Source organism: Ovis aries, chromosome 1, assembly GCF_016772045.2.
Source record: "Ovis aries strain OAR_USU_Benz2616 breed Rambouillet chromosome 1, ARS-UI_Ramb_v3.0, whole genome shotgun sequence".
Lineage (NCBI taxonomy): Eukaryota > Metazoa > Chordata > Mammalia > Artiodactyla > Bovidae > Ovis > Ovis aries.
In genome coordinates this window covers 60092733-60236911 of record NC_056054.1, presented here as the reverse complement: position 1 = coordinate 60236911, position 144179 = coordinate 60092733, and positions in this window count along the sequence as shown.

Below are 144179 nucleotides of genomic sequence, written 5' to 3'. Positions count from 1 at the left end.
GAGCTGGGATTCTTAACAGGTGTAGTCAGCTCTCTGAGGAGAGTATTGGATCCTTCCTACTTCATAATTCTATGTCTAAAGAGCCTACTTCTTTGGCCTATACACTTACTATTGGAGCATCTGCAACCCTCTACCCCACAAGATACTATCCTTATTAGAAAGAAAAATCTGTAAATCTTCTGAATCTGTTGGAGTGTCTCTCACTGTAAATAACAAAACCTTAAATAATGATGTTTAGAGAATAGGTTACTTACTAGCTCAGGTAAGTGGAAATCAGGTGGGTGAGATTTAATGCTGGTTTGTCCAGCAGATCAGCAACCTTCTTGCTGGGTTCATCCTCACACTCATTTCTTCAGAGACTTAAGATGGATGCTAAAAGTAGTAGGGGTTACATATTCATTCACAGCCATGATGGAGAGAGAAGAGCTTTCTTATTCACTCTGAAGAATAAGAAAGAATTTTCCCAAAGACCTCTTAAAAACCTAAAAGAAGTGGTCACATAAGTTCAATTTAGTCACTCAGTCATACCCAATTGTTTGTGATCCCATGGACTGCAGCACCCAGACTTTCCTGTCCATCAACTCCCGGAGCTTGCTCAAACTCAAGTCCATTGACTGGTGATGCCATCCAGCCATCTCATCCTCTGTGGTCCCCTTCTCCTCTCACCTTCAATATTTCCTGGCATCAGGGTCTTTTCCAATGAGTCAGTTCTTCATATCAGGTAGCCAAAATATTGGAGCTTCAGCTGCAGCATTAGTCCTTCCAATGAATATTCAGGACTGATTTTCTTTGGATGGACTGGTTGAATCTCCTTGCAGTCCAAGGGACTCTTAAGAGTCTTCTCTAACACCACAGTTCAAAAACATCAATTCTTTGGCGCTCAGCTTTCTTTTATAGTTCAACTCTCACATCCATGCATGACTACGGGAAAAACCATAGCTTTGAATGGACGGACATTTGTTGACACAGTAATGTCTCTGCTTTTTAATATGCTATCTAGATTTATAACTTTCCTTCCAAGGAGCAAGTGTCTTTTAATTTCATGGCTGCAGTCACCATCTGCAGTGATTCTGGAGTCCAAGAAAATAAAGTCTGTCACTGTTTCCCCATCTATTTGCCATGAAGTGATGGGACTGGATGCCATGATTTTAGCTTTTTGAATGTTGAGTTTTAACCCAGCTTTTTCACCTCCTCTTTCACTTTCAAGAGACTCTTTAGGTTCTCTTAGTTTTCTACCATAAGTGTGGTGTCATCTGCATGTCTGAGGTTATTGATATTTCTCCCTGCAATCTTGATTCCAGCTTTTTGTGCTTCATCCAGCCCGGCATTTCGCATGATGTACTCTCCATGTAAGTTACATGTCTATTAGTAAAGCATGTCTCATATCTATTAGTAAAGCAACTTATAGCTGGAGAACTGGTACTACACTAGGACCAATTAAACCCACCGCTGGATCTGCTGTCAATTACCCCAGCTTACTTCCTGAAGAGGGTATCAGTCTAGCCATACTGTATTGACTACTGAATATAATGCTAAATCACAGAGAAAATTCTGAAACCCATCATTTTCTACCTGAGAAATTTCCAAGTAACTACAGGACAGAATTTCAATTGTGAAGACAAAGATGAAAACCCGACCATAAATCTGATTGGTTTTCAATTCCAAATACTCTAACAAGTCCCATTCACAGTGAGCAGGACTGAGAAAGTTATTCTGAAATATTCTTTAAAAATACCATATGAATTAACAAGTTTTGAGTTCTATGAACATAGTTTTGGGGTGTCAGATTTTTTTTATTTCTTTGAAACTTGATCAAATAAAGGGCTCTTTTTGGAATTGTTTACCCATGAACATGACAGAATTTAAACGTGATACCTTGATGTAAAAAAGAAAAATTAGGAAAGATCTTTCATGTACCTTATTTTCTGCAGAAAAATGGTCTTTAATGTAAACAGAAATCAAGATGAACATTTTCCCTCACATTCTCTGAGATTGGCACTGCCTTTATAAAAGAATGCAATAGGAAGGATTATGTGAATTATTCTGAATATTTTCACAGACTAAAGTGGAAATCTACTCAACCAAAGTGCTGGGTAATGGTTGAATCTCCAACAGAGAACACTGTCTCTGTTGACCGTTGGCTGCACCCACATGTTATGGGTTTGTTTATCTTTAATTGCTCCATAGTTGTTCCAGAGTGTAAAAAGTCGTGTTCCATTGAGCTGACACTTCTAGTTTTAATTTATGCATGAGTATGTACATTGTTTTTCTCCTGCAGTTCTCAAAGAATTTTATGAGCCATTACTGAGTGACTAAAATGGGTGCAGATTTTGCAAACCTCTGCCAGAAGATGTTTATTACTGTCATCATTCTTAGGAAAATCATGTTCCAGCAGGTTCAGGCAGTGTGCAAAACGTGGCACATGTGTGAATTGGCCATTTCACATCGCTCTTACAATATTGTCAGTAATAATAAAAACCAAGGGAAAAGACCTCGGGGAAGGGAATAGGCCACACGCTAATTTGGTCATGAAGCTTTGATATGTGATCTTTGTTAGACCCAAAGACACAAAGTAACAGCTTGCTTTGTAAACTTCTCACCAAGAACTGGGGCCATAGCTTTGTTTTAAAAGTTCTCACTTCTAAGGGAGATTCTTATTTCACAAAGTCCTTTTCTAGAATGTAATATCCTTGGAAGCTTCTAAATGATTCTGTCTCAGTACTTGTTTTGTTAGTTTTGAAATGCAACTTTTCATGTGGCATCCAATGCAATAGTCATAAGGAAAGCAACACTATCAAGGTAGAATTTCAAATAACATGTCATAACTCTATGAAATGTGCTACAAATTATTTAATGTTCACCTTCCCACCTGGAATTTTGATTTTTACAGAAGTATGTTTTACCTTTTGGGGGATAGCTATTTTGGGACACCGTGGACCACACTTCAACATATGAATCTGAATACAAATTCAGTTGAATTTCTCTAGAATCTATATTTCTGGATTATTGTACTGTATTGTTTCTATTCTTTCTTTCATCTAATGTTTAGTGCCATTTCCTTTTCTATTTCTCAGAGTAATTCATAAGGTACAGCCATTTTTATATATATTCAGAAATATATCCCTCCATTTCTATATTATATTATATATAATTTTATTAAAATAACTTAAAACAAGGAATATATGTTTATTATTCCACAAAGTTTGAGCTTTATTTCAAATAGTATCAATGTAAAACTCCAAAATTCATGTTATTCATGTAAACATGTAGCCTATACTAATGTCCTGTTAGTGCCAGCCCATATAAATTAACAGATATGATTTGTGTTGAGTTTCTAAGGATGGCATATAAACAGGACTTCTTCCCTCTTAAGTTCTGTAGATCAAGGGGTGACAAAAGAGTGGTAGAATGAGCTGGAATATAACTTTAATTAAAAAGCGAAGTGAAAGGGAAATCTGTAGAATGAGAGTCAAATGGACTTCCCCAAGCCTGAAGTTGAGCTGGAGAGCTTTATCTATCCAGTCAAGCAGTTTGGACCGAGAGATTCCCTGTCTGCAACAGTAGAACCTGCTTTTTGAGATATGAGAGGCAACTTCCTCCTGAAAAGGAAACAGTACAGAGATGGGCAAATTCTTGCCAAATTCAGCACTCCATAAAGATCCAGAGAGAAACCTGTAGGACTTACGGATATGCCATCCTCATTGAAACCAGGGGTGTTGAACTGATTTTTCTCCCTAAGACTTTCACTCAATTTTAGAGCATGCATGGTCATTGGATGGACCAATCATCTGAAAACTACAGTCAGTCTTCATGTTATTATTATATATTTTGTTCCTCATAAAGTTGCTGTCATCATTTTTCAAAGCTTTAAATAAATTATTTAAGCATTGAAGTTAATGTGAAATTTCAAGAATAGCAATTCAGAGAACATATTAGACTAATAATCATTATTCATCTGAAATTCAAATTTAACTGGATGTCAAGTATTTTAACTTGGTAAAATTGGCAACTCTATTTTCATGGGATTATTTTTGAAAAAACATTACAATTCATTTCTAGGTATGGTTAAAAATTTCAACATATTTTATCCTCAGGATTCACTCTTCTTTCAACCTGTTTAAAAGTCATGAATTCAGTGGTTAAGAGTAATTTCCTCACGCCAGGCTCCAGAGGTGACTCCTAATAATCTAACCCTGTTGAGATAACTCTATGCCTCTTAACACAGTTTTCGTTTCAGGTACCTAAAGTTTACTTTAATCAGCATATATTATTTCTTTGTCCATAGGGAGTTTTTCTGGGATGGAAATAAGATCAACTTTAGCGTGTGTTTGCTAAGTAGCTTCGGTCGTGCCCAACTCTTTGCAACACTATGGATTATAGTCTATCAGGCTTATCTGTCCATAGCATTTTCCAGATAAGAGTTCTGGAGTGGACTGCCATGCCCTCCTCCAGGGGATCTTCCCGACCCAGGGGTCAGACCTGAGTCTCATGTCTCCTGCATTGGCAGATGGTTCCTTTACCACTAGCGCCACCTGGGAAGCACTGATTAACTTCAGATGTCAAGTTAATTCAAGATTCAAGAAGAATTATTCTCTGGGCATCTAGAAAAAACTACATTTTTTTTTTAAAATTTCTCTGAGAGCTACTTACAGCCAACTTTTATGTCTTTCTCAAAGAGGTAGTATAAAGATAGGAAAACTGGAACTGTCGGTCATTTTGACATTATGAAGGAAATCAATGTTGGATTAACCCTAGTACTGTGAGATACAGGGAACCAAAATATAATAGTATCTTTGATAATAGAGATGAGCATCTAAATCAAGCCAGATGAACCCTGTACTTCCTTTGGAACTTCTAGTTATGTTTATCAGACATTCACCTATATTATTTATACTTTATTCAGACTCTGCTTTTGTTGTTGTTAGTATTATTAAAGACTTTTTAGAGAAATTCACAACAAAATTGAGAGAAGCATAGAGATTTCCCATATGCCTCCTGCCCTGATGCATGCACAGATCCCTCCGTTATCAATGTCACTCACAAGGATGGTACATTTGCTACAATTGATGAAATTACACTGACACATCGTAATCACCCAAAGCCCATAATTTACTTTAGGGTCCACTCTTGATGCTATGCATACTATGGGTTTCAATTATTAAAAACACAAAATTCAACTGAGTAAAATTTAAAGACCTTATTAGCTTTATTTAACAATTCATGAATGAGGCAAGCATCCATCCTATCTAGAAAATAGAAAGGAGCTCTAAATAGCTGCACAAAATGAAAGATTTTATTGACAGAGGAAGTCATAACAAAGAAGTTATTTTAAGAGAGGCTGACATTGCAATTAGGTTAGGCATTAAGCTTCTTTTAGGTGACATGGGATTAGCACATGTGACACTATTTTGGGTCTGTTGTCTCTGTTTTATCAGAGTGAATATGCAATGATATGTATCCATCATTATAGTATCATACAGAGTATTTTCCTTGCCCTAAAAATCCTCTGTAGTCTGCCTATTCACCCCTTTCCTGACCCCAGACCTTGGAAACCACTGACCTTTTTAAGGTCTCCGCAGTTTTGTCTTGTCCAGAATGCCATATAGTTGGAATCACACAGTATGTAGCTTTTTCAGTTTGTCTTCCACCACTTAGTAATATGCACTTCTCTGCATATTAACTGTATATTCTCTGCATATTAACTGTACCACAGTTTTTTATCCTTTCACCTACTAAAGGACATTTTGGTTCCTCCCAAGTTTGGGCATTTATTAATAAAGCTAGTATAAACATCTGTTTGCAGGTTTTGTGGGGACAGACATTTTCAGTTCCTTGATGTAAACACTGAACATGATTGCTGAATCATATGGTAAGAATATGTTTAGTTTTCTAAGAAAGTGCTAATCTATCTTCCACAGTAGCTGCATCATTTTGCATTCTCATCAGCAATGAATGAGACATGTGTAAGAGAGAAAGTGAGAGATTTGGCAATGAGGTTTGATGAAGAGTAGAAAAATATTGAGAGGAAAAAATGGCACCTTTAAAGGCAAAGAAGTAAGAGACTGTGCTGTATTAAGAACAGTTCAGAATGACTAAAGTTTAGAATGCCTCTCAATAAATGAGAAGTTATTAAACTAGAATTAGTTAATAATGTCATGAGGTATATTGAGAACTTGAGAAGTTATTTAATTTTGGTAGCATTCATTAGGAAGTTTAAGCAGTAGGATAATAAAATATGATCCAGGTCCTCTAGCCTAAATGAAAATAAGTAGGAAAGGAGCAATGCTACTGGAAAAACAAGCAAAAAACCAGGTAAGAGGCTATGATTATCTGTAATTTAAATGAAACAAATGAGATCATAAATTAAGGAGTTAAAAGTTAAAACATGAGGTTTTTTGAAAGCTGCTATTTTTTTTTAAAGATTTTAAAAGTTCTCATCACAGGCAAAAATATTTTTAACTATGTTTGGAGATGAATGTTAATTAAACTCATTGTGGTAATCATTTTACAATACATACAAATATTGCGTCATTGTATTGTACACCTGAAACTAATATAATCTAATGTCAACTGAATCTCAATAAAAAGAAAAGTAAAAAAGTATCTGATTAAGAATAGGAGACAGTTTAGAAAATCAACATCAGGAATGAAAGAATGACCATCACTACAGATCCTATAGACATTAGAAGGATAATAGGAAACTATAAGTAATAAATATCTTTTAAATCATCCAATCTTGATGAGCTGTACAAACGTATTAAAAGATACATTATTTTTTTTTAACTGAGATGAAAAAGAAAACCTGAAACTCTGAATCAATACAAAGCAATCAACTTTGTAGTTAAAGTCTCTTCACTAAGCAACAGTCTAAGCCTAGATGGCTTAGGAGCTGATTTCAACCAACCACAATTATACAAACTCTTCTAGAAAATAAGAGCAGGAATAATCCTACTTTATTTTATGAGATAATTATATACTGATGCCAAAACTGGCAAAGATACTAAAAGAAAACTGGAGACAACTTCTCTCATGAACACAAACATAAAAATCTTTAACAATATATTAGCAAACTGAATTTAGAAATATATAAGGAGGATAATTACATTGACTGAGTGGTGTATAACCCAGGAATTAAACAGTTGATTTAATGTTTGAAAAATAATAAAAGTAGTTGAAAATATTAACAGAATAAAAAACCAAAATCCATATGATTATTCCAATTTAAGTGGGAAGGCATACATTATTAAAAATCCAGCATTCATTTAAATTAAAAACTGTCAGTGCACTAGACTTGGAGAATAATTTTTTCAAGCTATTAAAAGGCACATGTGAAAAATTCATGGTGAACACGTATGATAGTGAAAATCTGAATGCTTTCACCTAAGACTGGAAGCAAGGCAAGGTCACAGTTTCCTCCACTTCTACATCTTATTGGAGTTTCTAAAGCTGTATAAGAAGGAGGTAAAAAATAAATCAAAGATATAAAGATTGGAAAATAATTAATAAAATTGTCCATATGAACATCTGACATGAACATGTACAAAAGATATTGTAAAGAATCAACAACAGCAAAACTGCATAAAAAATAATTTAGCAAAGTCACAGGACACAAAGTTAAGCAAAAGCCATTAGTATTTCTATGTTAGTAACCCTGTCTAAGGTGGGTCTAGTCAAGGCTATGGCTTTTCCAATAGTCATGTATGGATGTGAGAGTTGCACTGTGAAGAAGGCTGAGCGCTGAAGAATTGATGCTTTTGAACTGTGGTGTTGGAGAAGACTCTTGAGAGTCCCTTGGACTGCAAAGAGATCCAACCAGTCCATTCTGAAGGAGATCAACCCTGGGATTTCTTTGGAAGGAATGGTGCTAAAGCTGAAACTCCAGTACTTGGCGAAGAGTTGACTCATTGGAAAAGACTCTGATGCTGGGAGGGATTGAGGGCAGGAGGAGAAGGAGACGAAAGAGGATGAGATGGCTGGATGGCATCACTGACTCGATGGACATGAATCTGAGTGAACTCCTGGAGTTGGTGATGGACAGGGAGGCCTGGCGTGCTGTGATTCATGGGGTTGCAAAGAGTCGGACATGACTGAGCGACTGAACTGAACTGAAAGAAAGTTAGAAAATAAAATTTCAAGTGAAACATGCAATTTATAATGTCACACAAAAAAGAGAAATATTTGGGGATAAATTTAACAAAATATGTTCAAGATGCTCACAGTGAGTAGTCCAAATATGATTGGGACTATGAAAAGACCTAGTTATGAATGATTTATCATTGTTAAAGTGTAAATTCTCTCCAAATTAGTCTATAGATTTCAATACGGTCCCAATACAATTCCATCAGGCTTTTCTTTAACACTGAAAACCTGATTCTAAAATTATATGACATGCAAAGAATTTTATAACAGCCAAAATCCTTTTCAAAAAGAGGATTACATTACCTGATTTCAATACTTACTAAAAAGCTACAGTAATCAAGACATTGTAGTGTTCATGCAAGGAGAAACATATAGATCAATGAAACAAAATAGAGAGCCCAGAAATAGACAAACTTGCTAATGAAACTATTTTAAAAACTGCAAATAGATATTGCAGCTGTTTAATGGGGAAAGGATAATGCTTTCAACAAATAGATATCCCTATGTTGGGGGCGGGGCGGGGGTTGGGGGGGAGGATACCTGTAGCCCTTACCACATAACACAGAAAAATGAATTTAAAAAATTAAAATTTTAAACTTTAAAAGTTCCAGAAGAAAACATAAACATATAGAAAAACTGTTTAAACATTATTTAGGCAAATGCTTCTTATGTAGAATGCAAACAAAAAATATGACTAACAAAATTGATGCTTCTGTTCTACGAAAGTCACCTTAAAAAAAAGGAAAAGGTAATTCATGACCAATTGAACATATTTATGTTACATATATCTGACAAAGGGCTTATGTGCAGAATATAAAAATTATTCTTACAACTCAGAAATTTAGAAACCCAATTATTAAAACAAAATAGATGAAAGGTTTGAACTGATATTTTACTAAAGAAGATACATGAATGGCCAGCAAATGCAAAGAAAAAACAAAACAAAACAATGCTCAGTGCTTCTAGGCCCGCAAGGAAATGGGAGGTAAAACCGTGCAATATCACTATTTACTGACTGCTGCTGCTGCTGATAAGTTGCTTCAGTCGTGTCCGACTCTGTGTGACCCCATAGACGGCAGCCCACCAGGCTCCCCTGTCCCTGGGATTCTCAAAGCAAGAGCACTGGAGTGGGTTGCCATTTCCTTCTCCAGTGCATGAAAGTGAAAAGTGAAAGTGAAGTCGCTAAGTTGTGTCCGATTCTGTGTGACCCCATGGACTGCAGCCCACCAGGCTCCTCTGTCCATGGGATTTGCCAGGCAAGAGTACTGACTAGGTGGTTAAAATTCCGTTCAGTTCAGTTTAGTAGCTCAGTCGTGTCTGACTATTTGTGACCACATGGACTGCAGCATGCCAGGCCTCCCTGTCCATCACCAGCTCCCAGAGTTTACTCAAACTCATTTTCATTGAGTCGGTGATGCCATCCAAACATCTCATCCTCTGTGGTCTCTTTCTTCTCCCACCTTCAATGTTTCCCAGCATCAGAGTCCTTTCCAATGAGTCAGTTCTTCACATTGGGTGGCCAAAGTATTGGAGTTTCAGCTTCAGCATAAGTCCTTCCAATGAATATTCAGGAATGATTTCCTTCAGGATGGACTGGTTGGATCTCCCTGCAGTCCAAGAGACTCTCAAGAGTCTTTTCCAACACCACAGTTCAAAAGCATCAGTTCTTTGGTGCTCAACTTTCTTTATAGTCCAACTCTCACATCCATAGATGACAACTGGAAAAACCAGAGCTTTGACTAGATGGACCTTTTTTGGCAAAGTAATGTCTTTGCTTTTTAATATGCTGTCTAAGTTGGTCATAACCTTTCTTTCGAGGAGTAAGCATCTTTTAATTTCATGGCTGCAGTCACCATCTGCAGTGATTTTGGAGCCCCCCCCCCCCCCCCCCCGCCCAATAAAGTCTGTCACTGTTTCCATTGTTTCCCCATCTATTTCCCTTGAAGTGTTGGGACCAGATGCCATGATCTTCGTTTTCTGAATGTTGAGCTTTAAGCCAACTTTTTCACTCTCCTCTTTCACTTTCATCAAGAGGCTTTTTAGTTCCTCTTCACTTTCTGCCATAAGGGTGGTGTCATCTGCATATTTGAGATTATTGATATTTCTCCCAGCAATCTTGATTCTGGCTTTTGCTTCATCCAGCCCAGCATTTCTCATGATGCACACTGCATATAATTTAAATAAGCAGGGTAACAATATGCAGCCTTGATGTACTCCTTTTCCTATTTGGCACCAGTCTGTTCCATGTCTGCTTCTAACTGTTGCTTCCTGATCTGCATACAGATTTCTCAGGAGGTAGGTCAGGTGTTCTGGTATTCCCATCTCTTTCAGAATTTTCCACAGTTTGTTGTGATCTACACAGTCAAACACTTTTGCATAGTCAATAAAGCAGAAGTAGATGTTTTTCTGGAATTCTCTTGCTTTTTTGATGATCCAACAGATGTTGGCAATTTGATCTCTGGTTCCTCTGCCTTTTCTAAAACCAGCTTGAATATCTGGAAGTTCATGATTCACCTACTGTTGAAGCCTAGCTTGGAGAATTTTGAGCATTACTTTACTAGCGTGTGAGATGAGTGCAATTGTGCGGCAGTTTGAGCATTCTTTGGCATTGCCTTTCTTTGGAATTGGAATGAAAACTGACCTTTTCCAGTCCTTGGCCAATTTGGACAAGAAATTCCAAATTTGTTGGCATATTGTGTGTGGCACTTTCACAGCATCATCTTTTAAGATTCGAAATAGCTCAACTGGAATTCCATCACATCCATTAGCTTTGTTCATAGTGATGCTTCCTAAGACCCACTTGACTTCACATTCCAGGATGTCTGGCTCTAGGTGAGTGATCACATCATCATGGTTATCTGGATCATGAAGATCATTTTTGTATAGTTCTTCTATGTATTCTTACCACCTCTTAATATCTTCTGCTTCTGTTAGGTCCATACCATTTGTGTCTTTTATTGAGCCCATCTTTCCATGAAATGTTCCCTTGTTGTCTCTAATTTTCTTGAAGCGATCTCTCGTCTTTCTCATTCTATTGTCTTCCTCTATTTCCTGCACTGATCACTGAGGAAGGCTTTCTTATCTCTCCATGCTATTCTTTGGAACTTTGCATTTAAATTGGTATATATATATTTTTTTCTCCTTTGCCTTTCACTTCTCTTCTTTTCTCAACTATTTGTAAGGCCTCCTCAGACAACCTTTTTGCCTTTTTGCATTTCTCTTTCTTGGGAATGGTCCTGATCGCTGCCTTCTGTACAATATCATAAACCTCCATCCTTAGTTCTTCAGGCACTCTATCAGATCTAATCCCTTGTATCTATTTCTCACTTCTACCGTATAATCATAAGGGATTTAATTTAGGCCATACCTGAATGGTCTAGTGGTTTTCCTTACTTTCTTCAATTTAAGTCTGAATTTGGCAATGAAGGGTTCATGATCTGAGCCATAGGCAGCTTCCAGTCTTGTTTTTTTTTTTTTGACTGTATAGGGCTTCTCCATCTTTGGCTGTAAGGAATATAATGAATCTGATTTCGGTGCTGACCATCTGGTGATGTCCGTGTGGTGTGTAGAGTCTTCTCTTGTGCTGTTGGAAGAGGGTGTGAGCTATGACCAGTGTGTTCTCTTGGCAAAACTCTATCAGTCTTTGCCCTGCTTCATTCAAGGCCAAATTTGCCTGTTACTCTAGTTATTTCTCGACTTCCTACTTTTGCATTCCAGTCCCCTATAATGAATAGGATGTCTTTTTTGGGTGTTAGTTCTAGATGGTCTTGTAGAACTAATATTAATAATGCTAAAAATAGTAGATGTTAACAAGAATATGGAGAAACTCATATGTTACTGGTAGGAGTATGAAATTAACCATTTTGGTAATCAGTCTGGCAATTTCTTACTATACAACTAAGCAATTCTCCTTAGTATTTACCTAAGAGTTATGAAATGACTTGCACATGAAAGTTCATAGTAACTTTATTCTAAATAGGCAGAAAACTATAAATTTTTCAAGTAAATAGTGTAGTATGTCAATACAATGAAATATTTTTTAGCAATTTTTTAAAAAAGGACTGTCATATATTAACTGCATGGATAAATATAAAAGAGACTATGGTGAACTAAAGAAGTTATACACTGATTTTACATACACAAATTCTAGATCAAACAAAATTCATCTATAGTGATATAAAGCATGAGTGATGCATAGATAAAACAGTAGGAGATTCACTGACAGTAAAAGAACACAGGGAAGTTTTGAGGTGGAGGCAATTTTCTACACATTACTTGAATTATGTAATTAAATTCTACATATTAATTACTACTATATATTAATTAATTGTGATAGTGATTACACTATCTAGGTCTAGGCAAAGCTTATCTGTTAGTCTAAATAAATTACACAAAAATTGTTACCCCCACCCAAAGTAACCTAATTAAGCAAGAATACACTATTTAATTTTATACAAAAATGAAAAAAGAACTGTGTGATTTGGGGCTAATCCCTTCTCTATAGGTCCTCATTTTGTCTGTGTTAAAAAAATAAGAGTTGAACTAGAAAAATTTAAAAAAAATTATTTTTTAACAGAAGGATAATTGCTTTACAGTATTGCATTGGTTTCTACCAAACATCAACATGAAACAGAAGGTAGGTTTGCCCATATCCCCTCCCACTTGAACTTCCCTCTCATTTCCCTCCTCATTCCAACCCTCTAGACTGTTGCAGAGTCACAGTTTGAGTTTTCTGAGTCATACAGCAAATTCACATTAGCTATCTATTTTACTAGAAACATTTAAGACTTATATTGTACATGTTTAAGAACAATCTTAAATTTCTACCATTTTTCCCCAGAGGAGGAAGCTTGATACAGAAGACAGTTGATGGTCTTGGATCAAGTCAAAGCATGATAAATATAAGGATTCGTACACTCATTAGTTAGCTGAGGAAGAATTCAACCTCCCATGATTACAATTTCTTCATCTACAAAATTAGGGGGGGGGGAATCTATATCTTATAGAATGATTGTGAAAAACCAAATGATTAAAAAAGACATGAAGAGCTTGACTCTTACTAGCAGCTGAATAGCTATAAATTCCCCTTGACTTTCACCAGAGAAAATGTCAAGATTAAAAACTAAAAATAAAGTTAAATAGAATTGTTCCAGAGATCAATATGTACTCTTTATCAACTGAATCCCTCAGGGAAGACATTTGAGTCTGTAAAAGTTCCTGACTTCTACTAACAGCCTTTGCAGATGTTCTGATCATTGGACCTGTCATACTATTGAGAGTGAGAAGACAAGCATTAAGGAACAGCACAATGGTGGGAATAAGATAACCATCCTAGCAGAGCCTTCCATCTGTACTGGTTTCTCATTCTGAGAATCCTTAGACAGCTGAACCACATGAATCTCCTTTGTTTGATTTGTTTTCTTTTGACTCTTTCTCTCTGACTCAACTGAAAGATTCCCAAGTGAACTATAAAAATTATTTAGTGCCCTGCTTTGGATATCGCAAATGTACAGTTAAATCTGGGGAGTTCAGGAAATTCACATTTTTAAAAATTCCCCTTTGATTTTGCTTTGGTTACTTTTATTCTGTAAAAAAAAAAAAAAAAAAAAATCCCCTAGGTACCTGAAACCCTGAAGCCATAGGTAGAATGATTTAGTGTCTTGAGAACCCACATTACTCAACCTTGAGGGACGCACAATACGACATTTTCTCAAACATTCAACAATATTTTCTTCATGGGTAAATACTTACGGCTTTACCAGATCACAAGGGAACAAAAAGTTTAAATGCAACTTCAATGACATACCAAACCAGATCGAAAAATGTAGATACCTCTAAACTCAACTACCACCTACAGACATAGAACATTTCACAACCTATGTATCAACAAACCACTGCTAATGGGGTAATTTAAACAACTCCTTTAGGGCCAATTTAAAAGAGTAAACATAAGAAAAACGTTTATTAATGCTTCCCTTCATCAGAAAAGCAATTTCCCACTGTCATCTGAGCTTTTTACGATGGCTCACTACGAACGCAAGTCATTTTAGTTTACCTCTGACTGTGCACCAAGCAGAAAAGAAAACAAATCAAATAATTAAAATGGTCAAAATTTCACCATCTCAAAATGGCTTTAAAACATTTACAAGAGTTCATTTTTTTGAGGAGGACAAAGTGTGAAGGAGAAATTGAGCAATGGTTTTCTTCTCTTCTCAAAAGGATTCACGGCATTCTAAATATTTTGTTTTCTCAGAACGTTAAAGGGTCTGCTCACATGGCTACTGAACCAGCTGTTTCCTATTTTTATTTTTCCAACTCTAGATCTTGCCCCTAGCAATAATCCTGTATCATAGTGCTTTTAGGACCAGAATACTTTCTGGCTGATTAAAACATGTATATTGATTGTTCATGCCAGAAGTGAAGAGTATCCCCATTCAGGCATGAAAAGACTCTAGCAGATATAGGGTTAATTTTCTTTCCTCTGAACCAGTAGCTTCCACACCTGTCAGCCATCAAGGTCAGGCTTGCCAGGAACCTAGGAGTGAATGGGCATGGGCGCAGCTGTAGCAAATTAGTGTATCACGAGGAGGTCCAGAATAAAAGATGAGAACTCTTGTGTATATCTCTATGGGGTTTTGACTGATCCAAAAACAATGTTACTATAGGGAATCAAGTATGGTAGGTGCCCCAGAGACTTCTACCATCGCCTTCCCTTACCAATATAAAATACATAAAATTGTATGTCTGAATATGCTTGTGTATATATCTATGTATTCTTCATAAGGCTCTTTGGGATTATAGTAAAGCAGCAACATTTATTTATAATTTTTAGATCATAAGAAATGATTTAGAAAAGGATATAATGATGAAAATGATCTTTCAACTATATCCTTCACCAGGTATGAAAACCACATAATTATTGATGAAACAATATTTAATGATTTTCATCAATGCCCTTTCTCAAGAGTACATAGATTTCACAATGCAGCAATCATACATGTGGATGATTTAGAGAAAGTGACTGAAAATGAACAATTTGGAAAAAAATGATTCTTGGCTCAATTATAATGGTATCTTGATATCTTCTGATGCCAGTTTCTTTGCTATTTTTAACAGTAAATTCTGACTTGGGTTTGTTTTTTTATTTTGGTAAGTGTGAAAAGTATCCAGTGTTAGGTCATAATCGAGTCTCTTGTATTCTTGCATAAGATGTTCTAGACCTTTGAGTCCTGCCCATTTTCAGCTTTGTATGTAACATAAAAGGAATGGAATTGTAGGTAGGGTAGAAACATTATATAGTGGAAAAAACACAAAAGGTGACGGGAACATGGAAAAATGCTTATATAGAACTTTATATTCCTGAGCCCATTCAGTTTCTTTAATGGAATGTGCAGTATTTCAAGCAATAATAGAATAGAAATATTGCAGAAATATTGCATGTTCTCTTTGTTCTGTGTAGGAACTAAGAAGAAAAGTGGGGGCACAGAGATACATCTTAATGATTCCACACAGCCAGCACATATCCTCAGTAAAGGAGCAAAAAAAAGTTAATACATCTAATTGCTAGTGATAGTTAGGCCCATTGACTATGGTCTGATTACAGTCTACCACTGAATCCTACGTTAGTAGAAAACAACGAAATCCTAAAGATAAACTAAAATGACATCTTGGCTAAGCAAAAGTTCCAGAATCCTTCAGGGTCATCATTTACTATTTCATGTTCTATAAGCATCATTAATAGCAAAAACATAATAAAATCAAATTTGAAAGATATTATCTCCCAGGGCTCCCCATTTAGATGTGAAGTGTTTGAAGGGGAAGAAGGCAACTGATGGGATAAGCATCAGATTTTCCCCAGCACCATCACTCACAGCAGATTTTTTTAAATGTTTAAATTGCTATTAGAAAATTTAGGGAATTTGCAGACATAACTGATCTAGAGACTTACACCATGCATCTTAAGAAAAGGAGTTATTTTAAGTACAGTGGCTATTATTGAACTTCATAGGAGCTATTTCTTAAGGACCTGCAGAATCTGAAAAGTTCTAGGTTGCAAAGAAGATGGCTAACTGGTCCTAATGGACTCAGCAAGACCAAATTGACCTGCAGAATAGAGTCTACACTCTCACTTTCTTCACTTTCCATCGATGCTGATCCATGATTGCCCCTCAGCTCTGACCTCAAGTTTACTTGAAGGAGGGAGGAAGTGCTTATGAACAGTAAGAGACCTTGCTTTTTTACCAAAACTGCCAACATGAGTCCTAGCGCATGTATACTGCAGTATTTTGTGATGTGTGCATTTGTTGTCTCCTTGAGATATTCACCAGAGGAGCAACCTATTTTCACATATGCTTGTGGGAAGGAAATGAGTTAGAAAAAAATTTTTTTTTCATTACTACAGGTTGAGTTCAATAGAAACCACTGACCCTGTCATATCCACACTATAGGATCAGATATGTTCTTTATATACCATCTCATGGATTCTTCCGTTCTACTTACATTCTATGTAGAAGAACAAAGTTTCAAAACTTCAAACTTTGTTTTTAACATGTAGAAAGAATTAGAGTTTGCAAACTCATTTGTCTTTTATTTAAGCCTAGATTTCAAAACCGCTGGGTTTTTTTGGACACCAGAGTCCTAATTTACCACAAACACTTGACATCTTTGTCCCAGATTATATCAGAGTTTATCTTGAATCACGGAAATATTTTTGATTTACTGAATGGGAAGTCAAGAAAGATATAATTTAAAGTAAATACAAAACACATGATTTGATCTTTTAAAAATATGTCTCCATTTTCTATCTCACAATGAATGGAAAATGATTTAAGGATTCTGGGATATCTCATAAAACCAAAGGAAAAACTGCCTCTGAACCTAGAACTGCCTGGTACCAAGGTTCAACATACTGTGGAGCAACTCTTGAGAATTTTCTGTGTTTCTTTCTATGTCTCTTCATGGCTTTATCCTCTCATCTTTTTTATCAGTTTTTATTTTTGTGGACCAATTTCTCTGAAGAATGGGAGATATGAGAGCCCTGTTAGCTCTCCAGTTTTTACATTCCCTTTTCAAGAATCCAGCTTTCACTGGGACTGCAATACTATTGCCCTTTTCCAATTTACTAAATTAGATACTTTAATTCATTTAGTTTGGATCATGAGCCCATTTCTCATTCAACTTTTGGCCAAGGGAAAAAAATATTGTAGCATAAGCATTCTTCACATGCATCAGGATTGGGAGTGACATTTTTTTTTCCCCATTCCTCTTTCTCTTTTTAAGGGAAAAAGTATAAGGTAAAAATCAGTTAATGACCACTTGCTTTCCTAATTTTGAATAGACTTATTATTTCTATTTACTCATGAAATAAATCTGATGCTTCCTTGTGTTGTTCCTCTAAAATATACATGGTGTTTGTTTCAATCTATAATTTACCTTTTTAAATATGAGGATTAAAACTTCTTTATACTCATTCTATTTCTGTAGTTTCTCAAGATAATGTCTCCAGACATTTTAACAAATTATTTATGATTAAAATAAAAACAAAGAAAGAGAACCACCTGGTACAAATAATCTTTTCCAGATTAAAAATCAGGGTCTTCAGGATTTAATTTTTATTCCTTTTTGTTAAACATGACTTTGACTTTTTATTTTAATCAATGACCTACCTAGAATATTTTTCTCAATATACTTTATTTTAACTAATCAGTTACCTTGCATAGGTCTGATGTCACTTTGAAGTCTTATAATTTAAACTATATCAGGATTACTACAATATTTATTATAAAAATAAATAATTTCCTATGTGAGTTGATGTGGTAATGATATTTGTTTCTAATATCAAATTATCTTCACCTTTCAGTTATAAACTTTTTTATGGGCTATGTTTGTTTTTTAGCTACTGGTAGATTCTTGTTCTCAATTACAGTTCAATTTTATTTTGGATTGTGCATTAAAAATGATCTTGAGTTTTTTTTTTTTTTAATGTTATCTGGTTTTGGCAGATGTTGGTATCAATGTCCTGCTGATTTCATGAAAGATACTAGAAGCATTGTTGTTCAGTCACTCAGTAATGTCTGACTCCTTGAGACCCCATGGACTGCAGCACGCTAGGCTTCCCTCTCCTTTACCACCTCTCAGAGCTTGCTCAACTCATGCCCATTGAGTCAGTGATGTCATACAAACATCTCATACTCTGTCGACCCACTCTCCTCCTGCCTTAAATCTTTCCCAAGATAAGGGTCTTTACCAATGAGTCAGCTCTTCAGGGGGCCGAAATATTGGAGTGTCAGCTTCAGCATCAGTCCTTCCAGCGAACACTCACTATCAATTTCCTTTAGGATTGATCCTTTAGGATTCTAAAGCGTCTTCTCCAACACCACAGCTCAAAAGCATCACTTCTTCAGCACTCACCCTTCTTTATGATTCAATACTCACATCTATACATGACTACTGGAAAAAAAAAAAAAACATAGCTTAGACTCTATAGACCTTTGTTGGCAGAGTAATGTCTGCTTTTTAACATGATGCCTAGGTTTGTTATACCTTTCCTGCCAAAGAGCAAGTGCTTTTTAACTTCATGGCCGCAATCATCATCTGCAGTGGTTTTGAAGCCCATGAAAATAAAGTCTGTCAATGTTTCCATTGTTTCCTCATCTATTTGTCATAAAGTGATGGGACTGAATGCCATGATCTTAGTTTTTGAATAATGAGTTTTAAACCAGCTTTTTCCACTCTTTTTTTTTTTTTCACTTTTATCAACAAGCTCTTTAGTTTCTCTTTGATTTCTGCCATAAGGGTGGTGTCATCTGCATTTCTGAGGTTATTGATATTTCTCCTAGCAATCTTGATTCTGGCTTGTGCTTCATTCAGCCTGGCATTTTGCACGATGTGCTCTGCATATGAGTTAAATAAGCAGGGTGGCAATATACAGCCTTGATGTACTCTTTTCCCAATTAAGAACCAGTCTGTTGTTCCATGTCCAGTTCTAACTGTTGCGTCTTGACCTGCATACAGGTTTCTCAGGAGGCAGGTGAGATTGGCTGGTATTCCCATCTCTTTAAGAATTTTCCACACTTTGTTGTGATCCACACAGTCAAAAGTTTTGGAGTAATCAATGAAACAGAAGTAGATGTTTTTCTGGAACTCTCTTGCTTTTTCTATGATCCAGTGGATGTTGGCAATTTGACCTCTGGTTCCTCTGCCTTTTTAAAATCCAGATTGAACATCTGGAATGTCTTGATTTATGTACAGTTGAAGCATATCTTGGAGAACTTTGAGTATTCTTTGCTAGCATGTGAAATGAATGCAGTTGAGCAGTAGTTTGAACATTCTTTGGCACTGCCTTTCTTTGAGATTGGAATGAAAACTGACCTTTTCCAGTCCTGTGGCCACTGCTCAGTTTTCCAAATTTGCTGGCATATTGAGTGCAGCACTTTAACAGCATCATCTTCTAGGATTTGAAATAGCTCAACTGAGATTCCATCACCTCCACTTTCTTTGTTCATAATGATGCTTCCTAAGGCCTACTTGACTTCACACTACAGGATGTCTGGCTCTAAGGTGAGTGATCACACCATCATGGTTATCTGGGTCATGAAAATCTTTTTTTGTATAATTTTTCTGTGTATTCTTCCCACCTCTTCTTAGTATCTTCTGCTCCTTTTAGGTCCATACACTTTCTGTCCTTTATTGTACTCATCTTTGCATGAAATATTCCCTTAAGGTGTAAGGTGAAGTTGTTCAGTCGTGTCCGACTGTTTGCGACACCATGGACTGTAACCTACTAGCCTTCTCCGTCCATGGGATTCTCCAGGCAAGAATACTGGAGTGGATTGCCATTTCCTTCTCCAAGGGATCTTCCAAACCCAGGGATCGAACCTGGTCTCCTGCATTGGAGTCAGATGCTTTAACCTCTGAGCCACCAGGGAAGCTGTTGGTATCTTTAATTTTCTTGAAAGACTGGATATCTAGTCTCTCCTATTCTCTTGTTTTCCTCTATTTCTTTGCATTGATCACTAAGGTAGACTTTCTTACTTCTCCTTGCTCTTCTCTGGAACCCTGCATTCAGATGAGCATATCTTTCCTTTTCTCCTACCTATTTTACAGCTCTTCTTTTCTCAGCTATTTATAAGGCCTCCTCAGACAACTATTTTTCCTTCTTGCATTTCTTTTTTGGGTGGGTGTTTTTAATCACCTGTTCTGACCAACTTAGACGACATATTAAAAAGTAGACATTACTTTGCCAACAAAGGTCCATCTAGTCAAAACTATGGTTTTTCCAGTAGTCATCTGTGGATGTGAGAATTGGACCATAAGGAAAGCTGAGCACCAAAGATTTGATGCTTTTGAACTGTGATGTTGGAGAAGACTCTTGAGAGTCCCTTGAACTGCAAGGAGATCAAACCAGTCAATCCTTAAGGAAATCAGTCTTGAATGTTTATTGGAAAGACTGATGCTGAAGTTGAAGTTCCAATGCTTTGGCCACCTGATGTGAAGAACTGACTCATTGAAAAAGACTATGATACTGGAAAGATCGAAGCCAGGAGGAGAAGGGATGACAGAGAATGAGATGGTTGGATGCTATCACCGACTTGAACATGAGTTTGAGCAAGCTCAGGGAGTTGGAGATGGACAGGGAAGCCTGGCAAATTGCTGTCCATGGGGTCGCAAAGAGTCAGACATGACTGAGTGACTGAACTGAATTGAATTCCTGTACAATATTATGAACCTCTATGCGTAGTTATTCAGACACTCTATCAAATTTAATCCCTTGAATACATTTACCACTTCCACTGTATAATCGTAAGTGATTTGATTTAGGTCATACCTGAATGGCCTAGTGGTTTTCCCTACTTTCTTCAGTTTAAGTCTGAATTTGGTAATAGGGAGTTCATGATCTGAGCCACAGTCAGCTTCTGGTCTTATTTTTGCTGATTGCGTGATCACCTGCCCAAAAAAGAAATGCAAGAAGGCAAAATGGTTGTCTGAGGAGGCCTTATAAATAGCTGAGAAAAGAAGAGCAGTAAAATATGTAGGAGAAAAGGAAAGATATGCCCATCTGAAAGCAGGGTTCCAGAGAACAGCAAGGAGAAATAAGAAAGTCTACCTTAGTGATCTCCATCTTTGGCTGCAAAGAATGTAATCTATCTGATTTTGGTACTGACCTTCTGGTGATGTCCATGTGTAGAGTTGTCTCTTGTGTTGTTGAAAGAAGGTATTTGCTCTCACCACTGTGTTCTCTTGGCAAATCTCTGTTAGCTTTTGCTCTGTGTCATTTTGTATTCCAAAGACAAACTTGCCTGTTACTCCAGGTATCTCTTGACTTCCTGCTTTTGCATTCCAGTCCTCTATGATGTAAAGGACATCATTTTTTTTAATGTTAGTTCTAGAAGGACTTGTAGGTCCTCATAAAACCACTCAACTTCAGCTCTTTTGGCATGGGGTGGTTGGGGCATAGATTTAGATTACTGTTATATTGAATGGTTTGCCTTGGAAATGAGATCATTCTGTCTTTCTTGAGATTGTACCCAAGTACTGCATTTCAGCCTCTTTCACTGACTATGAGAGCTACTCCTTTTCTTCTAACTGATTCTTGTCCACAGTAGTAGATATAATGGTCATCTGATTAAATTTGCCCATTTTGGTCCATATTAGTTCACTGATTCCTAAAATGTCAATGTTCACTCTTGCCATCTCCTGTTTGACCACTTTCAATTTACCTAGATTCATGGACCTAACATTCCAGGTTCCTATGCATTATTGTTCTTGACAACATCAGACTTTACTTTCACCACTAGACACACCCACAACTGGGCATAGTTTCCACTTTGGCTCAGCCTCTTCATTCCTTCTGGAGCCATTTCTCTGCTCTTCTCCAGTAGCATAAGGCATATCTATCAACCTCCCAGGTTCATCTTTCATCTTTCAGTGTTTTGTCTTTTTGCCTTTTTCAGTGTTGCATTTTTTGCCTTTTCATTCTGTTCATGGGGTTCTCAAGGCAAGAATGCTGAAGTGGTTTGCCATTCCCTACTTCAGTGGACCATGTTTTGTCAGAACTCTCCACCACAACCCTTCCACCTTGGGTGGCCCTACACAGCATGGCTCATGGTTTTGTTGAGTTAGACAATGCAATTAAACGTAATTAGAAGCATTACATTTCTTAATTCTCTGAAGTAACTTACACAGAATTTAGATAGAAAATCTAAACAGAATTAGCAATATTGGTTGATATCAGTTTTGAAGTATAGGCTTAAATGTTTCTTCAGCTGCATTTTTGGCAAGTTTCTGTTTGTCCACTTTCCCAAAGTCTTCATTAATAATTTTAATTGTTGGTTAAGTTTTGATATTTTCTTTATTTTGATGATTTTTTTTCTAGAAAATTACATACTCACTTAGGTCCTTATATTTATTTACATGGAGTTGAACAACATTATTGTTTTAAAGTTTCTTCTATATTTTTTTTATTTTAAAATTTGATAAAAATCATTTTAAAAAGCCTAGGAAAGTAACGTCTATCAATGTAAAGGTAAAGCAGGCATATCTTGGAGATATTGTGAGTTTAGTCCAAACCAAGAAAAAGCAAATATCTCAATAAATAAGTGGCATAATTTTATTGGTTTCCCAGTGCACATGCAAGTTATGTTTACACTATACATTAGTCTACTGTATGCGATAGTATTATTTATATTAAAAAATGCACATACCTTAATTTACAAAATACTTTCTTGACAAAAAATGCTAACTATCATCTGAATCTTTAGTGAGCCTTAATCTTTTTGCCTCAATGTTGATGGTTGCTAACTGATCAGGATGATGGTTACACAAGTTGAGAGTGACTGACAATTTTTTAAAATAAGGCAGTAATGATGTTTGCCATATTGATTGACTTTTCTTTCATGAACAATTTCTCTGTAACACTCAGTGCTCTTTGATAGCATGTTACCCATAGTAGAAATTCTTTCAAAACTTGAGTCAGATACTACTACCTCCTCAGACACTACGGATGTTAGTTCAACACAGATTATATAATATTGTAAATTTTTCGTTATAATTTCAACAGTCTTTACACATCTTCACCAGGAGTAGCTTCTACTTCAAGAAACCATTTTCTTTACTCATCCATTGGAAATGACTCCTCATCATCAAAGTTTTATCATGAGATTATAGAAATTCATTCATATGTTCAGACTCTACTACTGATTCTATTGTAATTTCTACCACATCAGAAATTACTTTCTCCTTGAAGTCTTGAACTTTTCAAAGTCAGTAATGAGGGTTGGAGTCAACTTTTTCCAAACTCTTATTAATGTTTATACTTCAATCTCTTCCCATATATCATGAATGCTTCAATGGCTTCTGAAATGAGGAACCCTTTCTAGAAGCTTTTCAGTTTCTTTTGCCCAAATATGTCAGAGTACTCACTGTCTGTCGTAACTCTAGTCTTATAAAAAATATTTATTAAATAATAAAGTTTGAAAGCCCAAATTACTCCCTGATATCTAGACTGCAGAATGGGTGTTGCGTTAATAGGCATGAAAACAACATTAGTTCGTTGTACATCTCCATCAGAGCTCTTGGGTCACCAGGTGCCAATAAACAGTAATATTTCAAAAGAAATCTTTTTTTCTTGAACCGTAAATCTCAACACTGGGATTGAAATACACACTAAAGCATGCTGTAAACAGATACGCTGCCATTCATGCTTTGTTTTTCCATTTATACAGCACAGACAGAGTAGAATTAGCATTCTTCTTAAGGATCCTAGGAATTATCAAAATTGCAAATAAGCATTGACTTCAGCTTAAAGTCACTAGCTGCTTCAACCCCTAACAAGAGAGTCATCCTAGCCTTTGAAGATTTGAAACCAGATATTGACTTCTGCCCAGCTATGAAGATCCAAGATGGCATTTTCTTCCAATATAATACTGTTTTGTCTACACTAAAAGTAGGTTACTTTGTGTAGCCCCTTAATTAATGATCTTAGTTAGGTTTTCTGGATAATTTGCTACAGCTTTTACATTACACTTGTTGCTCCATCTTGTACTTTTATGTTATGAAAATGGCTGCTTTCCTTAAACCAAATGAACCAACATTTGCAAGCTTAAACTTTTCTTCTGCAATTTCTTCACCTCTTTCAACATTTATAGAATTGAAAAGATTTAGGGTCTTGCTGCCAGGGTCCAGCCCCAGTGGAACCAGGGTGACTTGAAGGGGAGATGGAGAGGCGGATGAAAAAACTTATTTATTTATTAATATAAGATTAGATTAGGAAGAAATAGTGTAGTAGGAAAATTAAGTGGAGAAAAGAGGCTGAATAACTTGGTTTACGTGGAAAGCCAATAAAGTTCCAGACAAGGAGCTTGCGCCATCTACATTAGGCCACTGGCATCCATTTGAATATCGGAGAGTGCCCCGCCTTGGGCTCTTTCTCTTACGGATCTTAGAAGCTGGGACAAGTAAGTACACATGGCGAGCCTCCATGCCCCAGATGGGAATTCAGCCTGAAATTAGAGTAAGGAGGAGACACGGGGAAACCAGTCCTTCCAATGACTTGCCCGGCCTCTATTATCTAGAAAGGCCTTTTATACCTTTTTGATTGTACATAGAGATCAATGGGTAATACAAAGTTATGCAGCATTAGCAGCCCAGACTCTTATCAAAACCAGGCTTTTCTTTCTGCATACAAGTCTTAGGTGATTTACATCATCTTTGGGCCAAAAGGGCCAATTAACATTTTACAGCCTTTTTTCTGATGAGGGTTTGTCAACCAGAAGACTTATTTGTGTTGTTCTTCCCAAAGTCTGGTGCCACTCTCAGAAAGCACTAAATAAAGTTACATTCTTACATAGTAAAGATACAGCAATTTATAACAAGTAAAAGGAGTACAGTGATTATAACAAAAGAAAAGTAATTAACTCAGAAGTTTAGTATTGTTAACATCAAAACTATTATATATCCTTTTCCATATCCTGTTTACATTAACATCCTCCCAGGTGCCTAAAAGATAAAGAATATGGAGGCCTGGCAGTAATCATTGAGTCAACAGTGAAATCCTGTCACCAATATGATTTTTAGCTCTTTAAAAGGTTCTGTATCTTTAAGATGCTTTAAGCTTTGTGCCTCTCGCGGTTGGGGGCTGTAAGCAATTCATGAGCTGTAAGAGGTTGGGGAATCTGTTAGTCAAGCTAGAGAGTTATCAGAGGGGGTTTAACTGAAACATCCTTTTCAAATGCAGAAGACTAAAGCCCTGATTTGACTTTTTCCAGAGAATATTAGAAGAGTGGAAAAGCAGGCAGATTCTTATTTTGGGGGGTACATGCTCAGGAAATACCAGGGGGAAAACCTGAGGTCTGATTAGCCTTGCCATCAGATCTCTGCCGCATGACCTTGTCATGGGCAGAATTCCTCACGCTGGCTTCCGGCATCTTCCTATAGATTAGGCTTTGGATTAAAGGAATATTGGGAGTAGATTGATCTTCTATAAAGATTATTAAAGCTTTCATCATGTCCTCAGTAAGACTTTCACTTTTTGATCATGTGTGTCTTCACCAGAGTAGCACTTCAAATTTTCTTGGAGAACTTTGCATTCACAACTTGATGAATTCTTTGACACAAAGAAACTTAGCTTAAGATTATCTGGGCTTTTGACATTCCTCCCTCATTAAACTCAATCATTTCTAGGTTTTAATTTAAAATGAGAGATAAGTGACTCTTTCGTTTGAATACATAGACAACACTGTGGGGTTATTAATTGGCCTAATTTCAATGTTTTTCTGTCTCAGGGACTACACAGGAACAGAGAGGGAGAGAAAGAGACAGAGAAAGAGAAATGGATGGTGAACAGCCAGTTTGGGGAGCAGTCAGAACACATACAACATTTATCAATTATTTGCCATCTCATCTATTATTAGGTATGGTTTGTGACTTCCGTAAACAAATGCTGAGCACGGAAGAATTCATGCTTTTGAACTCTGGTGTTGGAGAAGACTCTTGAGAGTCCCTTGGACTGCAAGGAGATCCAACCAGTCCATTCTGAAGGAGATCAGCCCTGGGATTTCTTTGGAAGGAATGATGCTAAAGCTGAAACTCCAGTACTTCGGCCACCTCATGTGAAGAGTTGATTCATTGGAAAAGACTCTGATGCTGGGAGGGATTGGGGGCAGGAGGAGAAGGGGACGACAGAGGATGAGATGGCTGGATGGCATCACTGACTCGATGGATGGGAGTCTTAGTGAACTCCGGGAGTTGGTGATGGACAAGGAGGCCTGGTGTGCTGTGATTCATGGGGTCGCAAAGAGTCGGACACGACTGAGCAACTGAACTGAACTGAAACAAATGCAGCAGTAAGGTAAAGATCACTAAATAAAGATAACCATAAAAATGCAATAACAGTGAAAAAAGTTTGAATTATGGTGAAAATTACCAAAATGTGACACAGAAGCAGGAAATGAGCAAAGGCTGTTGAGAAAATAGTGCCGATAGATGATAGATGCAGGGATGCCACAAACATGTAACTCATAAAAATGCAACATATCTGAAGTCCAATAAAATAAATTATGTCTGAAATATTAAGCACATAAGGAAATGCAACTTAACAATTTATGAAATAATAACCTGGAAAAGGATAAGCAATTTTGTCCAATAAAATCACATGAATTTACTGCTGAAGCTTAGTTTTTTCCATTTACTAGTTGTCAAATCTTAGGCAATTTAACTTCTCTGAGCCTCACTTTAAAAAATACTGAGGAAAGAATGCCTAAATTTAAATATTTTGTCCGGACCATTGAAATAATCAATAAAATGCCTAGTGTGGTGATAGCAGTTAATGCTAAGTAAATTTTATTTTATTCCAGATAGAGTTTACCACTATATAGGTATCATGCTAGAAATCCAAGGAAAATTCAATGTTTTGAGTTTAAATAAAACTAAATGAGGAAAGAAAAGTTATTACAATGATGAGTATTTCAATATTACCTTATCCTAATAACAAAAAAATTGCATAAATGACACAGAGAACAATATTGAGTTTCTCTTTCACAATACGTCTCTAAAAGGCTAGTTTAAATTATTAAATTTAGATTAAATAAGATGTTAATCAGGTTAAGTATTGATTGAATGCCTCACTAAAGAAAATTATTTAATTACATTAAAATTAATTAAAATAAAAATATGATTGATTAAATACTTTTTTTTTTACTTCATTCCTTTCCCTACAGTTTGATCTTGAGTCAAATCGCAGCCTTAGGATCCTAACTCTACCAAAGGAGATTTTTTTTTTTTAAACTGCTATTTCATAGAAACAAAGTCAAAAGTATGTTCAGAATTTAGAGTCTTGTTATTCTGTTCTATTGCTTCTCTCATGGCTGTATGTTATGACTGTTGAAAAAGAAGAAATCTAGATTTCCAATGCAAGGTCCAGTTTTTTGTTTGTTTTTTTTTAATGCCCCAAGTAAACCAAGGTATGATAAGAACTACCCAGTTGAGGCAGTGCAATTGTCTGATGCAAGATCCAGGTTGCAGTAGGATGTGTGATTGTCAAGAACCAATAGGATTTCTTTTTTGAAAATTTTAATTGATTTTTTAATTGGAGGAAAATTGCTTTAAATGTTGTATTGGTTTCTGCCATATATATATATATATATCTCACCTCGCTCTTAAGCCTCCGTCCCCTCCCACCATCTCATCCCTCTAGGTAATCACAGAGCCCCAGGCTGGGCTCCCTGTGTTATAGCAAATTCTAGCCAGCTATATATTTGACACGTAGTAGTGTATATATGTCAGTGCTACTTTCTCCACTCACCCCAATCTTTCCTTCCCCCAGTGTGTCCACAAATCCATTCTTTATATCTGCATAGGATTGCTTTCAAACAATAGTTCATCATATCCCGTTTAGGGTGTTTTGCATTAGCTAACTACAAAGCTAATGTAAAAGGAAGTTGGACTGTCTTGTGATTTTTCTGTGACACACTTTACAACTTTCACACATAAACACTTATACACACACATACATTCATGCATATTTTACCAAATGCACACCCACGTTTCTAAAATGACTGGGTTAGGATGGGTGCCAACATCATACAGTAACTTGGGCACTAGTGGTGGTGCCTGATCCCCTGGCCAGGCTCTCCTCTGCCCTGTGGCAAACTGCCTGGTTAGGGGGTATGCAGGTATTTTTAACTTTGCTTACCAGATGGCCTCAATAAATGTTATTTCACTGCATTAGGCACATTTCAATAATGTTCATAGCTGAGGATAGGAGTCTGGATTTCAGAAGCTTTGGTTCCAGAAGGACTTCGATTCATTAATCAGTTTTGCTCACACCTCCCCAGATAACTTTTTGTGCTGCATATCAAACATAGCCAGCATATTTGTGTGTGAGTAAAGAAAGAAGAGACATCATTAGACATACTGATATAAAATGCTATTATTGGCTGAGTCAAAATGACTTGTTTATCATTAAATTTCCATTCTGATGACAGCCAAAACAAATAAAATGTGCTCTAACATGACCAGATGTCCCTAATGTCTAACATTTAAACAAAACTTTTCCTCATTGATGCATATAAAAATGCATTCATTTACAGATACACGCACACATATTTCTTTAAATTAATCTTCTTATTGTATTAGAAGCTCCATGAGGACAAAGATTTGTGCATTGCTGCATTCTGACATTTAACACAGTGTTTGAGGTAATATGTACATGATAAATAACATCAAAAATAATCAACATAATTTGTTTTCTAGCATAGCAGTCACATAAAATTTTGTTGGTGTATTAAGTCACTCATTCAGTCATGCCCGACTCTGCGATCCCGTGGACTGTAGACCACCAGACTCTTCCATCCATGGGATTCTCCAGGCAAGAATGCTGGAGTGGGTTGCCAGTTCCTTCTCCAGGGGATCTTCCTGACCCAGGGATCTATCCGAGGTCTCCTGCATTGCAGGCAGATGCTTTAACCTCTGAGCCAGCAGGGATATATTATCTATGATAATTTTCCCAATACAGAGATATTTCAACAAAGGCAGTACAGCCTGCACAGTCCAAAAAGTCTAATATCAGGCCCTTTACTGAAAAAGTTTGCTAATCCATTTCCTAGAGGCACAATCTTTAAATTTATATAAATAAATATGCATTAAAAGATTACTGTTATTGAATACACTTTTGTAATTTCTGGCTAGTATAGTAACTCTAGAAACAAAAATAAATGGTGGAAAGATGCAGATTAAGATAAAATTATAACACAATATTGTGATTTTTAAAGATAAAAATTAATTATAAAATTAGAAGTTTCATGATAGTGACCAAGTTACTTAATTCATTTGCAATATATTTTTTAAGTGCATACTGTTCACCAGATGTTGTAATGATACAACATAATTTGTTTTAATAAAAACTTGAGAAGGAGATTGTGATTTACCTTCTTATTCTTTTCCCATCATTTTCTTTAGCCTAGACTACTGCAACGACTCTTCAACTTCCTCTAATTTTGTCCTTTCCCAAAGCATATACTCTACTACTAATTAGGTTATTTTCCTGTTTTTTGGTGGTTACTCATTTTTACTTGGCATAAAGCCCACCATAAACTGTGTATTACAAAGCCCTTCATCATATGGGTCATTCCAAGACCCTCCTGAGGTAGGTATATAGTCAAGTGGTCAGAGCCGTGAGCTCTGGCGTCACCTCTTTTGGATTCAAACTTGATTCTGCCTCTAACTAACTGTATGAATTTGGCCAACTTAATTACCCCTTTTCTGCCCTTGTTCTTTCATCCATAGATTGGGAATAGCAATTGTAACTATATAGAATGTTATTAAATTAAATTAAATTAAAAAGTAAATAATTAAATTAAATTATTTATTTATTTAAAATAAATTATTTATTATTTAAATTAAATTAAAAAGCAAATAATTTATATAATGTACAGAAAAAATGTTTGGGTCATAGTGAATGTGATAAACTAGGCTATGTTTACATGATAAATTCTCAGCCTTTTCAATTCATATTCTCTACCCCAGGTGTGCTTCTATAATACTAAATGAGCCAGGCCTAGGAATGTGAGGCCCTTTCTTTGCAGTGCTGTCTTTGACATTGCCAGTCCTCTTCTGATGCGGCCTAGCTATGTCCTACTTTCACTTTGGATCCCTGTGAAGAATTGTGAAGGATTTGAGATTTTAATCTATTTGTAGTTAAGAAGTTAGTCTGCCGTGGTTTCATGGGTATTGACTGAAAACAAAATTCTTGAGTTAGGGATAAAGAATGCTATTACTCATGGTAATAGCAGTTGCAGAGTTTCAGTTATGGTTTTGCTGGGTTCTCTAAGCCCAATTCCAACAGGGTGATGCAGAGGGTTAAGCAACACCTGGACATGCAGTGGGTTACCTTACAGAAGGTAACCCTGAATTTAAAGAAGTTGATTTCTATAATCATCTGCCTTTTTTTCACCAAAGAACACAGTGTATATTCCAACACTATAGGAAAACCTGTCTTTTGTTCTGGAGTGAAACACTAGTTATATCTTCCAAGGATATTCACAGTTCATATCTGCGAAAAGATAGTTGAGGAAAAGGTGCTTGGTGTTTCTGCTAGCAAGTGGTTTAGAAGTGCAAGAATGACATGGCACAGTGATATCCTTATAGTCTCAGCTAGAATTCTTTTATTATGTAGGCTATAGAATTCTTTTACTGTGTAGACCGTGTAGATTATAAGCTCCTCGAAGACAGATCTCTGTACTTCTTACTTATTCCAATGTCCAGCATAGATCTTTGAACATAGTAGGCACTAAAATTTTTTAATAAATTAGAGTCCAGTGTAAATAGGGTTGTTTTTATTCATACTGTTACTATCATAAAGAGTTGTACAATAAAATTTAAAAACACATCTCATTTGTATGAGCAACAACTTATAAATACTTTAGCATCATGCATACTTCATGAAAAATGTGTGAAAAGTATATATAGAAATCTATAAAATTATTTTAGTGAAGCAAAGAAACATTTTGGTATACAAATCTAGATGCATAAAGATGGGAGTATTACAGGGTTTCAACTGCAATGAGAAAAATTGGATTTTATTTGCATCTTTGCAATTTAAGCTATATTCTCTCAGATAAAAAGTGGAAGTCTTCATGACTTTTTACGCATTTATTCAACAACAATTTACTGACGTCCTAGTAGGTTCCAGGTACTTTTTCACTAGTAATTGTCTCTATTAATCAACCCCTTTTATTAAAAGTGGTCATTTACAGCAAACCTGTAATTGATAAAAATAAATCAATTGCTATTTCTAAGCTCGGTGACCATTTAGGCAGAATGTTAGTGTCTTCATAGTAATGTATTTATACATAATAATGTGTTTATACATAATAAGGCATTTATACATAATAATGTACATATTATATGTAATGTGATATATATGCTATATTCATATAATTAAATATAATTCTACTCTTATAAATAAGGAGCGATTCACAGTACAAAATTTGGTATAAATGTTCATCCTCAAAGCTAACCAAGGCAGATATTTATAAAACTCAAAAATCGTATAAGTTTGAATTATTTTAATAAAGGCTATAGCTGTATATAGCATTATTCCCACTGTGGATAGAGCCTCCTAAAAAATGTGATTAATTAATTATTTTACACCACACAGCTAGATGATAATGTTCAGTATTGGTGTAATAATCAGACCCCTGGACAAGACAGTCTCATTATCACTTCCAATAAAATAGCACTTCAGTATTCTGCAAGATTGCCATTACTGTCAAGGATCGTTGGGTGGTGTTTACAAATAGTTAACCAGCCTTCTTCACAGCTGTTCAGAATTGAGGGCTCATGAACACTTATGCAAGCACAGTAAAATCTTATAAGCACAGATGAGCAGGAAGAACGGTAGTACACCAAATGCATAACAAATGAGAATTTTAATTCATCTCATCATGAAAACAATAAGACATGAAGAAAGAGAGGACAGAGGCCTTGGGTGCCCAGAATTAGAGACTTAGCTTGGATCAACAGTGCCTGTCAGACTTAATGAAAATTGTTTATAAACACAAATTTGACATATTTTAGAGCTGAATATAAGACACACTGCTCAAGATTTTATTCTAGTTGTGTTGCTAATGTTCAAGGATATTCATAATTTAATCATTGCTTTGACAATGGGATATCTAGGCCAGAAGGCATTTAGATACTTGTATAATTAGTTTCTGGAATATTGGAAATTGCAGAATACTGGACGACTTCAGTATAATTCCAATACTGGAATATTTCACACACCATATTTTAGAAACTATTTAATGCTCTCCTAAGATAGGATTACTCAACTTATTTTTGTGTGTGAAATATACAGACCAAAATCCTTAGGTAATCATACTTTTCCAGGAACCTATTATGAAAAGAACTAAGTAGCAAAATAGAAATTATTATTTTGTGATTTTAGAGCTAAATTCAACCTCCTCACTTTAGATAAAAGTGAGATAAAGTTAAGTCTCATCCAAAAACCCAAACATAGTAAGTGTTAGCTGAGGTTTTCTGCACCTTATTCTAGAGTTATATCTATCTGCCATTACTTCTTCAGAGAAAGGTCATTCTGTAAGTCAGAATCCAAAATGTAATTGAGGAAATTAAACATATGAATCAATATGCCATAAACAAACCCAGCCTGGATGTACAGTTTCCAAAAAGCAAGGGATCTTAATATTTCAGAACTCCTAGTTCCTTCTCATATTCATTTGATGACTGTGGCACATTCATATTGAGGAAGATTTAGTAGATGAGGTAGAACACTAAGATTTTATCTAGATTTCTTAGAAATAATGACAGAAAAGTCTTAATTTTGAAGAGTAATAAGCAAGCATATATTTATCCAAATATTAGCTTTATTTTGCAGATTTTTTTTTCTCAGTCACTAAACTTATTTCTTTAATTTCACGAAAGGTAAATGGTAAGAATTAGCATACTTTTATAAATAAGTTTATTTAATTTTGTTTGGCCAGAAAAAAATCAGTAGACTTTTCTCTGACCCTAAGCTAAGCCTCTTTGTGCATGCAAACTAATTAATATTAATTTGTATTTTTAATAGTATATACAAATTGCAATGTTAATTCTAATGTCTTTAATACACTGAATTTATATAGTACTATCCAACTGTATCACTCTTTGGTACTTTACATAATGTCATTAATTTAATACCTTAAGAGCCTGGGTTTATAAAGAAAACACTATTGGCCTTCATCCTTCCTACAGAATGAAGTATAAATTTATATAAAGAAAACCTTTCAAGTTTTTGTTCATGCATTTACCTCGTATGTTATAGTTCCTGCTATTCTCCAACACAAACAGTCTGTTACATATAGGCAAAAGGATTTACTAAGTCCAAATAGTTAGGTTATTCATTCGTTCAACAAGCATGTATCACATAACAATTATAACAGTGGCTAGATTATGTAAAATATATCTCAATTAAACAGATATGTAAATTTTCATTGTCATTAACACAGTATAATATTAAGTACAGTACTTACTATAATGCAAGTTATTTAATAGACACTGAAGGAGATACGAGAACATGATATAATTACTTCCTGAAACTACATTTATATTCAATGAAAGCCTTAACCACATTAGAAAGATAAATAAATATAATAAAATATAGTTTAATTAATAGCTTATTTTTTTGTGTGTTTCTCTAGTAATACAAACTTTTACCCCCATCCTTCACCTTACCTTGGCTTCAGAGTTCCAAGTCTATATGATACTAATACTAGTCAGAAAGAACACACAAAAAAGAAAAATCGAGGTAATTATATTTAAAATTCAGAAAAGGCAAACTTCAGAACAAGGATTATTATACAACTGTATAATGAAAAAAAAAGTTTCTCCAAGAAGATATAACAATCCTAAACATATATACACCTATGGACACGACTGAGCAACTGAACTGAACTGAACAAAAGAGCATCAAAATACATGTTTCATGGCAAAAACTGTTATGTGGCAAAATCTGATTAGAAACTCAAGAAAATATGCAGATTCACTACTGTAATTAAAGATGCTAAATGCTGGGCTGGATGAAGCACAAGTGGAATCAAGATTGCTGGGAGAAATATCAATAACCTCAGATATGCAGATGACACCCCCCTTATGGCAGAAAGTGAAGAAGAACTAAAGAGCCTCCTGATAAAAGTGAAAGAGGAGAATGAAAAAGTTGGCTTAAAGCTCAGCATTCAGAAAACTAAGATCATGGCATCCAATCCCATCATTTCATGGTAAATAGATGGGGAAACAGTGGAAACAGTAACAGACTTTATTTTCTGGGGCTCCAAAATCACTGTAGATGGTGACTGCAACCATGAAATAAAAAGACGCTTGCTCCTTGGCAGAAAGGCTATGACCAACCTAGACAGCATATTAAAAAGCAGAGACATAACTTTGCCAACAAAGGCCCATCTAGTCAAGCCTATGGTTTTTCCAGTAGTCATGTATGGATGTGAGAGTTGGACTATAAAGAAAGCTGAGCACCAAAGAATTGATGCTTGTGAGTTGTGGTGTTTGAGAAGATTCTTGAGAGTCCCTTGGGCTGCAAGGAGATCCAACCAGTCCATCCTAAAGGAGATCAGTCCTGAATGTTCATTGGAAGGACTGTTGTTGAAGCTGAAACTCCAATACTTTGGCCACCTGATGCGAAGTGACTCATTTGAAAAGACCCTGATGGTGTGAAAGATTGAAGGCTGAAGGAGAAGGGGACAACAGAGGATGAGATGATTGGATGGCATCACCGACTCAACGGACATGAGTTTGAATAAACTCTGGGAGCTAGTGATGGACAAGGAGGCCTGGCATGGTGCAGTCCATGGGGTCACAAAGAGTTGGACATGACTGAGTGACTGAACTGAACTGAACTGAACTGAATGCCTCTTTGTCAGTAATTGATAAGTAGGCAGAAAATCAGTAAATGTGCAGACAGAAAATCAACAAAGATATAGATGACCATATAGATGGCAGTATCATTAACCTTGATCCAATTGATGTTTACAGAACACTCTATCCAACAACAGAAAAATACATGCTCCCCTGAAGTCTGCATGGAACATTTGCCAACATAGAGTACACTCTGTGCTGTAAAACATAACATAGTTGAAAAGAATATGCATCATTCATAGTATACTTTCACAGAATAATATCAAACAAGAAATTAGTTGGAAAGTTACCAAATATTTGTAAGTTAAACAGCACACGTCTCCATAATGTATGGGCCAAAGAAAATCTTAAGAAAAAAAAATTTTTAGTACTTTGATATAAGTGAAAATTAAAATGCAACTTATTAAAATTTGTGGGATACGGAGAAACAGTTCTGAAGGGAAATTAGCATTTTAAATGCATATATTAGAAACAGTTTAAGATCTAAGCTCAGTAACTGAAACTTCTATCTTGGTACAAAAGAAAAATAAGTAACTTTTAAGCCTAAATCAAGCAGAGGATAAGAAACAATAAAAATTAGACTGGAAATATATGAAATAAGGAACAGAAAAATAACAGAGAAAATCAGTGACATCAAAAACTGATTATTTGCAAATATCAACAAAACTGATAAACCCCAAGCATGGCTAACCAACAAAAACAAAAGGGAGAGAAATAAAAATTACCCACATAAGAAATGAAAAAAAAAAAAAGTCTTCACTGCTAATCACAGGGACATTAGGAGTATAATAAAGGAATCCTATTAACAACTCTACGTCCACAGATTTGCTTACTTAGACGAAATAGACAAATCCTTTGAAGGATACAACTATCAAACTCATACAAGGCAAATTAGATAATACAATAATCCCTATGTCTATTTAAAATATTCTGTCAATAATTAATAACCTTCCAAAAGAGAAAGCACCAGGCCCAGAAATTTTCACAGGTGAATTCTACTACACATTTAAGGGATAATTAATATCATATCTCCACAATTTCTTCAAGAAAATATAAGCTATAGATAGCACTTCTTAACTTATTCTATGAGTCCAACATTACTCTGATAACAAAACCAAATGAAGAAATTATAAGGAAAAAAAGCACAGAGTAACATCTCTCATAAACATAAATATAACTATTCTAAATAAAATATTAGCAAAATAAGTCAATAAATAATGACATACCACACACAAGCATGGTTTATTACAGATAGGGAATGCTGGTTTAACATTCAAAAATAAGTCAATAGAAAAAAGAAAAAAATTATGTTTTCTATGGTATATGTCACGAGAAGCTGTGACTAACATCCACTCAGGGTAAAACTCTCAGCAAACCAATGAAAAAGACTTCCCACAGCTTACTTTAAAATAATTTAAAAAAACCTACATCACATGCTATATCAAAAAATTGCACTTGTCTAAGATCAAAAACATGTCAAAGATGTTTTCTCTCACTCCTCCTGTTCAACATGATGTTAGAAGCTAGTGACAGCTAGTGCAATACAACAAGAAAAGGAAGTGAAAGGGATGTAGATTTGAAAGGAAAAAGAAAAAAAAAAGAACCGTTTTAATTTTCAAATAACACAATTGCATATGCAGAAAATCCCAAAGAATTTTCTAATTACTTCCTGAAACTAATAATTAAATACCATAAGATTGTAGGATATAAGGTCAATAGACCAAGGCAATTTCTTGTATACCTGCAATGAACAATTATAATTGAATTAGAAGAAAAAGCAATATCAATAGCATCAAAGAGAGAAATCATGTGAGCACACAGTGAGATGAAACCTACTTTGCCAGCCAAATAATTTTTCAATTTTGAAAATTGAAAAAAAAAAGATAGATAAATGTCCCATATACAAGAATTCAAAATAATTTATGTAAATACTTACCCTCAAACAGGTAGAGGATAATTTCCTACTTTTTAAATATAGACTCTGGATAGTAACTTCTTTATAAAGTATGGAATGTAGGTGGGGGGGGGGAGAGGCGGTTACTTTATAGGATAAACCTAACAAACACAACCTCAGTTGCTTTCAAAGTTAAAATCAATGGTGAAAAGTCATATCGATTTGATGGTGGTCATATGTACCCTTGAGATGATGCAATGGGAATAACACTTTACCTGTGTGGTCTTGCTCTGCAAAATCCATAACTTTAGTCTAATCATGAGAAAATAATCAGGGAATTATTAAGAAAAGTTTTACAAAATACCCAAACAGTACTTCTTAAAACTGTCAAAGATTTTGAAAACAAGTCTGACAAACTGCAACAGTCAAAAGAACCGAAGGATACACAACAACTAAATGTTATATGCTATCTTGGATGAGATTCTAAAACAGTAAAAGGACTTTAGGTGAAAACTATGGAAATTTGAATAAAATCTAGACTTTAGTAATATTAATATTGATTCACAGATTGTGATGAACTATACTAGTCGTTGTTGTTCAGTTGCTCAGTTGTATCTGACTCAGCGACCAAATGGACTGCAGCACACCAGGCTCCCCTGTCCTTCACCATCTCTCAGAGATTGCTCAAAACTCATGTCCACTGAGTTGGTGATGCTGTCCAAACATCTCATCCTCTGTCATCCCCTTCTCCTACTGCTCTCAGTCTTTCCCAGAATCAAGGTCTTTTCAGTGAGTCAGCTCTTTTCATCAGGTGGTCAAAGTTTTGGAGCTTCATCTTCAGCATCAGTCCTTCCAATGAATATTCAGGGTTGATTTCCTTTAGGATTGACTGTTTGATCTCCTTGTGGTCCAAGGGACTCTCAAGAGTCTTCAACACTACAGTTCAAAAGCATCAATTCTTCGGTGCTCAGCCTGCTTTAAGGTCCAAATTTCATATCCATGCATTCTATTGGAATAATCATAGCTTAGACTATACAGACCTTTGTTGACAAAGTAATGTCTTTGCTTTTTAATATGCTGTCTAGTTTTGTCATAGGTTTTACTAAAAGTAAAAAAGCTTATTTTAAAATAATTTGGTATTACAGTATATAGTATTAGATTTCTCATTTAATTATGTACCCTCTCTGTGATAAGATTATACTTCTTGAACTACTGATGGTAAGCTTTGTTATATGACTTACTTTTACCAATGAAATATGAGTGCAAGTATAATAGTTGAGGACCTACTGAGAAACTTCCCTGACAAGTTCTTCTCTTGCATAAAAACAGCCATGCCCTGAATAGAGGCTCCTCTTTCACCCTGTATCCTAGAATGAATGTTTCATAGAATTCAATCATAAGTGACTCCATCTATATTCATCAGATAATAAGAATGAGAGACATATCTTAGTTGTAGTAAGCCAGTAAGATTTTTATCATATTAGAGTCTATTCCCTGGTGGCTCACCAGTAAAGAGTCTGCTTGCAATGTGGGAGAGCGTTTGATCCCTGGCTTGGGAAGATTCCCTGGAGCAGGAAATGGCAACCCACTCCAGTATTCTTGCCTGGAGAATCCCATGGATGGAGGAGTTGGAAGGCTACAGTCTATAGGGTCGTAAAAAGTCAGACATGACTGAACGACTTCATTTAGCAAAGATATCTAATTGAGAAATGTGAACATATAAATAGTGTTCTGCTGAGAGAAACACCAATATATATGCCACTGCATATGGACTGGGTAGTTGGTAGAGAAGGTATTTATTGCTAATTGGATAGAGGGCAACACGATATGCATGTGCACAGGTGGAAAACTATATAAGCACTGCCTCAGATAGTTTAGAAGACAGATAATGTACTGAATGAGGTTTGTAGGTGAATAAATTGGAAAACAGAAAGCTACTTGTATGCTATCGCTACATTTGATAAGATACTCTAAGAAAAATGAAGTCAAAAAAGAATTGGACAGTTTACTAACAGGGATGGAAAGTAATTTTTTTTCTGTTTCCCTCACTAAAATATAAAATTGGGAAATTTTAGAGACTGAGTGTGCTTAGTCACTCAGTCATGTCTGACTCTTTGAGACCCTATGGACTGTAGCCCACCAGGCTCATCTGTCCATAAAGATTCTCCAGGCAAGAATATTGGAGTGGATTACCAAGTCCTCCTCCAGGGGATCTTCTCAACTCAGGGATCAGACCCAGGTCTTCCTCATTGCAGGTGAGTTCTTTAAAGACTGAGCCAATTAGGAAATTTTAGAGACAGAGGGCAATTAAAACTCATTTTCATGGCAAAACTCCATTTGGAGGGAGCCAAAATTTGCTATTAAAATTAACAATGATTAATGTGGCACCCAGTAAACCTCTCCAGCCAGGGAAAATATCTAGTGAAAATAGATTTAGAGTGAGACTTTCCCATGGAATCTTGTCAAGTGTAAAATATTGACAGTCAAATCTAGAGAGAAAGGCATCTTATAAGGGGAGAGGTAGGGAAGAATGTATCCATGGACACTGTTATAAAAGAGATAAAAGTCATTTTATGATTTTTGAGGGATTTATGCCAGAACCCTAGTCAAGATAGATGTTACTAGGGTTGCCCACGGGGTTACCAAGAGTTGGACACAACTGAGCTATTTTCACATGCTAGGGTTGCCAGAGACTTCCCTGGTGGCTCAGACAGTAAAGCATCTGCCTACAATGTGGGAGACCTGGGTTCAACCCCTGGGTCAGGAAGCTCTCCTGGAGAAGCGTTGCCAGAGTTAGTAAACAAAAATACAGGATGACTACTTAAATTTGAATTTCAAATGAAAAACAAACTTTTTTTTTTAAGCAAAACTGTGTCCCCTAAAGTATTGGGGACATACTTATACTAAAATATTTATGGTTTATCAAAATTAAAATCTAACAAAAGTCTTATATTTTATGTGATGATCCCGTTTGGGGATCTAGACTTCTGTGGGTAGAAAACAGATTGAAAAACCTTCTGAGTACCCAAGGAAGGCATATTCTTTAATATCTTCTTCAGACATAGCCAAGGAGGAAAATGAAAAAAGAATGTCTTTACAGAAGTCAAATCCAAGAGCCATCACAAATAAAGGACAGAGTAGATACTCCCAGGAAACAATACCTCTTCAACAATTATCCTATTTCCCCCATTACCATGTGATCTGCAATAGAGGTCTTGTGAGAGGATTGCACTTTGACCTTTTCGAGGCAGCTTTGGCCATGTGATGACGTTGGCATGTCTTGTGAGAGAGAGTAACTGATAAGCAGGAACTTAAATCATCATCACATGGTACTGCCAAATGTTCTTTTCCTCTGGCACAAGTTCAGCAATGTTCTAGCAAGGAGTTTCTCTTTCAGCTTGGCTTCCATGATAAAGAAAACACCTGCAGTGGACCAGCAGTTATTTGCATCTAACATGTCATATGGTGCTTCCCAGGTGGTATAATATTAAAGAATATACCTGCCAGTGTAGGAGATGCAGAAGACGTGGGCTCAGTCTCTGGGTCAGGAAGATCCACTGGAAGAGGAAATGGCAACTCGGTTCAGTATTTTTGCCTCAGAAACTCCATGGACAGAGGAGCCTGGTGGGCTTCAGTCCATGGAGTCACTAAGAATCAAACTTGATTGAGAATGCACACACGAGATGTAATATGAACAACAACAAAATCGATATTTTTTTGAGGAGTGGGTGGAGGGAACAAGTCACTAGATTTTGATTTTATTGTTTATTAATCCAATGAATGCAGGTACTAACAGGTTCTGGGAAAGCATTCACTCATTCTTTCTTTCTTATAGACATTTCAGTCACAATGGAGGTGTGATTTACCAGAGCTATCAGAGACCTTTACAAGGTAATCCAGCTTAAATGATTTGCCTGAGGTCATAGAATAAAGCAAACCTTGGCTCCAGTTGTTTATTTGGCACTTAATATGGGCTTGGTGCTGTTCAAGACCTTGAGAAGGATAAGAAAGAAAAATATTCCCTAACCACTGTTCTAGAAAGAGAAGTTTTATACATGTAGAACACATACACACACTCCACGTTGCTTGAGTGAAGCCCTTATAATGTGTGTGCTCAGTAGCTCGGTGGTGTCCAGCTCTTTGTGACCTCCCAGACTGTAGCCTGCCAGCCCATCTGTCCCTGGAATTTTTGAGGCAAGAATACTAGAGTGTGTTCTTTCCTCCCAGGGGATCTTCCAGACCCAGGAATTGAACCTGTGTCTCCCGTGCCTCCTGCATTGGCAGGTCAGTTCTTCACTACTGCATGACCTGGGAAGCCAAAACCCTCACAATATGTCACATTATTCCTTAGCCCCACTTCCCTCTCCCTCTAGCTGCTGTGTCATGCTTTCACCCAGTCAAGTATGCCTTGGATCCTCTTCTTTCACACTTAAACAACACCAGTGAATTTTCTCTTTTTCCAAGAGAAACTTTATCACCTGTTTTATGGTAACATATTTGTCATTTCTAACATAAAATAATGAGATATAATTTTAGAACTGCAACTTGGGACCGATATCCTAAGGAATTTGCCAAGATGCATAAAAGTATCCAATAAAAGCAAAACAAAAAATAAACTTGTTCTAATCAAATCATTTTGGTTGTAAAGGATAAACATCCATTGAACACGCTCCAACAAAAAGAAGCAGCGGAAGTTTATAAAAAGGATTTGAAAGAAGTGAAATGTGGACACATGGAAACTAACACATCTTAAAGCAATTACAAGAGCCTTACATCTTTCTCATCCAGCAGGTCTCTTGTTTCTTAGCATCTGTTTCACTTTTTTTGTCTACAGTTGAATTTTTCCTGCCCTACCATTTTGTTTATTCATAATTTCAGAGGTAACTTTAGTTTGCTCTGCCTGATAGCTCAGATGGTAAAGAATCCGTCTGCAGCGTGAGGGTCCTGGCTTTGATTCCTGGGTTGGAAAGATCCCCTGGAAAAGGGAATGGCTACCCATTCTAGTATTCTTGCCTGGAGAATTCCATGGACAGAAGAGCCTAGTGGGCTACAATCCATGGGATCTCAGAGTTGGATATCCCTGAACAACTAACACTTTTCAGGTTTTTAATTTTCTGTAATTCTGATTCTGGCCAAAATTTTTGTTTTGTTCAAAACTTGTTCAAGCTAGAGCCCTTTGCTTTCTGATCACAGTTTTTGTGCCTCTTTTTTTCAGATAATTGAGGAAAATGGATTGACTATGGATTGAACCCCTTTGGATAAGATATTCATTCTGGTCTAATTACCTACAGACATTGAACTGTAATTACTTGATAAGTTGGATACCTCTTCTAAGAGCTGAGAAAGAAAAAAAAAAAACATGTTAGAAAGAATTGGGTATGGCTTCTTAGGTGATACTGGTGGTAAAGAACTTGCCTGCCAATGCAGGAGATATAAGAGACTCACATTCCTTCCCTAGGTCAAGAGGATGTCCTGGAGGAGGGTACCAGCAACCCTTTCCAATATTCTTGCCAGCTGAGTCTCATGGACAAAGAAGCCTGGAGGGCTATGATGCATAGTGTCAAAAAGAGTCAGACAGGACTTAAGCTACAGCACTGCATATAACACAGACATTTTAAACTAACAAGTTGTACACAAAGCATGGTCTCTAAAAGCAACACACACTTGAGTTTCTCTGCATATATAAATTATCCAGGGGACCTTCCCAACTCAGGGATCAAACCCAGGTCTTTAGGATTGCAGGCAGATTCTTCACTGTCTGAGTCACTAGGGAAGAGTGTTTATATGAATTAAGAATTTGAAAGGATTAAAACTTTGTCCAAGAGAGCCAACTGATACAAATATACTATATTTTGGCATTGTTTTGCTTCATATGTATTAATTTTGTATTAATTTAAATAACATGATGTTGAGTTATTGAAATTTAAGAGTTAGTTGATGCAATTAGAGGCATTTTACTTATTACTTTTGCTTTGATCTAAATTGCTGGTGATTTGAAAATATTAATTTCTGAGTGAATTATAAAGATAGTTTTATTGCCTGAGTTTATCTATTTTTGTGTAATTAGGACATAGTAATTTAGTTTATATCTTTTCTCTGTAATTGAGTTAACAATGTATACTGAAAATACAATCCTATTAGCTGATTTGAAAAGATGTCTACAATTAAATTTCTTATTAGGATTGATTGAATAAGAGTGACTTTCATCATACATCTCTTGTCTTCTGAATTTCAATATGAAATATTACCAATGAATAAGAAAATCCCTTGAAAAAGAGTTGGCATTCACTGAAAAAACCCCAGTGGTACAGTGAATCAGTTCAGTTCAGTTCAGTCACTCAGTTGTGTCTGACTCTTTGCAACCCCATGACTGCAGCACGCCAGGCTTTCCCATCCATCACCAATTTCCAGAGCCTATTCAAACTCGTGTCCATTGCGTTGGTGATGCCATCCAACCATCTCATCCTCTGTCATCCGCTTCTCCTCCCTCCTTCAATCTTACCCAGCATCAGGGTCTTTTCCAATGAGTCGGTTCTTCACATCAGGTGGCCAAAGTATTGGAGTTTCAACTTCAGCATCAGTCCTTCCAATGAATATTCAGGAGTGATTTCCTTTAGGATGGACTGGTTGGATCTCTTTGGGGTCCAAGGGACTCTCAAGAGTCTTCTCCAACGCCGCAATTCAAAAGCATCAATTCTTCAGCGCTCAGCTTTCTTTATAGTCCAACTCTCACATCCATACATGACTACTGGAAAAATCATAGCCTTGACTAGATGGACCTTTGTTGGCAAAGTAATGTTTCTGCTTTTTGATATGCTATCTAGGTATGGTCATAGCTTTTCTTCCAAGGAGTAAGCGTCTTTTCATTTCATGGCTGCAATAAGCATCTGCAGTGATTTTGGAGCCCCCCAAAATAAAGTCTGACACTGTTTCCACTGTTTCCCCATGTATTTCCCATGAAGTGATGGGACCAGATGCCATGATCTTCATTTTCTGAATGTTGAGCTTTAGGCCAACTTTTTCACTCTCCTCTTTCACTTTCATCAAGAGGCTTTTTAGTTCCTCTTCACTTTCTGCCATAAGGGTGGTGTCATCTGCGTATCTGAGGTTATTGATATTTCTCCCTGAAATCTTGATTCCAGTTTGTGCTTCATCCAGCCTGGCAATTTGCATGAGGTACTCTGCATAAAAGTTAAATAAGTAGAGTGACAATGTACAATCTTGACTTACTCCTTTCCCAATTTGGAATCAGTCTGTTGTTCCATGTGCAGTTGTAACTTTTGCTTCTTGACCTGTATACAGATTTCTCAAGAGGCAGGTCTGGTGGTCTGGTCTTCCCATCTCTTCAAGAATTTTCCATAGTTTGTTGTGATCCACACAGTCAAAAGCTTCAGCATAGTCAATAAAGCAAAAGTAGATGTTTTTCTGGAACTCTCTTGCTTTTTCAATGAACTATTGGATGTTGGCAATTTGATCTGTGGTTCCTCTGCCTTTTTTAAATCCAGCATGAACATCTGGAACTTCCCAGTTCACAGACTGCTGAAGCCTGGCTTGGAGAATTTTGAGCATTACTTTGCTAGACTTCCCTGGTGGCTCAGATGGTAATGCGTTTGCCTACAATGCGGGAGACCCAGGTTCTATCCCTGGGTTGGGAAGATCCCCTGGAGAAGGAAATGGCAACCCACTCCAGTACTCTTGCCTGGAAAATCCTAAGGACACAGTCCACAGGGTCCCAAAGAGTTAGACACGACTGAGCGACTTCACTTTGCTAGTGTGTGAGATGAATGCAATTGTGTGGTGTTTGAACATTCTTTGGTGTTGCCTTTCTTTAGTATTGGAATGAAAACTGACCTTTTCCAGTCCTGTGGCCACTGCTGAGTTTTCCAAATTTTCTGGCATATTGAGTGCAGCACTTTCACAGCATCATCTTTGAAGATTTGAAATAGCTCAACTGGAATTCTACCACTTCCGTTAACCTTGTTTGTAGTGTTGCTTCTTAATGCCCACTTGACTTCATATTCCAGGATGTCTGGCTCAAGTTGAGTGATCACACCATCGTGGTTATCTGGGTCATGAAGATATTTTTTGTATAGTCCGTCTGTGTATTCTTGCCACCTCTTCTTAGCATCTTCCGCTTCTGTTGGGTCTGTACCATTTCTGTCCTTTATTGTGCTCACCTTTGCATGAAGTGTTCCCTCAGTATCTCTACTTTTCTTGAAGAGATCTCTAGTATTTCCCTTTCTTTTGTTTTCTCTATTTGTTTGCATTGATCCCTAAGGAAAGAGTTCATGATCCAAACCACAGTCAGCTCCCAGTCATGTTTTTGCTGACTGTATAGGGCTTCTCCATCTTTGGCTGCAAAGAATATAAACTATCTGATTTCGGTATTGACCATCTGGTGATGTCCATGTGTAGAGTCTTCTCATGAGTTGTTGGAAGAGGGTGTTTGCTATGACCAGTGCATTCTCTTGGCAAAACTCTATTAACCTTTGCCCTGCTTCATTCTGTACTCCAAGGCCAAATTTGCTTGTTACTCCAGGTAGCTCTTGATGTCCCACTTTTTCATTCCAGTTCCCTATAATGAAGAGGACATCTGTTTTGTGTCTTAGTTCTAGAAGGCCTGTAGTTCTTCATGGAACCATTCAACTGCAGATTCTTCAGCGTTACTGGTTGGGGCATAAACTTGGATTACTGTGATACTGAGTGGTTGCCTTGGAAATGAACAGAGATCATTCTGTCGTTTTTGAGATTGCATCCAAGTCCTGCATTTTGGACTTTTTTGTTGACTATGTTGGCTACTCCATTTCTTCTAAGGGATTCTTGTACAGTGAATACACATAAATTAATGGTAAGCTTAGAGAAATGAAATTTAAGTCCATAACATTTAGGAAATATTTTGTATGTGAATAATGCGCATTAAAGAATAAAGTATTTATAAGTATTTTTACCTAGATATTCACTTCAGAAAATGTTGTTTTAAACATATGAAATAGATGCTTTTACATTGCCCTTATCAGTTGAACATATTCCATATTACCTACATGAATGCAGTGAGAAAATGTAAGTAATGTGGTAAACATAGTGCCTAGTAAATAATAACTCAACAATATATTTTGTTATCTTGATCATCCTAATTATCTTCATTTTCATCATCATTCTGCTCTCTGAATATGCAGCAGCATAACAAGGTAATTCAAGATAATATCTGTTTTGCATTATTTCAACGTTGATTATAAAAATATTTATTTTTTGAAAAATCTAATTTCTAAAGAATTCTATGAACTATTTTACAGATGAATGCAGTTTTGAACCTGTATTTATATTGCATATAACATCCACCCAATTTCAAAAATTTTCCTTAGGTATGACGAAGTAGGTTCTCCTAAGCTCTTTAGTTTCCTTTATGCCTCAAAATAATTTTGGAAAATTTTAAAATTTTAGATATTTAGTAGAAGATACAAAGATTAAAACTGTCAGTCTCTTGCCAGCTAAAGATGTATTTCTACACAACCATATGTATGTTAATCACTTTCTGATTCTGCATGGTCAAAAAAGATTTTATACTTTCTATTTGTGACTGAATTTTATAGAAAGAATTATGAAATTCCTGTAGGTAGTATAATGGCATTCAAGTTATCTTCATTTGTTTCCAGTAATCTAGCATTTTCCATCACACATGCACACATAAAGACTCTCTCACACACAATTCCAGTTTATTAACATACGCAACCTGGAAGAAGGATCATTTCAGAATACAGATCTAATTGAAATGCAATGACATATAAACAAAATGTCCACATTGGGAGAATGTCCACATAAGAGAGAAATGTCCACATAGAGGGAAAAAAGTTAGAAAAACTCACTTTTCAAAGATATAAAATACTCAGAATTTTGATATCACCAAAAATGTTCATCCCTAATTTCTTTTTAAAATGTCAAAGCTCTAACCTCTATAAATACAAACTGGAAAAGTATATCCTTTTGTAATCAAATGAAACTAAAATAACAGCAAGCTTATAATGGAAATTTCAGGCAAGGTGTATAATGTGTACAGTGTATGCTATGTTGCTTCAGTCACTTTTGCCTCTTTGTAACCCTGTGGACTGTAGTCCACAAGGCTCCTCTGTCCATGGGATTCTTCAGGCAAGAATCCTGCAGTGGGTTGCCACATCCTCCTCCAGGGTGTCTTCCTGACCCAGGGATCAAACCTACATCTCTTAGGTCTACAGCACTGGCAGCGAGATTCTTTACCACCAGCACTGCTATAGGATATCTGCAATTAAAATTAAGTCAAAGAATTAGGCTTGTATAAGATTAGAATGCCAGAAGATGATGTTCAAAGCAAATGAAACAATAGTCATCAGAGAAGGAAGTCAGATTATATATTGCTTATCAAGAGTAAACATGTAAATATATGTACAGTGATAGAGGGTACAGTTTCCACATTATGAATCAAATATTTGAAAATTGAAATTAATGCCAGATATTTAAGAACATTATATTTAATTTTAATTTCCACAGAAATGAATTTAAAGTTATTCAAACAAACAGAATATCTTTCAGAGATAAGAGAAACATGATCTATACAAAAGCCTGAAATGCAGTCAAGCAAATATAGTCAGGAAGCAATATTTAAAATCACTGTATATTGAGTAACTCCCACATTTGTTTAAGTTCTTAGCTCTTTCATTATTTTAACACTTATTTCAGAAAAATTCTCAATTACTGTGAAATTACCAGCATATAAAATTGCTAGAGAAAAAAAATAAAATAAAATTGCTAGAGATAGGACACACAAGTTTATGAGAAATGAAAATAAAGATGCTTTTCTAAAGAAAAACTCTTTTTGAGGATTTTGTTTTTCATTTTCTTTTTCATAAATCTCTAAGGTTTCCATTGAAATTTATATCATGTCAAAAATGAAAAACAAAATAGTATAACTATTTTTTCCACCTCATAACTTTCACAAGTAAAACATTCATCTTCCTTACTAAAGAAAGAAGAAAATAGACACTGCCTTTCAAATAATTCTTAATTTTTTCTTCATGACACTTTGCATCAGAGAAGACAGTAGATAGACTGTAATAGGGAAGATAAGGTGGGGGCTTCAGATATTTTGATAGTCTGTGAGAATAATCAATTATTCAAGTTTTATCACCCAACTCTTTGTAAACACAAAGTATTTTCAAGCATAGCTCCAACGAACGTTTTAGTTGAAAAGAGCCTGCTTTGGTTTGTTAAGCTTTCAATCTTGTTCCAAATGAATAAAAACCATACAAAGCTCTTATACTGTTTTCTTTCTTGACCATAGATTTGAAGATTATACTAGGAAATATTTGGAACCGGATGTCGATATGTGGTATTAGACCACTGTAAATAAGCATGTAAATAACACTATTTAAATGGAAAAGATACTCTATAAGCCAATTGGTTTGAGTCATTTAAATACATTACACTGTGTCTGCCTCTTGATAATTATACCAATTAGACAGGAGAATCATTTATCATGGTGCCAATTAAGTGAATTCTACACTTTCTGGGACTTAAAAAAAAGTCTAAATTAGAGAGACCAAACAACTCCTGTGTTTATGGGCACTTTAGCTAAATTTTGATCATGTAACACGGCAATCATTTAACTAGGTTCCTACCCCATGTACTAGAGATATAGCTAGCTAGGAGTATATTTTATTCATTGTCTATTTTGCTGTTTAAATTTCAATGGAAAAATTTTAAGAAAAAAATCAGCCTGAAATCCTAATTTTAACTTTGTTTAAAAACTGATTTCAAAGAACATTTTCCTTTTAGCTGATACTTGAATTTAGAGGTTAATTAATTGAATGATTCTTGGGTTGGTAGACATGTAATTATGATTGATTGGAAATGTGTGATTTTTAGTGACACATTTTTTTCTCAGAAGACACAGAAGTCTGAGTTGAATTAATTAACATTCAATAGTAATGCAAAAGAACTTTTTAAATGCTTATAATAAAAGTACTGCTGAAATCCTTTTAGCTAAAGACGTCTTTGTAGCTGTTTTTTAAATTATGAAAATGAAAGCTTCTAAAGTGGCTTTGTAACATGTGATAAAGAAAGGAGATGTTACTTAAGTAACTATTTTACTAGTTTAATTATTTTTATTTAAATATTTTTCTTTATATATAGTTTTTTAAAAATTATTTTAGTCACTGTCTAAAGAAAAAGGTAAGAAATTCTACATAGTTATTTTATGAGTGACTCTATATGGTTAATCATTCAATGTAGGACAGGGTACAGCAAAGATATGGTAGAGTGTGTGGCCTTTCACAACCCACCCTTTATTTTTATTTAACTGGCCTTACAACAGTATAATTATATAATGTTAAACACTACTCTGAGACAGAACAGTTTTGCTGAAATATCTCCAAGATGCTCTTCTGTGACCAGTATCTTTATACAGAAATGTTTCATTAATCACATGAAATGAATCCTTCAAACTGTTTTAAGAAAGTGCTTTGATCTTAAGTAGTCAATTAAGTGATTATTTCATACTCTAACTAGCTCTTTTTCTCACATTCCACTGTATAGTCATAAGGGATTTGAATTAGGTCATACCTGAATGGTGTAGTGGTTTTCTCTACTTTCTTCAATTTCAGTCTGAATTTGGTAACAAGGAGTTCATGACCTGAGCCACAGTCAGCTCCCAGTCTTGTTTTTGCTGACTGTATAGAGCTTGTCCATCTTTGGCTGCAAAGAATATAATCAATCTGATTTCGGTGTTGTCCATCTTGTGATGTCCATGTGTAGAGTCTTCTCTTGTGTTATTGGAAGAACGTGTTTGCTATGACCAGTGCATTCTTCTAGCAGAACTCTATTAGTCTTTGCCCTGCTTCATTCTGTACTCCAAGGACAAATTTGGCTGTTACTCCAGATGTTTCTTGACTTCCTACTTTTGCATTCCAGTCCCCTATAATGAAAAGGATGTCTTTTTTGGGTGTTAGTTCTAGAAGTTCTTGTAGGTCTTCATAGAACTGTTCAATTTCAGCTTCTTCAGCATTACTGGTTGGGGCATAGACGTGGATTACCATGATATTGAATGGTTTGCCTTGGAAATGAACTGAGATCATTCTGTCATTTTTGAGATTGCATCGAAGTACTGCATTTCGGACTCTTTTGTGGACCGTGGTGGCTACTCCATTTCTTCTAAGAGATTTCTGCCCACAGTAGTAGATATAATGGTCATCTGAGTTAAATTCACCCATTCTAGTCAGTCTTAGTTTACTGACTCTTAGAATGTTGATGTTCACTAGACCATTCAGGTATGATCTAAATCAAATCCCTTATGACTATACAGTGGAAGTGAAAAATAGATTCAAGGGACTAGATCTGACAGACAGAGTACCTGATGAACTATGGATGGAGGTTCATGACACCATACGGGAGACAGGAATCAAGACCATCTCCAAGAAAAAGAAATGCAAAAAAGCAAAATGGCTGTCTGAGGAGGCCTTACAAATAACTGTGAAAAAAAGGGAAGCAAAAAGCAAAGTAGAAAAAGAAAGATATACCCATTGAATGGAGAGTTTCAAAGAATAGCGAGACGAGATAAGAAAGCCTTCCTCAGTGATCAGTACAAAGAAATAGAGGAAAACAGCAGAATGGGAAAGACTAGAGATCTCTTCAAGAAAATTGAAGATACCAAGGGAACATTTCATGTAAAGATGGGCTCAATAAAGGACAGAAATGGCAGGGACCTAACAGAAGCAGAAAAGCAGAAGATATCAAGAAGAGGTGGCAAGAATACACAGAAGAACTGTACAAAAAGATCTTCACTACCCAGATAATCATGATGGCATGATCACTTACCTAGAGCCAGACATCCTGGAATATGAAGTCAAGTGGGCCTCAGGAAGCATCACTATGAACAAAGCTAGTGGAGGTAATGGAATTCCAGTTGAGCTATTTCAAATCCTAAAAGATGATGCTGTCAAAGTGCTACACTCAATATCAGTGTCAATTTGGAAAACTCAGCAGTGGCCACAGGACTGGAAAAGGTCAGTTTTCATTCCAATCCCAAAGAAAGGCAATGCCATAGAATGTTCAAACTACCACACAATTGCACTCATCTCACACGCTGGTAAAGTAATGCTCAAAATTCTCCAAGCCAGGCTTCAGCAGTACATGAACCGTGAACTTCCAGATGTTCAAGCTGGTTTTAGCAAAGGCAGAAGAACAAGAGATCAAATTGCAAACATCCTCTGGATCATTGAAAAAGCAAGAGAGTTCCAGAAAACATCTATTTCTGCTTTATTGACTATGCCAAAGCCTTTGACTCTGTGGATCACAATAAACTGTGGAAAGTTCTGAAAGAGATGGGAATACCAGACCACCTGACCTGCCTCTTGAGTAACCTGTACACAGGTCAGGAAGCAACAGATAGAAATGGACATGGAACCACAGACTGGTTCCAAATAGGAAAAGGAGTATGTCAAGGTTGTATATTGTCACCCAGCTCATTTAACTTATATGCAGAGTACTTCATGAAAAATGCTGGGCTGGAGGATGCACAAGCTGAAATTGAGATTTCTGGGAGAAATATCAATAACCTCAGATATGCAGATGACACCACCCTTATGGTAGAAAGTGAAGAAGAACTAAAGAGCCTCTTGATGAAAGTGAAAGAGGAGAGTGAAAATGTTGGCTTAAAGCTCAACATTCAGAAAATGAAGATCATGGCATCTGGTCCCATCACTTCATGGCAAATAGATGGGAAACAGTGTAAACAGTGGCTGACTGTGTTTTTCTGGGTTCCAAAATCACTGCAGATGGTGACTGCAGCCATGAAATTAAAAGACACTTACTCCTTAGAGGGAAAGTTATGACCAACCTAGACAGCATATTAAAAAGCAGAGACATTACTTTGTCAACAAAGGTCTGTCTAGTCAAAGCTATGGTTTTTACAGTGGTCATGAATGGATGTGAGAGTTGGACTATAAAGAAAGCTGAGCACCGAAGAATTGATGCTTTTGAACTGTTGTGTTAGAGAAGACTCTTGAGAGTCCCTTGGACTTCAAGGAGATCCAAACAGTCCATCTTAAAGGAGATCAGTCCTGGGTATTCATTGGAAGGACTGTTGTTGGAGCTGAAACTCCAATACTTTGGCCACCTGATGTGAAGAGCTGACTCATTTGAAGAGACCCTGATGCTGGGAAAGATTGAGGGAAGGAGGAGAAGGGGATGACAGAGGATGAGATGGTGGGATGGCATCACTGACTTGATGCACATGAGTTTGGGTGGACTCTGGGAGTTGGTGATGGACAGGGAGGCCTCGTGTGCTGCAATTCATGGAGTTGCAAAGAGTTGGATATGACTGAGTGACTGAACTGAACTGAACTGTACTAGCTCTTTTCGGTATCTTGCAAATTAACACTGTAAGCATCAGTGTAGTGATTTTACTGAGAATATTATACTGTCAAATATATTCTGATGGTATAGAAGAATTCTTATATATTTTTGCAATGTAATATAATAGTATTCACAGGCTGGGGAGAGATAAGGAGAATTAGCATCCTGAATGAATCTGAAGAGACATATATGATGAGCAGAGCTTCCCCAGTGTCTCAGCATTAAAGAATCTGCCTGCCATGCACGAGACCCAGGTTTGATCCCTGGGTCAGGAAGATCTCCTGGAGAAGGAAATTACAAACTATTTCAGTATTATTGCTTGGAGAATCCCATGGACAGAGGAACCTGGCAGGCTGCAGTCCATAGTGTCACAAAGTGTCAAACATGACTGAAGCCACTGAGCACAGCACAGCACACATATAATAAATGGATATGAGTATATTTTTAATAAATCAAGTTGGAAGAGCTTACTATGCATCATACTAACTAATGAAATATCTGAAGAAATAACTATTGCCCAAGAATCAAAATAATCAAATAAATAGCTTTTAATCTTGTCAATAAAATCAATTCTAAAGTTATATACAGACAAATTAGTTTATCTGCAAAAGTGAGAGAGAACTATGGCTAATTAGGTATGCTCAGTAATGTCTGAGTATGCAACCTCGTGGACTGTAGCCCACCAGGTTCCTCTGTCCATGGATTTTTCCAGGCAAGGATACAGGAGTGAGTTGCCATTGCCTAGTCCAGGGAATCTTCCTGACCCAGGGCTCAAACCCTGACTGTTGCATCTCTCGCACTGGCGGGCTGATTGTTTACCACTCGTGCAACATGGGTGCTAAGTGTGAAAGACTTACAGTAGCTTTTAATCAGTGTAAGACAGTGTAACATGTACTTGAGGATCTATTATGTGCAAAATATTGTCCTGAGGACTTAAGGGAGTATAACATGAACTTGAGATACCTCCTACCCATAGCAGAACTGGGATAGAAAAAGTCCATGTGGGGATATATTAAATTATAGAAGAGGATGAGTGCCAAAGTACAAAATGGTGCACAAGTGTTTCTCAGAAGAAACAATCATTTTAGGTTGTTTGGAGAGGTGAAGAAAAATATCCAAACGTAAGTAGATTTCTGCTTATAAATCCATTTATTCATAGCCAAGAATAGAAATGTTTGGAATATGATGAGGGAATAGCATGTGGTTCACACTTGTTGAAATGTAACATGAATGGTAGAGAGAAGCAGGGAAGAGGCAGGGATGATAGATTGGGCTTCTTAAGTAAGAGAGTCTGGAGCCCCAGGTTGAGAAGCACTAGCCAGAGAAAGTGATACTGCCTCTTCCACCATGAAATTGGGTACAGTAGAAAGTTCTATGAGATATTCATGTTGAGGGACAGTATGGAGAACCTGATGTGGTTGTTAAGGAAGTCATTTATTTACCAATCATTCACTGAGCCCTGTTATGTGCCAGAATTATTTTAATTGTGAAATGTGTATCATGCCTGCTGTTTACAGGTATGAAAAGTAAAGTATTAGTCCTCATGTAATTCGAAAATAAATGAGATAGGCATACACATGAGGAGGCAGATAAAAGTGCAGAATATGATTGGAAGCAAAATGGTTATCTACTGTTGTGTAGGACGAGACTCTCCAAAATTGATGTTATTGGATGAATGCTCCCCTCCAATTTATATGTTGAATTATTACCCGCCCCCCTCTCCCCAGAAATTCAGAATTTGACTAGGTTTGAAATAAAGCCTCTAAAGGAGCAATTAAGGTAAAATAAGGTCATACTTGTAGACCCTTATCCAATAAAATAAGAGTTTTTATAAGATGAAAAGTTTAGGGCACGGACATATGGAAAGACCATGTGAAGATGTAGAGAAGCCAGGGAGAGAAGGCTGAGAAGAATTCAAAGCTGCCGACGATTTAATCTCAGGCTTCTATTTCCTCACAGAATTGTGAGAAAATAAATTTATGTTGTTTAAGCCACCTTGTCTGTGCTATCTGGTTATGGGAGGCCCAGATAATAAGGACAAGTGGCTTAAAGCAATAACACTCAGTTTGCTCTTGAAGCTAGGCATTGGCAAGATCAATTACCAAGTTCTCACTTGTAGCTTCTCATATAGCTGTACCACACGGTCTCTCTCCCTCTCTCCCTTCCTCCCTCCATCTCTCCTTGTGCCACTCCACTCCCAGAGCGGCCAGGATCCTTACATGGCAGTGGAAGGTCCCCATAGCAAATGTCCTACAGGAAAGCAAAGTCCCACGGCCTTTTCTAACCTAATCTCAGAAGTCACACAGATTCGCTTCTCTTGAGATGTATTTGCAAAGGTAATCACAAAATCTCTCACAGATTTAAGAAAAGGGATATGTACCTCATGTGATGATGAACATATTGTCAAAGTATGTGCAAATGTGTTTTAAGACCACTACTATCTAAAAATTGCTTACAGTCTTCCCACATGCTTAATACACCCTTTCCCAGGATCTCACTAAAGTCTCATATCTTATGACATCAAGTTTAAACTTGAGGTCCAGGGCCTCAACATTTAAATCAGGTTTGGGTGTGAATGAGGTCTGTGATACAGTTGGATATATAGCTTCTTGAAACACTTTCTACTAAACCCAAAGCCCTATGACATAAAGATATAACTTATTTGCACTTTCCACTATAAATCAAAACTACCGTAGTGGCAAAACAAACAAAGGATAATTGGAAAAAAAAAGTGAAAGTGTGAGTTGCATCTGACACTTTGCAACCCCATGGACTGTAGCCCACCAGATGCCTCTGTCCTTGGGATTTCCCAGGCAAGAATACTGGAGTGGGTAGCCATTCCCTTCTCCAGGGGATCTTCCTGACCCAGGGATTGAACCCAGCTCTCTCACATTGTAGGCATATTCTTTATGGTCTGACTCTCCATGGCTCTTGGATCTGTCTTCTGATATCTCAGTTCTGCAAATTGACCTATCCTTCTTCTTCCATAACATGTAGCCTATGCTTCCATAATACGTAGCTGAGTTGTCTCCTCAGCCTTCTTGCTTGAATGAGTGTGGGGGTGCAAACATTCCTTTTTATTGTTTAGTGTTTCTGCTCTTACAGTCTCAGCTGACAGTGTTACTCTATGTACAATATAAATCTTAAAAACATTGGGTTTTCACCATTATACAAAACCCACATACGTATAATATCAGAGGGGTGACTCATCTGAAGGCTGGAGGATCTGCTCCCGAGAAGGCTCACTGTCAGTTCGAAAGCTCAGTCATGACTTTGGTTGGGAGCTTCAGTGCCTCTCACCATGGGCCAGTCCACATGGCCTGGGCTTCCTTGGCTCGATTTCAAGCTTGACCATTTCACTAGAGAGAGACCCTTTAAAACCTAGCCTCAGAAGTCACATTGCTTTGTCTCTGCCATTATTTTTGATGGATGAAGAACTGAGCCTTAGAAATACTATTTAATTTGTTATTTAATTACTGAAATTGACTCTATCATGGTAATTCTTAGAGTATGTTCAAATGCTGATGGAATTAAATTTATACCAATATGGATATGAATGTATTCTAAGAAACATGGATAACTCCAAGAATAAAGTTCTTGCATTGGTGAAAGAGGGTGTGACCCAGCATATTATTGGAGAATTTAGACATATTAACAGAGTAATTTTGTTAGTTGTAGCAGGTGGAGAGATGAAATTTATGGGTATAGATGGAGATAATTCAGTAGATTTGGTATTGATAAGGTGAAGTTTCTATACTATGATTGCTTCCATTTTCTCAGTGAAATTAGAGGCTATGCCATCAGCTGAGGCATGGTTTGCAAAGTTTGACCATTTATCTACTATGATATAGTCAGGTTTGAGAGTGGAGACTTGGACAGTAAGAGGATGGTTTGGCAGGACTCAAGATCCACTTGAGGTTTGTGGTTAGGAATTTATCTGAGTAGCCAGCAGAGTTGGAGATTTTTCTCCAGCCATAAACCATTGTTGGATTTACATGCAAAGTAGAACAGTTTAGTTTTAATTAGGGTTGGAATTTTCCAGACAATTATGGAAAAAGGAAGGAAGGGAAGGAGAGTGGAGGTATGTAGAAATGAATAATCTTAGTGATTAGCTTCAATCTAAGTGAAAGTAAAATGGGAAATGACACATGAGACATGATGGAGGGCGGAGGTCCCAGTGTAGTGAAAAAATGTTTGGAATAAAGTAAAATAAACTTCATAGTATATATCTAACCAAAGAGGTCAGTGAAAGTGAAGTCTCTCAGTCATGTCCGACTCTTTGCTACCCCATGGACTGTAGCCTATCAGGCTCCTCAGTCCATGGAATTTTCCAGTCAAGAGTCCTGAAGTGGGTTGCCATGTCCTTCTCCAGGGGATCTTCTCAACCCAGGGATCGAACCCAGGTCTACCATACTGCAGGCAGATGCTTTACCATCTGAGGATCAGTGAGTGTCTGTAATGTGAGTGCCTGATATTTATTTGTTATTACTTCTTAATTGGGCTTCCCCAGTGGCTCAGACGGTAAAGCGTCTGTCTGCGATGCAGGAGACGCTGGTTTGAAGCATGCAGTTTTGAGGCGGAGCTCTTTTTCTCCCACTACATGCAGGAAGTATGGGAGAACCAACACCCTCATGAGCAGACTTCAACCAAAGACTAATGGTGGGTGGCATTTAAATACTCTAACTTCCTCTCCCCTTTGGTGAGACAAATCTGAAACATGTTCAACATCATTTCTGAGATCTCCTCAGTTGGATTTATCTTCAGTTACTTAGGTGGCAACCCGCTTGATAGTACACGTTAAACTGACTCTGTCCCTTCCCTGTTCTTACTTCCTCACTCTTACTGGTGTTTCCTGAGATCATCCCACAAATAAACTAGTCATGCTCAAACACTCATCTCAAACCCTGCTTCTGGGGTACTCAACTAAGAAAACCTTAGATCTCTAGAAAGCTTTTACTAAGCACCTCCTTTGAGCTTCTATCATAGCACTTATCAAGATACACTTTTGTTATCTTGCCTGTCTTTCTCCCCTTTAGCCAGTGTTACCCAAGGGAAGGAAAAAAAAAAAAGTTTCCACCCTTGTAGTACCTTCTCTTATCCCAGTTCCTGCTACATAGTAGGGTCAAATTACATATTTACTAAATTTAGTTAAAAGTTCAATAAAAAAAAAATCAAGATTTTACTGACCAAGGATTTGAAATACCTTTTAAATCAGAGAGACAAAGTTTAGATTGAGTTTGATATATCATGAATGCTAATAGAACCATGGTTTTGGCATTTTAATTCTTTGAAAATTGATGATCCCCAGTAGTGACAGTGTCGAATATAAAATTTTGGTTACCCAACCACAATCTACCATTATTTCTAAACTGTTACATTTGAGGGAGTTGAGCAATATGATATTGTCTCTTAAGACATATGTTTAACAAAGTTAGGGAATTTTGAAGTTGGAAATTTATCATTTCTTCCTGAGGTCTTTATGATTTGTTTTAGTTTCAGCAATAAAGAAATACCTATGAGAAATTTTCTTTTTCTATTTTTACATCATAAGTACCTTATATATATATTTATATATATACATTATATATATATATATATATATCAGATATATATCTATATTGTATTTATAGACTTCCCTGGTGGCTCAGATGGTAAAGTATCTGTCTACAATGTGGGAGACCTGGGTTCAATCCCTGGGTTGGGAAGATCCCCTGGAGAAGGAAATGGCAATCTACTCCAGTACTATTGCTTGGAAAATCCCATGGACAGAGGAGCCTAGTCATATGTTTAAGTTCAAGGTGCTGAATAACTATTCATAGAATAAATATTTTTGAGACAAGAAATTATCATTTTAAAGTGGTTCATTGCTGAGACTAGATTAAACTGATTTTTAAACTGAAAACCAACAGCACAGTAGTAAAGCTTGTTACATTTTTAACATTGTGATTTGACTATCACCTAAGTAACTGCTATTTATATACTTGCTTGCTACTACTAATTACTTTATAAAGTTCAATTACTATAACGGCTAAATATCACAATCAGGGTGTAACTCAACCACAAGTCATAGTAGCTGTGATATGGATATATGTGTGAGGAAGCTTATTTACATTTTCAAATCTCAACAACTGCTCAAGTGTCTGCTTTCTAGCAATTAGGCAGCTGCTACTTAAAATGATAGAGGCAAACTCTGGTTTGGTTTGGTTTGGAAACCAAGTGTTGTCTGGTGTGGCTTTGTGATACTTTGCGGTGTATTAATGAAGCCACTTTGCTTCATGCTGTTATATCACTGATTCTTGGCATCCTTTTCCCCTCAGCTAGCTATTGCATTACTTCACGTATTTTCTTTTCATCCTTTGTCTTATTCACAGGCTTTGGCTTTGAATAGTTTCAAAATTCCCTTTTCAAGAATTAGTTCACAGCCTTTAAAACTTACAGCTATGGAGCCTGACCTGAAATACATTGGATAATTTATTACCAAAATCTATGTGTGAAATATGTAGGAGTTCTATTTGAATTTCCTCAATAGTTGGGGAATAAGTTTCATGGAGGGCACAAGGTTACTCAGGTGGCAACTTGCTTGATAATACACGTTAAATTGACTGTCTTTCTCTTCCTTTTTCGATGATTCAATGGATGTTGGCAGTTTGATCTCTGGTTCCTCTGCCTTTTCTAAATTCAGCTTGAACATCTGAGAGTTCGCAGTTCACGTACTGTTGAAGTCTTGCTTGGAGAATTTTGAGCATTACTTTGCTAGCGTGTGAGATGAGTGCAATTGCGCAGTAGTCTGAACATTCTTTGGCAGCGCCTTTCTTTGGGATTGAAATGAAAACTGACCTTTTCCAGTTCTGTGCCACTGGTGAGTTTTCCCAATTTGCTGGCATACTGAGTGCAGCACTTTCACAGCATCATCTTTTAGGATTTGAAATAGGTCACCTGGAATTCCATCACCTCCACTAGCTTTGCTTCCTAATGTGCACTTGACTCTTCATTCCAGGATATCTGGTTCTAGGTTAGTGATTACACCATCATCATTATCTGGGTTATGAATATTTTTTGCATGGTTCTTCTGTGTGTATTCTTGCCATATTTATTAAGTACTATAAATATGTGAAGTACTGTTCTAGGTTCTGAGGACTCAAAGCTGAATAAGATGTGGCTCCTTCCCTTACTGTTGAGCTCCCTTTCAGTTATGGAAGAGAGGAGAAATGAGTAACTTAATTATCTGGTAGTAAGTTGATAGGTGCTCTGGTGGGAAATTTATAGAGTACCACTTCAGTAAAACAGAATTTCAAAAAATTAGAGTTTCTGTGGAGATGTTGACTGGAGAAGATTTACCAGACAATATGATAGCTTGATTCAAATGTTAAAATTGGAATAAGATTTAGCAGATGAATATGGTAAGTTTTTATATTTCAATTAGAATATTAGTGGGTGTAAATATATGAAGCTTAAAACAAAAGAACATGTTTTGTTCTTTGGCTAAAGAAAAGGCGAACAGATGTTACAAAGCAACAGAGACAGGAATAAGTCAGTTAATGAAAGATATTCATTTCTAAGCTTGAGTGTTTAAATTTTATTTTCAAAAAATATAAAGTCAGGATACTATGTTTGGAAATGAGATCATAACTTTAGTTTTATTTTAAAAATTACCCTGTATTAATAGAATGAAAATAAGTTTTAAAATATTAACTCATACAAATGTAGTATATAATAAAAAAATTTAAATAATCACTTAAAGGATTAATATAAAATAAATAATTCTCAAGTCATTACAGAACAAAGCAGAAAAGAAAGTTCCGGCAATAATCTAAAAGCAGTGAAGTTGGGGTAAAGGAATAGTGTGAAATATTAAAAGCATGAAAAATAAAGTATAATAATAGAAGCAAATCCAACTGAAGATAAATGTGCTAAACCTTACTACTTAAGATCATTTAGACTACAAAATGACAAAAATATATAAGGACCTAAAATTAAATAGCACAAACAAAATAAAAATAATGTGATATGAGAAAAGTTTAAAAGCAATATCAATTTTATGCAAATTATCATGCTCATTATCAACATCATTATATCCATCTGTTAACTCTATGGTCCTGCCAAGAGTTTGCTGATCTCTAGTGTGCTCTTGAACCCCTGCATTGAACTTTTTAGTTTAGTTGTTTTATTCTTCAGCTCTGTGATTTCTGACTTGTGTTTTCTTATATATTCTGTCTCTTTGTTGAAATTATCACATTTTTCACGCATTTTTCTTCTGACCTCTGTGAGCATCTTTAGGATCATTAGTTTGAACTCTTCACCAGGTAAGCCTCTTATCTTCTTTTCATTTATGTCTGTTTCTGGAGTTCTGTCTTGACTCTCTGCATTCATTTATATTTATTAGATAAAATAGTTACCTTTCCCAGTCTTGAGAGTGGTCTTGTGTTGAAGATAAAACAGATTGCTCAGCCTGGCTCTAGCTCTTGATGATTTCTAGAAACATACGATCTACCGACACTGACTCATGGAAATATAGAAAATCTTAACAGACCAGTTACTACTAAGGAGATTAGATTATTAATCCAAAAACTCCCAAGAAAGGAAAATGCAGGAAGAGATGGCTTCGTTGGTGAATTTTACCAAAATTTAAAGACAATAAATATCAATTCTTCTCAAACACTTCCAAAACAACAAAAGAGAAGGGAATTCTTCCAAACACATTTCACAAGGCTAGAATTCTCCCTGATACCAAAACCAGACAAGGATGCATAACGAAATAAAATTACAAACCGATATTATTGATGAACATAGATGGAAAATTTTCAATGAAATATTAGCAAAAAAATTCATTCAATAATACATCAAAAAGGATCATAAGCCATAATCAAGTAGGATTTATTCTAGTGATGTAAGTATGGTTTGTCATCTGCAAATCAGTGTACTATACCACAATAGTAAAATGAAGAACAAAATATCATAGGTTCATTTCAATAATACAGAAAAACACACTAGTCAGAATGGCTGCAATCCAAAAGTCTACAAGAAATAAATGCTGGAGAGGGTGTGAAGAAAAGGGAACCCTCTGTGGGAGGTGGGAATGCAAACTAGTACAGCCACTATGGAAAACAGTGTGGAGATTCCTTAAAAAACTGCAAATAGAACTGCCTTATGACCCAGCAATCTCACTGCTGGGCATACACACCAAGAAAACCAGGACTGAAAGAGACACGTGTACCCCAATGTTCATCATAGTGCTGTTTATAATAGCCACGACATGGAAGCAACCTAGATGTCCATCAGCAGACAAATGGATAAGAAAGCTGTGGTACATATACACAAAGGAATATTACTCAGCCATTAAAAAGAATACATTTGAATCAGTTCTAATGAGGTGGATGAAACTGGAGCCAATTATACAGAGTGAAGTAAGCCAGAAAGAAAAACACCAATATAGTATACTAACACGTATATACAGAATTTAGAAAGATGGTAATGATAACCCTGTATGTGAGACAGCAAAAGAGATACAGATGTAAAAACAGACTTTTGGACTCTGTGGGAGAGGGAGAGGGTAGGATGATTTGGGAGAATGACACTGAAACATGTATACTATTATGTAAAAAATGAATCACTAGTCTAGGTTCGATACAGGATGCTTGGGGCTGGTGCACTGGGATGACCCAGAGAGATGATATGGGGAGGGTGGTGGGAGGGGGTTTCAGAGTCGGGAACTCATGTACACCTGTGGTGGATTCATGTCAATGTATGGCAAAACCAGTAGAGTATTGTAAAGTGAAAAAATAAAAATAAGTAAAAAATAAAAAAATAATACAGAAAAAAACACATTTCACAAGAATTCAACATCCATTTATAATTTTAAAAATTCTCCACAAGTGTTTATTTTTCTAATTTTTATTTTTACTTTATTTTGCTTTACAATACTATATTGGTTTTGCCATACATAGAGGTACATCCCTCAACAGAACCTACCTGCCAGTGCAGGAGATGTAACTGACATGGACCAATCCTTGGGTCGGGAAGATCCCCTGGAGGGAGGTGTGGCAACCCACTCCAGTATTCTTACTCCCATGGACAGAGGAGCCTGGCAGGCTATAGTCCATAGGGTCACACAGATTCAGACATGACTGAAGCAACTTAGTGTACATGCGCTTAGCTCAACATAGTAAAGATTATATATGACAAACCTACTGCTACATCACACTCAATGGTCAAAGCCAATGATGCCCATTCTTACCACTTTTACTCAATATAGTGCTGAAAGTTCTAGCCAGAACAATTCAGCAAAAAAAAAATAAAAAACATCCAATTTTGAAAGAAGAATTAAACTTGTCTCCACTTGCTTATAACATGATATTATGTAGAAACCCCAACAACTCCACCAAAAAACTGTTAGATTAATAAATGAGTTCAAGAAAGTTGCAGGACACAAAATCTACGTACATCAAACACTTGAACTTCTAAACAGCAACAACAAAGTCTCAGAAAGACAAATTAAGAACACAATCTGATTGACAATTACACCAAAAAGAACAAAATACTTAGGGATAAATTTATCCAAGGAAGTGAAAGATGTATACACCCAAATCTATAAGACAATGATGAAAAGAGTTGAAAAATACACAAATAAACTGAAAAATATTCCACACTCATGGACTGGAAGAATTAATATTATTAACATGTTTCTTCTACCTAAAGTGGTTGACAGATCAATGTAATCACTATCAAAATTCTAATGTCATTTTTCACAGAAATAGAAAAAAAAATCCTAAAATGTATATGGAAACTAAAACACCTTGAATTCCCAAAGTAATCTTGAAAAAGAGAAAAGCAAAGCTGAAGATACCACACTTTTGATTTTGAACTATTTTAGAAATCTGTAGTAAAAAAAAAGAAAAAAGAAAGAAATCTGTAGTAATCCAAACAATATGGTACAGGCATAAAAATAGGCACTTAATCAATAGAAAAGACAGTGAGCCTAGAAATAAATACATGTATTCATAGTCTGTTACTTAAGACACATGAGCCAAGAGTATGAAATAGAAAAAAGATAGTCTTTTCAATAGGTGATATTAGGAAAACTGGACAGCCACATGCAAAATAATTTAAAGTGTATCCCTATCTTACACCATGTGCAAAAATCAACTCAAAATATGTTAAATACTTCAGCCTAAGGCCACAAATCATAAAGCTCCTAGATGAAAAATTTAGGTTATGCTCCTTGACATCGGTCTTGCCAATATATTTTTTTAAATTTAACAACAAAAGCACAAATAACAAAAACAAAAATGAGCAAGTAGGACTATATCCAACTAAAGACTTCTGCATAGCAAAAAAACCAAAAAGCTACCAGCAAAATGAAAAAACAACCTATGAATTGGTGGAAAATATGTATAAGTTTTATATTCGATAAGTCATTAATGTCCAAATATATAAAGAATTCATAGAACTCATTATAAAAAAGAAAAAAAAATGATTAAAAATGGGCAGAGGAATCTTCCAAAGACATACATATGGCAAACAGGTATATTAAAATGCATTCAGCATCACTAATTATAAGGAAAATATAAATCAAAACCATAATGATATATCAACTCACACCTGTTATAATGGTTTTTATCAGATAAAAGGTGAGAATATGAAGAAAAGGAAACATTTATGCCTTGTTGTTATAACATGATGCAGCCACTGTATGATCCATCAACTGCACTTCTGAGTATATATTTAAAGAAAACAAAAATCACTATCTCAGATATTTACACTCTTATGTTCATTGCAACATTATTTACAGAAACAAGAGATGAAAACAGCCTGTGTTCTTTATCAGATGATTGGATAAAGAAGAAATACTATGTGTTTTCGGTGGAATATTTTTAAGCCACATAAAAAGGAAATTCTGCCTTTTGTGACAACATAGATGGAACTTGAGGGCATTATGCTAAGAGAAATAAGTTTGACAGAGGAAAACAAATACTGTATGATATCACTAATATGCAGAATTAAAAAAAAAAACACCCCTCTGATAAATAGAGAACAAGTCAGTGGTTGCCAGAAGCACAGGGATGAGGATAGGGAGAGTGATTAAAAGATACAGACTTCCACTTATAAGACAAATAAGGTCTAGGCGGTTGTGTAGAGCATGATGACTAAAATTAAAGAAAAGTAAAACAAACAATATGTCACTCAACTATAATAATCTTGTTCAAAATAAAATAAGATAAATGGAAGAATATAATTATTTTTAAAACGTTCTTTAGGATGAGCAAATAATTAAAAGACAAAGAAACTGAGAAATTGGACAATATAATGAATATTGAAGCTCCTAGGCAGAAAGTATATACAATTTTAAAACATTCACAAGGTATTTATAAATATTAATCAATTGTGAGTCTTAAAAAATTCCCAATATAAAAACGTATAAATCATGACAATTCTTTTTACTCTTACTCCAGTGAAATAAAAAATTAACTTATACAGAAGCATCACTTAAGGAGCCACATAGAAACCAAAAAGTGTAACTAGCCAATTCTTGGGTCATAGAAGATATCAGGGGGTTTCCCTGGTAGCTCAGCTGGTAAAGAATCTGCCTGCAATGCAGGAGACCCCGGTTTGATTCCTGGGTCAAGAAGATCCCCTGGAGAAGACATAGGCTACCCACTCCAGTATTATTGGGTTTCTGTGGCGGCTCAATCAGTAAAAAACCTGGCTGTAATACAGGAGACCTGGGTTTGATCCCTGTGTTGGTAAGATCCCCTGGAGTAAGGCATGGCAACCCACTCCTGTATTCTTGCCTAGAGAATCCCCATGGACAGAGGAGCCTGGTGGGCTGCATTCTATGGGGTCACAGAGTCCAGCACGACTGAGCAACTAAGCACAGCACAGTGCGGAGGATATCAACTTCTCAAGTCAGAATATACAAAGAAATAGAGAATATGGACAAATATGTACGCTGGAAATATATATCTGCACAATGGAAAAAATAATAAATGAATTAAATAATCTACTAAGAGATTTGCTGGGCAAAATTCTACATGACCCTTTGGTAGATACATGCCTTTTCTCAGTTATTTAGTCAAATACCAGTTTGATACTACTATGAAGAGTTTTACAAATGTAATTGAGGTCACAAACCAGTTGAACTTACGGTAGGAAAATATCCTGCTAAGATGGAATACCATGTTGCAAAGAATGAAGGTGGTCTATAGAAGCTGAAGCAGATAACAGTCAAAAAGGACACAGGGACCTCAGCTCTACGATAGCAAAAAACTGAATTCTGCACATAATGAGAATAAACTTGTGAGAATATTTTTTTTCAGGCCTCCAGAAGAAGATTTACCTGACCAGTCTTGTGATTTTGACCTTATAATACCCCAAGCAGAGATCCCGGCAATGTCAGGTTGAACTCCTGACTTGCAGTGACGTAATAAATGAGTATTATCTTAAGCTGAAATGTTTGTTGTCATTTGCTTTGTAGTAATAAGTACTAATACAAAAATACTGAAAGTATACTAAAATGATTCCCAAGAATCAGTGGAAAAGAAGCTATGCAAATAACAAAATAATAAATAAGGAAAGTTAGAAATGATTATATATATATATATAAAGCATGTTATTTGAAAACTATAATTAAATATATAAACTTTTAAAGATATTCTTGGGCAAGTGTGTGAGAATAATAATTGACAACATTAGGCATATTAAAATAGATGTAATTTTAGCATGGAAGAATTATTTTCAGATTATATACATGAAATCATGCTCATAGAAATTAAACACTCAATGAAATAGTAAAATTTTTGTTATAAAATTAAATTGTTACATTGACCAAAAAAACTTCTTAAATCAATTTCATGATCCAAATGGTTTAATAAATGAATTTCTACAAATGTTAGAAAGACATAATTTATTTTCTTTTCAATCTCTTCCATGGTACACAGAAATAAGATAATTTTCCTAATTCATTTTGTGAAATTAATATATGCTGCTACCAATTCCTCACAAATATTAAATAAAGAGAGAAAAAACAAAAATGATATAGCAGCATACAAAAAATTTCACTTTATGGGTAAAGATAAAAGATAAAAAATAGTAAATCAAATATAACAGAAACTTAAATTTATAAAGTACCATTATTAAGAGAAGTTATCTTGTGAGAACTCAAAGGCTTTTCATTACTAGCAATAGATTACTATAAGCGATCATTTTATATGGGCCAAAGGGGAGAACTTTGATGATTTATTTTACAAAAGCTAAAAGAATTCACCAATTTCATTCAATTTCCAATAGAAAAGAAATATTTCCTAATTAAATAACATCATGGTATTTATTTTTCTTCAACAAGGTAGAGAGAAAACATTTAAGCCAATGCTGGTTGGAGTTGCAATATGAATTTTTAGGAGATTTCCCATTTTAAAAACATTAAGAAAGTAAGAATAATAAATGAAGTATTGGAGTAAATGGAGTTAAAAAGTCTATGATTTAAGCAGTAGTGGGAAAGTGGTAAAATAATAATTTATTTCAGACTGTAGAATATATGATGAGTTCTATAATCTCTAGGGTAGTCACTAGAAATAGTTATAAAATGTATAACTAAAGAATCAGTCTAAGAAAGAATAATAATATTTGACTAAATCAAAAATCAGAAAGAAAACAGTAAAAAAAGAAAATTGTAGGCTGGTGGGCATAAATACAGCTATATTAGTTACTACCTTAAATGCAAATATATTAAATTTATCAAGTAAAAGACTAAATGGTCTAGGTTAAAAAAGCAACTGTATATTGCTTATAAGAGATACAATTTATGTGTAAGAAGACAGAGTGATTGAAAGAGAAATGTTGAAAAATGACAGCCTGAAACACTTACCAAGAGAAAGTTAGTGTTGTTATATTAATAAAAGGCAAAACAAACCTCAGAGTCAGAGTTCTAGTGGAGATAAGAGGGACGTATTAAAATATTTTAAAAGTAAATTCAGTAAGAAGATGTTACGATATCAAATACCATGTGTGTGTGCATAAGAGCTCAGCCATGTCCAACTCTTTGCTACCCCATAGACTGTACCTTCTTCCTAATTTAATGATCTGGGGTAAGAACAAAAATGGAGATCAAAATCCAAAAATGTATTCATGCAGTTTACATTACATAAATTAGGAAGAAGTAAGCTCATTTGTTACACTAAAATGTTTAAATATTGATTTATATGAGGTAGATTCAAAATGTGCAAAATATGCACTTAAGACTATTTTTGCACATAACATTTTGTTTAGATACAACTGAGGAAAAGATTATGAATACAATAATGATTGTCTGTATTAATTAATCACCCATACACATATTTTAAGTAACCAATTTATGGATATTTTGTAGTCATTTATCTATGCAATATTTCTTGTGGTTATATTTATTGAAATTTGATTTTATGTTCATTAAATCTAAACATCTTTCGTTTGTGCTTGCATTTTGGATGTCTTTGCCTTTTCACTTTATTTTTGTTGTTAATTCATTTTTAAAATATTGGTACCTGAGGTACTGGGTATAAAAAAATAACCAAAACCTGGTTCTTTACCACAGTTATTTTGAAATATATTGTTCTGAACAGGAAATATACTTCTCTTGTCCAAATTTTTCTTGGTATTGCTTTATATCTAAAAATAATTCATTACTATATAATACTAAATACATATTTCTGGTTGAGGGATTATGATAAACTTATGAAATTAATTTTAAAATGTCAAGTACTAATGATGCTCTCAGCATAACATCATTTAAACTAAAATTGTTTAATAAAAATTGTAATTAAAGTTTTTTTTTAAATTCTCTCCCATTTGACTGATAAAATTAATTGCTTATTTTTGAATTGTGAACAGACCCACTATTATGAGGCAAATTTTTTGGATTTCATTTTTCCAGTGTTCAACTCAATTATTCTCCCTTATTAGTGGACAAAATGATATATATTGAGAAGAATAATCACATAAAACTGTGAAAATACTGATAGTATTTGCGTACTTAGTTCAATTGCCCCAGACTAGAGAGTGAGGCTACACTTCACCTTGCCTTCCACTTAGCTAGGTTAGTTCAGTCAACAGTTCTCTTTGTTGCAGCTAATCTGAGATACATCTCTGATACATAGAAAGAATCTTGGGAAATACAATAGACAAGTTTTCCCACTCAGACATATAGAGCTGATTTTTGCCTGTTCACATTTTTGTGTATTCAAATTACATGATATTAGGGTCAAAAAGGGCCAAGTGTTGAAAAGAATTTATAACATAAGTCTGGAGTTCATTAGTAAAATCAAGATATATTCCATCTATAGCTTCACAAAAAAATCACCAAAAGCAAAATCACCAGAATGGAATCAGGATTTATGCAGCTTCTCCAAATAGTCTCAGTAATGCTTTATGTCTGAGTCTCAGAAATATCATTGGAACTTTTCTGCTCATATGGATGGTTATAAGTGTCTATAGATTGAAAGAATACATGGTTAATATCTATTCTGAACACTTTCATGATATTAAGCTTATCTATTCCTCAGGTAAGCTATAGATTCCTCACTGGTCTTATTGATCGGAATCAGGCAATTCTGACAGTCTGACAAAAAGGCATTTGTTTTGATTTTAGATTTTATGATTTCATTGGTTGCTGTCTAATTATAGATAATTCTTCATTCATTCTCTCCCTTAATACCATTGTTTTTGTGCTGTGTTGAAATAGTCATGCCTTTTCCTCAGAAAGTTCAGGGTATAGTGATATTAATGTGCAAACAAAACATTGCAAAATACCTGGATAATTTTTCTAAAAGAGGTAGTATAGCTCCCAGTTTTAAAGTCTAGTTCTGGAGCCAGACCACCTATGGATGATTTCTGACTCTGCCACTGCCTTTTTGGGCACATCGGCTTATAAAGAAGAAGAAGAAGGAGAAGGGAGGAAGGGAAGGAGGAGGAAAAGTGGAAGAAGAAGGAGTTACTGAAATGGAGCAGTTGTGAGATTATACAAAACACTGTAGGTAAATCTCAGATATTGCCTGGCCTCCAGTAACTACTCAACAAATGTTAACTTTTATGCCAGGTTGGGATAAAGAGAGGAATGGTCATATCTGTTTAACTGATGTATTCTGAGGGCAGGAGTTGTTGGAAAAGATTTCATGAAATTAGAGATTCTTGATTTATTCCTTGTTTTCATTCAGGACCTATAAACTGAGAGCATAATATGTGCCACATGTGCTTTTATGCACTGAGGATGAAGCAGCAGATAGATTAATAAAGTTGTTGCACTCTGAACATATATTTCAGCCCAGGAGATAGACTCTAAAAAGCAAAAACAAACAAACAAAAAAAAACAACAAAAAAAAAAAACACCTAAATAATGTAATTTCAATAAGTAGGGATTGCTATGAAGAAAATAAAGCAGGCTGAAGGAATAGACAATAATAAGGTTGCTTAGTCTTTTAGACAGAGCCTCAAGGACGACCTCCTGGAGGAAATGGCATTTAGTGGAAACATAAACGATGCAATTAAGACTTGCCAAATTCAAGTGAGCGATTATTATACGAAAGAAGATCTGGAGCTTGGCAGGTTTGAGGAATAGTGAGAAGGTGAATTTAGAGGGAAAGTGAAGAGCCAGATTACACAGTAACATAAAGACTTAGAATGGGTTTCATTCTAATTGTTAGAAGAAGTTCTGGGGCAGGGAGAGGTTAAATGTGTGTAACATTATTAAAAGATCCATGTTGTTACTATGTGGAAAAAGATGGCTAGAGAGCAAGAACAGAAGCAAAAAATCTCTGACGTGATATTGCAATAGTCTAGGACAGAGGAGATGATGGTTTGCACTCAAATTTGCACATAGGGAGAATTTGTTCAGATCATGGATCCTCAAGGTGAGAAAACAAAAAATCTTTCAGAATGGAGACAAGGACAAATCCATGGGGCTTAGAAATCATAAGTCACCAGAGAGATGTTATGGGGAGAGAGGTGGGAGGGGGGTTCATGTTTGGGAACGCATGTAAGAATTAAAGATTTAAAATTTTTTTTTTTTAAAAGAAAATTATAAATTAAAATCATGCATAGTTTAAATAATCCTCTTTTACATACTTTACTATACAGTCCCTAAAAGAAAATGATGTTTGTTGGTGTTTTTAAAGTATGAAGACATGGTTAGACTTTTTCTTAGAGTGTTCTATGTCTAGGAGGACAGTAGAGGGGAGGAGGAGGAGAAGTGGAAGGAGTTACTGCAATGGAGAAACTGTGAGTTCAACACTATATTCATAGTCTCTTAATGGAAACAGTAAGCCAGTTGTGAGATCTTTGAGGATGTCCTAATAATGCTCAGCTAACCACAAGGAACAAAATTGGAGAGAATCTTTACTTGCTTTGGGGAGTATAGGTTATCCCCAGGAAGGTTCTTTTCTTTGCCTTACATAATATTTGTGTAAAAATAAATCATCCTCCTAAAAATGTTATCCAGTAATTTCTTTTTAGGAATGAGAATATGGGAAATAGAAGTGGCCAGGAATAAGGTTCTAATTATCAAAAAGATACCTGATTTTAGCACAAAAGCGCATGATTTGTAGGACTGTATGTTGTACATAGATGATCAATGTTTTACAGTTTTAATTTTCTATGCTTCTGAAGTTCTGTTTTAAAATAAAACATAGCATTCTTCAATGTAGGCAAAACTAGCAATATTTTACACTATTCTTCATGCAAATAAATTTAACACTTCCCCCTGATAGAAAATATGGAAATATTTTCCCAATTTGAAGAAAATGTTAATCATTTTAAAAATATGCCACAATATATGAATTTCTGATTATTAGCAGGACTTAATGTAGTAAGATCTCTTTCTACATTCATAAGCATGCTATCAACTCACGTTAAATAATTTACATTTTATGTTAAATTTTTCCAAATAGGAAAAATTCATGTCTTTTCACTGAATGTATATATATTATATATATATATATGTGTGTATATATACACATTTACACACTTTTCCATTTGAAATCATCCTTAATAAAATATTCCTTCTTAAGAGAGCTACTTTTTGTGATGCTCTTTTTTGAAAATAACAGAAAAATGTTTCTTTCAAATATAGAGTTCTACACCATTTATCTCAATAATAAAAAAAGACTTTACATATAAGAAGCATTCTGCATGAAAAGAGGCAAGTAAAGATAATCGGAGATGGCTATGCTATAATTTTCCAATGAAAAGCTACTTTAGTATACTTCAGTATCAGGTAATTATAACTGGAATAAGAATTCTGCAACCAGAAACTCCCTTATAACCTGCACATATATTATGAAATAATCAAATAGATAATATTATACCATTTACTCTCACTTGCCAATATCATTCACTGTCTTCTGATATTAAATTAATGTTGACTTTTACACTTAATGAGTTCATTACAGTTGTCATTAATGTAATACTGATATTCACACTGAAATATAAGTGGATTTAAATCAGATATCTAAATTATGCAATTATCTATTTATTGCTCCAGAATGTACGCTCATACAGAGAGTGTCTATTGTCATTTATTCTGTTCCAATAAATAGTTCACATCTCTACTTAAATGTTAAAAAAGTGCATATTATTTCAAAGTTCAATCTATTTCTGCTACAAACTTCTTGTTGGGTTTAGAAAAAGAGGAGGAACAAGAGATCAAATTGCCAACATCCATTGAATCATGGAAAAAGCAATGAAATTCCCAAAAAACACCTACTTCTGCTTCATTGACTACACTAAATCCATTGACTGTGTAGATTACAACAAACTGTGGAAAATTCTTAAAGAGATGGGAATAGCAGATCACCTTCCCTGTCTCTGGATAAACCTGTATATGGGTAAAAAAGCAACAGTTAGAGCTGGACATGGAACAAGTGACTGGTTCAAAATTGGGAAAGGAGAATGACAAGGCTGTATATTATCACCCTGTTTATTTAACTTATATCAGCGAACATCATGCAAAATGCCAGACTGGATGATTCACAAGCTGAAATCAAGATTGCTGGGAGAAATATCAACAACCTCAGATGTGCAAATGATATCGCTCTAGTGGCAAAAAGTGAAAAGGAACTAAAGAGCCTCTTGATGAAGATGAAAGAGGAAGTGAAAAAATTGCTTAAAAGTCAACATTCAAAAAAAATAAGATGATGGCACTTCCTGGCAAATAGAAGGGGAAAAAGTGGAAGCAGTCACAGGTTTTATTTTCTTGGACTCCAAAATCACTGTGGATGGTGACTGCAGTCAGGAAGGCCAAAGACACTTGTTTCTTGGAAGGAAAGCTGGGACAAACCTAAGACCTCATATTAAAAAGCACATCTGACGCAGGATACAGCATGCTTGGGGCTGGTGCATGGGGATGACCCACAGAGATGTTATGGGGAGGGAGGTGGGAGGGGGTTCATGTTTGGGAATGCATGTAAGAATTAAAGATTTTAAAATAAAAAAAAATAAAAATAAAAAAATAAAAAGCACAGATATCAATTTGCCCACAAAGGTCCATATAGTCAAAGTTATGGTTTTCCCAGTAGTCATGTACAGATGTTAGAGTTGGACCATGAAGAAGGCTGAGCACTGAAGCATTGATGCTTTCTAATTGCAGTGCTGGAGAAGACTCTTGAGAGTCCCTTAGATAGCAAAGAGATCAAACCAGTCAATCCTAAAGGGATAAATCCTGAATATTCATTAAAAGAACTGATGCTGAAGCTGAAGCTCTAATACTTTGGCCACCTGATGTGATGAGTGGACTCATTGGAAAGGACCCTGATGCTGGGAAGGATTGAAGGCAAAAGAAGAAGGGAATGGCAGAGGAAGAGATGGTTAGATAGCATCACCAACTCAATCAACATGACTTTGAGCAAACTCCTGGAGATACTGGAGGACAGAGGAGCCTGGTGTGCTACAGTCCATGGGATCACAAAGAGTCACACATGACTTGGTGACTGAACAATAACAACTTAAATAAAAAGTACATATTATTTCAAAGTTCAATCTATTCCTGGTACAAACGTCTTGTGTCTTAGTCCTGTAAGTTTATTTTTTCAATTATCCATATCTTCTTTATCCACAAGTACTTTTTGTACGTATGTTCAGTTGCTAAGTCTTGTCCAAGTCTTTGGAACCCCATTGACTGTAGGGCTGCCAGGCTCCTCTCTCCACTGGATTTTCCAGCAAGAATACTGGAGTAGGTTGCCATTTCCTCCTCCAGAGGATCTTCCCTACCCAGGGATCAAACCTGCATCTCCTGCACTGGCAGATGGATTTTGTATCACCAAGACACCTGGGAAGCCTCTTCACTCTCTTATTTATAGAGCATTTACTTTTATATAATCATGTGGTTTTCAATAGTAATTGTGCCTTTTATCATGTTTTTCCCCATACTTAGGATGCTGATATATTTAACAGTATTTATTTGCTTTATGCTTATGTCTATGCTACACCGTTGGCCTTAGTCTGTAAACTCCTAGAGGAAAAGGAGCACAAAACATGGAAGGTTTTTTCCTCTGTGTAAAAAATTAAAAACTTATAAAATTATTTTTAAGATGGTAAGCTAATATGTCTAATCTCAAAACTATTGCCTATGTTTCCACTAGAAGCATAAAATTGTCATCATTTATTACACATCTCAACTTTATTATTTTCTCCTCAATTTATCATGTCTGTTCAGCTCTAGATAAAAGGTTAACTTCTCTTTTAATAGACTATTATCACATTTGTGACAGAAAACTTTATAGCCTGTATCAGTTGATATAGTTTAAATTATGTTTCAGCAACAAATAACTCCCAAATCTTGGTTCTTTTTCATGTTTAATGTAGTAAAGTCAGAAGTCTTTGGCTCAAATAACCAGATTAATGAATATTCTAAAATTATTTGATTATTTCATCTCAATGCCAGTCAGAGATTTGCCATGGCAGAAGAAGAGAATTGGAGAATTAAGCACAAGTAATTACATAATTTAAGAGAGAATCCCATTCACCTTTTATCCTCTGAAACTAATCACACAACTTACCTAATTTCAAGGGGGCAAACAAAGCAACGTTCTCTATATACCGAGTGATGGAATAATTGGTTGACTATAGTAGCATTACTCTATCATTTAGTATAGTCTGATGACGTTATTAGCCAAATAGTTGGGATTCAATAATTACCATTTTTGTTGTTTAAAAATTTATTTTTTACATTTTGCTAAGATAGAAAGATAGAAATTCTTTCTCTAGATAACCACTATATTATGTAATCTTTGTCCTTTTGAAAATTAATATTTTCAGTACTTCAGGTCAATCAATTACAGAGAAAAAGGTTTTGAATTAGTTACTTTTTGTAAATAGTAATAGTAACATTCATTTATATATTACAGTTGAGACTGTGTATATTTTGAAAGATTAATGAATTTTATCTAAGACTTAAAGCTTAAACTTTGAATGTAAACTTGTTAAATGTTTAACTGTTAAATAATATAGGTTGTCTGATTTAAATTTTAACTTTAAGTTTAGCTCAGGTTTCATACTCTTCTTCAACTGTGTCCAGCTGTACAACCCCATGGACTGTAGACTGTCAGGTTCCTCTATCCACTGAATTCTCCAGGCAAGAATACTGAAGAGGGTTGCCATTCCTTTCTCCAGGAGATCTTCATGACCCAGGAATAGAACCTGGGTCTCCTGCATTGCAGGTGGATTCTTTAGCACCTGTGCCATCAGGGAAACCCTGTTAAATGTTTAGTTGTCAAATGATATAGGTTCTCTGCTTTAAATTTTAACCTGTCTTCTAAAGTTTAGGTTAAGTTTTATCTTAGGATTTTTATCTTTAAGTTTAATCTTTAGGATTGCTGAACCTAAAAGAAGCAGAAGATATTAACAAGAGGTCATAAGAATACACAAAAGAAATATACAGATAATATCTTAATGACCCAGATAACCATGATAGTGTGATCACTCACCTAGAGCCAGACAGCTTGGAGTGCAAAGTCAAGTGGGCCTTAGGAAGCTATGAACAAAGCTAGTGGATGTGATGGAACTCCATCTGAGCTACTTCAAATCCTAAAAGATGAAGCTGTGAAAGCTCTGCACTCAATATGCCAGCAAATTTGGAAAACTCAGCAGTAGCCGCAGGAATGGAAAAGGTCAGTTTTCATTCCAATCCCAAAGAAAGGCAATGCCAAAGAACGTTCAAACTGCCACACAATTGCACTCATCTCACACGCTAGCAGAGTAATACTCAAAGTTCTCCAAGCCAGGCTTCAACAGTACATGAACCAAAAACTTCCAGATGTTCAAACTGGATTTGGAAAAGGCAGAGGAACCAGAGATCAAATTTCCAACATCCACTGGATCATAGAAAAAGCAAGAGAATTCCAGAAAACATCTACTTCTGCTTCACTGACTATGCTAAAGCCTTTGACTCTGTGGATCACAACAACCTTATGGAGAATTTTTCAAGAGAAGGGAATACCAGACCACCTTACCCGCCTCCTGAGAAATCTATATGCATGTCAAGGAGCAACAGTTAGAACTGGACATGGAACAACAGATTGATTCCAAATTGGGAAAGGAGTAAGTCAAAGTTGCACATTGTCACTCTGCTTGCTTTACTTATATACAGAGTACATCATGCAAAATGCCAAGCTAGATGAAGTAAAAGCTGGAATCAAGATTGCAGGGAGAAATGTCAATAATCTCAGATATGCAGATTATACCACCCTTATGACAGAAAGTGAAGGGGAGCTAAAGAGTCTGTTGATGAAAGTCAAAGAGGAGAGTCAAAAAGCCGGCTTAAAATTCAACATTCAAAAAACTAAGATTATAGCAAATAGATGGGGAAACAATGGAAACAGTGACAGACTTTATTTTATTGGACTCCAAAATCACTGCAGATGGTAGCTGAAGCCATGAGATTAAAAGGCACTTGCTCCTTGGAAGAAAAGCTATGACAAACCTAGACAGCATATTAAAAAGCAGAGACATTACTTTGCCAACAAAGATCTGTCTAGTCAAAGCCATGGTTTTTCCAGTAGTCATGTATGGATGTGAGAGTTGGACTATAAAAAAAGCTGTGCACAGAGGAATTGATGCTTTTGAACTGTGGTGCTGGAGAAGTCTGTTGTGAGTCCCTTGAACTGAGAGGCAATTAAACTAGTTAACCTTAAAGCTAATCAGTCCTGAATATTCATTGTAGAGACTGATGCTGCAGCTGAAACTCCAATACTTTGGCAACCTGATGCGAAGAACTTACCCATTTGAAAAGACCCTGATGCTGGGAAAGATTGAAAGTGGGAGGAGAAGGGGACGACAGAGGTTGAGATGCTTGGATGGCATCACTAACTTGATGGACATGAGTCTGAGCAAGCTCTGGGAGTTGGTGATGGACAGGGAAGCTTGGAGTGCTGCAGTCCATTATTTCAGAGTCAGACAGGACTGACAACTGAACTGAACTGAACTGAATCGTTAGTCTTCAATAATCAATTTTTCCCTTGGATTTTCAAATGCTTACATATGTAAACATTTTAATTTTATTTATGCCAACATTTTTCCCTAAATTTTATTAAATTGAATTCAACCCCATTGTGGGGTTAATGGATTAATTAAATTAATTACGAATTAAGTTCATGTCATCATTGGTTTCGAAGTTAACTCTCTTTGCTGATTTATCATAGAAGTGCTATCATTCTTTTTTTTTTTTTTTATCAGTATAGAATTCTCTCCATGATTCACTGTAGCAAAATAACCAGCCAATAAATTTTATATATAACCCCCTATCTGTATGGGCACAAACCTTAGGATACGGATATTAATCAAGATAACTCTGTACCCTCACAGCTGTGTCCTAAGTGAAATCTCATGTGGATTGGAATCAAAACATTGACTTGAACTGCTACTTACTCATCCTTTAGGACTCTCATCTCAACTCCACTTTCACCAGGCACTTATCATGAGGCTTGTCCACTTCTGAATTTGTAAATTTAGATATCTCACTCTCTGAGCACAACCTCCTTCCCATCTGATATTTTGCAGTTACTTTCCCCATATAACTGAAGATTTTCAAAGCCTGACCTCTTATCTTTTCCTTCTGTTTATTACTATTTTCACTTCCTTCTGCCTGTCTCATATTCCATGGCCCATTATTTTAACCTTCATTAACTATATTTAAGAAATATTACTTCAACAGGTTCACAGCTAAAGAGCATGCATTCTTCTTCCTAGGTTCCTGTAAATGGCATCACTATCCATTCTATCATCCTAGTCAGAAATCCATAGGCCATCCCTGAATATTCCATCTCCCAGTCGATTTTGTCTCCTAAATATCTTTCAAATTCATATTTCAGTTCAGTTTAGTTCAGTTCAGTCACTCAGTTCTGTCCGACTCTTTTCGATCCCATGAATTGCAGCACACCAGGCCTCCCTGTCCATCACCAACTCTGGAAGTTCACTCAAACTCACGCCCATTGAGTCGATGATGCCATCCAGCCATCTCATCCTCTGCCATCCCCTTCTCCTCCTGCCCCTAATCCCTCCCAGCATCAGTCTTTTCCATTGAGTCAACTCTTCGCATAAGGTGGCCAAAGTATTGGAGCTTCAGCTTCAGCATCAATCCTTGCAATGAACACCCAGACTGATCTCATTTAGAATGGACTGGTTGTATCTCCTTGCAGTCCAAGGGACTCTCAAGAGTCTTCTCTAGCACAACAGTTCAAAAGCATCAATTCTTCAGTGCTCAGCCTTCTTCACAGTCCAACTCTCACATCCATACATGACCACTGGCAAAACCATAGCCTTGACTAGACGGATCTTTGTTGGCAAAGTAATGTCTCTGCTTTTGAATATGCTATCTAGGTTGGTCATAATTTTCCTTCCAAGGAGTAAGTGACTTTTAATTTCATGGCTGCAATCAGCATCTGCAGTGATTTTGGAGCCCCCCAAAATAAAGTCTGACACTGTTTCCACTGTTTCCCCATCGATTTCCCATGAAGTGATGGGACCAGAAGCCACGATCTTAGTTTTCTGAATGTTGACTTTAAGCCAAATTTTACACTCTCTTCTTTCACTTTCATCAAGAGGCTTTTTAGTTCCTCATCACTTTCTGCCAAAAAGGTGGTGTCATCTGCATATCTGAGGTTATTGATATTACTCCCGGCAATCTTACCTTCCTCCTATTATTATACCAGCTGAGCCTTACATCATAACCTATGTGGGTTGCTGCAGCAGCTTTATAAATGCTTTCCCCACTTTCATTCTTGTCTCCCACCTGGCAGTTCTCCACACTGCAGAAAGACTGATCTTTCAAAAGTACAAATCTAATCATGTTAAATTTCTATGCAAAACCGTACATGAATTCACATTGCCCTTTGACTTGGCTTGCAAATCCTTTCAGAATTTTTCAGTTTACTTCATAGTCTAGTGTCCTAATCCATACAACACACTTAATTACCAGGCTTGAGTTCTGTTAAACTTTCAATCTCTCTAAACTGCTATGATTAATATTTATATATTTATATATTTCCAAGGCCATACTGTGTACAGTTGTTTCCTAAAATAAGAATATTTCTTTTTTCCTTTTATTTTTTCCTCCACTCTGTTCTCTCCAACTCCAAGTCCATAATTATTTTTCCTCCTGAAGATCTTAGCATAGATTGGTTTCCTCTTCTTAGATCCTTAAGTTAGATGCCCCTCTCATATGTTTTAGTGAACACTATATCTCCCCAAGAACTTAATATGGAATCATATTTGCTGGTTTTTCTAATCTCTCCCTCCACCATTTACCATGGAAATAGTCTCAGCTAACTCTCCAAGTATCCATTCCAAAAAATTTTCCACTAAACCATCTTCACCTGTTTTTTTTTTTCTAGATGAAATTCCTTGTGCTACCTCCAAACCCATTTTCTGAAATAATTTTTAAAAGGTACTTTAAATATTTCAAATACCATAGAAAAATATATTATACAAATTTAGAAATTATATGTAAAGCTTATCTTTAAATAATACTTCCCCTGCCCCCCCCACCAAAATACTTGAATGACAGAATCACAAAATAAGGTACAGTTCTCTCTTTCTCCAATTAAAGGCATCCAATTATGTTGTAAAATTGTAAGTGCTGTTAAGGTACTAAATATGCATTTTGATAAGAAGGAGTTAATGGGATATTTTTATACCAAGTTATAAAGTCACTTAGAAGGATGACATTTAAGTTTATATTTTACTGTCAGTGACATTCATTTCAATTTTGCTTAGCTTACAAATTGAAACAAAAAGGAAAGATTTTTTTCCTAATTGCTCACATCGCAAAGTTTAGAATATGAAAAATCAAGCTGTGTTCCCTCTAGTTCTATATCACCTCAAGTAATAAAGTTTCTGCAATTAGCACTTTACTGACAGTTCGGGCGATGATGCATGAGACAGAATAGAAGCTGGCTCACTCTTCCATAGCTATAATATTGCAGTATAGCTAAGGGAAGTGTAAATGTTGAAAGAAAAGCCAGAGGATATGTCTTGAAGACATCCAGGGAGCTAATATGCTGAATAAGAAGGTGACATTTTTTACATAGTTAACTTTTCTGAGTACATCTAAACCACAACTGCAATTCATGGTTATCAGCATTTTATTCTTGCCAAATGAAGCTTGAATATTTTGGGTTCTTGTAACTATGCCAATCTTCACACTATGCATTTGATGATTCGTAATTTGTATATGCTCTATAGTTGTTTCCAATTAACCTGGATCAATTTAATTAACACAAATGTATTTCTGAACGTGTGCACTACCTCTACGAAACTGGGCAACTGTCAAACAAATTTGTTTCCTTTTCCATCTCTTTATGGAGATAAAGAAAATTATTCTACCTTTACAAAACCAATGCAGCAGGATATATGTTTAAATGTAAGCTAAGAAGGTCTGTGAAAAACATTTGGAAATTGATTATTTTTACTCATGATTTCCTGACCTAATTTTAATCTACATACATTATCATGAGAATTCTGTGTAGAATTCACTCCAAAACATATGACGCAGTCCCTCAAACTACTCCCAAAATATTCTTACTCCTGGTTAAGAGTCTTTTATCTGTCCATGTCTCTTTATAATGACCTGGCTGACTTTTGGTATGTCACAGGTCCTCGAATTTCATTTGACTTTCGAACTCTCCTCTCTTCATTAAATGACATTCTGCAAAACTGGCCTTCACACTCCAAAGAGGACTTTTGTGAAATGTGGAGCCATGATAGACTTGAAATATTTCAAGGAGGCCAATCAACATCTTCCTTGGCTCTTTTTAAGACTCATGTATGTTAAACATCTAATATTCCTTGTTGCATAGTATTCCAGGAAGCATATGTAACATCCATATGTTATTTATTTATTTAAACTTCCCATAAATGTAGATAATGCATCTACTAGAAAAAAATAAATTCTCCAAAATTAAGTAGACTCTTGGAGAGAAGGGTGGAAATATTTTGCCCAGAAACTTAGTGCAGTGTGGAACATATTAGAGTTATAAGAAAGCCACTTTAAGTTGATTTGGCAAGCTTTAGCACTTTGCTGTTCTAAAGTTTTTCCAATAAAAATGTTTCTTCCTTTTAACCAGAGAAATATATCAGGCTTAGAAAGCTGTAAAAAGTATTTGAAAATTGGCTATTTTTACTCATTCTTTGCTGATTTTGCCAGCAAAGGTCCATATAGTCAAAGCTATGATCTTTCTGGTAGTCATGGATGGATGTGAGAGTTGGACCATAAAGAAGACTAAGCACTAGAGAATTGATAATTTTGAACTGTGGTGCTGGAGAAGATTCTTGAGAGTCTCTTGGACTGCAGAGAGATCAAACCAGTCAATCCTAAAGGAAATAAACTCAATATTTATTGGAAGGATTGATTTTGAAGCTGAGGCTCCAATACTTTGGCCCTTTAATGCAAAGAGCCAACTCATAGGAAAAGACTTTGATGCTGGGAAAGATTGAGAGCAGGAGAAGGGGATGACACAGGATGAGATGGTTGGATGGCATCACCGACACAATGGACATGAGTTTGAGAAAACTCTGAGAGATAGTGAAGGACAGGGAAGCTTGACATGCTACAGTCCATGGGATCACTAAGATTTGGACATGACTTAGTGACTGAACAGCAATAACATTTTTAATTTATATACATTATCATCAGAAATCTATTTTATAACTCACTCCAAAATATTCACTCTGAGAATTTAGCTCACTTCTCTTGCTTGGTCTAAGTTATTTTTAACATCTATTTAAGAGTGCTTGCTAAATCATTTATTAATGTTATGTCCTGTCCAATACATATATCATACTAGAAAAGCATATAATTTGAAGCTTCAATTTTTGTAAAATACATGTGTGTTCTTCTTTATCAATTTTTGAAAGCTCAAATTGCAAATAAAACCTTTTGACTTAGGAGCTTAGCATTTTTTTGTGTGTGATCACTAGTAAATTTTTCATGTAGATATTTCAGAAGGAATTATAAATAGAAATTTAATTTTGATAAAATTTTTCAAGACTTAGATTTGGAGATCTTTTAAAATTATTTATTTATATGGATTTAACATACTTTAAGACTTTTTTTGAAAAACTTTAATGTTAGTGAGAGAAGTTCTTTATAGCCATATCCAACATTCTGAAGAGTACTGAAGCAGGATTTGTTTCCTATCTATTATCTCTTAAGTTACAAAAACATTACTATTATAATTTTATTTTCTAAGTAAATTAAAATTTGTTTTATAGTGGTGTTGCATATTACCTGAGTTTCTTAAATTTTAGGTAATTTTTGCAGTTCTCAATTACATTTTGGAGGCTGGATTATACACAGATCTTTCTAATGGTTATATATAAAGCACTTTAAGCCTCTATTATTTTATAATAGGCAATGCCTAGATGAATAATGAATTGGGCTCATCTTTCTTAAGTGACTCTAAAGGTCAAAGACACCACCTGAATATTTTTATCCACTATGAATATTTCCATTTAAGAGTTTATTTAAAAGAATTTTTAAATCTTCTCATTATGTCTTAACAGCATGATATCATACTCTACTTTTTGACTTCTCCATTTGATACGGAATAAAATTGCATCATATGGCCAAAGCACATTCATTTAAAGTCTTCAATTTAGAAACTTTCCAGAATCAAACTGAGTCAATCTAGGCTTTAAAAGTCCCCCACAAAAAGAATCCTTCATAAATTACTGTGTGTTTAAAGGTTTTTGATTTTAATCTAATAACTGAAATATCAAACTATATTTTAATTTGGGTATTTTGGCATCACTAACAGGTGTTCTCATCAGATTTAGGAACCCTACAGTAAGATTTATCAGTGTCAAAATGCTAAAATTTTAAATGTAGTGCCAGAATCCCTTTCAAATAGCATTTACATTTTGATGTTTTAACTTACTTTGAATCCCCTGAGCATCTTGTCTATTTCTATTAGTAGATTCTGCTGATTTTTTTTTAACTTTTCAAAGGCTCTTTAAATTATCCTAAAGTCATATATTTACCATGAGAAGGCAGGTGTCCTTTTAGAGTGTAGATGCTCAAGTTGCTCATAAAATTAATTTTCTCAGGTTGGAAGATTTTAAAACTCTAATTTGAAAACTGTAACCTGGCATTCTGAAAACACTGTATCAACATTAAGATATAATAAAAGTGGAAACATACCAGCATAATAAATCTAATTTGTTCTAGTATAGAACAAGACTAGGGCATTTTTGCATATTCAACCGGAGAGTTTTTAGAGTCAAGCATAGTGCAATGATGCCTCTATTTGGGGGGACTCATCACTCCAGTACTGCCTTGGGGAGGTTACCATGCTCTCTTCCATTCCATTTCCTGCCATATCAGCTCTTCATATTATGGCTTGTTCTCTGGATACACAGAAGAACTTGACATTCAATGGATGAACTTGGTAGATGTTTTTATTTATGCTAAATAAACAGCTAATTAAATAAATGAATTTAAAATTAATATTGTTTCAGAAACTGGAATGTATTTTTCCATGCCTATAATATTCATGGCTTTCTTACTTTAATGTAATTAGAAGGCAATAACATATTGAACAATAGAATTATACTGTACATAATTTAATATCTGGTGATTCAGAAGACACTTTACACTATTACAGTTTCTCAAAGTCAACATTAGGTACTTTATAATATTTTTGATTGCACTGGCAAACATGGAGATATTGATTAATAGACTTAGTAGACATTTCCTGTAGAAGTGTGCAGGTGTGTGCACTTAGTCACTCAGTCGTGTCTGACTCTTGTGACCCCACAGACTGTAACCTTCCAGGCTTCTCTGGTCCATGGGATTCTCCAGTTAAGAATACTGGAGTGGTTTGCCATTTTCTTCTCCAGGGGATCTTCCCAACCCAGGAATTGAACCTAGGCCTCCTGAATTGCAGGCAGACTCTTTACTGACTGAGCTACAAGGAAAACTCCCTGTAGAAGTAATAAAATGATTTTACTATATTTTTTCCTAACATAAAGATGGTCAGAATACAGAGAAACTTGTTTATATACATATATACTCAATATTTTTAGCTAAGTGAATTTCAGACATCTTACATAAATGTTTCCCAAAGCAAAATGACTACTTTTTAAATCTCCTCCTACTCTATTTTGACCCCGGTTTGTATTTCCAAATACCTACTCTCCAAACCTCAAAATATCAATGTCACTCTTATTTGTTTTTGTTTTCTGATTCTCTGAATCCAAACTGATTATCAAAATCTGTGTCTGATATCTAAGACATTTGAATTTATCTTGACTGTATTGCCCACAATGTCTCATCAGTTTACTTTGACTAGTAATAATAAAAGCTGAAAGAATTGCATGTCTACTACTTTTCAGACTTTAGGTAAACTCTGAACTTTGATTATTTTTTAATATAAATGTATTTGTTTTAATTGGAAGTTAATTACTTTACAATATTGTATTGGTTTTGCCATACATTAACATGAATCCACCACAGGTATACACGTATTCCCCATCCTGAACCCCCCTCCCTCCTCACTCCCCATACCGTCCCTCTGGGTCATCCCAGCGCACCAGCCCCAAGCATCCTGTATCTTGCATTGAACCTGGACTGGCAATTCGTTTCATATATGATATGATACATGTTTCAATGCCATTCTCCCAAATCATCCCACCCTCCCCCTCTCCCACAGAGTCCAAAAGCCTGTTCTATACATCTGTGTCTCTTTTGCTGTCTCGTATACAAGGTTATCATTACCATCTTTTTAAATTCCATATATATGCATTAGTATACTGTGTTGGTGTTTTTTTTTCTGGCTTACTTCAGTCTGTATAGTAGGGTCCAGTTTTCACCTCATTAGAGCTGATTCAAATGTATTCTTTTTAATGGCTGGGTAATACTCCATTGTGTATATGTAAGATAGCCTTCAGAATGGGAGAAAATAATAGCAAATTAATCAACTGACAAAGAACTAATCTCAAAAATATACAATCAACTCCTGCAGCTCAATTCCAGAAAAATAAATGACCCAGTCAAAAAATGGGCCAAAGAACTAAATAGACACTTCTCCAAAGAAGCCATACAGATGGCTAACAAACACATGAAAAGATGCTCAACATCACTCATTATCAGAGAAATGCAAATCAAAACCACAATGAGGTACCATTTCATGCCAGTCAGAATGTCTGTGATCCAAAAGTCTACAAGAAATAAATGCTGGAGAGGATGTGGAGAAAAGGGAACCCTCTTACACTGTTGGTGGGAATGCAAACTAGTACAGACACTATGGAGAACAGTGTGGAGATGCCTTAAATAACTCGAAATAGAACTGCCTTATGACTCAGCAATCCCACTGCTGGGCATACACACTGAAGAAACCAGAATTGAAAAAGACACGTGTACCCCAATGTTCATTGGAGCACTGTTTAGAATAGCCAGGACATGGAAGCAACCTAGATGTCCATTCATTTTTTTTTTCTTTTTAATCTTTAAAACTACCTTGACTTTCATTTTCATTTAAGAGATGTATACCAGGAATTAGATAAGTTTGATGACTTTCCTGATTTCAGAGCTGTTATTGATAGAGCCAGAACTGGAAGCTGCTCAAAGTCTACACTCTGCTGCCACCATAGTCAAAGTATTCTCTTCTCACTTAGGGTAAGATCTTGACCTGTGGCTTGGCTTTCAAACCCTTTAACACAAATCTTCCTCTCTCACTTCAACTTTCACCCTCTAGTCTATGTGCCTGATACTCTATGACAATGACCTTTTTTCCAAATCTTGAAGTTGTCACCAACTTACAGAGTTGTGTTACTACATATTCTTTTCACATTTCCTTTTGTCAAAATTCTATTTATTTCTCAACCATCAATAAACATATCAGTTCCAACACTGTATTGTCCTGGACTTTCACAGGTGTGTCAGGTACGTGGCGTGGAGTGTGGGAATTGAGGTGAGAAAGGAAGGATGGTGTTAAAGGGTTTGGAGGTTATGCTACAGATCAGCATTTATTCAGAACCAGAAGGGGACAGTTTGGCTGTTGTGGCAGCAGAGTGGAGAACTTAAGAGCAGCTTCCAGTTCTAACTCTGTCAATATCTACCTCTCTGAAATTAGGCAAGTTACCAAACCTATCTAACCCTTGTTAACCTATCTCTAGATGCAAGTGACAGACCAAAACACTATGTTTGTAACATCTATGATAACAGTTTAATACCCACATTGAGAAAGGAGCTTCTGTAAGTCAATTTGAAGAGCAAACTAATAAAATAATGATTAAAAAATTACACATAAATGACATGCAAATACACAATAAACATGTAAAGTACTTATATTTACTTGTGATAATATTACCACTTAGTTGGGATAAATTTATAAAGATCAGCAGTAATCTGGTTTTCATAAGGATTGTAGAAGTACATGTCATGGACTCTGTCATGTGTCATGATTAAAAACTACAACCCCCTCCACAGTTTTCAGCTGCACATGTTTTTCTCTGACCACCATATTTCAAATTTACTTTTTTCAGTTTCAACTCCTAATGCATTATTAATGACAGTGTAAATTGGAATATTATTGAAGGATATATAGAGTCTATTAAATCTTTTTGGAAATGAACATATCTTCTGACCGAGTAATCCCTTGCTTATGTGTATTGTACACACACACAGGCACACATGTTAGATGCCATTCTCCCAGTCATCCCACAGTCCAAACCACTGTCCATACATCATCATGCAATTTCCTTACTTCACTCTGTTCCAGTTTCATTCTCATCCCTCAAATATTGCTGAGCATTGTGTATATGTACCACAGCTTTCTATCCTTCTTACTGTCATTTAAACAAAGCACTTTCATTTCTCTGGGACTTTATATTTGTAATTACTTTGCCTGGAACAACTATCCAGCATTTATTGCTTGCTCATTCAGTGGTATCATTGTGGCTAAAATTCACTTTATTCATGGTGAATTTATTGCATATTATCACATTTGCTTCTCCCATTTGACCTTGCTTATATTTTCCTTTGTTGTGCCCTTTTATTCATCCCTGCAGCCTATGTTCTCCTCTGTTAGATCTCCTTGAGTTTATCCTAGTTTCATTCCAAGTGGTTTTAGTTTTATTAACTCCATTGTATAAGATAATTAGATTTATCCATTGATCTATATCTTTGTGCCAGTACCATACTGTCTTGATGAAGTTGAAGTCAGGCAAGTTGAGTCTTTTCAAGCTATTAGAAATCTAAGAAATAGCCTTGTAAATAGATTGAATCCATTGGTATACCATCTAAGAATAGCATATATATTCTTTAGGTAGGCTTTGCAATGGTGACAAACATGAATATTCATTGATGAAGGAGTCTTTCCATCATGTCATCTGTGGGAAGAGAACCAGATACATGTTCCCTTTATCCACCATAGCTTGACTATTAAATCCATATCAGAGTAATATGACCGTTTGAATCAGGATCCAGACTACATCTCTATTATTGTTCCTCTTTCTTGTGCATCTCACACTATCCTTCTTACTGTCACTAAACAAAGCACTTCTATTTCTCTGGGACTTTATATTTGTAATTACTTTGCCTGGAACTATCTTCCTCCAGTTATTTGCAAAATTCTATCCATTTATTCAATTATCACCTTTCTATAGTCTTTGCTACATATTCTATATAAAACCTGTTACTCTTAATCCTCCTCTTTTAGTTTATTAACAATTGATATTATTTTTATCCAGTTATCTGTTCTCTGTTTCCTTTATTTGAATTAAGTTTTAGAAAGTACTTGTGAGACCTGAATCTTTAGTACCTCTAAGAATGCACATTCAATGAACATTCGTTAAACAAATGAGCAAATTCTTAGGCTTTTTGCTTTCACTGACTGGGATTAAAAGAGAAAATCAGATACCCTCTTCCCCACTCTTGATCTAGTTTTCCAAGGCATCTCTCATTTCCCAAACTCTAATCCTCATAATGCTCAGATCCCCCATATTCACTTCTTTTTTCATACTTTTCCATTTTCCAATAGTCTTCCATTGTGTTCTCTGGAATTCACAGTTGATTATTAGATAAAATCCTGTACAGCCTCTTTTTATCTACTAAAACTTGGCTCTCTCCCAAAGGTTTTGATTTTCATGTAAGCCTGTCTGAGGAGGGCTGTTTTTACTCCATTTTTGGAATATCTTTCTATTATTGGAACTGGGTTGGGATAGGGGCCTTGCATTGTTTTTCAATACAACTTTTAAACTGCTCTCTCTTTCCTCCTCCTTAAAAATTTCTATTTTTGAATCTCCTATTATTTAATTGTACCATGAAGGATCCCTTATTGTTATCATTATCCTTATATTTTCAGACCTACCCTCTTGGTTTTCAGACTCTCAGCTCTTGACCCCTTTCTCTCTCCAACACAAGTTCTGCTTTAATTCTTATCAATTTCAATGTTTAAGATAAATAATTCTTCTGACATCCTAAATTCTCTGATCCTTGGATTTCATCTTCCTATGATCTTGTCACCCACTTGCCTTGCTGTTGTGCAGTTGCTCAGTTGGGTGCAACTCTTTGTGACCCTGTGGGTTGCAGCATTCCAGGCTTCCCTATGATTCACCATCTCCCAGAGCTTGCTCAAACTCCCTGAACACTGAGTCGATGATGCCATCAAACCATCTCTTCATCTTCTGTCCTTCAAACTTTCTACTACCACTGGAAGTAATCCTTTTACTCCTACCTTCAAACTTTCACAGCAGCAGGGTCTTTTCTAATTAGTCATCTCTTCCCATCCAACCACCAGGGCACTGGAGCTTCACCTTCAGCATCAATCCTTCCAATGAAGATTCAGGTTTGATTTCCTTTAGTATTGACTGGTTTGATCTCCTTGAAGTCCAAGGACCTCTCAAGAGTCTTCTGCAAAACACCAGTTCATAAGCATCAGTTCTTTGCCGCTCAGCCTTCTTTATGGTACAAGTCTCACATCCATACATGACTACTGGAAAACCATAGCTTTGACTATAAGGACCTTGGCCTTAGGTACTCCATCATGTGTCATTATCAAAAACTATAAGTTACCCATAATTATAGTTCCATGTATTCCCCTCTGACAACCATATTTCTAATTTATTTTTCTAGTTTTAAACAGGAAAAAAATTATTTAATTTCACTGGGAAATCTAATCAATTTCTTCAACAAAGTTCACTGTCTCATCCTTTGATGTTCTCATTGCTCTCCTTTGTTGTTGTCTAGTTGCTCAGTCATGTCCAACTCTTTGGGACCCCATAGACTTCAGCATGTCAGGCTTCCCTGTCCTTCCCCAGAGCTTGCACAGGCTTGGGTTCATTGAGTTAGTGATGCCATCTAACCATCTCATCGTCTTTTGTCCCCTTCTCTTCTTGCCTACTATTTTTTCTCAGCATCAGGGTCTTTTCCAGTGAGTCAGCTCTTCTCATCAGGGGCCAAAGTATTGGAGTTTCAGCTCAGCATCAGTCTTTCCAATGAATATTCAGGACTGATTTTCTTTAGGATTGACTGATTTGATCTCCTTGCAGCCCAAGGGACTCTTGAGAGTCTTCTCCAACACCACAGTTCAAATGCATCAATTCTTTGGCACTCAGCCTTTTTTATGGTCCAGCTCTCATAGCCATCCATATACGACTACTGGAAAAACCATAGCTTTGGCTAGACAGACCTTTGCAAGTAATGTCTCTGCTTTTTAATATGCTGTCTAGGTTTGCTATAGATTTTCTTCCAAGGAACATGAGTCTTTTAATTTCATGGCTGCAATCAGCATCTGCAGTGATTTTGGAGCCCAAGAAAATAAAATCTGTCACTGTTTCCACTGTTTCCCCATCTATTTGCCATGAAGTGGCATGATCTTAGTTTTTGAAAGTTGAGCTCCAAGACAGCTTTGTCACTCTCCTCTTTCACCTTCATCAATAGGCTCTTTAATTCCTCTTTACTTTCATCCATAAGGGTGGTATCATCTGAGTACCTGAAGTTATTGATATTTCTCCTGGCAATCTTGATTCTAGCTTGTGGTTCACCTAGCCCAGTAGTTCACATGATGCATGTAAGTTAAATAAGCAGGGTGACAATATACAGTCTTGACATGCTCTTTTCCCAATTTCGAACCAATCTGTTGTTCCATGCCCAGTTCTAACTGTTGCTTCTTGACCTGCACACAGGTTTTGGAGGAGGCAGGTTAGGTCTCATCTCTAAGAATTTTCCACTGTTTGTTGTGATCCACACAGTAAAAGGCCTTAGTGAGCAGATGTTTTTCTGGAACTCTCTTGCTTTTTCTCTGATCCAACGGATGTTCGCAATTTGATCTCTGGTTCCTCTGCCTTTCCTAAATCCCACTTGTGTATCTGTTAAGTTATTGGTTCATGTACTGTTGAAGCCTAGCTTGGAGGATTTTGAGCATAACCTTGCTAGCATGTGAAATGAGTGCAACTGCGTGGTAGTTTGAACATCCTTGGCATTCCTCTTCTTTGGGATTAGAATGAAAACTGGTCTTTTCCAGTCTTGTGGCCACTGCTGAGTTTTCTAATTAGCTGGCATAATGAGTGAAGCACTTTCACACAATCATATTTTAGGATTTGTAATAGCTCAGCTGGAATTCCATCACCTCTACTAGCTTGGTTCATAGTGATGCTTCCTAAGGTCCACTTGACTTTGCACTCCAGGATATCTGGCTCCAGGTGAGTGATCACACCGTCATGGTTATCTGGGTCATTAAGCTGCTTTTGCATAGTTCTTCTGTGCATTCTTGCCACCTCTTCTTAATACCTTCTGCTTCTGTTAGGTCCGTACCATTTCTGTCCTTAATTGTGCCTGTCTTTGCATGAAACATTCCCTTGGTATCTCTAATTTTCTTGAAGATATCTCTAGACTTTCCCCTTCTATTGTTTTCCTCTATATATTTGCATTGGTCACTGAAAAAGGTTTTCTTATCTCTCCTCACTATTATTTGGAACTCTGCATTCCGATGGGTATATCTTTCCTTTTCTCCTTTGCCTTTCAATTTTCTTCTTTTCTCAGCTGTTTGTAATGCCTCCTCAGACAAACGTTATGCCTTTTTTCCTCATTCCTCTCCTTAGCCAACTTAAATTCCATGGGCAGTCTATCTACTTACCTCCTGATATACACCATTAACTGCCTGTCTGACTTTTAACTGTTTCTTTCTGTTTGTCAAGATCACAGATTGATTAAATCCAGATCACTATTCTCTATGCACACAATTGCGCCTGTAGATGTAAGTAGAGAAAAATATGCAATCATCGTTACTCATAACCACAAACCTCATGAGAGTTCTCGATGTTTTCAAGCTATCATACTATTACATTAATACTCTACTCTTCTATTTCAATTTCACATCTTCTTGTCCTTCTTTGTATTTATATCTCCTCACCTATCCTCACCTTCAACTTGATGACTGTATTCAGTCTCTTCAATTTCACAAAGCAAGTTGAAATAATGAAAAGAGAACATCATAGATTCCCACTGCTATATTTGCCCACTTAGCTCGCATGAGCCCATGCTCTCTGCTGTCTGTCCAACTTGTTGCCAGAGCTGAATTGTTTTTACTACTAACCAAAGTAATTCCACATGCATTCTGTATTCCAGCAGCTCCTGTTTACCCAAAATGTTTTCCTAGAAATTTCCCTTTCTCTCCTCCTTTTCTCTTCCCATCTCTCCACATGTTTACTGGCACTTATCATCCCCATTCCCATCAACCAACAACCTCTCTGACCTTCTTGCCCACTTTTCATGTCATGGACCACTCTGCTCTGACCACAACTGTCTACTGCTTTTCTTTTAATGCATCTCCCACATTTCCTCATCAGGACCTTTGTACGTGTTATTCCCATACTGGAGGTGATCTTCCACCAAGTTAACTTCACCGTTTTTTTCACGTCTTTTCCAAGTGTCCCTTTTCCAACTAGTCCAGCCCTAACCACCTTATTACAATTGTAGCCGCATTCTCCTTTCCTATAGTGTATATCCTTTATCGTGCTCTGCTTTTTTAAATTTTTCCTCCATAGGACTTGACACTTTATAACACATCATGTAATATACTTTTAACTGTTTCTGTTTTTTTAAATATATATATCTCTATCAATTAATTTTAACCTCCAGAAGGGCAAGAACCTTTGACTCTTTTGTTCACTGAAGAATCACAAACAAAAATGAGAGCAACAATCTATAAAATAGTAAGCATGTAGTTGTCATCAATTTATAGTTATCTATTGAGTAAATATGTGGTGACTCAGAAGGTTCAGAATCTGCCTGCAATGCAGGAGACTCGGGTTCAATCCCTGGTTTGGGAAGATCCCTTGGAGAAGGGAATGGCAACCCACTCCAGTGTTGTTGTCTGGAGAATCCCGTGGACAGACATCTGGTAGGCTACAGTCCATGGGGTTGCAAAGAGTCAGATATGACTGTGAGACTAACACTCACACACATTGAGTAAACATATTTGTACAAAGAACATATATATAGACATTCAGTGCATCCTTTTTTTTTAACCAGAAAAAAAGTGGGCAATATTAATAAATGAATGGCTAAAGGAGGTCTGATTTATCATGCAAAAATTATGCTATTAGAAACTCTGACTTGGAAAATTCCCAGACTGCAAATAAACTTAAAAAATAAAATAAAACATAATAGGATTCCATTTACACAATAAAATAGTATATGTACATTTCTCTCTCTCTCTCTCTCTCTATATATATATATGTGTGTGTGTGTGTGTGTGTGTGTGTGTGTGTGTACATAGAAACACCACAGTGGTGTGTAACAGTGAATACACTTAGCAGCAGAAGAGGTTTGATGAGGTAAAGAGAGAAGGGCAAATGTGGGATTTTTGATTGATTTTAAATTGTTTGAATTCTTAAACTGACAAATTCATCTATAGTCTTTATAAACTTTGAAAACGGGCAAAGGCAAAATAATATAAGAAAAGCAAAATGGAATCAAGAGTGAAATACCCCAAATATGCATGCAAAATTCTCCACACTTTATAAACGTGGATCATAAGTTTTACTCTGATATTTTCTGCCAACAATGACCAGTTAAATCATGATGACAACATGATTAAAAACAAACTAATTCTTCAGGAGTTACACACCATTCCTGGGATTAGTACCTGAAGAAAATATTCTAGCCTGAATCTCTCCTGAGTGATGTGTGAGCAGCAACTTTATCACTATTTTATAGTAGCTTCAGTGCATTTTATAGAGTTTTTCCTTTTTAATTGTTTTATGGAAACTGTCAAAGCACAGCTTGGCAATACCAGTCTTGTAGGTCTTGAGGGCTTGTAGGAGGAGGCTGGCAATAGGCCATCAAACAATGTGATCAAGAAACTTGGCTGTTGTCAAGTTGTAAATTCCAAGAACCATATTTAGGTGAGGAGAAGGGGAAATTGAGAAACATTGGTTAATGGGTACGAAGTTTCAGTTATGCTAGGTGAAAAAATTCTGGAAATTAAATGAACATGATGACTACAGTTAATGATAGGTATTATATGCTTAAAGGGGGTAATTCTTCAGTGTTCTTACCATAAACAAACAAAAAAAGAGCTATATTAAGAGTATCTTAATCTATGGTCTGTTATTTTGTTTTCCGCAAAAGTAGTCCTTAGTCAAATATTTGAGAAACATCTGTATAAACCCAAGTTAAGTGTTTCTTAATACATAAATATTCAAATATACACTGTAAACATACGAAAAGCATTGAAATCTTTGAGTGAGATAGGAACAAAGTTAGTTACCAACTCTATTTTTGAGAGTACCTTCCGGGATTTTTGTTGAACGCAACATCCTTTGGATGAATGACATGCATGGATGGCCCCTCCTGTTAAGGGAGGCTCTGCTGCTGCTATGTTGCTTCAGTCGTGTCCGAGTCTGTGTGACCCCATAGACGGCAGCCCATCAGGCTTCCCCACCCCTGGGATTTTCCAGACAAGAACACTGGAGTGGGTTGCCATTTCCTTCTCCAATACATGAAAGTAAAAAGTGAAAATGAAGTTGCTCAGTCGTGTCCGACTCAGTGACCCCATGGACTGCAGCCCACCAGGCTCCTCCGTCCATCGATTTTCCAGGCAAGAGTACTGGAGTGGGGTGCCATTGCATTCTCCGAAGGGAGTCTCTATCAATAGGATTTTGTTGTCATTGTTCTTTGTCTGTTACCTTTCAATTCAGATTTTTGAGTACTAGGCCTTCTTTAGATCCTATATTTGATTTGAAGTTCTATTTTTATATTTATATTCTTGCTGAGTCTGACTTTTCTTCAACAGCTTTCCAATTTGTATATTTATCAAGAATAAATTTTATTATTCAGCACATAATATTGCCAGTGCCTAGAACAGTGTTTATTGAATATTTTCTGAAAGAAAAACTTAAAGAATATGTTCACAGGAAGAACAGAATTTCATGAAACATTATTTATGGCTCTAAGGTAATTTTCCATATTCCAAGCCTTTCCATGTATAGAAGGTCAAATGACATTTTTCATTGCTGTTTTTTGCTGGAATTATACCAGTCCAATGTGGCAGTGATAATGCTGGTTAGAAACTCTGATAATAGTTATACATTTCTTTACTAAAGGTTAAAAACAAGTTATTAAATATAGCTTACTAACAGGGCAAATCTTTTAAACTATGATATCTGACAAAATTAAAATATTTCTTGGTGAAATAAAGTTGAAAAACTAATTTAATTCCTACTTTACAGAACAGGAAACTAAGGCTATTGGGGTAAAGCAGATTTGTCCACCCTGGCATGAGACGTTTAGAGCAATGTAGGTATTAAAATTCACATTTCATAAATTTTGTGCAACAGAGCCATTTTCTCCCCTCCTTTCAAGATCTTTCTCTTTGCAGATTTCATCCTAACATCTCTCAGGCTCCTTGTGTTATACTTTTTATTTCATTTACATAGCATGTGACATTCTTTGCATGTATCAAGGACTCTGCTATTTCAAAGCTGGAAGGCCCTGAGTGCTGGCCATTGAGGAAGCTGCATTTTCACTCATTTATTGATGGGAAGCATGGCTTCTGACAGAGCTGATTCCCAGTGATGGGGCAGACTGGCTGAAAACTGGTAAGAGGACTCTGCAACAGCTCTGGGGCCAAATCAAGGCCTCAGGCCATATGTCTAGCTCCTCTGTCATAAGCAGACGACCAAGAGTACACATTCCCAGGTGTCATGTCATTGGGATCTTATATGCAAGCATATAAACTAATGACATTCAATTATGTTCAGAGGCAATGTTGTCAAAGCCACCAAGGAAACAATTTACTGCTCTTTCACAGTGTGTGATTCAGAGTGCATTAGCGCGTTTTCACTGCTTAGTTGTCAATATGCTTCTGAAGAGGTGCTTTTGCAGCTTCTTGTATAGGCATGATTCACACACTTAGATAACATGCATAAATATGATGATGTAGAGGGTTATTTCAGAATTAGTTTGGGTGAAAAATATTTTGCATATGTTAAAATCGTCTCATTTCTTAGTAGGCATTGTCCAGTTAAAGTTAGCCATTTCCATCTCCAGGGCACCTTCCTGACCCAGGGATCAAACCTGGGTCTTCTGCATTCGGGTGGATTCTTTACTGTCTGAGCCATGAGGGAAACCCCAATTAAAGGAATGAAGGCAAGGTTTCTCAAACAGGTGGAGTGAAATTATCTGCTAACATCAGTTGGTGGAAAACTGACGAAAGGCTTAAAATCTTGGCTCCATGAATTTCCATTCTTGCTTAACAGTATCACATTTTCTCATGTAGAGAAAAAAACGCCCATTTACGTAAAAATGGGGGTATAGAACAAGTAATAATATTTAACTTTACAAGAGGCTATCTAATACTCTTCTAATGTTCTTGGAAGAAATGATGTAGAATTTTAAAGGGCTAATTTCTAGATTGACAGCATTACTAATGCTAAAAAGAAAAACCCAGAGTATTGGGTCGGAGAGATGAACCTTAACTTCACACAACACATTGCAACAACAACAACAATGCTGTTTACATTGGCATTTTCATTTACAGTGTGCATAAACATGAGTTATGTGTTTTAATTTGTGTATATTAAATAAAATACAGACCAGGTATTGGGGGGAGCAACTACAGAGGGGACATATCATTATTACCATCATTTTTATCATTCTCATTTCACAGATTTCAGAACTGAGATTTAGAGAAGTTAAATAACTTATCCAAGATCATATTCCAGTAGCACTAAAATAAAAAGTAGATATGGGGTGAGTTTTCTGGGCAAAGTGTTTTCTCCCATACAATACTATCTTCCCTACCCAGAGACGAAAGGTCTATTTTGTAGCTGTAACTTCTATAGGTGTCAGAAAAGGGTAAAGATCAAGAAAAGCAGGAAGTAAGTAGCTAAATAATAGAAGTCTAGAAAGCTGAACTATGGATAGTGTCAGATGACAGAAAAAAATGAAGAAAATTCACAGCAAAGCAACAACATTGATAAATGGTTAGAAAACAAACACTTACTAATTGATTTAATTAATATTAAGCACTAATAGGCCCCAAGTAATGTGCTGGCCTTCCCAGGGGGCTCAGTGGATAAAGAATCCACTTGCAATGCAGGAGAAAAGCAGGAGACACGGATTCGATCCCTGGAAAGGGAAGATCCCCCCCCCCACCCCCCGAGGAGAGCATGGCAACCCACTCCAATATTCTTGCCTAGAGAATCCCATGGGCAGAAGACCCCTGCTCACTACATGGGGTCATAAAGAGTCTGACATGACTGAAATGGCTGAGTGAACAGTGTATGAGGTACAGTGATTCAGTGTTGAGCAAAAGAGGCAAGATCTCTGACCTCATGGAGTGACTTCATAGGTGGAGTAAGGCAGACTACAAACAAACACATTTTAAAAATCAAGTGTCAACTTCTATCAAGAAGAATGTGTGTGTGTGTGAGAGAGAGAGTCACGTCTGATTCTTTGCTTCCCCATGAACTGTAGCCTACCAGGCTTCTCTGTTCACGGGATTTTCCGGGTAAGAATACTGAAGTGGATAGCCATCCATCCCCTTAGATAGAATAAACACGTAGAGAGTGGTAGAGGGAGGGAATAGAGCAGACAACCGAATGGTAAGGAATATTCAATACGCAGATATCTGTGGGAAGCATTTCCTAGTTGATAAGACCAGCAATGCAGTCCAGGGCCATTAGAGAGACGTTTGCAGACAAAGCACATTTTTTTGAAGTCTGATAAGCCAATAACAAGTTCTGATCTATGGTTTTTAAAAGAAAATCATTTTGTGGGGTGACTTGCCTGGTGAACCAATGGTTAAGACTGTACTCCTAATGCAGAGGATTCTGGTTCAATCCCTGGTCAGGGAACTAACATCCCTCATGCCACAGGCTGAGGTGGAAAAAGAAAAAAAAAGGAAATCATTCTGCTTGACTTACAAGTGCAGAAGACATCCTGAATGAGAGCAGGGAGTTCAGCTGGGGTTTGTCAGCATCACCAAGAGAGGGACTTGCATTGTGATGGCAGCGATGAGGATGCTGCTAAGTGATCAATTTGGGATGTATTTTGCAGGCAGCACTGATAAGCCCCAAGTGGTTTTAGATGGTTTAGATGAAGTTGGAGATGTTTTCTGTAGGGAAGAGACTGAAGTGAGAGGTCCAAACTACCGTCTGAATTTTTTGGTTTGAAGATTTGAGCAGGTGAGATGGACTACGAATGTGTTATATGCAGTCAAGGACATGAAGCTGCTCATGGCAATCTAGTGGGTGTATATGCTGACGAAGTTAGGAACAAAGGCTTGGTTTTATTTAAGGCTGTGTGTTTAATGCTGCTGGATTGTCCTAGGCTGACCATGATGCAGTATGGCCAGAACTGGATGTGGGGAGACCTGAAATTGACCCAGAACTTCTAAAGCAAAATGCCAGTCTCTCTGGAACATGTTTTTACCCTTTACAAATGAAAGGCAAGCCAGATTGATAATGTTAAACTTCTGATACATTCTGGACTCCTTGTAGGTATCTGATGATTTCCAGTCACTCTCCAGAAAAACAGCTGCATATTTATTTAAAATCTCCACAAAGAGACCTAAGGAATATTTGGTCACTAAACATTATCAGTTCAGTTCAGTTCAGTCACTCAGTTATGTCCGACTCTTTGTGACCCCATGAATCGCGGCATGCCAGGCCTCCCTGTCCATCACCAACTCCCGGAGTTCACTCAGACTCACATCCATTGAGTCAGTGATGCCATCCAGCCATCTCATCCTCTTCATCCCCTTTTCTTCCTGTCCCCAATCCCTCCAAGCATTAGGGTCTTTTCCAATGAGTCAACTCTTCACATGAGGTGGCCAAAGTATTGGAGTTTCAACTTCAGCATCAGTCCTTTCAATGAACACCCAAAGGACTGATCTCCTTTAGGATGGACTGGTTGGATTTGCTTGCAGTCCAAGGACTCTCAAGAGCCTTCTGTAGCACCACAGTTCAAAAGCACCAATTCTTCGGTGCTCAGCTTTCTTCACAGTGCAACTCTCACATCCATACGTGATTACTGGAAAAACCATAGCCTTGACTAGATGGACCTTTGTTGGCAAAGTAATATCTCTGCTTTTAAATATGCTATCTAGGTTGGTCATAACTTTCCTTCCAAGGAGTAAGCATCTTTTAATTTCATGGGGGCAATCACCATCTGCAGTAATTTTGGAGCCCCCCAAAATAAAGCCTGACACTGTTTCCACTGTTTCTCCATCTGTTTCCCATGAAGTGATGGGACCAGATGCCATGATCTTCGTTTTCTGAATGTTGAGCTTTAAGCCAACTTTTTCACTCTCCTCTTTCACTTTCATCAAGAGGCTCTTTAGTTCCTCTTCACTTTCTGCCATAAGAATAAACTACAAATGCAAAACAATATATGACTGCAGTGGTGTGGTAGACAGCTTTGCCTGATATGTAGCCTGGTAAAGGCACTCATCCTTGTAGCTACAACATTGGGAACATTCCGCTTCCTTATTCACTGCTTAGTGAGAGAAAGAATCAAAAATCAAACTGGAGATGACAGCCATCTCTTCTGAGCATGTGTTGTTTAGCCAAATCTAATCATCTTGCTCATAAGGGATTAGAATGGAAAATTAGGCTGTCAGGAGATACCCAGAATAACAGGCAAATTGCTCTTGGAGTATAAAATGAAGCAGGGCAATGGTTGATAGAGTCTTGTCATGAGAATATGCTGGTCATAACAAACATCCTTTTCCAACAACCCAAGAGATGACTCTACATGTGGACATCACCTGATGGTCAATACCAAAATCAGATTTATTTTTTTCCTTGTAGTTGGGTATGGAAAAGCTCTATATAGTCATCAAAACTGTATCTGGAGCAGACTGTGGCTCAGATCATCAGCTCCTTATTGCAAAATCCAGGCTTAACTTAAAGAAAGCAGGGAAAACTACTAGGCCATTCAGGTATTATCTATATCAAATACCTTATGATTACACCATGGAGGTGATTCAAGAGATTAGTTCTGATAGACAAACTGCCTGAAGAACTACGGTGAGGGTCCATAACACTGTATCAGAGGCAGTGACCAGAACCATCTCAAAGAAAAATAATTGTAAGAAGGCAAAGTGGTTGTCTAAGGAGGCTTTAAAGATGCTGAGGAAAGAGTAGTGGATGGCAAGGGAGAAGGGGAAAGATATACCCAACTGAATGCAGAGTTGCAGAGAATAGCAAGGAGAGAGAAGCAAGAATACTGGAGTGGGTTGCCATTTCCTTCTCCAGGGGATCTTCCCAATCCAGGGATTGAACCCAGGTTTCCTGCATTGTAGGCAAATGCTTTACCATCTGAGCTACTAGGGAAGCCCAAGGAGAGATAAGGTCTTAAATGAACAATGCAAAGAAATAGATGAAATCAATAGGATGAAAAGACTAGAAATCCCCAAGAAAATAGAAGATATCAAGGGAAAATTTCATAGGAAGATGGGCACAATAAAGGGCAGAAACAGCAAGGACCTAACTGAAGCAGAAGAGACTAAGAAGAGGTGTCAAGAATACACAGAGAAACTATACAAACAAGATCTTGCTGACTGGGATAACCATGATGGTGTGGTTGCTCACCTAGAGCCAGACATCCTGGAGTATGAAGTCAAGTGGGCTGTAGGAAGCATTACTAACAATAATGCTATTCCAGCTAAGCTATATAAAAATCCTATCAGATGATCCTATGAAAGTGCTGCACTCAATACGCCAGCAGATTTGGAAGACTCAGCAGTAGCCTCAGGACTGTAAAAGGTCAGTTTTCATTTCAATCCCAAAGAAGGACAATGCCAAAGAATGTTCAGATTACCATACAATTGCACTCATTTTACATGCTAGCAAGTACTGCTCAAAATCCTTCAAGTGAGGCTTCAATAATACGAGAACTGAGAACTTCCAGATGCACAAGCTGGGCTTCAAAGTGGTAGATGAGGAACTAAAGATCAAATTCCCAACATTTGTTAGATCATAGACAAAGCAAGGGAACTCCAGAAAAATTTTTCTTTGCTGACTATACTAAAGCCTTTGACTGCATCGATCACAACAAACTGCAAAATTCTTAAAGAGATGGAAATACCAGACCACCTTACCTGCCTCCTGAGAAACCTGTATATAGGACAAGAAGCTGCAGTTAGAACCTTACATGGAAGGACTGACTGGTTCAAAATTAGGAAAAGATATGTTAAGGCTATATATTGTCACTCTGATTATTTAACTTACATGCAGAGTATACCATGCAAAATGCTAGGCTGGATGAATCATAAACTGATTCTAGGATAAATATCAACAATCTTAGATATGCAGATAAAACCATTGTAACAGCAGAAAGTGAAGAGGAACTAAATAGCCTCTTCACAAGGGTGAAAGAGGAAAGTGAAAAAGCTGGCTTGAAACTCAGTAGTAAAAAAAGTATGATCATACCATCAGGTCCCATCATTTCATGCAAATAGAAGGGGAAAAACCTGGAAACAGTGACAGAATTTATTTTCGTGGACTCAAATATCACTGCAGATGGTGACTGAAGCCATGAAATTAAAAAGACACTTGCTCCTTGGAAAGAAAGCTATGACAAACCTAGACAGCATATTAAAAAGCAGAGACAACACATTGCCAACAAAGATCTGTATGGTCAAAGCTATGGTTTTTCCAGTAGTCATGTATAGATGTGAGAATTAGACCATAAAAAGGCTGAGTGCTGAAGAACTGACGCTTTTGAATTATGGTGTTTAAGAATGCTCTTGAGAGTCCCTTGGACTGCAAGAAGATCTAACCAGTCAATTGCAAAGAAAATCAACCCTGAATACTCATTGCATGGCCTGATTCTGAACACTGAAGCTCTAGTACTTTGACCACCTGAGAGGGAGAGCTCATTTATTGGAAAAGACTCTGATGCTTGGACAAATCAAAGGCAAAATAAGAATGGGTCAGCAGAGTATGAGATGGCTATATAGCATCAGCAATTCAATGGACAAGAATTTGAGATTCATGTCTCCCTGGAGATAGTGGTGGACAGAGGTGCCTGGTGTGCTGCAGTTCATGGGGTCACAGAGTCATATACAACTCAGCAACTGAACAACAGCAGCAATTATCTAGCACCTGGATCCCAACTGCAAGTGAAACAGAAAATCTTGGAGACTGTGCTTGACAGACATTACATTCTCTTTAATACATATTTTCTCCTTGCACAGATGTTTTCATAACTCAGGTAGAAACTTTTGCTTAAATAAATACTATCTTGTTGTCTCGTAGCTAATTCGTGTCTGACTGTAGCTGTCAGGCTTCTCTGTCCGTGGGATTTCCCAGATAAGAATACTGAAGTGGGTTGCCATTTCCTTCTCCAGTGGATCTTCCCAACCCAGAGATTGAATCTATATTTCCTGTGTCTCCTGAATTGGCAGGGAGATTCTTTATCACTGTGCAACCTGAGGACCCCTAAGTAAATGCAGACTTATATAAATAATGGAATACTATGAAGCTGTCAAATTATTTATGAAGATCTCACAAAACATATAAATACAAAATATCAAAATGCAGAAGAGAGTGGATAGTATGTGGCCAGTCATGTAAGAAAGAGTGGAGTTGAGAATTTATGTTTTTAGCTGTTTGTGTTGTATAGAAAATATGTGAAGGACAAACTTAAGCAAGAGAAAAAATTACCTGGTAGAAACAATTACCTGGTCATGGTGATGGAGACCATGGATGAGAAAAGTAAGAGAAAGAGTGAGAATAAGACTTCTGACTGTAATTCATTTTATATTGTTTTGATTTTTTAAATATATGAATAGAGTACCAACTAAAACTACTAAAAATTGATTTTTAAAGTGGGGTATAAGAAACAAGTTCTCAACCCACCTCTGATATTCTTTATTCTCAGTGATAAGGGGTATCAAATCATCAGCAGCTAATTCCAGAGCACCCATTGTTAAAAATGACAGCATCTGGTGGAGTAGGGTACCTGAGGATCACCAATTAGTTCAAGCATGGCTTCATTACAGCATTACATGCAAAGTGTCATGTGTTATTGCTCACTTAATAAACCTCACTTCAGCACGTAGATTAACAAAGATAAAGTAGCTAAATATTGCCTGAGATTTCCTGTATATACATGATTTTCATTTGTCAGGAAGAGAAGGAAAACTTAGTAATAGAGTGGTGGATTTTCTGCTCCTCTTATTATAATGTTTCATGTTAGTTGCTCAGTCATGTCCAACTCTTTGTGACTCCATGAACTTTAGCCTATCAGGCTTCTCTGTCCATGGGATTCTCCAGGTAAGAATACTGGAGTGGGTAGCCATTCCCTTCTTTGGGGAATCTTCCTGACCCAGGGATCGAACAAGGTCTCCTGCATTGCAGACAGATTCTTAACCATCTGAGCCACCAGGGAAATCCCTCTTATTACACTGATGATGTATAACTCTATAGGAGTTTGGGAGTTATAGTTTGATATAACTTTAAATTTACAAAATTACTGATCTGCGTGAACAAATTTTCCAAGGGAAAATAATTTCTACTGATAATTTAAATTTGTATACTATTCCAAGTTGATAAGCATGAAAATCATTATTATGGTAATATATTTATTATTCATGCTTTATAAGTTTCAAAGTAATAACAATATGAAATTACAGTAAAGAGTATAAGATGTTGAACTAAACAGATACGGATTTAATTTCTACCTCTGCTAGTTATGATTCTATGGGCTTTTTGTTTCATCTTCCAAGAATTTTCACTCCCCCCCACCTATAAAGTGGGAATAATATTAACTACTTTATTTGGTTGTTGTGAGAATTGAGCTTAAGTTTTTAAAATACTTAGGATAAAATCTGGCAGAAGAAAGCATGCTCTGTAGGTGGTTGCTATTATTACTATTACACATTGGCTAGCTAGTCATAATTTTGCCAAATTTATTTATAGTTAATACTACAAATACTTTAGAAATGAATCAGATATTATTTGTTTTACCAAAGTTATGGTGAGATTTTAGGGAAGAAACAATTTCTTTTTATTCATCATCATGTAAACAAAGAGTTTCAAGATAAGGAAGGACAGGCTGAAGAAACACAAGGTATAGGAAATGGCTTTGGCTGGAGAGTCGAGAAAAACTTTGACATTTGGAAAACATGGGTTAATTGAGATATTATTTAGAAATACACTTATCACGTTGTAGGAACCTGCTAAATAAGAGTGCTCATTAGCATTAGCTGCAGTCCATGGGGTTGCTAAGAGTCAGACAAGAATGAGTGATAGCACTTTCACTTTTCACTTTCATGCATTGGAGAAGGAAATGGCAACCCACTCCAGTGTTTTTGCCTGGAGAATCCCAGAGACTGGGGAGCCTGGTGGGCTGCCGTCTATGGGGTCGCACAGAGTTGGACATGACTGAAGTGACTTAGCAGCAGCAGCAGCGTTAGCATTTCACAGTAAAATTAGAGGATAGATAACTTCTATCTATCTTACTGGTTTGATCACTAAGTCAAAGCATGATTCTAAAAAAAAAAAAATTAAAATCTGTCATTTGGGAAAATGTCCAAATTTTGAGGAAGTTAGTAGGTAGTAAAAATATTTGAATAATATGCCACTATAGTTTAATGTTACTGTGTTATTAAACTTTAGTATTTTGTTTCCTAAAAAGTTTTCTCAAAGTTTTGAGCTCTATATTGTTTTAAACATGTTTCTTCTTAATTTTTAAGTCCAGTGTCTTTCAAGGGAAACTTAATTTATATGTTTCGGATTCTTTTATACTTAACTCATCCAAAAGTTATTTTGGCAAAAATTCTTTGATGTCCAGAAAGCTTTAGCATTTTCTTATAATATATTCAAGATCTTTTCCTATGGAAATTGGAAAATGTGTCTTGTTTAAAGTTAATAAGTGAAAACACTTAATTATAGGGAGCCATGTATGAAATCTATCCCGCTCTTTTCTTTCTTTTTGTAATATTTCTGTATTTGTACCCTGATATCCAGCAATGATCATTTCTGGAAAACAAATTGGCAAAGCGTTTGAAGAATTTAACTTTCTTCAAATCAGTTCAACTTAATAAACATATTTTGCTACCTCTGTTGTATGGGAAAATATGCAAATTTCTGTAGATGGTAGTAATAAAAATGACACAGAAAAACTAAAACTCAGTGCATATCTTCAAGGAGTTTATATTCTAGTATAGAGATAGATAAACATTAAAGAAATTTTACTATTTGGCTGAAAGAGGTAAAAGCAAAGCTATGTGTAAGTAGAACAAGAAGGATTGTGAATTGAATCTGAAGAACTGAGAAATGATTTTCACATAATAGATGCAATTCAAGTCAGCCTTATTAGAATTTCTGGGATTATTAGAATTTCAACGAATAAAGAATTTGAGGAGGGTATCCCTCCCTGAGCATAACACACAAGGTGAAGCCATAATGTGCAGCACTTTAAATGCCAAGCTTAGAGTTTGGATTTTATTTGCTAGGTAACAGGGGAATCATCTGAGTGTCCTTGAGGAGAATAAGTAATACAAATGTACCGTGGGCTTTAGAAAGATAAAGCTGATGGAAACATGATAGATGAAGACACAAGGGAGTCAGAAGGTTCTGAGACCAAGTTCAGGTGAGGGTCAATGAAGACATAAACTATGGTAGCAGAAATGAGAAGGTGAGCAACAAAGAAGGAGAAGTCGATTAGGGTTCCTGGATATTCAGTTGAGGTGTACAGTAGTTAGAATATGGTTTAAGCTGGCTATTAAAAATAGACCTAAAACCAGAACAATTCAAACAAGAGAGACTTTGTTTTCTTTTATGAATGGAGGGACATGGAGAAGTGACTTGACTCTACAAGTTCACATCCAGCATTGTTGAAATAGTGAACATTGGCTCTCAACCACTTCCCATTACTGTCTTTGGGAAGACAGTGAGGAAGTTGAAAGCAAGCAGCTTCCTTTTAGAGAAGTGACCCTGAAATTCTTTACATGGCATCCATACATATTCCGCTACTTGACTCTAAGAAAATTTCTATTCAGAGTCTAAAACCTGGCAGCTCAGAGTCCAAAAGATTTTTTTCCTACATCTTGCACTTGTATCATGAGGAACGTTTGAAATTATTTTGGGACATATAAAGAGGAAGTAAGGGTTTCCCAGGGGGCACAGAGGTTAAGAATCTGCTTGCCCCAATGCAGGAGACACAGGAGCAGTGGGTTCAGTCCCTGGGTCGGGAAGACACCCTAGAGAAGGAAATGACAACCCACTCCAGTATTCCTGCCTGAAAAATTCCATGGATAGAGAAACCTGCTGGGTTACTGTCCATGGGGTCACAAAGAGTCAGACACTACTGAGTGCCTGAGCACGCACAAAAAAGAGGTAGGCAGTCGATCCCATGGATGACAAGTTGAATGGTGGCAAAGAGGATGGAGGGAGAAGATAAAAGCCTCAGTAAAGCAATTTTTTCCCCTTGTTTCGTGGATTTGTTTTGTCGTGAAGGCTCTGAAGCTGAGCAATTGCCCCACCAGAGGTTTCCAGTGCTGACCTATATATACATCAGACTCAGTCATCACACTTAGCAATGTTGACTTTTAAAATTGTATGAATATTGATTTAATACCTGTCACATGCACAGTACCATAAGCTCCATGAGGACAGGCACTTCATATTTTTTGTTTAATACTGAATTCTTCCAGTGTTTAGCAAAGTATCTGATATATTTATGGAAGAAGCAATGGCACTGCACTCCAGTACTCTGTTGTGGAGAATCCCATGGACGGAGGAGCCTGATAGGCTGCAGTCCATGGGGTCACTAAGAGTCAGGCACGACTGAGTGACTTCATTTTCACTTTTCACTTTCATGCATTGGAGAAGGAAATGAAAACTCACTCCAGTGTTCTTGCCTGGAGAATCCCAGGGATGGGAGAGCCTGGTGGGCTGCCGTCTATGGGGTCGCACAGAGTCAGACGCTGACTGAAGTGACTTAGCAGCAGCAGAAGCAGCTAATATATTTAGAGAGCCAGATATACATATATAGTTTCAAGTTACGTCTCAATAAATTTCAAGCCTAAAGAAAAATCTAAAAGAGTAGTAGAGAAATGTACATGCTCATTCACTAATAGTTAACACTTGCCTTACTTGTTTATTTTTCTCTTGTGCTCTTCCTCCTGAATCCACCAAAAGTAAGTTGCCGATGTTATGACACTACTTTTAAATAACTCAGGATGGAAGGAAAGATTGAAGGAAGGAAATCAGTTGTTGTTTTAATTCCTTTTGCATTTACCAAGTCTTTGTGCTTTATGTTTACTCCCAGGATAATTTAGCCAAAATCATATGAAAAAAAATTTTCTTGGCTTCACAGAAAATTTTAAGGGATAAATAGTAATCATTTACATGACTGCTATTTCTAAATAGTCTAAAAAAATAGATTCAATTTCAAAAGCATTTAAGGAGTTATTATAAACCAAATTAATCTTAAAATTTAACTTTTCAAGTGTTTAAATTGATACATTTTCCCCCAAAGAATAGTTGTTAGCTAAACAGGAAAAGTGGAAAGTACCACAAGTTGGGAACACTAAAATTGTGATGATAAAGCTTTTCTTCACTTTGAGGTTTAGAGCCATTCTTTATTGGGTACTTCTGCTTCCCAGGTGGTGCTAGTGATAAAGACCCCACCTACCAATGCAGGAGACAAGAGACAGACAGGGGTTCCACCCCTGGATGAGGAAGATCCCTTGGAGGAGTGCATGGCAACCAACCCACTCCATGGACAGAGGAGGTGGGCAGGCTACAGTTCATAGGGTCACAAAGAGTCAGACGTGACTGAAGCAACTTAGCACATTTGCTTCACTTTTAGAAGGCTGATTTAAACATTGAGGTACTTCTAAATAGAAGCAAGGAAAAAAAATCAGATTTAGAAGTTTCAACAGATCCTAGTGGGGTTCTCTCTCCTAGGGGAATAAATTACCAGCATTCTGATAACATTCATAGATGATCCTAGAAGAAGTGATAAACATAGGTAAGTTCAAGACAATACGGATATCTTACAGTGAACGATGTCAGATTCATGATCTCTGAAGAAGATTTAGCTTTGGGACCAGGGATCAGGCTTGATCACTCAAGAGCTTTTGTATAGCAGAGTTTTATTAAACAAGAAAAGGGACAGAGAAAGCTTCTGACACAGACATCAGAAGGGGGACGAAGAATGCTCCCCTCACTAGTGTTATCAAGGGAGTTATATACTTTTTAAATTAGTTACTGCAATAAATCAAAAGAATGTCTGGAGGTTGTAAAAATCTTACTAGACCCACTCCCATAATTTACATTTTAAGATAACAGGAGTAGGCTGCAAGATAGATTTTCAGGAAGGAGAAACTGTCCTCAAGCAGGATACATTGTTGTTATATAATCCTTATTTTGCCAACAAAGGTCCATCTAGTCAAGGCTATAGTTTTTCCAGTAGTCAGTTATGGATGTGAGAATTGGACTATAAAGAAAGCTGAGCACTGAAGAGTTGATGCTTTTGAACTGTGGTGGTGGAGAAGACTCTTGAGAGTCCATTGGACTACAAGGAGATCCAACTAGTCAATCCTAAAGGAAATCAGTCCTGAATGTTCATTGGAAGGACTGATGCTGAAGCTGAAACTCCAATACTTTGGCCAGCTAATGTGAAAAACTGACTCATTTGAAAAGACCCTGATACTGGCAAAGATTGAAGGTGGGAGGAGAAGGGGACGAAGAGGATGAGATGGCTGGATGGCATCACTGACTCAATGGATATGAGTTTGAGCAAACTCCGGCAGTTGATGATGGACAGGGAGGCCTGGCATGCTACAGGCCATGGGGTCTCAAAGAATCAGACACGACTGAACAATCGAACTGAACTGAACAGAATTTAAACTGAGTTGTTTGTTGTGTAATCATCAGTTCTGGGCTTAAAGAAAAAAAGCATTTTATGTAACTAAGACTAAAGAATGTAGAGAAAAAAAGATGTTTGTCCTTTCCTCCTCCTTGAGAATTCCAGATCCCTATCTCCTCCTTGAGAACCCCAAACCTCTCTCTCCTCCTCGGGACCCTGGATTTCTTATCAACCTGCCAAGGAATTGACTCTCTCAATACTATAATTAGACTATAAGTAGTTTGAAATAGGATAAGAATAGTAGAGCAAGGAACTCGTAAAGAAAAACTGATGTTAGTATTAATGAATGAAACTGTAGTTGGCTTCTTCAAGAATATAAAAAATATTGTCTTTCATAAAGGGCCTCCTCACATCTCAGGGACTCAGATCTACTAAATGTCAGTGTAGAGATAAAAGCTTAACTTTATACGACTAAAAAACAAATACTTTTTTGCTACCCTTTGCTACTCCTCATTTACCAAAGCAAACACTTAAAGAAAAGAAGGGAAAATCCTGTATTGGGAAGGCTCATATTTTCTTCCTTCAATTTAAATGGAAATATAATAGCAGAATGTGGGCCAAAAGATGTCCAGGGGATATTTGGTACATTTAAACATACAGTATATATATTCCCTTATTCCCATTTAGGGCTTTAAAGTTTCCTAAACATACATACATATATGAATTACATATACACATTTTAGTTTTTCAGTTCTTCTATTTTACCCTCTTGGTAACCTTGTAAAGGAAGTAGTGGAACTCTTAGCTTTCCCATTTGAAGGCAAGGTAACTGAAGAACAGCAAGATTAAATGATTTGTCTGGTGTCATGTAAGATGTTAGTACTGCTGAGAAGATCACCCATATCTCTTGGCACCCTTTGTATTATGCAGTTTAAACCTAAGGACTCTGAATTTCCAAGCTCTGTTATTAACAGAGAGATTAAGCTCAATTAAAATTAAAAATAAGGAATAAAATGAAATTATAAATATACAATCAGATCTATTATATTAGGAGAGCTACTCTGATTTTTGAGATTATAGTTCATATTATTAACTTTTTCTACATAAGATGCTCTAAGTTAAGAGTACCCTTGTCAGAACTGCCCTTTACCAAAGTGGGCAGACCACAACTTCTTTATCCTAATGTGAGAAAAAGATATCAGGAAAGAGTGGAGGTGTCTCTACAGTCACTCAGAGTTGTTACAAATATCTTAACTGTTATCAAGGTTGACCTTTTTCAGTACTTTTGGAGTCTCTTAAAAATCTAACGAAATACATGCTCTCTGTACTCAGAAAATAAAACTAAGAAAGCAAAACTGAAAAAGACCAAAAAAATTGGGGACAGGAAAAGATTGGACAGTTCATTCATTGTGGGTTAAGAAATTCTGGTCTGGGAATATGTGATTGAATCAATGTTCTCGCTTTGGAACAGTAAGAACTAAAAGACTAATAGATGACAGAGTGTTACAGATATATTTACCATGAATCACTAAAGGAAAGTAGACCAATGGCAAGGATGTAGAAGAACGTGGGAAATAATAATAATAATAATAATAATAGTAATAATAATGATATTCCTTCAGTAGCATGACTTAGATATTGACCTGTATCACTCCCTTGGCATCTTAATTCTTGTGGAGATATTATGTGGGTTATTTCTTTCATCTGAATATCTTAAGATAAGCATTCAAGAGAAAAGCAATAAAAATAAATTAACATAATGTATCCATAAATGAAGAAATTATAAAAGTACTTTAGATTTTCCCAAAATGAAAAAGAAAAATGTCTAAAGAGAAGAAAGATATGTTTATCAAGACTAATGGAGTTATAACTAGAAATAAGAAGTCATATACGTACACACATTTTTGTGAGAAAAAGTATATGTGCTCACACACATAATTGTGTGTATATATGTGTGAGTGTGTAGTGTATCTTTTATCTATCTTTATAGCACTTAATATAAATTTTGTTAATCTTTCTAGCTCTTATATAATTTTTCTCAGTCTTATTGTTGATAGATTCATTCACAGTCTCTCAAGGGATGTAGTGGAAAATATAGCTCTTTTTTAAAAGTTATAAAATAGACTAAAATTCTGTGAGTAAATTGTTGTGTACTTTTTGCAAGTAAACTCAAGGCAGTAAAATATAAAGACTGAAAAAAACTCAAATTGCTAAAAATCTCATAGCACACTGGAAACCTGTGTACTTCATACAATGTATTTCTACTTAATTACTATATATATATATGCTTAAAATTTCAAATTGGAGCTATAAAAGGCTAGTCATTTTAGAATTGTGTCATTGTAATTCAGTAACATGGAAAAGGTTCTAACCCATTATGAGGTGAAGAACAGGCTGCCTAGCAACCATTTTAACTAGTTTCCTCAAGGTTCTCAAGAGAAAAATGGATATTTGCCAGGGAGTATTTGTTTTTGTTTTTATAACAAAGTTTTGGGATTATTGCTAAGTAGTTTCTCCAGTCGTTTTTTCGCATTTTCATCATCTGAAAGAAAATATGTGAAAGAAAGGAGGGATGGAAGTGTTAGGTAGGTAGAATAGGGAAAAGGAGTCCAAAATGGCAGTGGCTAAAAGACAAGGAAGGGAAAAGCCCGCAAAAATAGAACAAAAGAAGGTCCGAGGACCAGAGCGAGGACCTCAGGTAAAACAAACACTCCTGGCTGGCCCAATTTACATAGGACAGGCCCAGGGAGACAAACATATAAAAAGAGGAGCCAAAGCTAGCTCTCTCTCTCTCTCCCCCGCAAGCGCTGTGGCGCTCTTCTCCTCATGTCTTTGGATCGGCGTGCCCTCACGCCTTGAAGATGGATTTTCCTGCTATCTTCTAAATAAAATAGAGCTGTAACACTGAGCTGTAACACTGATTTGTCTAAGAGCTATAACAAGGTCCATTCGAGACCTGAGAGCTATAACACGGTCTATCCAAGACCTGAGAGCTGTGACGCGCCGAGGGGGCTTTAATGTCTTTGTTGTGACGAGACAAAAAACCGAGGAACATATACTCGCATGACAGAAGGAAGGAGAGAAAGAACTGTGGTAGGATGGGAGGGAGGAAAGGAAGAGGGGGAAGGAGGGAGGAAGGAATATACATAAGGATCCACAGGGACTATTTTAAGCAGTCACTCAGGAATTCAAATACAGTAATGTAAATCAAAGTCAGGTGCTTTTGTTTGTTATCAGTTCAGTCTCAGTCATGTCTGACTCTTTGTGACCCTGTGGACTGCAGCACACCAGGCTTCTCTGTCCATCACCAACTCCCAGAGCTTCTCAAACTCATGACCATCAAGTCGGTGATGCCATCCAACCATCTCATTCTCTGCCGTCACCTTATGGGCATAAATACATTTTTGTGGAATACTCACAAATCAAATTCAAAGTAATGATATTGACTTGACTACAAGCTCATTGAAATGTGTTACAAGAAAGAATATGTGTTGATGGCATTTCTTGACCCAGGATTCAAGGGCAAATTTGAAACTTCATGACTACTTCATGAAGCTATAGATCACCAGGAAGATGTTCTCATAAAGAAAATGTGGCAGGTTAGGTCATTCTCCTCCTTCCGGACTTCCTGGTTAAGTAAAAGCACCTTCATAAAACATTCACAGCATATTTTCATAGGATGTCCTAACATGTCAGTCCCTGCTCTGGGAGCAGAGAGGAAAGTGTTTGATGATGATTGCAGAAACAGTAGTTTTACATGTTTACTTTGAGAGAGAGAGAGGGAGAGGAGAGAGATTTAGTTTTATCAAGCATCTGTCATATAGCCTTCATGAGTCTGGGAGGGAAAAGCAAAAGTTGGATTTTGGGTTAAATTCCAGAGTTAGTGAAGTGTTAATGTGATGTAGGAAATAAAATGATGAGTTAAAAAGATTAGAATCTCATGAGAAGCAGAAGAGGTGGGAGATCTAGCGTATGATGGGTAAGTTTTACAAATGGGATGTTTAGAAACATAAATTACTTATATCTTGGTTTTATGCTATTATTTTTAGCAATAGATTTTGATTCTATTTTAAGACTATTGCCAGTTCAGTTTAGCAAACATAGTTTTGCACGCCTACAATACAAAGGTGTTTCAACAATAAAAATTGTTTTCTATAGTTATTGTGAGTAATATAGAAACAGTGTTCCTTCTAGAATTTATTCTGAGCCCTGGATTTAATTGCATTCTATTATTGACCCAATACATAACAGGATTTATTTGCTATTTAATATTTTCCTGAAGTGTGGAAGAGAAAGTGATTGTTACTTTAAATTACCTGAGAAATTGCCATAATTTGCCACTTTATAATGTAAGGCTAGACTTCCTAAATTAGACTCTGACCCCATATGAGTTTAAATGCCAAGGCTATATTTCAACTACGCTGAGGCATACAGCATTGAAGGAAGGCAGAATACACCACCCTAAAATATTCTGTCTTGTCTGAAAGGATAAAAACTGCCTGCATTGGTTACTCTAGGGTCACCCAATTGTTTTTGGATTCCATACTTATGAAACTGAATTTGTTTTTCTCCTATTAGTCTATTTTATGTTAGTTTAATTATTAGAACAAAAAGAACCTAGAAGAGAAGAAGGGTAAGATTTTCTATCCCTATAGCATAACATGAAGCTTTATTTGTTTAGATTATAATTAAACCTTATTTTGACACATTATTCTATATATTTCAGCATCTTATCATTTACTAGAACATTACCAAAACAAAATCTTTTGTAAGGTAGGGAGAATTTTTCCATTTCATATTTTTTATATTCTAGTTCTTTATGTTTCCTAAAGGTAAAAAATGCATGAGAAAATCTACAGTACCTTGACTAGAATTTTTCTTTAAATATTAAATATTATTTTTGAAAATGTTTGAACTATGAATAGTGGTGCACAATATTGTTCCTGTTGGAAAGAAAGCCTGATGTTTATCCATTTCCCTTTGATGTCTTGGCATACTAATGCTACAAAGAGTGGTTGACTACTGAATTTCTCCTGAAAGTTATCAAACGTACAATTTCATGAAAAAAAAACAGAATACAGGTATTCTTTGAAGAGATAATTTACATGTTTAGTAGAAGGCTGAATTTTTGTCTTTTGTTTTTGCAGTGACTTTGGTTTCTCACTGATATAGTTTTCACTACTATAGATATGTTAGATTTTTTTTAATGTCATGACAACCCTAAATTAAATACACTAATACAAAAGTGAAATTGTTCCATGGCTAATATCAGACAGCATTTTATTTAAATTGCTGTAAACGTTCCAGAAACAGTTCAAATTGCTCCTGCCTAAGCTGGTTGTCTAATTTGAGTCCACTGCTTTATTCATCCAGGTTTTCCAACAAAGATTGAGGAAAAATCCTCAGTCAAAACAGGTGAGGATTTTATAATGAGAAAAAAAAATACAATTGTTTACAGGTAAAATAGGTACAATGACAGATATTAAAGTAAGACAGGAGTTGTATTCTAAAAATGATCCAAATAATCATGAATATTTAGTAACATTTTTCTCTTTCCTTTCTGCCTTAAGGGTAATGTCTTCTGTTATGGACTCATTCTGCGGACTTTTCTTATTTCATGGAAATTTTGCATACAATATAAAAAGAGCAGTAACAGAGTAGTGGTAAAATATATGCATGCTAGAGCCGAACTGTCAATCTTACCAGTCATCTGACTTGGGAAATGTTCAATTATTCTGTGCCTTAGTTTTCTCATCTTCAAATGAGGATTGAAAATAGGGAGCACTTCTAGCACTGCTGAGTAGTAAATACATTAACATACATCAAGAAATAATAATGTCTGTCTGAAGCATATCACACAGATTATGATGTAGCAATATGGTAAGTTAATTAAATGCATATTTAATACATAATTAAATCATAATTTAATAGGTTAAGGGTGGGGGTGAGAAGACTTCCTTCAGTATCTTTTATTCCTTTAAAAAATATTTTTGGGAGATTGACCATGTGAGTTCTGAGGTACTTAGGAAGACTGACTCTCTGAAACTACTGATGTTACTTAAGAATCCAGAAGTGTAGAAAAAAAGAATCTGGCATGATTGAGCATGTCCCAGTCATTTAAGATATCTGAATGTCTGCTAGCTAGAATTAAATACATTTTGGGAGTGTGCTTAGTTGCTCTGGCAAGAAGCCTGGAGTGGGTTGCCATTTCCTTCTCCAGGGGATCTTCTTGACCCCAGGAACTAACTAGTGTCTCCTGTATTGCAAGAGAATTCTTTACTGCTTAACCATAGGGGAAATTTTTACTTTTTTGTGGCGGTAGAAATTTTTGGTGGGAAAGTAGACAAATCTTCAAAATGTTTTACAACCAAAGTCAAATCATAACCCGGGTTCCAAATTAATATTTTAGAATGAAACCAATCTCAGCCTTTACAAAGATATAATGTGATATAATAGCATTTTAAGAAAGTAGGGAAAGCCATTAGACCATTCAGGTATGACATAAATCACTAAGGATTATATAGTAGAAGTGAGAAATAGATTTAAGGGACTAGATCTGATAGAGTACCTGATGAACTACGGACAGAGGTTTGTGGCATTGTACAGGAGACAGGAGGCAAGACCATCCCCAAGAAAAAGAAATGCAAAAAAGCAAAATGGCTATCTGAGGAGGCCTTATAAATAGATGTGAAAAGAAGAGAAGCAAAAAGCAAAGGAGAAAAGGAAATATATACCCATTTGAACGCAGAGTTCCAAAGAATAGCAAGGAGAGATAAGAAAGCCTTCTTCAGTGATCAATGCAAAGAAATAGAGGAAAAGAGTAGAATGGGAAAAACTAGAGATCTCTTTAAGGAAATTAGAGATACCAAGGGAACATTTCATGCAAAGATGGGCTCGATAAAGGACAGAAATGGCATGGACCTAACAGAAGCAGAAGATATTAAGAAGAGGTGGCGAGAATACACAGAAGAACTGTACAAAAATGATCTTCACAACCCAGATAATCACGATGGCATGATCACTTGGCTAAAACCAGACATCCTGGAATGGGAAGTCAAGTGGGCCACAGGAAGCATCACTAAGAACAAAGCTATTGGAAGTGATGAAATTTGAGTTGAGCTATTTCAAATCCTGAAAGATGATGCTGTAAAGTGCTACACTCAATATGCCAGCAAATATGAAAAACAGCAGTGGCCACAGGACTGGGAAAGGTCAATTTTCATTCCAATCTCAAAGAAAGGCAATGCCAAAGAATGCTCAAACTACTGCACAATTGCACTCATCTCACATGCTAGCAAAGTGATGCTCAAAATTCTCCAAGACAGACTTCAACAGAACATGAACTGTGAACTTCCAGGTGTTCAAGATGGTTTAAGAAAAGGCAGAGGAATCAGAGATCAAATTGCCAACATCCACTGGATCATCGAGAAAGCAAGAGAGTTCCAGAAAAACATCTATTTCTGCTTTATTGATGATTCCAAAGCCTTTGACTCTATGGATCATAATAAACTGTGGAAAATTCTGAAAGAGATGGGAATACAGACCACCTGACCTGCCTCTTGTGAAACCTATATGCAGGTCAGGAAACAATAGTTAGAATTGGACTTGGAAAACAGACTAGTGCCAAATACGAAAAGGAGTACATCAAGGCTATATATTGTCACCCTGCTTATTTAACTTATATGCAGTGTACATCATGAGAAACGCTGGGCTGGAGGAAGCACAAGCTGGAATCAAGATTGCCAGGATAAATATAAAAAACCTCAGATATGCAGATGACATCACCCTTATGGCAGAAAGTGAAAAGGAACTAAAGAGCCTCTTGATGAAAGTGAAAGTGGAGAGTGAAAAAGTTGGCTTAAAACTCAACATTCAGAAAATAAAGATCATGGCATCCAGGCCCATTACTTCATGGGAAATAGATGGGGAAACAGTGAAAACAATGACAGACTCTTCTTGGGGGGCTCCAAAATCACTGCAGATGGTGACTGTGGCCATGAAATTAAAAGATGTTTACTCCTTGGAAGAAAAGTTATGACCAACCTAGACAGCATATTAAAAAGCAGAGACATTACTTTGCCGACTAAGGTCCATCTAGTCAAGGCTATGGTTTTTCCAGTGGTCATATATGGATGTGAGAGTTGCACTGTGAAGAAAGCTGAGCACTGAAGATTTGATGCTTTTGAACTGTGTTGTTGGAGAAGACTCTTGAGAATCTCTTTGACTTCAAGGAGATGCAACCAGTCCATCCTAAAGGAAATCAGTGAACATTCATTGGAAGGACTGATGTTGAAGCTGAAACTCCAATACTTTGTCTGCCTGATGGGAAGAGCTGACTCATTTGAAAAGACCCTGATGCTGGGAAAGATTGAAGGCAGGAGAAGGGGATGCCAGAGGATGAGATGGTTGGTGATGCCATCATCACCGACTCAATGGGCATGAGTTTGAGTAAAGTCTGCGGGTTGGTGATGAACAAGGAGGCTTGGTGTGCTATAGTCCATGGGATTGGAAAGAGTCAGACACGACTGAGTGACTGAACTGAACTGAACTGAACAGCATTTTAATTGCCCAGGATAAGTTACACACTCATTATTAAATGTGCTTTTTATGAACGGCTTCACTGAAGCTCACAATAAAGCCCATTCTCTGTTGACCTCTGTACTAGGTCATCAGAGATGAACAGGACCAACTCTACCTGGCAAGGCGTTCATTGCTGATAACTTCCCTGGTGACTCAGTGGTAAAGAATCCACCTGCATCTGTAGGAGATGCAGGCTTGATCCCTGGATTGGGAAGATCTCCTGGAGAAGGAAATGGCAACCTACTCCAGTTTTCTTGCCTGGGAAATCCCATGGCCAGAGTAGCTTGCCAGGCTATAGTCCATGGGGTCTCAGAGATCCAACATAATTTAGCAACTGAATCACCACCACTACCATGTATATATGTTAGTCCCAATCTCCCAATTCATCCCATCCTTCCTTCCTACCTTGGTAATCATAAATTTGTTTTCTGTGACTTTATTTCTGCTTTGCAAATAAGTTCATCCGAACCATTTTTCTAGGTTCCACATACAATGATATTATATATTTGTCTTTTTCTTTCTGACTTACTTCACTCTGTATAACAATCTCTAGATCTATCCATGTCACTGCAAATGGCATTATTTCTTTCCTTTTCTTGGCTATATAATATTCTATTGTTTATATGTACCATATCTTCTTTATCCATTCCTCTCTTGATGGATATTCCGGTTGTTTCCCCTATTCCACTATTGTAAATAGTGCTTCAGTGAATGTCAGGGTGCATGCATCCTTTGGAATTATGGTTTTCTCAAGATATATGTCCAGGAGTGGGATTGCTGGGTCATATAGTAGCTCTATTTTAGGTTTTTTAAGGAACCTCCAAACTGTTCTCCACAGTGGGTATACCAGTTTACATTCCCACCAACAGTGTAGGAGGGTTCTCTTTTTTCCATACCCTCTCTAGTATTTTTTGTTTGTAGATTTCACTCCTATACTTTTATAAGGCACTGCTTTGGGTTACACAGTGATGAAACTCTATTGGGCTTAAGCAAAGGGTTAGGTACAAACGTGAAAGGTTTTCACTGTGTCGGGTAGATGAGAATTCTAACAGAATGTTAAAGAACTTTCTTAGCCATTCTAGAATGTATGGGTGTGTGCATGCTAAGTCACTTCAGTTGTGTCTGACTCTTTTCTACCCTACGGATTATAGCCTTCCAGGCTCCTCTGTCCATGGGATTCTCCAGGCAAGAATACTGGAGTGGCTTGCCATGGCCTCCTCCAGAGGATCTTCCCAACCCAGGGACTGAACCCACATCTCTTACATCTCCTGCATTGGCATGTGGGTTCTTTACCACTACACCACCTGGTAAGGCCTCCTTGAATGTATAGAACCCTGTAAGATGCAGCCAGTCATATTCCTTAATTTAAGAAAGACCAGTGGTCTCCAAAGAATAGAATTAAATTTCCAACATGGACAAATGTCATTTCTACATTAGGATACCACTAAGGGATCAGGCCTAATGAAAAGACAAGAGGGTCTTTGAAGGAAGTCATTGGAAGTTAAGGGGAAGTGTAGCCCAGCAGCTCCAACTAAACACTTGGCTGTGTCAGTCAGAAAGAGCCACACAATGAAAATGGGAGGTGGTGCCTGGCCTTCTGCATGCTAACCTATAGTCTCCTCTACTCTCTAACTGCCTGTCAGGAACAAGGCTGAGGAATAGGAACTGAATCATTGGCACCTCCAAAGTGTTTTTGCAAAAGCCTACCAGAAAGAGCTGGCCTTGAGATGCAGAAGGTGCTCCCCTGCTGACTTCCAAGGATGGACAAATTAATAGAAATCACTAAGAAAGGAGAGAAAGAGCATGGGTATCTTCAAGATGAAAGGAATGGGGGAGCAATGCAGTCAAATGTGAGAACCAGCACCCACCGCCTTCTTTCCCCCACCACCAAGGGAAGCAGGCTTCTCAAGTTGCTCAGTTGCAAAGAACCCCTCTGTAATGTAGAAGCTGCAGGAGATGTGAGTCCGACCCCTGAGTTGGGAAGATCCTCTGGAGAAGGAAATGGCAACCCGTTCTAGTGTTCTTGCCTAGAAAATCCCTTGGACAGAGGAGACTCTCGGCCACAGCCCTTCAGTTTACAAAGAGTAGGACACGACTGAGTGACTAAACAACAGCAGCAATTGTGTAGAACCACACGTGGGTGAGAAAGAAAAGAGGCAGGGGGTAAGCCTGGAGACAGATTGTAGGTGGGGCTAATCAGTTATTTTATATGGTTTTTAATGTTATAAACTAATAGATTTTATTTTTAGGGCAGTTTTAGAGTCACAGTTAAAGTGAAAGGAAGGTACAGAAATTTCCTGTAAGCCCCCTACCTCTACACAGGGAATACCTCCTCCATTATCAACATCCCTCATCAGAGTTAGAACTGATGAATTTACATTGACACATCATAACCACACAACGTTCATGGTTAACATTAGGGTTCACTACTGGTGTTGTATGTTCTGTGAGTTTAGACAAATGGATGATGACATGTATCCACCATTGTAGTACTAAACAGCAGCAGAATATGCCACCCTAAAATGTGCCTCTTTGGCATAAGCATTATTTTAAGCTAAAGACAGTTGAAAAATAGCAGACACCTAAAAGGCATTCTAATATTCCTTTTCATCCTGAAAATAGGAGATACAAATCCCCACGTGAAAGACAGTCTACATGTCCCAGAAGGAAAGAAACATTCTTCAAAATGGAGAGTCAAAGCCAAAAGAATTCTATATAAAATGTACTTTATTAAAATTCTTATGTTCCTTTCACCTCCCCTATACTACAAAGTTAACATAGTTCAGTTATTATTCCACAGTTGCCTCTTTTTGTTCAATTCAATATTGAAGCCAATAAGGCTCACTATTTCTTTGGGTCTTCATTTCTTATGAAGGCTCCCATGCCACGTAGCACTTGTCTGCATATGCTTTTCTCCTGTTGATGCCTTAGTTTACCCAGCCAAAAAGCTAAGAGGGTAGAGGAAAAAAATTGCCTCCTGTTCGGTATCAGACAGACTAGTTTCACTGCCCTAGAAATCTGTTCTCCACCTACTCATTCCTCCCTGCCAACATGTATGGATGTGAGAGTTGGACTGTGAAGAAGGCTGAGCGCCAAAGAATTGATGCTTTTGAACTGTGGTGTTGGAGAAGACTCTTGAGAGTCCCTTGGACTGCAAAGAGATCCAACCCAGTCCGTTCTGAAAGAGATCAGCCCTGGGATTTCTTTGGAGGGAATGATGCTGAAGCTGAAACTCCAGTACTTTGCCCACCTCATGAGAAGAGTTGACTCATTGGAAAAGACTCTGATGCTGGGAGGGATTGGGGGCAGGAGGAGAAGGGGACGACAGAGGATGAGATGGCTGGATGGCATCACTGACTTGATGGACGTGAGTCTGAGTGAACTCCAGGAGCTGGTGACGGACAGGGAGGCCTGGCCTGCTGCGATTCATGGGGTCGCAAAGAGTCGGACACGACTGAGCGACTGAACCGAACTGACCTGAAGTGATGTCTTTGCTGTCTCCGTAGTTTTGCCTTTTCTAGAATGTCATATAGCTGGTGTATGTTATTAATTAAGAAAATATATATTTTCTATACTCTAATTTTCTTCAAAATAGTAAATAGTCAACGTCATGAAAATATGTTTCGGAGACAGTTGATTTGGATGCAATTAGCAAAGTAAAACAGATTTGAAAGAAAATAAAAATATTACAACACTGGTAAATTGTTCAGCTTCATTTGCATAAGACAAGCTTGCTAAATGTCTGCAAAGAATATCTTTTTCATTGTCTACATGGCCCAGAGGAAGCAAAGGCAAAAAGTTAATTATGTCTTAGGCCTCAGTAGGGCTTGCCAGCTGTCTCCTTTACATACTTAAGATTTTTTAAATTCCAAATATACTGCAAAGTACATATTGCTATTACCTTTTTTTTTAGAGATAAAGAAATGTATTGTCATTGGATTGGATACAAGTACAGGATGGGATACATTGCACAGGATCACACATCAGCTAAAGGCCACATCTGTGAACTCAACCCAAACCTGTTTCTAATTTAATAGCATATTGCGTTTTGGTTATCAAATTTATCCTCATCTCTTATCTCCACTTAATCACAAACTCCTACAAATTCTAGGTTTTAAATATTGTTATTTCTCTGACATAGAGAAAATACATACAACTTTGTTCCCTTCCACACCACTGCCTCTTCTTCTGTTACCGTTTATAGAAAAACACCTCCCAAAAGATGCTCTTTCTACTTCCTTACCTCCCATTCTCTCTTTATTTTAGGGTGATCATATTTTTAATAACAGGTTTACTGCAATATAATTGACAAATAGTAAACTTCACACAAAGTATACAGTGTGATAAGTTTTAGCTTATGTATCCACCTGTCAGACCATCCCTACCACTGTGGTAATTAACACATCCATCACCTACAAAGTTATTTCATGGCTCTTTGTTAGCTTTCCTTCTATTCCTTATTATGGCTTGTACATTTCTATCTTTCTGCATTTTGGGTAACTTTTGTAGAGAATATCAGATATTTGTGCCTTTTACCTTGTTAAGCATTTGATATTTTTGTATTTCTACAAGCAGTTTTGAGGCCTCCCTAGGTGACACAGTGGTAAAGAATCTACCTGCCCAGTGCAGGAGATGTGGGTTTGATTCCTGGGTCAGGAAGATCCCCTGGAGAAGGAAACGGCAACCCACTCCAGTATTCTTGACTGGGAAATCCCATGGACAGAGAAGCTCGTGGATTACAGTCTATGGAGCTACAAAAAGGTTAGACACAACTTAGCAACTAAACAACAACAACAAAGAGTTCTGAGTTTTCTTCTGAAATTCAGTTAAGTTACATGGGTCTTGTGTTTAAGCTTTGTTATATGTGAACAGAACAACATTTAATTTAGGGCTAATATTTATCCCATCCATTAGGCAAAAACCTCTGAGCAATCTATTTGATGCCCCATAAATCACAAGATTTTCCATTCTGACTGGTAGGAGCAGCATTATTCCTGTACCTCTGAGTGGCAAAATTTTCCCTCTTATCCTTTTATGTAGTTTTGTATGGCTATATAATTGAATCTCCATAAAAATTCCTAGATAATGAGGCTCACGATCTTCGGGGTCAGTGAACACATCAAAATGTCAGGATGGTGGCACACCTGGGCAGGGCGTGGAAGATCCACACACTTCCATCCCTGTCTTGTCCTAAATGCACTTCTACCTTCTGTTTCTTCCTTCATTGTATCCTTTAAAACAGGAGTCCCCAGCACCTGGACCATGGCCAGTGCATGGCCAGTTAGGAAACGGCCACCCAGCAGGAGATGAGTGGTGGGTGAAACCAAAATAATCCCTCCCCTTCCATCTCCACTCTGGAAAAATTGTTTTCCACAAAACAGGTCTCTGATGCCAAAAATTTGGGGACCGAAGCTTTAAAATATATCAGTGATCATAAGAAAAGCAGTTTCCTGAGTTCTGTGAATTATTTTAGTAAAATATAGAACCCGAGGGGATTGTAGGGTTCCCCTAAGTTTGTTGTGGGTGGGGCAGAAGTGTGGGTAATTTAGTCACCTATTTGCAGACTAGGTACAAACTAGGAGCAGTATTGGGGCTTCCCAGGTGGCATTAGTGGTAAAGAACCCACCTGATAATGCAGGAGGCACAGAGATTTGGGCTCCATCCCTGAGTCAGGAAGATCCCCTGAAGGAGGGCTTGTCAACCCACTCCAATATTCTTGCCTGGAGAATCCTTGTGGACAGAGGAGCCTGGAGGGCTACTGTACATAGGGTAGCAAAGAGTCTGACATGACTGAAGGGATTTAGCATGCATGCACGGGGCAGTATTATGGGCCTGAGCCCTTAAAACTGTGGAGTCTGATACAACTCTATGAACTTTACCCTCTCTGAAACCCAGAAGGGAGAGTCCTCCTTCACTTCTATCGATTTGTGGACAGTCCTTGGCGTTCCTTGACCAAGTGTTCCTTGGCTGCCTCACTTCAATTTCTCCCTCCAACTTTCCATTTCATTCTCTCCGTTTGTGTGTTCTGGCTTTCTTTTCTCTGTGTTTGTCTATCTTCTCTTCCTGTAAGAGTGCTGGTTATGTTTAATCCTCACTCTAAGGACCTCATCTGAACTTGGCTACATTTGCAAAGACTCTACTTTCAAATAGGATCATATTCACAGGTAGTAGGGTCTAGGACTTCAACATATCTTTCCTGAATGGATACAATTCCACACATCATCACACTGACCATTCTGTTAGATCTTTCTCCCAGCTTCTAAAAGTTGGAGAGTTCTTCCTCAGACTTCAATTCCCTTCTTTTGCATATTAATTTGCTAATAATTCCATCTAGTCCCAAGTCTTTAAATACCACATCAGTGTTAAGGATTCCAAACATTCTATCTCTGGTACAAATTTGAATTTGAGTCTCATATATCCACTTGCATAATCAGTATTCTAACTAAAATGATCCAAAACAAATACTTTGTTCACATTTTTGTTCCCCACTACCTTCAAACCTTCACTTCTGCTCTATTTCATTTTATTACTATTTACTTGTTGCTCATATTAACAAATTGGAATCATCTTTAACATTTGTTTCTGCCAAATATATCTGATATTCAATTGCTTAGCACTCCCTCCATCTCTATTATCAAACTAGTCACTGTTGGTTTTGTCAGGGCTTTTTTTGTTTGTTATTTATTTAACCTTGACCAGGAGACCTGAGTTCAATTCCTGGGTTGGGAAGATCCTATGGAAAAGGAAATGGCAATCCACTCCATTATTCTTGCCTGGAAAATCCCATGGACAGAGGAGCCTGGGGGGCTACAGTCCATGGGGTCACGAGAGTCAGACATGACTTAGTGACTAAACCACCACCACTGCAATGGTTTCCTAACTGTCTCCACTCTTCTTCATGGTAATCCATCTACCACAGATTAACATACTGATCATTTTAATGTTCAAACCATTCACTGGATTCCCATCACACTAAAAGCCGGTATTGTTAATTATGAACAGAGCCAGTGTGATCTGGGATGTTAATTCTCTTCAATCTCTCTTCCTTTAATTATTTTCCTTATTCACTCCACTAGCTTTCCTTTCTAGCTTCTCCTTGAGTAAGTCAAGCACATCCCTACCTCAATCCTTCAGATAGTCCCTTTGTACCTGGCAATCTTCAAACAAATTTCTTCTCACAAATATTCAGTAGCTCACTCTCTTACTTCATTCAAATCTCTATTACAAACCACCTCTATGGAGAGAAATTTCCTATTTACTGTGACTGAAATGGCATTCCTGGGATTCCTCCATCTATTTTTCCTGCTTTATCTTTCTTCTCATTCTAATCCTTATTAATGTTTTGTTTGAGATATATTATTTTATTTTTCTTCTCCTCTACTATGTAATAAATATGTAAATAAATGAATTTAAAAAACAAATACTTGCTTAATATATTGGAGATATTCAGAATATCTTTGAAAACAAAATTACTTTTATTTATTAGTATGTGCCTTGTACCTAATCACAGTACCAGGCCTAAAATTTGCTTTGGTAAGTATTTGCTTAATGAATGTAGAGTTTCTTAACATTAACTGAGCCAACAGAAACTATTAATAAAGAAATATAACTTAGATTTTAAAAATCTCCATTGCTTATAAATTAATTCTAATCAACTAAGTATTAGCAACTTCTTGGGGAAGTAAAGCCATCATTTAAAATATCACTATCCTTTCTGAGTTACTTTGTGCTTTTCTGATCCTTGTTGTTACTGTTGTTGAGTCACTAAGTCATGTCTGACTCTGTGAGCCCATGGACTGTAGCACACCAGGCTCCTCTGCCCTCCACTATCTCCCAGAGTTTACTCAGACTCACTCCCACTGAGTCAGTGATGCTAACTAACCATCTTATACTCCTTCCACCATTCTCTTTTGCCTTCAATCTTTCACATCATCAAGGTATTTTCCAGTGAACTTGCTCTTTGCATCATGTAGCCAAAGGATTGAAGCTTCAGCTTCAGCAACAGTCCTTCCAATATTCAGGGTTGGTTTCTTTCTTTTTTTTTTCACACAAACAATTTATATTGTGAAAAATAAGCATCACTCCCGTCTTCTGTACATCCCTTTTACGTAGTTATCAAATGACAAAGAAAGTTCTTACATTCATCATATGGACTTTAGACCTCTTCATTAGAAATAAAGATGGCACGCCTTTCTTCACTAATAAATAAATATGACGATGTCCAACACACTTGGGAGGAAACAACACACAGGGGAGTGGAATGGGATGAAGGAAGACCAAAAAAAAAATTGTAGCGGTAACACTCCTCAATTGTAATACATGCGCAAATTCTACTTCTAAAAGGGTTAAAAAGAATTAGCTTCTAAAAATACTACATTCATAATAATGCTTCCAATAATAACCCTCAAATTTTCAATGAAAAAAATCTGTGCTTATGGATATGTGGGAATTCTGGGGTTTCTTATTTTTGTTGTTTTTTTTTCCCCCACTTTTAGGTCATTGAAAGGGTTAATTTCTTTTAGGATTTGGCTTGATCTCCTTTCAGTTTAAGGGATTCTCAAGAATATTCTCCAGCGTCACAATTTGAAAGCAAAAGTTCTTCAGTGGGGGCAGGCAAAAAGATGATGAAATGATATCAGTGATAAGATTGACAATGATAAGGAAAAAGAGCCATTACTCTTTGGCAATTGTTCATTGTTATTAAATACTAGATTTGATAAGTGTTATAGATCTTATAGCTCTGAATTTGGACTCTAAATAAACCTTTCGTTTTGAAATAACTGCAGGAATTTGTTACTTTTAAGCCCTTAATATTTTATTTTTCCCAACTTCTAAAATTTGGGGTCTCTTCACTTTCATCTATAAATAATTTTTGAGTATTTGAAGTTGATTATGACCACATATCTTACTTGCTAATGAACTGAACAATATTCTTATCAATTTAAATATTTGTGAAATTGAATTTTTGTACACTCTGTTGACCAAACTACTAATAGGGTGATGTGATAAATTAGCTTCATCTTCAAAAAGTTATACCTTTGCATCCAAACACAACCTAATTCCTTTTCAAAGTTCTACAAGTTAAGTGAAGCACTCATACAAAAATAAAGTGAAATTAGATAAGTATGTTAATCAAGCATAACTTATTTCCTGTCTGACATATTTTTTAACTTTCTCATATTTACTGAGGCATTAAAAAAGTGACTGCTTAAAGAATTTGTGTGATAATCTGTTTTCATTCCTATGCTTCAAGAAATTATGATTAACCATTTTTAATACTGGAGCTTCCTAGGCGGCACTAGTGGCAAAGAGCCTGCCTGCCAAATACAGTTGATGAGAGAAGCAGGTTTGACCCCTGGGTTGGGAAAATCTGGAGGAGAGCATGGCAACCCACTCCAGTATTCTTACCTTACCTTAATTTTAGTATTTCAAATCACTGTAACCAATTTTTTACATATGAATATTTTGTCATGTCATATGTATGTTTCAAGACTTGAAAAACTGAAAAAAAAAAAAAACCCAGATCAAGGTCTTTTTCAAAATAATTTTTTATTAGGATGTAGCTGATTTACAGCGTTTGTTAGTTTTAGGTATACAACTAAGTGATTCAGTTATACAGATACATATATCCACAAGTATATGTCAGTCCCACTCTCCCAATTTATCCCTCCCCTTACTTACCCCTTGATAATCACAAGTTTGTTTAACACAACTGTGACTCTACTTTCCTTTTGCAAATAAGTTTATTTTTTAATTCAATCTCTCCAGCTGTAACTTTCATGGATTCAAATTAGATACTGTTCTAGACTTTATATTAGGCACTAAGCTAGACAATAAAAAACAGTAACATCTTTTCCATTTTGGGGAATGGAGAAAATCACAAAAAGACAATTTCCCAGGTAATTGAAATAAATAATTTTTGTATTACTAAACTGCTTTTATGTTTATCACAGGAAAGAAAAAACATTTCCTGATTGTGTTACCCATAGTCTTGCCTCTTGAACAGAGCTTAATGTAACTTGAATTTCTAATGCATATCACTCATAGCACAGTGGTATGGTATAATGTGCCTTTAAAACTTGTTACAAGAAACTGATGATACAGATTCAGCTGTGTGATTCCCTAACAACTATAATTTTCTTGTTTATATGTGTTCTCTCTGTTCCTTTTAAAAGTTACTTTCTGCCTATCAATATACTTTCCTCTAACACTGTCCCCCACTTCTTCTTAGGCATTCAGTTCAGTTCAGTTGCTCAGTCGTGTCTGACTATTTGAGACACCATGGACTGCAGCACACCAGGCCTCCCTGTCCATCACCTCTCCTGAGGTTTATTCAGACTCATGTCCAATGAGTCAGTGACCCCATCCAACCATCTCATCCTCTGTGGACTCCTTCTCCTCCTGCCTTCAATCTTTCCCAGCATCAGGGTCATTTCTAATGAGTCAGTTCTTCACATCAGGTGGCCAAAGTATTGAAGTTTCAGCTTCAGCATCAGTCCTTCTAATGAATACTCAGGACTAACTTCCTTTAGGATGGACTGGTTGCATCTCCTTGCAGTCCAAGGGACTCTCAAGAGTATTTTCCATCTCCTTGCAGTTCAAGGGACTCTCAAGAGTCTTTTTCAACACGACAGTTCAAAAGTATCAGTTCTTCTACGCTCAGCTTTCTTTACAGTCCAATTCACAAATCCACACATGACCACTGGAAAAACCATAGTTTTGACTAGATGGACCTTTGTTGACAAAATAATGTCTCTGTTTTTTAATATGCTATCTAGGTTGGTCATAACTTTTCTTCCAAGGATTAAGCGTCTTTTAATTTCATGGTTGCAGTCACCATCTGCAGTGATTTTGGAGCCCCCCAAAATAAAGTTGGTCACTGTTTCCTTTGCTTCTCCACCTATTTGCCATGAAGTGGTGGGACCAGAGGCCATGATCTTCATTTTCTGAATGTTGAATTTTAAGCCAACATTTTCACTATCCTCTTTCACTTTCATCAAGAGGCTCTTTAGTTCTTCTTCGCTTTCTTCCATGTGTGGTATCATCTGCATATCTGAGGTTATTGATATTTCTCCCGGCAATCTTGATTCCAGCTTGTGTTTCTTCCAGTCCAGGGTTTCTCATGATGTACTCTGCATATAAGTTAAATAAGTAGGGTGACAATATACAGCCTTGACATACTCCTCCTCCTATTTGGAACCAGTCTGTTGTTCCATGTCCAGTTTTAACTGTTACTTCCTGACCTGCATATAGGTTTCTTAAGAGGCAGGTCAGGTGGTCTGGTATTCCCATCTCTTTCAGAATTTTCCACAGTTTATTGTGATCCACACAGTCAAAGGCTTTGGCATCATCAATAAAGCAGAAATAGATGTTTTTCTGGAACTCTCGCTTTTTCAATGATCCAGCAGATGTTGGCAATTTGATCTCTGATTCCTCTGCCTTTTCTAAAACCAGCTTGAACATCTGGAAGTTCGCAGTTCATGTATTGCTGAAGTCTGTCTTGGAGAATTTTGAGCATTACTTTACTAGCATGTGAGATGAGTGAAATTGTGCGGTAGTTTGGGCATTCTTTGGCATTGCCTTTCTCTGAGATTGGAATGAAAACTGATCTTTTCCAGTCTTGTGGCCACTGCTGAGTTTTCCAAATTTGCTGGCATGTTGAGTGCAGCACTTTCACAGCATCATCTTTCAGGATATGAAATAGCTCCACTGGAATTCCATCACCTCCATTAGCTTTGTTCATAATGATGCTTTCTAAGGCCCACTTGACTTCACATTCCAGGATGTCTGGCTCTAGGTGAGTGATCATGCCATCATGATTATCTGGGTAGTGAAGATCTTTTTTGTACAGTTCTCCTGTGTATTCTTTCCACCTCTTCTTAATATCTTCTGCTTCCCTTAGGTCCATACCTTTTCTATCCTTTATTGAGCCCATCTTTGCATGAAATGTTCCCTTGGTATCTCTAAATTTCTTGAGGAGATCTCTAGTCTTTCCCATTCTGTTGTTTTCCTCCATTTCTTTGCATTGATCACTGAGGAAGGCTTATCTCTGCTTGCTATTCTTAGGAACTCTGCATTCAGATGCTTATATCTTTCCTTTTCTCCTTTGCTTTTCACTTCTCTTCTTTTCACAGCTATTTGTAAGGCCTCCTCAGACAGCCATTTTGTTTTTTTGCATTTCTTATCCATGGGGATGGTCTTGATCCTTGTCTCCTGTACAATGTCACAAACCTCCATCCATAGTTCATCAGGCACTCTGTCTATCAAATCTAGTCCCTTAAATCTATTTCTCATTTCTATTGTATAATCATAAAGGATTTGATTTAGGTCATACCTGAATGGTCTAGCGGTTTTCCCCACTTTCTTCAATTTAAGTCTGAATTTGGCAATAAGGAGTTCATGATCTGAGCCATTGTCAGCTCCCGTTCTTATTTTGCTGACTGTATAGAGCTTCTCCGTTTTTGGCTGCAATGAATATAATCAATCTGATTTCGGTGTTTACATCTGGTGATGTCCATGTGTAGCGTCTTCTCTTGTGTTGTTGGAATAGGGTGTTTGCTATGACCAGTGCATTGTCTTGGCAAAACTCTATTAGTCTTTGCCCTGCTTCATTCCACATTCCAAGGCCAAATTTGGCTGTTACTCCAGGTGTTTCTTTACTTCCTACTTATGCATTCCAGTCCCCTATAATGAAAAGGACATATTTTTTGGGTGTTAGTTCTAAAAGGTCTTGTAGGTCTTCACAGAACCATTCAACTTCAGCTTCTTCAGCATTACTGGTTGGGGCATAGGCTTGGATTACCGTGATGTTGAATGGTTTGCCTTGGAAACGAACAGAGATCATTCTGTCATTTTTGAAATTGCATCCAAGTACTGCATTTCAGACTCTTTTGTTGACCATGATGGTTACTCCATTTCTTCTAAGGGATTCTGGCCCACAGTAGTAGATATAATGGTCATCTGAGTTAAATTCACCCATTCCAGTCTATTTTAGTTCCCTGATTCCTAGAATGTCGACATTCACTCTTACCATCTCCTGTTTGACCACTTCCAATTTGCCTTGATTCATGGATCTGACATTCCAGGTTCCTATGCAATATTGCCCTTTACATCATTGGACCTTGCTTCTATCACCAGTTGGAGAAGGAAATGGCAAGCCATTCCAATATTCTTGCCTGGAGAATTCCACCGATGGAGGAGCCTGGTAGGCTACAGTCCATGGTGTCTCAAAGAGTCGCACAGGACTTCACTTTCACTTTTACTTTCTATCACCAGTCACATCCACAGCTGGGTATTGTTTTTGCTTTGGCTCCATCCCTTCATTCTTTCTGTAGTTATTTTCCCACTGATCTCCAGTAGCATATTGGGCACCTAATGACCCAGGGAGCTCCCCTTTCAGTATCCTATCATTTTGCCTTTTCATACTGTTCATGGGCTTCTCAAGGCAAGAATACTGAAGTGGTTTGCCATTCCCTTCTCCAGTGGACCACATTCTGTCAGACCACTCTACCATGACCCGTCCATCTTGGGTGGCCCCACATGACATGGCTTGATTTCATTGAGTTAGACAAGGCTGTGGTCCGTGTGATTAGACTGAATAGTTTTCTGTGATTATGGTTTCAGTGTGTCTGCCCTCTGATGCCCTCTTGCAACACCTACCGTCTTACTTGGGTTTCTCTTACCTTGGACGAATGGTATCTCCTTGGCCATCCCTCTTGACCTTGAACATGGAGTAGCTCCTCTCAGCCCTCCTGCACCTGCGTGAGCTCATCTTATATACCAAATACTATTCAAGTCCATCATGTAGAAACTCATTCATCCCTGCAAAGACTCTGGGCTAAGATAAAATGGTAGAGGAATGTGACCTACTGGGCAGATGAGCTACTTCCTGTGGAAGAATTTCCCGGCTAGAGAGTTGCTGTAGTTATACACAGAAACAAGTCCAAAGGACTGAAATGAAAAATGTTCAGGAACAAATGGTTTAAAGTAGGAATTGAAAATGTAGACAGGAGGCAGTTCTTTTAAATGCCCTGGCCAAATTTCACATTCTAGACATGTACCTATTGAGCACCACATTGTTTTTAAAAAAACATTGCTCTTATTTTGTGTTATATACAGTTATTTCTGTAATTCTTTAGTATTTTGGCATTTCCTCCAGGATTGAACATCTTTGTTTCTTTCTTTATCATTCTTTAATATCAGTCTCAGTCTTTTATGAGGTAAATTGGAAATAAATGAGGCTGAATTTATATCCACATCGCATGGATACTAAGTCGCTTCAGTCATGTCTGACTCTTTGTGACCCTGTTGGCTATAGCCCACCAGGCCTCTCTGTCCACGGGATTCTCCAGGCAAGAACATGGCAGTAGGTTGCCATGCCCTCCTCCAGGGGATCTTTCTGACCCAGGGATCAACCCACATCTCTTGTATCTCTTGCATTGGCAGTCATGTTCTTTACCACTAGTGCCTCTTGGGAAGTCCAGCTTCACTTGCTTGCTTCAGTCGTGTCTGATTCTTTGTGACCCTATGGACTATAGCCCACCAGGCCTCTCTGTCCATATGATTTTCCAGGAAAGAATACCGGAGTGGGTTGCCATGCCATCCTCCAGTGGATCTTCCTGAGATGGGGACTGAATCCACATCTCTTTATGTCTTCTGCATTGATGAGTGAGGTGGGGTGGGGTGTGATTTTCCACTACTAGAGCTACCTGTGAAGCCCAACTGAGGTTCAGTTTGCTGGAAGTATGGTCTTCAAGATAAAAGAACTTGTTTATTTCTTTCCCTGTTGCATTTGAATGTGATTGTCTTATCTTTTTCCTGGGTACTGACTTCTCCTCCACTTCATCCACCAGTGTCCCAACTTCCCATATGCATATTCAGTTATGTTTTCCACCAGAAATTCTTGCAATTTCCTTGAATTTAATAATAAAATCTACTTATGAAAATTGTTCAGTCCAAGAACGAACTAACGTTGCGTGCTTCCTCAAAGTGACTAGTCAGCTTTCTTCTTTAGACATCAATAATATATTTTTACTTTAAACAAGAGAGCACACTGCAGTTCCCTTTGATTTGGTTCTGTATTTGCAAAATTAAATGTAAAGCAAATGTAGCTTTGTAAAAATCACCTCTCCCTTAAAACAAAAGAATATGAGGAAACAAACATAACAATTAGAAGCAAACCATCTTAGTAAGTTGATTCTTTGTACAGTAGAAACATGTAATCATCAAAGAGTTTTATCTCCCTCTGAATGCTGCATCACACAAATATGTGTAAATGCCAACTTACTGCCAACACACCTGCCTGAACATTGAGGAAAGCACAAAGGTTCCATCATTCATTCTTATACTGGGCTTAGTTTTTACCCTGAGGTGCTGTAAGCATTCATGTAGCACCACATATTTTAAGACATTCAACACCTCGAATGAGTGTTCCTGAGCCAGAGCAGATTATTCAAAATAATAGCCTGGAATGGTGCCTGTATACTTCAGAGGGCTGCCTCATCCATTGTTTGTTTCAAAAGGAGAGACAGGTCCCTGAGAATAGATATTGCCAATCACATTTCAGTGCTGAACCAAATCCTCTAAGGGAAACCAGAAGTTTGAGAGAAAGGTAAGCATTTTCCTCCTAGATCTACATTAAGCGCCCTGACCTTGAAAATGGAAAAATAGCAATAAACAAGCTATAGACTAGGAAAAGGGAATATTGATAAACTGGCAGTAAGAAAAATATTTTTTCAAACCTGATTTTTAATTGAAAGAAGAAAACATGAAATAAAGAAAAAGAAGAGAAGGAAATATTTTTTAGAAGGTACAACAAAAAAATCTCTGCAAGAATTTTCCTCTTGCAGATTGTTTTACTATTGTTCCAACTAAAAGTCATTGTTTAGTATTAACAATGTGTGTGAGAGAGAAAGAGAGAGAGAGAGATTCAGTTTGAAGAACATTGTGGATAATGATTTTTGTGAGGGTATGGGAATCTGATAGTAATGGTTCAGTTGAACTTAAGTATTATAGAGGGTTTGGTCCTTCACATCTAAAAATAGACATGAGTTTTACTAGACTATAACTTTTAGTATGTATGTAAATCAGAGTTGTTTTTGTTTTTTGCATCTCTTTGGGATCAGTTTTGTTTATAGTTCTAAATATGTGATTCTCAAATATTATATGTGGAACTCTAACTTCCAGACATTTCAAGCTGCACATGCCTGAGGCCACCATCTTCACAAGTAGAACCTTGTAACTGGATTTTGTTGGGGGCCTGAAGGCAGACAAAGAACACTAAATGAATTGCAGGACTTGGAAACTGTCACAGAGATTTACTTTCCCCAGGAGTGATAGGGACATTTGGAAGAGGCAGGCCTGCTTGTTCCCATTAACCACTGGAGTTAAAGCTGGACTAGAGACAGAGTGACGGGCCCTGCAGCTTCAGGGGCTTGGGAATGATTAAAAAGAAAAATAAATGATGGAAAGTATTTAGGAGAGAATTTATTTTATGCACATGGGTGTTTAATATTTCAGTATCTTTTTTGATCTCTGCATCTTTGTTGAGAATCAATAGACTATATGGTTGAGTGTATTTCTGGGCTCACTATTCTATTTATCTAGGGGTATATCCTTTTTAATATAATTTTGTTTGTTTATTTTTGGCTGTGCCGTGTCTTCATTACTGTATGGGCATTTCTCTAGTTGTGGCAAGCATGGGCTACTCTCTAGCTGCAGTGCATGAGCTTCTCACTGAGGTGGCTTCTCCTGTTGCAGAGCATGGGCTCTTGGATGTGGGCTTCAGTAGTTGTGGCACTTGGGCTCAATAGTTACAGCTCCGGATAGTTATGGTGCCCAGGCTTAGCTGCTTCACAGCATGTGGGATCTATCAAACCATGTCCTCTGCATTGGCAGGCAGATTCTTTGTTACTGAGCAACCAGTGAAGCCCAGGTATATCCTTTTAATGATCACACTGTCTTAGGTGCTGGAGCTTTATAGTAAATTCATAAATTAAGTAGCATGAATCCTTCCATTTTGTTCTTTTTAGTCAAAGTAATTTTGGCTATTTTAGTTCTTTTGCTTTCCAACATAATTTTAAAAATAAACTTTCCCATTTCTAAAGGATATTTCAGTTCAGTTCATTTCAGTCACTCAGTTGTGTCCAACTCTTTGCAAACCCAAAGAGTGCAGCATGCCAGGCTTCCTTATCCATCACAATAACTCCCAGAGCTTACTCAAACCCATGTCCATTGAGTCGGTGATGCCACCCAACCAGCTCATCCTCTGTCATCCCCTTCTCTTCCTGTCTTCAATCTTTTCCAGCATCAGGGTCTTTTCCAATGAGTCAGCTCTTCGCATCATGTAGCCAAAAGATTGGAGTTTCAGCTTCAGCATCAGTCCTTCCAATGAATATTCAGGACTAATTTCCTTTAGGATGGACTGGTATGGATCTCCTTGCAGTCCAAGGGACTCTCAAGAGTCTTCTCCAACACCACAGTTGAAAAGCATCAATTCTTTGGTGCTCAGCTTTCTTCACGGTCCAACTCTCACATCCATACATGACCACTGGAAAAACCATAGCTTTGACTAGACAGACCATTGTCTGCAAAGTAATGTCTCTGCTTTTTAATATGCTGTCTAGGTTGGTCATAACTTTTCTTCCAAGGAGCAAGTGTCTTTTAATTTCATGACTGCAGTTAAAATCTACAGTGATTTTGGAGTCCCCCAAAATAAAGTCTGTCACTGTTTCAATTGTTTCCCCCATCTATTTGCCATGAAGTGATGGGCCTAGATGACATGATCTTAGTTTTTCTGAATGTTGAGGTTTAAGCCAACTCTTTCACTCTGCTGTTTCACTTTCATCAAGGTGCTCTTCCGTTCTTCTTTGCTTTCTGTCATAAGGGTGGTGTCATCTGCATATCTGAGGTTATTAATATTTCTCCTGGCAATCATGATTCTAGTTTGTGCTTCATCCAGCCCTGGATTTCACATGATGTACTCTGCATAAAGAATACTTACTGGGATTTTGAACGAAATACTGTTGAATTTCCAATTAGTTTGGGAAAGCTGACATGTTAATATGTGTGCAATTTTAATTTTTTGAGGCTTGTTAATGGTTGTTTTGTAGTTCATAATATGGTCTATAATGGTGAGTATTATATTTATACATGAAGATAATGTATACTCTGTGGTAGCTTCTATAAATGCCAGGTAGTTGGGCCAACTAATGATCTTTCATAGTTTTACTAATTTTCTGCCTTCCTATTCTCTGAGAGAGAAGGGTTGAAGTCTCAAATTGTAAGGGTGGATCCAGTTATGTCTACTTTCAGTCCTATTAATTTTTGCTTCACGTATTTGGAAGATTTGCGGTTAGATGAATATAAATTTATGATTAATATGTATTCTTGGTGAATTAATCTGCTTCACATTATGTAATAATCATATTGTTTAATATTAATATATGCAGTCCAATTTGACTAATGTTTGCATGATGTAACTTTTTTTATATTCCACTTAACTTATTTGTATCTTATTTTGGAAGGAGATTTTGTATAGATGTCTTTTAATTGAATCTTTCTTTTTATTTTTTATTTATTTATTTATTTTTTTTAAATTTTAAAATCTTTAATTCTTACATGCATTCCCAAACATGAACCCCCCTCCCACCTCCCTCCCCATAACATCATTCTGGGTCATCCCCATGCACCAGCCCCAAGCATGCTGCTTCCTGCGTCAGACATAGACTGGCGATTCAATTCACATGATAGTATACATGTTAGAATGGCATTCTCCCAAATCATCCCACCCTCTCCCTCTCCCTCTGAGTCCAAAAGTCCGTTATACACATCTGTGTCTCTTTCCCTGTCTTGCATACAGGGTCGTCATTGCCATCTTCCTAAATTCCATATATATGTGTTAGTATACTGTATTGGTGTTTTTCTTTCTGGCTTACTTCACTCTGTATAATCGGCTCCAGTTTCATCCATCTCAACAGAACTGATTCAAATGAATTCTTTTTAACAGCTGAGTAATACTCCATTGTGTATATGTACCACAGCTTTCTTATCCATTCATCTGCTGATGGACATCTAGGTTGTTTCCATGTCCTGGCTATTATAAACAGTGCTGCGATGAACATTGGGGTACATGTGTCTCTTTCAATTCTGGTTTCCTTGGTGTGTATGCCCAGCAGTGGGATTGCTGGGTCATAAGGTGGTTCTATTTGCAATTTTTTAAGAAATCTCCACACTGTTCTCCATAGTGGCTGTACTAGTTTGCATTCCCACCAACAGTGTAGGAGGGTTCCCTTTTCTCCACACCCTCTCCAGCATTTATTGCTTGCAGATTTTTGGATCGCAGCCATTCTGACTGGTGTGAAGTGGTACCTCATTGTGGTTTTGATTTGCATTTCTCTAATAATGAGTGATGTTGAGCATCTTTTCATGTGTTTGTTAGCCATCCGTATGTCTTCTTTGGAGAAATGTCTATTTAGTTCTTTGGCCCATTTTTTGATTGGGTCGTTTATTTTTCTGGAGTTGAGCTGCATAAGTTGCTTGTATATTTTTGAGATTAGTTGTTTGTCAGTTGCTTCATTTGCTATTATTCTTTTTAATTCAATCTGATAATCTTTAAATTTTGTGGAATTTTTTAGACAATTCATATTAATATAATTATTAATGTGGTTGAATCAATATCTATCTTTTTCTGTTTTCTATTATTTTTCATTTATTGTTTATTTTACCCCTTTCTGTCTTCTTTTATATCAAGTGGCTTTTTTTGTTTGTTTTCATTTTATGCATAACATTGGTTTATTATTTATATGTCTTTTTGAAAACTCAGTGAACCCTCTAGGTTTTGTGATATATATTGAATGAATTTCTGCACCTTTAAACAATTATACTGCTTTATATGCAGTTAGAAATCTCACAAATATATGCCATCAATCTATTCCTTTCATCTTTTCTTGCTAATGTTTTCATACAGTGCATTTTTATACTTGCTATAAAAATAAATTCCTCACTTTTTTTTGCTTTAGGCAGCCAATTATTTTTTAGAGTATTAATAATTAGAAATAGGATAAATAGGTTCATATACTTGATTTATGTACTATCCATTCCCCTTCATTTTTTGTTTGTTTACTTAGATCCAAGTTTATGATTAATATATTTCTTTCTGAAAACATTTTTGAAGATTTATTATCTGCTGATCTTCTGACAATAATTAATAAATTATTTTTGTGTTTCTGTCCGTTTTAAAACTTTTTCTTTTATTTTGAAAATATTTTTTTTAGCTATTGCATTCTGGGTTGACCATTGTATTCTTTCAGACTTCAATAATATACTTGCATCTTTCTCTTACACTGCATGTTTTCCATACAGAGGTCTGCTATAATAATTTCCTCTGGGTTATGGGAGATGTGTCCTTTTATCTAGCTATCTTCAGTAAATAACTCTGTTTTGGTTTTCAGCTATTTTAATTGTCCTCTTGTTCTGATTTAGCCACAGTTTGAGGCATGTATATGCCACTGATTTTAGTGGCTATGGTCTTGTCAATGATCTTGCCTCTTCCTTACAGATCTCTAATGATTTGCACTCAAAATATGTTTCTATCTCTCCACTGAATTCGTTATTTTTGTGTGTTGTTCCCTACCCCTAAATGCAGGAGAAAAGGGGATGACAGAAGACGAGATGAGTGGATGGCATCATCAACTCAATGGACATGAGTTTGTGCAAACTCTGGGAGATGGTGAAGGACAAAGAAGCTTGGTGTACTGCAGTCCTTGGGGTCACAAAGAGTCGGACATAACTCAGCGACTGAACAACAACAACAACCCCTGTATGCAGTGGGCACTTTCCTTTGTTTGATAACACTTAGCAAGTTACCTTTGTTCTACAGGTAACATAGGGGAATAGGATATTGGTAGGAACCATCTCTTTTCTACTCCAGCTGTTCTTGTCTTCCCTCTAAACTGACACCCCCTGGAGGCTTCTTGTGTATTTTACTGTGGCCTCAGATATTTTTCTTGGATTCAAGCTCCATTGCCATGCCTAGAAACCATGAAGAAAAGAGCTTGCTAGTGGTTGAAAATTTTCCTAGGTGGAACCTCTGAGATTTGGAGCTTTTGCACTACCCCATTTTTACATTAGCTTTTAGGAGATCATTCAAAGTTTTAGCTTTAAACAAACTTGTATTGTGCCTGGCATCTTCCTCATGGAAACAAGTCCTTGCACCATGTCTCTCCTTGAAGGTATGATTTTGTTGAAATTTGTGTGTGACCCAGTATGTTGCTGTTGTTACTTAGTCACTAACTCATGTCTGACTCTTTTGTGAACACATGAACTGTAGCTTGCCAAGCTCCTTTGTCTGTGAGATTTCCCAGGCAAGAATACTGGAGTGGGTTGTCATTTCCTTCTCCAGGAGATCTTTCCAATCCAAGGATCAAACTGGTGTCTCTTGCATCTCCTGCATTGGCAGGCAGATTCTTTACCATTGAGCCACCAGGGAAGCCCAGTATATAATTAATAAATTTCCACAAGTAGATATAATACAAGCAAGACTCTCTCACCACAATGCAAAACCAAGAAACAAACTTAGAAATTATTTTAAAAAATATGAAAACCAAAAAATGCTAAATTTTAAATGTGCATCTATAACAATTGATCAAGAATAAATTGAAAATAAAGTTAAATAATATATGAAAAAGTTGAAAGTACTACATATTAAAATGAATGTGATACTATTAAAAGTGCTTCCAAAAGAAAGGTGATAGCCTTAAAAATGACAAATAAAAAGACAATAGAAAAAAAAATGAAAACAAGAAAATTCAACATTTAACTAAAATTTTGAAACATAACCATAAAATAAAATAAAAGTAATAAATATCATAGCAGGCAGAATTTTAAAATGACTTTCCAAGATTCCCTGCTCTAAATGCAGAGACCATGAAATATAACAAAATACCACACTGTAATTATGTTGTTACATATGAAAAGATTTTTTTGAAAATGTATTTGAGGCAAATCATTTAACTTTGAATTAAAAAAAAGGCAGATTGTCTGGGCATGCCTATCCTAATCAAGAGATCTTTAAAAGTAGAGAGCTTTCTCCTCCTGATAGCGGAAGAGAATTTAGAGAGTCAAAGCATAAGAAAAGATTCTGTTTTCTGTTTCTGTCTTTGAAGGTAAGAAGGATCCACCTTAGTCCTCTAGGAACTAAGAAAGATCTCTGGCCAATAGAAAATAAGCTAATAGAGACCTCAGTCCTATAACCTCAAGGTGCTAAATTCTGCTAACAGCTTGAATGAGCTTGGAAGGTGATTCTTTCTGAGTGCCTCCAGAAAAGAGTCCCCCTCTGCTCAGCTGATTGACCTCGACTTGGGAAAACCTTTAGCAAAGAACCCAGCTGAGTCTGTCTGGACTTCCGACCTACAGAACTATGAGATAGTAAAGGAGCTTTGTTTTAAGCTGCATATGTGTTACAATTTATTACATGGCAATAGAAAACTAATAACAGAATTTAGTGAGTTAAACAACAGAAAAGTGAATAAATAAATAAGAATAAAATAAGAATAAACAAAGAAAACAGAATAAATAAATAAGCTGGTTCTTGAAAAGCTTACAACATAGATATCATAAGCTAAACATGGAAAAAAAAAGAGGAAAAATGAATACAAATTATTTTGCTTGGTGAAAATAATAACAAATATGAAGAAAATAAAAATAAAAAGAATATATATATATATATACATATACAACTTTGCAGAATAAAGAGGGGATAACATATGTATAAAGAAACTCAGAAAGAATACTGAAGAAACTGTTAACTAACAATTAATAGCCTGAGATGGAATCAGGATGGGCGCTAGAAACAGTCAATGACAGTGTGGGAGAAAGTTTACATTTTTACTTATATGTCTGTGTATTTTATTCTTGAACTTATTTCCTTTTCAAAAATTAATTTTTAAAATTAATGCACAAATTATGCTAAAACATTACTAGATTACTTTTCTGACCTACACTACTGTTGCTGCTGCTCATCCGTGCCCGGTTCCTTGTGACATTTTGGACTACAGCACCACCAGATTTCTCTGTCCATGGGATTTTTCAAGCAAGAATGCTGAAGTGGGTTCCCTCCCATTTCCTCCTCCAGGGGCTCTTTCTAACCCAGGAACTGAACTTGCATCTCCTATGTTTCTTGCATGGCAGGCAGATTCTTTACCATTGAGCCATCAGGGAAGTCCCACACCACTGTTAAGGTGATGTAATCACCTATATTTCAATTGGTCTTATTTTAAAACAAATATAATTATTCGTACATTATGTTCATTTCATTAAAGTAAATATCTGACAGGTAATTGTCAAAGCTTACCTAGAGAATGTTTTTTTTGACAATACTTTTCTTTTTCTTTTTAATTAAACAAAGAGTCTTTTTGGAACAACTAAGAAAATGTAGAAGTCTCTTTTCCCTCCTTTGTGGAAAGTGTGGGAAATGAATAATGGACATAGGCAATTAAACATGAGCATTTTTGATTTTCCTATGATGACATTCAGCAAAACCAAGAGGACATCCTGGGGAACATTCAAAAAAATAAAAAGTCTTAATAGATACGGGAAACAGGACAAGAAAAAAGAATGACTTTTATTTAGATACAATGATAATGGTATTCCTTCTAGATTTGTTTCTTTGGTAAGAAAGAAGAGCTTCTTGTTGTATGGGGCAGAAAATTATTCTAATAAGTTTTATTTGGCAGGTTGATAAATATAAAAAAGTGATGTGATTGTCATTGCTTTTGTAACTTCTCCTAAAATATATCATTGGGAGAAGATAGAGGAGGATGTAAATATCCTTATAACGAATATATGCAGAGACCATATGGTAAAATTGTAGCTCCCAAATGGCATCAATTTCTAGATAGCACTATAATTTGGAATATTACTGATAACCTAATTTTGAATCTATTTCAAGCCCATCATCATATTTATCTCCAAGAGAACTAAGAGAATGCATTTTCAAAAGCAGAAAAGGAAAGAAAGAAAATCAAACTGTAGTCTGTTGGTTATTGAATGCATTTAGGAATAATAAATAAATGATATAAGTTACATAATGTGTAATGATACATGGCATGAGGAAGAAGTGATGGATGAGCTAACATACAGATACATGTGTTTTTTTTTAATTTCTTTTTCTTAAAATGAGAAATCTCTTTGGGAAAATGATTAGATCAATGGATAATCACAAGTAGTTAGAGAGGTTTTACAGAGTATATAGACACACACACACACACACACACACACACACGTTTTTTTTAATATATAGCCAAAGATGGACACAGGTAATAAAAAGCTAACTCATCTCTACTTACAATAAAGCTCTAAAATAAAAAACAAACCTTATTATAAGGACATGAAATTTCAAATGAAAGTATAATTGGCTTGCTGCATTTTAAGACCGCATTACTGAGCTACAACATTATTGTTGTAACTTTATTACATGCATTTAAAATTGAGCTTATCGTAAAGCAGTTTGGATTCTCTTTCAGTCTGCTTCATCATTCAGCCCATCTATTTACCCCAGTTCCTACTTGATGGACAACTCTCCCTCCCAGGCAGCATGGGTCAGAGTTTATTCTCAATTGCCCACAAATGGTATCACATGGCCTCTACATGATTTTCAGTCATAATTGTTGCAATTTATCATTTGTGGAACATCATATTTTTGAAACTTTTTTTTTAACTGTGTAGACATCAATTCTAAGCTAATAACATAATGAAGATGATATCTCCCTGTCGTGATTTTTTTCAGAAACGTGAACATATTCAAGGCCATAACTGTTCAAAGCTTTCTAGTTTTGTTTTGAAATACTCAAGATCAGTCAGAGAAAACGAGTTTTACCTAGCTATTATATCTGTATACATTAATATATTAATTTTATATATGTAAAAGTTAATGTATATATATATACCTTTACTGTAAAAATTTGTCATGCTCATAGGACAGCTTAATCATTTTTATTTTAGTTCCATCCTAATAAAAGATGATCAAAGCAAAACAAGACCATTCTGTTTAAGGATGAAATGTTTTCTATTCTAAGTATAAGAATTATCCTTGAACAAAAATTAAACTTGAAGCAAATACAATACTTAGGAATTAATAATTCATTATCCTGTCATCCAAGTTTAAGGTAATCTAGGTTTTATATTCAGACTGTTTGGGCTCAAATTTTGATCCATCATTTACTCAGCTGTATGACCTTCAGGATTTTCTAAACTGTAAAATAAAGTTTTACAAAAATGCCTCATAGGATGGTTCTGAAGATTAAAGGACTTAATACTTGAAAAGTATTTTGCATAGTGCCTGGCAAATTAGTTAGTACTCACTTAATGCTAATATTATTATTTTATAATCATCAGAGTCCTTTAGGGAAGACATGAACCACTGTTGCTTTCAAGAACAATTTATCTCCTATTTATTCCCATTTTTTTATGTGAAATGGGAAATGCAGAGAGTGAAGGTAAAGAGAAAAATATTTAATACAGAGGAAATAACATGCACAAAAGCCCAGAGGGAGACCTGTCATATGTCTATACAATCTTAATACATACTTATCCCTTGAAAACTTTCTCAAATCAAGCCTACACAATTTTAAAAACACAAAAAAGTCATCATACTCTCTCTCTCCTATTCTTTGTAGTCACACTTCTTTAAATAATTGAATCTGGATGTCACATGGATTTCCTCAGGACCTTCTCAGTGTTAAATCAATGACTACGTTTGCAATGGTCTCTCTATGCTAGTAAATACCTTATATGTATTTCTGTCCTTATTCTCTTTGAGTCTACTTGTTATCAACCCACCCTTAATTTACTTGAGGACTACTTCTTGGAATAGCACTTGGTATCATGAACTATCTCTTTACTTGATTCCCATAGCCTTATCTGGTTTTTCTCCTACCTCTCTGGCTTCTTTCTCCTCAATCTCCCTTGCCATCCGCTTAAATGGAAATGTTCCTTACGACAGAGTTATGTCTCTTTCTGACTTATAGCCATGGGATATTTCACTCACCTCCATGTCTCCAAGATCTATATTTTCTACCTGGACCTAGCTCCTGACTAAGTCTACTTGAAAACCTTCTGAAATAGCTAGCTGAGTGTCTTAAAGTCAGTGACTTCAAACTGAGCTCTTCCACTATCTCTTGTTTAAAGTTGCTCCTCTCCTAAATGTCTCCAGCTTACTAAATGACCACCACTATGTGATTTCTCAGGCAAGAGGCTGGGGAAGCATGTGCGCCTGCTTCCTCTTCATGCAGCCAGCATTCAGTCACCACTGAAGCCTGTCCCCTGTCTCTCCTGTTGCCTCTTTACAGCTTAGTTCCATTTGTAGGACTGTCATTGCAGTCTAGCCGCAAACATCTCCTTGGGTTACTACAATGCCACTGAACTGCTATCCTGAGCACCATCCAGGCTTTCCCTGTTCATTTCCTACCCTTATTCAAACATCAACCCTTTGAAAATGAAAGTCTCATAAATGTTTTCCCCATGACAAGTTTCTAATGCCTCTCTGGAGTTCCCAAGATGAAGATCAAAACCACTTTGTAATTCGATCTTTGCTTACATATTCTTCTGGGAAAATACTCTTATGCCAATCTTAGCATTTGATTTTCTGTTTTTCAGTTGCCTTTTCTCATATTTCAAGGTTTCTCTTAACAGGTTGTATTCTCTGTCTAAAACATTCAAGCTTGTTCAGTCTCTAACCATTGGGCACTATTGTCCTTATTTGGTTTAACATCATTTCTGAGGAGTAAGACAGGATTTTCTTCTTACTATGTCACATCCCCCTATCCCAACCATTACACTTCAGAGGAGAGACTGCTATTTTTCAACCAATATTAATTATTGATAGATATAAATGTATTAGTAGAACTCTCATATTTTAGCTACAAATGTGGCAATCTATCTAAAGACTGCATTCCTAGCCTCCCATTCAACTCAGAGAGATCATGTAATTGTTATGTCTGTCAATTGTGACCAGACATATGCCACTTCCTAGCTGTGTCCCTAAAATGGGAAATGGACACATACCTATTTCCCTTTCCATCCTTCCTTTTGATGAGAAGATAATGAGAACTAAAGCAAGCTGCCAAGGATCCTCCAATGGAAGGCATGTATCGCTCCACTAGCCCCAGACTACTGATCATGAGAAATTTATATGTGGTTTGTATCACTATATTTTCCAATCTCTCATAGCAGCTCAGCCTACACTTATACATACTACGTTTCCCTTATTGCAACCTATATTACTCTGTATTGCAATTTCTTTTTTAATGTCTGTTTAATCTGCCACACTTCGTGTTTTAATCACCATTTTGTTCTTATAGCCTAACACAGAATCTGAATAAAAAGGGATGAATGAGTGAATGAATGAATGAATGAATGAAAGCAAGCCTACGAGGTAAAGTTGGGGAGAAGTCTCCTGATTCTTTACCCAATTCTCTTTGC